At 38.0% G+C, this 123,057-nt stretch overlaps 2 protein-coding genes across 4 annotated transcripts; one reads left to right on the top strand and one right to left on the bottom strand.

Moving 5' to 3' along the window:
* Positions 1 to 20,108: 20,108 nt before the first annotated feature.
* LOC127556797 (zinc finger protein 850-like) lies at positions 20,109 to 112,872 on the top strand. 3 transcript variants are annotated; one of them, XM_051990229.1, is made up of 5 exons: positions 20,110 to 20,518; positions 26,014 to 26,164; positions 28,205 to 28,331; positions 108,469 to 110,465; positions 110,802 to 112,872. In XM_051990229.1, exons 2-5 carry the CDS (start codon positions 26,132 to 26,134, stop codon positions 111,759 to 111,761), a joined length of 3,117 nt encoding a protein of 1,038 aa, XP_051846189.1. In that variant the 5' UTR covers positions 20,110 to 20,518; positions 26,014 to 26,131; the 3' UTR covers positions 111,762 to 112,872. The 3 variants fall into 3 exon arrangements, with proteins under 3 accessions (XP_051846187.1, XP_051846189.1, XP_051846188.1); XM_051990227.1 differs by having other exon boundaries at positions 20,109 to 20,518; positions 108,469 to 112,872; XM_051990228.1 differs by lacking the exons at positions 20,110 to 20,518; positions 26,014 to 26,164; positions 28,205 to 28,331 and adding exons at positions 97,340 to 98,231; positions 105,013 to 105,164; positions 106,716 to 106,842 and having other exon boundaries at positions 108,469 to 112,872.
* Positions 72,652 to 73,675, bottom strand: LOC127553477 (vomeronasal type-1 receptor 1). The gene has a single exon (XM_051984215.1). The coding sequence runs from the start codon at positions 73,673 to 73,675 to the stop codon at positions 72,746 to 72,748; it is 930 nt and encodes a 309-aa protein (XP_051840175.1). The 3' UTR covers positions 72,652 to 72,745.
* Positions 112,873 to 123,057: the final 10,185 nt, after the last annotated feature.

The following is a 123,057-nucleotide window of genomic DNA, read 5'->3' on the forward strand; positions in this document are numbered from 1 at the left end:
GTTCCAATTTTTCCCCTCATTTCCCCCACCTTCTCCCTTAGATGGCAGGTAGACCAATACATGCTAAATATGCTAAATGTAATACATGTATACATATTTATACAGTTATCTTGCTGCACAAGAAAAAACGGATTTAGAAGTAAAGTAAAAATAACCTGAGAAGGAACACAAAAATGCAAGCAAATAATTACAGAAGTAGAAATGCTATGTTGTGGTCCACACTCATTTCCCATAGTTTTTTCCCTGAGTGTAGCTGGTTCTCTTCATTATTGAACAATTTGGTTCAATCTCATTGGTTGAGGAGAGCCACTTCCATCAGAATTGATCATCATATAGTCTTGTTGTTGAAGTGTATAACGATCTCCTTGTTCTGCTCATTTCACTCAGCATCAGTTCGTGTAAGTCTCTCCAGGCCTTTCTGAAAGTATCCTGGTGGTGATTTCTTATGGAACAATAATATTCCATAACATTCATATATCACAATTTATTCAGCCATTCTCCAATTGATGGGCATCTGTAATGTTGTGGTTGGTTTTCTGGAGGTCTTTGGACCAGCCTTCATTTCAGTAGAGTAATCACCACAAGAATAGCCAATTGTTAAAGTCCAAATTCTTTATTATCTCCTTCATAGTCTAGTTTCCTTGCTGGGGCCTGGGCCAGCTTTCTTGAGGTCCTCTGGAATATATTTTGGTTTCTGTGGAGGAGGCAGGAGGACCACCAGGATGGTCTCTGTCTTGAAGTCTGTCTGAAGTCTGAACCAGTCTCTCAGGAGAGCTACCAGGAGGCTGACCAAAAATGGAATGTCTCTCTGAGTCCAAGAGCTTGTGCTCCAGCCCCAGCCACCACAAAGGTGGATGATGAAATGAATCTGTCTGGCTAAGTTTATCCCAGCTTATATGCAGTATACCGACTATAAACCAATCATTATATCATTAGGGAAATATTATTTGTTGTAAGATTAAATCAATCATACTGAACTAGAGAACTATTAATCACCATGCTAAACTAGATAACCATTGTCTTATCAATTCCACTCAGCACCTTGTAAGAATCCTTGTTTGAAGTACAGAGTTCTGGCCCATAACAAGCATTCATACACTTTCCAGTTTCCAGCCACTACAAAAAGGGTTGCCACAGTTTTGCACATGTGGGTCCCTTTCCCTTCTTAAATATCTCTTTGGGATATAAGCCCAGCAGTAACACTGCTGGATCAAAGGGTATGCACAGTTTGATAACTTTTCCAGCATAATTCCAAATTGCTCTCCAGAATGGTTGGATGCATTCACAATTCCCTCAACAATCTATCAGTGTCCCAGTTTTCCCACATCCCCTCCAATGTTCCGCATTATATTTTCCTGTCGTCCTAGTTAATCTGAAAGGTGTGTAATGGTATCTCAGAATTGGCTTAATTTGGATTTCTCTAATCAATAATGACTTGGAGCATCTTTTCATATGACTAGAAATACTTTGTTTTTCTTTATCTGAAAATTGCCTGTTCATGTCCTTTGACCATTTGTCAATTGGAGAATGGCTTGATTTCTTATAAATTAGAGTCAATTTTCTATATATTTTGGAAATGAGGTCTTTATCAGAACCTTTGACTATAAAAAATTTCCCAGTTTATTGCTTCCCTTCTAATCTTGTCTGCATTAGTTTTGTTTGTACAAAAACTTTTTAACTTGATATGTTCAAAATTTTCTATTTTGTTATCAATAATGATCTCTAGTTCTTCTTTGATCACAAATTCCTTCCTCCTCCACATGTCTGAGAGGTAAACTATCCTAAGTTTTTCTAATGTATTTATAATCTCATTCTTTATGCCTAGATCATGAACCCATTTTGACCTTATCTTGGTGCACAGTAATAAGTGTGGGTCAATGCCTAGTTTCTGCCACACCAATTTCCAATTTTCCCAGTAGTTTTTGTCAAATAGTGTATTCTTATCCCAAAACTTGAGGTCTTTGGGTGTGTCAAACACTAGATAGTTATAATTATTGACTATTTTGTCCTGTGAACTTAATTGATTCCACTGATCAACTAGTCTTTCTCTTAGCCAATACTAAATGGTTTATGTGACCACTGCTTTATAATATAATTTTAAATTCTGGTACAGCTAGCCCACTTTCATTTGATTTTTTTTTATTAGATTTTTTTCATTCGTTCCTTTGAAAGTCTTGACCTTTTTTTTCTTAAATTTGTTGTTATTTTTTCTAAGTCATTAAAATATTTTTTTGGGGAGGCTGATTGGTATAGAACTAAATAAATAGATTAGTTTAGGTAGTACTGTCATCTTTATTATATTCACTCAACCTATCCAAGAGCAGTTAATATATTTCCATTTGTTTGGAGCTGACTTTATTTGTGTGGAAAATATTTTGTAGTTTTCCTCATATGGTTTCAGACTTTCCCTTGGCAGATATATTCCCTTATATTTTATAGTATCGACAGTTATTTTAAATGGAATTTCTCTTCATATTTCTAGCTGTGGGATTTTGTTGGTACTATATAACAATGCTGATGATTTATGTGGATTTGTTTTGTATCCTGCAACTTTTCGAAAGTTGTGGATTATTTCTAATAGCGTAGAATTTCTGGGGTTCTCAAAGTACAACATCATATCATCTGCCAAGACTAATAATTTGGTTTATTCATTACCTACTCTAATTCCTTTAATCTTTTTCTCAACTCTTATTGCCAATGCTAGGATTTCTAATGCAATATTAAATAGTAATGGTAATAGTGGGCAACCTTTTTTCACTCCTGATCTTACTGGGAATGGTTCCAGTTTTTCCCCTTTACATATGATGCTTACTGACAGTTTTAAATAGATGCTACTGACTATTTTAAGGAAAAGTCCATTTATCTATACTCTTAAGTGTTATTAACAGGAATGTGTTCTGGGCCAGAACTTTGAAACAAGGATTCTTACAAGGTGTTAAGTCAGTGGAACTGATAAAGACAATAGTAGTTCAGTACATATACTTAATACTTACTATAATTCTACAAGATTCACACCTATAATGAGAGAGCATATAAGCTCAAACAAACTCAATTTAGGTTCATTCAGAGGCCAGAGAATACAGAAGGCTGGAGGCTAAAGCACAAGCCCTTGGACTATTCATTCACTTCATCTCACAGTGCCTTGGTGGCAGGCTATCCTGCTGCACTTCCTCCACTGAAGCCAAGACTCCAGAAGGCCTCCAAGAAAACTAGCCAAAGCCCCAGGAAAAGAGACAAGACTTTGAAAGAGATAATAAAGGATTTGGACTTTAACACCTGGCTGTTCTTGTGGTGATTACACTGAAGTGTAATGAAGGCTGCTTGCAGAGACCCCAAGAAAACTGAAAAAAGAAAACATTACAGGAATGGATGTTGGATTTTATCAAATGCTTTTTCTGCATCTATTGAGATGATCATATGGTTTTTGTTAATTTGGTTATTGATATAGTCAATTATGCTAATAGTTTTCCTAATACTGAACCAGCCCTGCATTCCTAGTATAAATCCGACTTCATCATGGTATATTATCCTGGGGAAGATTTTCTTTTTGCTAATATTTTATTTAAGATTTTGCATCAATATCCATAAAGAAGATTGGTCTATAATTTTCTTTCTCTGTTTTCAACCTACTTGGTTTAGGTATCAGTACCATGTCTGTGTCATAAAAGGAATTTGGTAGGACTCCTTCATTCTATTTTTTCAAATAGTCTATGTAACACTGGAGTTAATTGTTCCTTAAATGTTTGGTAGATTCACATGTAAATCCATCCAATCCTGGGGATTTTTTTTCTTAGGGAGTTGATTAATAGCTTTTTCTATTTCTTTTTCTGAAATGGGACTCTTTAAACAATTTACTTCCTCCTTTGTTAATCTGTGGAGCCTATATTTTTGGAAGTAGTCATCCATTTCGCTTAGGTTATCAAATGTATTGGCATAGAGTTGGGCAAAATAGCTTCTAATTATTGCTCTAATTTCCTCTTAATTCGTGGAGAGTTCTCCCTTTTCATTTTTAAGACTAACAATTTGATTTTCCTCTTCCCTTTTTCTAATCAAATTTACCAAAGGTTTATCTATTTTGTTGGTTTTTTCATAAAACCAATTCTTAGTTTTATTTATTAATTCAATAGTTTTTTTTTTACTTTCAATTTTATTTCTCCTTTTAATTTTAGAATTTCAAGTTCAATATTTGATTGGGGGGTTTTAATTTGCTCTTTTTCTAGTTTTTTAAATTGTAAGCCCAATTCATAGATCTTCTTTTTCTCTATTTTATTCAAGTAAGCCTCTAGAGATATAAAATTTCCCCTTATTACCACTTTGGGTATAATCCCACAATTTTTGGTATGTTGTGTCATTGTTGTTATTCTCTTGGGTGAAATTATTATTTGTGTCTATGATTTGCTGTTTCACCCATTCATTCTTTAGGATGAGATTATTTAATTTCAAATTATTTTTTGGTCTATTTTCCCCTAGCTCTTTCTTGAATGTAGTTTTTATTGCATCGTGATCTGAAAAGACTACATTTACTATTTCTGCCTTTCTGTATTTAATGTTGAGGTGTTTATGTCCTAATATGTAGTCAGTTTTTGTATAGGTTCCAAGAACTGCTAAGAAGAAAGTGTATTCCTTTCTGTCTCCATTCAGTTTCCTCCAAAGATCTATCATACCTAACTTTTCTAATATTCTATTTACCTCTTTAATTTCTTTCCTATTTGTTTTGTGGTTTGATTTATCTAATTCTGAGATTGCAAGGTTGAGTCCTCTCACTATTGTAGTTTTGCTGTCTATTTCTTCTTGCAGTTCTCTTAACTTTTCCTTTAGGAATTTAGATACTATACCACTTGATGCACTTTATTTTCATTATCTATGCTATCCTTTAGCAAGACATAATTTCCTTCCTTATATCTTTTAATTAGATCAACTTTTGCTTTTGCTTCATCTGAGATAAGGATGGCTACCCCTGCTTTTTTTCTTTTTTTACTTCACCCAAAGCATAATAGATTCTGCTCCAGCCTTTTTCATTTATTCTTTATGTATCATCCTGTTTTAAATGTGTTTCTTGTAAACAACATATTGTAGGAGTTTGGCTTTTAATCTAGTCTGCTATCTGCCTCTACTTTAAAAGGGATTTCATCTCATTCACATATATGGTTTAAATGACTAATTCTGTATTTCCTGCCATCTTATCATCCCCAGATTATACTTTTCTCTTTCTTTTTTTCCCTTAACCCCCTCCCCAGTATTAAACATATGGACACCACTTGCCTCACACAGCTCTCCCTCTTTCGAATTCCTCCCTCCCCCTTAGAGTCCCTCCCCTATTCTTCTACCTTTCCCTTATTATTTCTGTATTTTCTTCTCTTTAGCCTACCCATTTCCTTTTCCCTTTTCCTCTCCCACTTTTTAATGAAATGAGAGAAGTTTCTGTGGAAACCAAATATGTTTAATATTTCCTCTTTGAGCCAAATCTGATGGGAGTAAGCTTCACACAGCGTTCCTTTTCCTCCCTTAATTCCTCAGACATGATAGGTTTCCTTTGCTTCTTTGTGGGATGTAATTTCTTTTTTTTCCCTCTTTTTATCTTCACTTTTCCCTTTTTCTGATACAATCCCCTTTCCACTTCTAATTCCCTTTTTTATATTATAACAGTAAAATCAAATTATATATGTGCTCTTTATGTATGCCAGTAACATAAATATAGTTCTCAAGAGTTCTTCTTATCTTTTTATGCTTCTCTTGAGTCCTACATTTGGAGGTCAAATTTTTTGTTTAGTACTGGCTTTTTCATTAGAAATAAATGGAATTCATCTGAATGTCCATCTTCCCTGGAAGAAAATGTTCAGCTTAGCTGGGTAGTTTATTCTTGGCTGCATTCCAAGTTCTTTTGTCTTTCAGAATATCAGATTCCAGGCCCTTCGATCCTTTATTGTGGAAGCTGCTAGATCCTGAGTGATCCTTAGTATTTGAATTGTTTTTGTTTTTTTTTTTTGGGGGGGGAGCTGCTTGTAATATTTTTTTCTTAGTCTGAAAGTTCTGAAATTTAGCCACAATTGTCCTTGGAGTTTTTATTTTGCGGTCTATTTCAGAAAGTGTTCGATGAATTCTTTCAATGCCTACCTTACCTTCTGATTCTATTACATCTGAGCAGTATTCTTTGATGATTTCCTGAAAAATATTGTCTGGGCTCTTTTTTTTTCATTGTGGTTTTCAGGGAACCCAATAATTCTTAGATTACCTCTCCTAGTTCTATTTTTCCAGGTCTGTTGTTTTTCCAAGTAGATATTTAACTTTTTTTATTTTTTCATTTTTTGGTTTTGCTTGAGTGATCTTTGATGTCTCAATGAATCATTCATTTCCATTTGTTCAATTCTGATTTTTAGTGAGTTATTTTCTTCATTAACTGTTTTTTTTTTTACTTCTTGTTGTATATGTCCAATTGCATTTTTAAATGAGATACTAAAGAAGGGAAAGAGATTTGCATGTGCCAAAATGTTTGTGGCAGCCCTGTTTGTAGTGGCAAGAAACTGGAAAATTAATGGATGCCCATCAATTGGGAAAATGGCTGAATAAATTGTGATTTATGAATATTATGGAATATTATTGTTCTGTAAGAAATGACGAGCAGGATGATTTCAGAAAGACCTGGAAAGATTTACATGAACTGATGCTGAGTGAAATGAGCAGGACCAGGAGATCATTATATACTTCATACTATATGATGATCATTTCTGATCGACATGGCCCTCTTCAACAATGAGATGAACCAAATCAGTTCCAATAGAGCAATAATAAACCAAACCAACTACACCTAACGAAAGAACTCTGGGAGATGACTGTGAACCACTACATAGAATTCTCAAACCCTCTATGTTTGTCTGTCTGCATTTTTTATTTCTTCCACAGGCTAATTATACACTATTTCAAAGTCTGATTCTTTTTGTTCAGCAAAATAACTGTTTGGACATGTATACATATATTGTATTTAACTTACACTTCAACATATTTAACATGTATTGGTCAACCTGCCATCTGGGGGAGGAGGTGGGGGGAAGGAGGGGAAAAATTGGAACAAAAGGTTTTGCAATTATCAATGATGAAAAAACACCCATGCATATGTCTTCTAAATAAAATGCTATAATATAGTAAAAAAAAAAAAAAAAAGCATCCAGAGAAGTTCATCAGTTTTGTTCCTCAGTATGGTGTGCTTGCTATTCTGGACAATGGACAATGCTCTTTAGTTTTCCCAGTCATCAGTGCAAGGAAACAAGGTTGTGTGCTTGCTCCCAGGCTTTTCAGTCTGATATTTTCAAACCTCTCCAAGGAGGACAAACATAGCATCAAAGTCAGCTACCACATTGATAGTAAATTCTTCTACTTGAAAAGGCTACAAGTCAAAACTAAAGGGAGTATTGGATTTTTTGTTTGCAGATGATTGTGCCCTCAGTGCAGCTTCTGGAGCTGAGATGCAACAAAGGATGGATCAATTCTCTTCTGCTCCTGCTGATTTTGGCCCAACAATTAACACCAAGAAAACCCAGGACCTCCATCTGCCAGCACCACACCACCCATCTGTGGAACCTTGGTTACAGCAAGTGGAGAAGTTCTGAATGTTGTGGATGAGTTCACTTACATTGGCAGTATACTTTCCAAGAAGGTCACATTGATAATGAAGTTGACACATGGATTCTCAGAGATAGGTTGTGGGGTTCCAAAGGAAAGTGGGAGACAGGAGAAGTATTAGACTGACTACTAAACAGAAAGCCTACAGAGCCCTTGTCCTGACCTCATGGTTGTATGCCTGGGAAACCTGGACAATCCACCAGTGCCACGCTGGGAAGCTGAATTGTTTCCATATAAATTTTCTTTGAAAGATTTTGAAGATCTTCTGGCAGGATAAAGGACCAAATACTAAGGTCCTTTCTTCAACTAAATTGTAACACCCTCACACTCTATTGCAGAGAGCAGAACTCCAATGGGCTAACCACGTTGTTTGAATGTTTCTTGCCAGAAAGATAGTTTTATAGAGAACTCACACAGGGCAAGTGATCTGGCTATAAGGTGGTCAGAAAAGGCAATACAAAGACATCCTCAAGGTCTCTCTGAAGAACTTTGGAATTGATTGTATGAATTAGGAAACACTGGCACGGACTGCCCAGCATGGCATAGCCTTCGTAGGGAAAGTGCTGTGCTCTATGAGAAGTCTATTAATGTAAAACTTCCTAAACGTCTGCCAGATCAAAATTTTATTTAATTTTCTAAATATGCAATCATATCACACTCTCAGAATCATTTTTTACATTAGCATTTTTTATACTGCGGTTTCCTCAAATCCCAATATAAGATTAGAAACATAATAATATAAATAAGGTTTTCGTTTTAAACCATGAAGAAAAATTGCCAGTGAAACTACATCAATGAATTTCTGAATTGTCTTCCATAGAAAAATCTTCATCGTTCTGACTAAATATTTAGTGATTTCCCTGTAAAGCCTCAAACATCTCCTTTACTGTAATAGAAGAACAAGTCTTTCTTTAAGTGAGCCCTCATTCTTATTTAGATTAGGAGAAAATCTAACCCAGTCTGGATTAACACTTGAAGTAAATAGAATCCCCAGTGATACCAAGGTCGAGTTGCAGTCAGCACCTTAAATATGGAACCCACTGCTTTCTGTTTGGTTGCTGCCCAGGTTTTATCTAGCCACTCTTTCAGCTCCAGAGAGGAAGGAGTGAGCCCCAAACTTAGAAATTAGAGTGGGAAAAGGTGGCAGCCTGGGGAGAGATCTCAGAGATGAACAGCCGAGCGGGGGGTGATCCAGGTGGAATATGAGCCCTTGGGGTGGAGTTTGGGAGCCTGGGAGGAGTCCAGGGCAGACGTTGGGCCTTTCCAGTGGTGAAGACATTTCACGTGATGGAGGGCGGGGTTTGGGGCGGGGAAATAGCTCTGGGCCTGAGATCCTGAGCTTGGGCGTTTTAGAAGGAGACAGCTCATTTTGGCAAGTCTCAGGGGCTGGCTGAGATGAAAACTCTTGGGCCCAGGAGAAATCTCCTTGAGAGAGCTGACTGGAAACTGGAACTTCGGGACTTGAGATCTCTCTGCCTCCTGCAAGCCAGCTCAGTAGGTGCAAAGTCCCAGGTAGGTCCAGCCACCTCCCGGCATATCTACCCCCCACCTCCCTGCCCACCTCTGAGCTTTTGCTACTTGCCTTTGTCTTTGCTAATGGGGGATCATCTCTTCTGCAGCACTAGGACGTGCTGCTGTACCAGACTCGGCTATTGGACAAGCCCTTCCTTCCCAGTCCCCCCCTCCCTTTCGCCATCCCTTCTTTTCTCACCCCAATACTTCCCAAACGTCCCCGGATTTATCACCGATGCACATTTTCCCAATTTCAGACCTTGCCCATAAGGACCCAGGAGTCCTGCCTTGCTCCTGGATCCTGATTAGAAACATGGTGCTTCTGCCTTCCTACTTAGGCCCCTGATAGATTCGAGAGTTCTGCCTGTCCTGAGGACCCATTCTAGACGTGGGCCCCCCAAACTCCTGCCTGGCTCTGCCTCTCTCCCCCTATCCCTCAGGCTCTTGGGCTGCTGCCCGATCAGACCCCAGGCCATGGCTCCCTGTGTCCAGGCTCCCTTTAGGGTTGCCAAGCCTAAGCTCTAGCGGAGGGTCCAAGACAACCTCCCCAGCTCCTAGGAAGACCTCAGGGCACAGTCATGCTGCTTTCCTGGGATCCGTGTTTCCCCTCTTTCCCCCTTCTCCCTCCCCCCCCCCCCCAATCTTCTGCCCTTCCAGCGTCTCTGATCTTACCTTGAGCTGTCAGAATTTCTCTCTCTAGATCTTACCCGGGCTCTCCTTTCCTCCTGCTTCCCTGCCCCCTCTCTTAAAGCCCTGAAACTTCACCTCATCCGCCCCTCCCTCCCCGAGTTAAATCTCAGGCTTCCCTAGCTTCCCCTGGTGCCTGCATCCAGAGCCATCCTTCCATCCCCAAAGTTTATTACATATTCACAAGGCTTCTATATCCTTCGCGATGCATACATTGTTTCCTCCTGAATTCAGAGAAAATTACAATGTTAACAGCTCTCCACCCACCCTCCCCCACCAACCGTCTCTAATTTCTAATAATGGAATTTTTAATTTAAAATAATTATGGATTGAATGGGATCACTGAAATTTCCAGGTGTTTGCTATCACAAAGAGCCACATTAAACATTCCATCCAAACAATTGATTGTCCTTCCATCTCATACTTACTCACCATTCTCTTTCTCAAGTCTGATTTTACCCTATCCCTGTCACTTGATCTTCTCTCCCACTCTCCCATTGCCCATCGGATTCAGCTAAAAGTCCCTCCTCCACCCCATCCCCTAGTTTCCTCACCTCTATATATTCAGAAAGCTTCTGCATCCTTCTGAATGTATACATTGTTTCCTGGGAAATTCAGAATGTTATAATATTACCAGCTCTCCTACCTCCTCCCCACCTGCTTTCTCAGTATTACTTCTTCCTCTTGCCCAGTTTTTAGAATTGTTTTCTTTTATCTTTTCCTACTGCATCATACATGACTCGGCCCCAGTCTTTCAAACTACCTACAGTTATATTGACAACATTTTCACATATATAAATAGTTGGCCTTAAGAAATGCCTTGGAATTAGTCTTTAATGTTTTCCTTTTTTTCTGGATCTTTCATATTAAATTCTTCATTGAGTTCTGCTCTTTTTGTTACAAATCCTTGAAAGCTTTTCAGTTTATCAAACATCCATTTTTTTCCTTCATTCCAGATTATATTCAACTTTCTGGGTAAATTATTCTGGATGCAACTGCAGTTCTTTTGTTTTATGAAATTTAATGTAACCAGACCTAAAGTTTTTCAGAGCAGAAACTGCTGCATTTTGTGAAATCCTGACTATTTCTGCAGTATTTTATTCTGTCTCATTTTCTGATTAGATTGCAATATTTTCTCCTTAATCTAGGAGTTTTGAGGCTTTGCTAGAGTATTCTTCTAAGTTTTCCTCCTCTGATCTTTTCAGTTGGTGAACAGGAAATTTTTTCTTTTCCCCTTTACCTTCTTATTTTAGAACTTCAGAGCAATTTCATAATTTCTTGAAGTACTGTATCCAGATTCTTTTTAAAATAATAACTTTTAGGTAGTCCAACAGTTCTTATATTGTCTTCTCCAGTTTTTCTAAAGAGATGTTTCAGATTCTCTTGTATTTTTTTTCTTTTATTTAAAAAAAATGTATTAAAGCTTTTATTTACAAAACATATGCATTGGTAATTTTTCAGCAGGGCCTCTTGCAAAACTCTCTCTTTCAAGTTTTTCCCTCCTTCCTTTTACCTCTCCATTAAATGGCATGTAGTCCAATTCATGTTAAGTATGTTAAAATATACGTTAAATCCAATATCTATATAAACATATTTATACAGTTATCTTGCTGTACAAGAAAAATCGAGTATAGAAAGGGAAAAAAAAAACCTGAGAATGAAAACAAAATGCAAGCAAACATCAACAGAAAGAGGGAACACTCAGTACCATTCAGTTCCCACAGTCCTCTCTCTGGATATAGATGGGCTCTCTACATTACTGAAAAAATGGAATCGGTTTGAATCATCTCATTGTAGAAGAGAGCCGCATCCATCAAAATTGATCATTGATCTCCTGGTTCTGCTCATTTCACTAAGCAGCAGTTCATATAAGTCTCTCTAACACTCTCTGAAATCATCCTGTTGATCATTTCTTACAGAACAATAATATTCCATAACATTCATATATCATAATTTATTCAATCATTCTCCAGTTGCCAACAAATTTGATAATCTAAATGTAATAGAGGAATATCTACAAAAATATAGATTGTCCAGGTTAATAGAAGAGGAAATGAATTATTTAAATAGTCCCATTTTAGAAAAGGAAATAGAACAAACTATTAATCAACTCCCTAAGAAAAAATCTCCAGGGCCAGAGGGATTTATATGTGAATTCTACCAAACATTCAAAAATAATTAATTCCAATAGTATATAAACTATTTGAAAAAATAGGGAAAGAAGGAGTAATATCAAATTCCTTTTATGACACAAGATATGTGGCTGATAGCTAAACCAGGTAGGGTGAAAACAGAGAAAGAAAATTATAGACCAATTTCCCTAATAAATATTGAAGCAAAAATCTTAAATAAAATATTAGCAATGAGATTCCAGAAAGTCATCCCGAGACTAATACACTATGACCAAGAAGGATTTATACCAGGAGTGCAGGGCTAGTTCAATATTAGGAAAACTATCAGCATAATCAACTATATCTCTTCCATTTTTTCAAGTTTAATTATTTTGTTTGATGTCTTATAATATTATTAGATTCCTCTTGTTCAATTCTATTTCTCAAAGACTTTTTAAAAACTACTTTCCAATTGATTAACTTTTCATAATTTCTTGGATTGCTTTCATTCCCCTCCACCCCCCCCCCAACCCCCAATATTTACTTGATCTCTTATTTGTTTTGAATTCCTTTTTATATTCTTCCAAGCGTTCCTTTTGGGCTTATATACCTTTGATATTACTCTTTGGGACAAAGTGGCTTTTTTTTTTTAACCTAGAAGATCAACCCAGATCTTCTTTCATACCAAAGTTGCTATTGTCAGGTTCTTTTTGCTTTGTTTACTCATCCTGAATTTTTGTTTGGTTTTATTTTATTTTTAACAGCTTATAATAATAATCATTATTGTAGTCAAGTTTGAATTATCATTTCTGGTTATTTGTATCTTAAGCCTCAGTTCCTCCTACTGTTATATTCTGAATTCTATCCAGGGGCTCAAACTCAGTAACAATTCTCACCTAAGTCACCTAAGGTCTGTCGACTACTGTCCTGGAAATGTTTTTGCTTCCTAAAATGTTGCACTTTCCTACCAAGTGCTCATTCCTCCTTATCCACAGCCACAGCCCAGCATAATGTCTGGCCAGCATTGCTAGCTCTGACTAGGATCCTTCAATTTTGCCCTACTCGGTTTTCATGAGGTGAAAAGTCTTGAGTAAATGTGTTTTACATTTTTGCACCTATATAACCTTTGCAAATTGCTTATCATCTTAGAGTGAGAGGAAGTGAAAAGGGGAGGGAGAGAATTTGGAACTCAAACAAAATTTTTCCCCCCTGAGGCTGTTGGAGTTAAATGACTTGCTCAGAGTCACAGAGCTAGAAAGTGTTAAGTTTCTGAGATCACATTTGAACTCAGGCTATCCTGACTTTAGGACTGATGTTTTATCTACTGCACCGCTAGCTACCCTCAAATTTTTTTTTTGAAAGTGTTAAAAATTGTCTTTACATGTATTTCAGAAAGAAAGTAATATTCAATATTTTTTTTTAAAAATTGAGGTCAATCAACCTCTAATCCTTCTGTCCCAAACTCTCTTTTAGACATCTTGAACCAGTTGTCTGATTGGAGAGGTCTTAAAATAAACACGTAAAACAATTATTTGAAAGGCAAACTTGCTGGTTTCTCCCCAAGGTCCTTCTGGTTGATTTTCCTATGAAAGGTCTTTGAGTTTTATGAAGGGAAAGTGGGACCTTCTTTTGCTTGTAATTTTGTCTCCTATTTTAGGTAGCTTTAGCTCAAAAATCAATCTAGAATTGTTTTTTATTGGTAGTATTTTTTATTTTTGTAAATACATGCAAAAATAGTTTTCAACATTCGCCATTGCCAAACCTTGTGTTCCAAAGTTTTCTCCCTCTAAATCACAGCATTAATAGCTAACCTTTATATAATATCATCTATTTTCCAAGTGATAGAGAAGTCTTATTTCATGTTCACAACAACCATGGTAGGTAGGAGGTACTATTAGTATACTGACTGTATGGAAAAGTAACAGAAGAAAACAGGTACAGTGACTTGCCCAGTGTCACCCAGGTGAAAAATGTCTGAGTGGTTTTCAACTCAAGTTTTCCTGACTCCAGGCAGCATGTTCTGTTCATTGTGCCTTCTGGGTGGTGGAAAATAACTTTGCATTATAAGGGAAGCTTCAAATAAGGGAGATAAGTGAATCAGAGACTTTTTAGTTAAAGTTCTAGCCAGTCATCTGGAAATGGAAGGAAGGGAAGTTTAGGCGGGCTGAAGAGTAAGGTTTAGGCCACTTCAGTGATCAGTTAGTGCCTGTTGATCTCATTCCCTTTTCCCACTTAGTTTTTATCTAAAGATAAAGAGGGGTAGGGACAATGAGGAAGTATCAAAGGATATCATTGAGAAAATTAGAATTTTCATAATAAAATGTACATGAGGTGATACACAATTAATACAGAGGAGGGTAGCACAATGCATTAGAAAGTGGAACCTGATATATTACAAAAGAAACACACTTGACAAAAGATTCACATGGCCTTCAAATGAAAAGATCAAAGTTTTGTAATACCTTTTGGAGCTTGGCCCCTAAACTCACTCTACTGTATCTCTTCTAACTCAATGCTAATCAGTAGACCTATAAACTAAAAAGTTATATGGCCCATATACACAACATGAAATTTTCTATTGGATTTTTGTTACTTCAAAGAACTGGCAGGGGGCTGGGGGAGGGGGGGAGAAGGGGAGTAACTAGGTGGTGCAGTGGATAGAGCACCAGCCCTGAAATCAGGAGGATCTGAGTTTAAATGTGGTCTTAGATAGTTAACACTTCCTAGCTATGTGACCTTGGGCAAGTCATTTAATCCCAGTTGCCTCAGGGGATAAAAAAGATCTAGAAAGAAAAGATGGTACCCATATGTTAGTAAATACATCCACAATGATGAACTAGAAATATAATGGAAGGTTATGGAGACATAAGAAAGGCACAGTGTCAGAAAACTGTTAGAATCCTTACAAGCTGTTAAGTCATTAGAATTGATAGAGACAATAATTATCTAATTTAGCATGGTTCAGTATGATTGATCTGATCTTACAAGGAGATGATATGGGCCAGAACTTGAAACAAGGTACTAAGTGGAACTGATAGAAACAAGTGCTTGTGTTCACACCTTTAGAGAGCTCATATAAGCAAGAAGCTCTTAGGGCCATAGAGTACTCTGGGAGATACAGAAGCTCACAATCCCACTCTCGGAGGTAGAGTCAGATTCATTCCATCTTCCACCTTTGTGCTGGCTGGAGGCTGAAGAAAGCAGAGGCAAAGGACAAGTTGCAAGAGCTCTTGGAGAAAATACACGTTTGGATTTTATCAGCTGGCTGCATTTGGAGTGATTATTACTCTGAGCTGAAACTAAGGCAGCCTCCAGAAAACCTCCCCAAGAAATCTGCTCCCAGAGAGAACCATTATATATTATAAAAAAGAAGAGAACACCACAGGAAACCTTGGGAAAGTTGTCTGAACTGATTCAGAGAGAAGTGGGCAGAATCAGGGAAACAGTTTGTACCGTAGCAACACTGAGTAATATATTGGAGCCATGATTCCAAAGCAGTAATTCTCTAAAGTTTTGTTTTTAGAACTCCTTTCATGAACAAAAAATTAGTGTTGTGAAGCTCCGTAAGTCATTCACTTTCCTACTCATAATATTCTTTCACTTTTATGTATTAAGTATTTACATGAATGCCCAAGATAACATTTGCTTTCCAAAGTTCCAAACTGAGCATGTGATTCCACTATATAAGTAGAAATCCTTGACATGATTCCACATCAAGCTAATTTAATAAGAATAATAACAATAAAATAGTAAGTAGCATTTCTATATGCTGGCTCTAAAGTTATCAAATATGAAACAATTACATCCAGTAAAGCAGTTAACATTCATATCACATGGTTTTTGCTAAGCACTTAACAATATATATTATTTTTCTTGACAAATCCAAAAATTGAGCAGAGACACAATAGTTTGCCATAAATTTCATAGCTTAGAAATATCCATAATTGAGACAGAAAATGGTGATCTTACCAAATGCAGAGTCTGCCTGGGTGCTACCAGATGTACCCAAATTTTTCCCAGGCAGTTCTTGGACAAAACCTGCAGAATGCTGGGGTGCCAGGATATCTGTTTGATGGAAGTTTCAAATGCCAGAGCTCAGGGAATGCTGACCATGGAGCCTGACCCCCACCCCATCCCCATTCCCCCACGCTGGCTTGGGGATATCTGGGCAAGGTTGTGTGTGGTCCCCACAGTTTTGCTTCCCCTATACCTGTAGATGAGGCAGAATTTCAATTTCCCTCCAATTCTGTCATGAGAAGAGTGAGCAAACAAAGAGACCTGAGCTATCCTGATCTTGCTAACAATCCCTAAAACTGAGATGTTTCAGGAATAATTTTTTGATTGCAATTTTAAACTAGCACACAGAACAAACATGAAACAGACATTCTACACAGACACAGACACAAACAAAATACCATGAAAGAGAACTGGCCCATCTTTGTCAAAAGCTACCCTAAAGCACTTCTGCCTTCTCTGGCATCCCAGGTGAGAGACCCCAAAAGTTTGGGGTCCCAGAATGATGTTGCGAGGTATCTCAAAAGAATTTACAGACTTGAACCCATCTCTTATCCGAGGGAGAAAGCTTTATCGCAATAGTAACACCATTACAAAGCCAGCTGAAACTCGAAGGGAATTATACAGAGAAACAGAAGCAAGGAGATAAAGGATCCAACTTTCAATCGTAGATAGGCTAATTCTTTGGCCTTGGGGAAAGGCTAGGGAGTAGTCTCTGGTATTGGGTTCTTACTGATCAGATCATCAGTCTGCAGTGAATTGAGGGATGGTCTCTGGGTTTTGATTATCACAGGCTAGATCATCAGTTAGCAATCAACTGAGAAGTGGGTCTGGAAGCTGGTTTCCTTTGACAAGATTATCTGTCATCAGTGAATTGGGAAATAGTCTATTCAGAATCATACAGATTGTTCTTAGAATGGGAGGTCTCTGAGGCAGATTCTGCAAACAAAAGATTTACGATTTCCTGAGTTATTGTTAGAACAGAAGATCCCTAAAATCAGGAGACCACAAAATCATATTACATTAAAATCTCTACTTTTTCTGCAACAAGTGGAAATTTCCTGCCCAGGAGAACTTCCTGTTTGCAAAGTGCATTCCTCACTGTGAAAGTGATAACTTAAACAGGTACTTAATTTCTAAAACCTTCCTGTAGTCCAGCTCTGTTAGGCTCTAGCTCTTTATAATTTAGAATTCCATGAGGACTATTTTATTGATTAATATTTTACCTTTTTACTCTAGGATATAAGAGTAGTTGCTCTCTTTGTGATCATTGCATTCAGTTCTAGAATTCTTCAATTATCTCTCTTGGATCTGGCTTTCAAGTGAGTTGCTTTTTCCTGGCTTTTATTTGGGCCTTTTTTTTTTTTTAATTCTTTTGACTTTTTAAAATTCATTTTTGATCTTATAGTCATTAGCTTTCATTTTCCCATTTATAATTTTTAAGGAATTATTTTCTTCAGTGAACTTTTATAACTTCCTTTTCATTTGACCAATTCTTTTTTTTTTTTTAATAACTTTTTATTGATAGAACACATGCCAGGGTAATTTTTTACAGCATTATCCCTTGCATTCACTTCTGTTCCGATTTTTCCCCTCCCTCCCTCCACCCCTTCCCCCAGATGGCAAGCAGTCCTTTACATGTTGAATGGGTTGCAGTATATCCTAGATACAATATACGTGTGCAGAACCGAACAGTTTTCTTGTTGCACAGGGAGAATTGAATTTAGAAGGTAGAAATAACCCGGGAAGAAAAACAAAAATGCAAATAGTTTATATTCATTTCCCAGTGTTCTTTCTCTGGGTGTAGTTGCTTCTGTCCATCTTTGATCAATTAAGGCTCTCTTTATCGAAGAGATCCACGTCCATCAGAATACATCCTCAAACAGTATCGTTGTTGAGGTATAGAATGATCTCCTGTTCTGCTCATTTCACTCAACATCAGTTCCTGTAAGTCTCGCCAATCCTCTCTGTATACATCCTGCTGGTCATTCCTTACAGAACAATAATATTCCATAACATTCATATACCACAAATACTCAACCATTCTCCAATTGATGGACATCCTTTCATTTTCCAGCTTCTAGCCACTACAAATAGGACTGCCACAAACATTTTGGCACATACAGATCCCTTTCCCTTCTTTAGTATCTCTTTGGGGTATAAGCCCAGTAGAAACACTGCTGGATCAAAGGGTATGCACAGTTTGATAACTTTTTGAGCATAGTTCCAAATTGCTCTCCAGAATGGCTGGATGTGTTCACAATTCCACCAACAATATATCAGTGTCCCTGTTTTCCCACATCCCCTCCAACATTCCCCATTATCTTTCCCTGTCATTCTAGCCAATCTGACAGGTGTGTAGTGGTATCTCAGAGTTGTCTTAATTTGCATTTCTCTGTTGACCAATTCTTTTAAAGCATTTTAATCTTTTAGTGGATTTTTGTGCTTTCCTTAAACCAGCTGGTGAAACTTTTTTTTTTCATGATTCTGTTACACCACTCATTTCTTTTTCTAAATTTATTCTACTTCTCTTATTTGGTTTTTCAAATCTTTTGGAGCTCTTCCAGGAGAACTTGTCACACCTAAGACTAATTCATATTTCTCTTGCAGACTGCCTAAGAGGCATTTTGACCTTGTCTTGTTTTAAGTTTGGCTTTTAAACTTCTATTCCACCAGGGTAATTTTCTATTTTCAGGGTTTTTGTTGTTGTTGTTGCTTTTTTTCCATTTCCCAGTCTATTCTGAAACTTTTTAAGGTTGAGCTCTGCTGCTGAACAGATGACACTGTCCCCAAGCTTTTTGCTCTGGGGCCAGGAGTTTGGTGACTAGCTTGCTGCATCAAAGTCAGAGCCTCAGGGACTGTCTCCTTGCAGTTGTGCCAGGGGATCTGGAACTGGCTGTTCACCTGCTATGCCAGTGACCACTGGGAGGAGTAGGTCTGGAACAAGGCCTCAGTGTAGTTTCTAAGATCACCCAGGGAGGATTCAGACTGGGACAAGATGTTCTCCATCAGTATTCAGGAGGTATGGGTGTGCTGAATTCATGGTTCTCCTTCCTTTTCCTTCTCCATCTTTCTTGAACTGGTAACTCTGTCAGAAGATCCAGTCTTGATTTTCAGTTTAACATTAAATCCTGGGCCACTGCATTCAATTCTTGTCTTTTTTTCTAATCTAATTTGTTCCCCTTCATGTTTCTTCACCTGAGTCAGAGAGAAATGAATACAACCCCTAGAACATTTGTACTATATAATATACAAACCCAATGGCAATAACCAGGAAAATGAAAAGACCAACTATATCTCTTCTATTTTTTTTTTTTTTTTTAGTTTAGTTATTTTTTAGTGTCTCATAAGGTCACACAATTCCTCTGGGTCAATCCTTTTTTCCAAAGATTTTTTTTTTAACCTCTTTCAAATTGATTAACTTTGTTTTCATAATTTCTTGGATTGCTTTCATTTCCTCTCCTAATATTTCCTTGATCTTTATTTGATTTTTGAATTTCTTTTTATGTTCTTACCAGGAACTCCTTTTGGACTTATCGAATACCTTTGATGTTACTCTTTAAGACGTTAATGGCTTGTTTTGTTTTTTTTTAACCCCACTATCTTCTTTTATACCAGAGTAGATATTGTCACGTTCTTTTTCCTTTCCTTACTCATCCTGAATTTTAATTTTGTTTAATTTTGTTTTTTTATATTACATATATATATATTTAAAAATAAATATTTATTGTTAGCAGCTTATAACAATGATTATTATTATAGTCACATTTGATTTCTGAGTTCTGGGTAATGCTGGGTTAGCTAAGCTCCTCCTTCCTGAGTCCTCCAGGACTCAACCTCAGCAGCATTTCTCACCTAAGTCACAAATAGAGTTCCTTAATTGCTGTCATGGAAATGTTTTTGCTCCCTAAAATACTGCACTTTCCAAGAAAGTTTTTAGTTGTCATTGTCCACAGCCAGCACTGCTAGCCTGACCTGGATCCTTCACTCTTACCCTACTCAGTTGAGGAAATTTGTTTTACATTACTGCACCTATATAACTTTTGCAAATTGCTTATCATCTTCAGGTGATGTTGTGGGCCAGATCTCTGAACTTGAAACAAGGATTCTTATGGGGTACTAACAAAGTGGAATTGATGAGACAATGATTATTTAGTTTAGCATGGTGCTTAATAGTTCTCTAGTTCAGTATGATTGATTTAATCTTATAACAAATAATAGTTTCTTAGTGATATAATGGTTGGTTTATACTCAGTGTAGAGCATATAAGCTGGCAGTTTCAGCTAAATTCGTTTTAGAGAGCTAGAGAAAACAAATGGACTGTAGGCTGAAGCACAAGTCCTTGGACTCAGATTCATTCATCCCATCTCACACTATTCTGCTGGCAGGCTCTCCTTCTGCATTTCGGCACTGAGACCAAGGCTAGTCTGAAAGACTCTCCAGAAAGCTACCCAGCCCCAGGAAGGAGATAATAAAGAATCTGGACTTTAAACACCTGGCTGTTCTCCTGGTGATTACTGAACTGAAAAGAAGGCTACCCCAAAGAGCTACAGAAAACCGAACCGAGAACATTACAGGTGAGAGGAAATGAAAAAGGGAGGGAGAGATTTTGGAACGGAATAAAAATTTTTAAACTGTTAAAATTTGTCTTTACATGTAATTGGGAAATAAAATACTATTCGATATTAAAAAAAAATGAGGTCAATCAACCTCAATCCCCTCTGTTCCAAATGTCTTTTAGACATATCGAACTAGTCCTTTAATTTGAGATGTCTTACAATTACCCTGTAAGACTGAACTCATTTTCTTTTCTTTGTCTTTTCCTTCTTCCTGATAAGGGCCCCATTACCCTCTCATTCCTTCAGGCTCACAACCAAATTGTCCTTCATGAATCCTATTTCTTATCTCCACATGCATCATGTCAACCCTGCAACATCGCTGCAATCCATCTTCTCCACTGATGTTTCAACCTTCTTGCTGCAGATCCTTTTCATCTCACCCTCTGAGTACTGCAGCAGCCTGCTTGTGGGTTGGCGTAATTCTAGTCTGTCTGACTCTAATGCATCCATTTAGCCAGCAAGTTGATTTTCCTTTTTTTTTTTTTTTTTTTGCTTAGGCAATTGGGAATAAGTGACTTACCCAAGGTCACACAGCTAGGAAGTATTCATTGTCTGAGCCCAGATTTGAACTCAGGTCCTCCAGACTTCAGGGCTTGTGCTCTATCCACTATACCACCTAGCTGCCCCATGATTTTCCTAAAGATCCAATTTTCCCAGATTCAATGAACACCAGGATTTTCTACCAACTTGAAAATGTAAAAGCTTCACTGATTATGGACAGGGTTCTTACATTTTAGTTCTTTGGGATCTCATGACAGTGGCTTCCTTGCTATTCCAGGAAGATGATACCCTATTGTAGTGTTCTGGTTGGTTTTCTGGAGGTGTCTGGAGCAGCCTTTGTTTCAGTAGCATATCCAAGTGGTAAAGTCCAAATTCTTTATTGTTTCCTTGCCTCGGCCCTGAGCTAGCTTGGTCTCAGTGGAGGAAGTGCAGGAGGACAGGCCAGCCACCATGGTGGTGTGAGATGGAGTGAATGAATCTAGCTGAATTTATCCCAGCTAATATGTATTATAATTACATCATAGGTGTGAATCGTGTAGAATAGGTATCAATCTTGTAGAACTATATTAAGTACTAAGTACATGTACTGAACTACAGAACTATTAATCACCAAGCTAAACTAGATAATTGTTGTCTTATCAATTTCACTGAGTTAGCACCTTGTAAGAATCCTTGTTTCAAGTACAGAGTTCTGGCCCATAACACCCTATTTCTAGCCTTTAAGTAATTTCTCTAGCTATTCTCTGGCAATGTGCTCTTCCTCATTTGTGCCTCCCAGTTTTTAGCTTCATTTTCCAACTGAAAGTTTTCTTTCTATAGGAAACCTTTAACTGTGAGGGCCAGAAGACCTTCAACTTGAACAAATCAGAGGCATCTTAAGGTAGAAAACAAAGGAGTTTTAATTGCCAGAGCTTGGGAGATTTGAGCTTCCCTCACTAGAGTGGTCTGGCAGTGAACAGAGGGAAGAGATAATCAGCAGACAATGATTACATAAGGACCTGGGGTAACACTCCCTATAGGTTGGACCTTTGCCCTGTTTAGTCAGCAGAAATGACCTCACATTCTAAGTTGTAAATAAGGAAAAACTTTTATCCCAATCACATTTCTAGGATTATTAAATTATGTTATATGGAAGTTTTAATACCAAGATAGCCCTTAGTCCCACAAGATAGACCCCATTCTATGTAAAACTGGTGATCTCTGGAGAAAGAAACTTGGGCCTGGGGTGTAGCCAACCTTCACTCAATTTTTAGAACACTGTCTCCATCTTGTGAGACCGCTTTCACAGTTTACTTCATCCATAAGTACTCTTGCTTTCAGTGTTTCCTTCTTTTAAATGATATCCTATTTATCTTACCTGTAGCTTGTTTGCAAGTTATTTGTTAGCTTGTTGTTTCTCCCCTTATTTTGTATGCTTGTTGTGGGCAGAGATTGTTCTTTACCTTTTTTTTTGAGAATCCCTGTCATTCAGCATCTGACAGAAAGGCATTTATATGTTGGACTGATTTAGCCTTACATCTTAGATTTGTTATTTTCCTCATTCTCTAAAATATAGAAATGGAGGCAGACAGATTCATTAGTAATTATAAAATTATAAAACCCAAAGTAGTAATTAAGAAAATCCTATGTGGAATTTTCTGTGAGAATTGTTCAAAAATTTAAAAATAATAGCCATAATAATAGCTATAATATATAAAGCCATAAATATATATTCAATCGGTTTGGGAAGGTCTTTGGTCGGAATTCAAATCTTATTAGATAGAAGGTTTATCATGTTGAAAAGCCTCATAAATGTAATAAATGTGTGAGGAGTTGGACTAGCAGCAGATTTTAGAAATTAAGTTATCACTTACACAGTGAGGAATACAGGTTGTAAATTGGAAGTTCTCCTGCACAGGAAATCTCTACTTATTGCAGAAGAGGCAGAGGTTTTTTACACAAATCCTAAGTGAGAAGGGTGGGGCAAAGTAAGTTACAATACAATCATTCCCAAATTTGATTGGTTTCCCAATGGAAGACAATACAACTGTTCTTGGATTGTTTCAAATCTTGAGGGTTATCATCATTCCCTCTCCAAAGTACAGAGTTCTGTGATAAGAACAATTTTGTGTAATTTTTCAGTCAATTCACTGATTGTACATAAGTACATTACAGCATAAGAATATACATTATCAGAATGTTTCATAATTTTACTTTGCATTGTGAGTCCTGGCTTCTAACACAGAAAAGGCAGGTCTGAGAAATCTAACTTATTAATATACTTGTTATGAATATAATATAAAATATCCATTACAAATATGATATGAAATTGAATAACATGAAAATCATAATGGTTTCATTGTGGAAAGGCTTCTAGAAAGTTTTCATTTTTCTGAATCCAAGAAGTTTCTATTGATGGTAATATTTTGTTCTTCTTTTTTTAATCTTTTATTTATTTATTTATTTTGTTTTAGCTTTTTATCGACAGAACATATGTATGGAGAATTTTTCAACATTGACCCTTGCAATCACTTCTGTTCCAACTTTTCCCTTCCTTCCCTCTACCCCCTCTCCTACATGTCAGGCAGTCTCATACATGTTAAACATGTTAAAGTATATTTTAAATACAATATGTGTGTATATATTTGTACAGTTCTCTTGTTGCACAAGAAAAATCAGATTTAAAAAGGTAAAAATAATCTGGGAAGAAAAACAAAAATGCAAGCAGTCCAAACTCAATCCCCAGTGTTCTTTCCCTGGGTATAGCTAGTTCTGTTCTTCTGGTGGACCACAGATAAAATGGAGATGTCTTGATCTGTGTTTAAATGGGATGTAAGGGAGGCAGTGCTCTGCCAAGTCCAGTGGCAAGATAAAAGTCCTGAATCCTTCCTCTAAGAAAACATACAGTGATGGAAGCATGGGGGAGGAGAGCTCATGGGAGATAAGATAAGAAGCCTGGTGGATAAGTGACCAGGTGAAATAAGAGTCTTAGGGTGGAGTGTGGAAGCATAGCAGGAGTCTAGGCCTGGAGAAGAGCCTTTCCAATGACCATTGGCCACCTGATGATGGGCAGGGTTGGGGGAAGACACGCAGGCAGCATTCAAAGATTTGGGAGTGAGGTCCCACCCACCTGGCTTCAGGGGCTAGGCTACTTGGGGCTCTTGAGCCTCAGAAGACATTCCTGGAATAGACTAATGGGAAGCAGGAAGGTTTGGAACTGAGATCTCTGGGCATTCTCTTGGATCTGCCATTTTCAACTTACTGCAAACCTTTCCTGCTGGGGTAGGACCCAGGTAGGTCTGAGGCAGGGCTCCTCACAAGTCCTGCCTTCTGCTGGCTGCCCTTGCATAAGCATTCATACTTCTTATCTATTCTGATGGCCAGTGTCCTCCCCATCTGTCAGAGCAACTTCCTTCCAGGTCTGGCTGCTTAATGAATTCTTGGCCCCTACCTCTTTTTCAGTTTCCTAAACACTTCACAAATATCTAGTGTTGCTCTCTTCTTCAAGATTACCATCAGGTCATATTTGCCCCAAAGCAGAATTTCTCCATGGTAACCCAGGAGTCCCACTTTCAGCCTCCCCTCCTGGACCCAGGTGTCCTAGCTCTGCCTCCAGCTCTTGTTTGGTGAATTGATTGTGTGCTTTCAGACATGATTTCTTATGAAGTTCCATAGGTTCTGCCTTTCTGCCCCCAGGAACCCTCCTTGGTTGCAGGAAATGAAGCTGTTTCTTGGGCAAACTTCTCTGGACCCGCACATCTTGGGCTCCTTCCCAGGCATGTGGCTCACTGTTTGCACATTCCCTTTCAGGATTCTAAGCCCCAAATCCACCCAAGAATCTTAGGAACCTTCCCCCATCTTCTGCTTAGATTTCAGGACTCAACCATCCTGTTTCTCCTGATTCAACTACTCACCTACATCACTTCTGGATACTTGAATTTCTTCTTTTTTACCCAGGCTTCCCTGTTTCCTGCCCCTTCCCTCACCATAGGTTCTGGGAGCTGAATCCCAGACTAGATTGTCTTCCAGCTTTAGGCTTCCTTGTTCTTTCCCTGGGGCTCCACCTCAGAGCCCTTACCTCCTTACTTTATCCCTCAATTTATTTCCTAGATAATATGTCTCTTGGGGAAAAGGGATTCTGAGAGGGCCAAGTATCAGTGGCAGGGAGATTTCTGACTCAGGGGACATTGAGGTTCTACACACTCTCATCCCATCTGGCACCTTAAATCCCTCCTGCCTTTTGGGTCTGTAGGAAGGTGGGGGAGAGGAAGGGAGTCAGAACAGTAGGAGTAAGAGAAGGAGAGCCCATCTTCAAGTTTATACCATCCCACTACAGTCATCTTATTCCCTATCCCTTCTATCTTGTAAACTGTGGACTGCTCCTATGGCCAGTAACCTTGGGGACTTTTCCCTCCCAAACTTGTTGTTTTTGACTGGGTAAAAGAGAACATTCTTGCCTTCATTTCTTTCCCAACTTTAATCACTCAATGACTGTTGAGACTGAGACATTAGCCAGGGGACTCTGGAAAAGGAGGTGAGGCTGATGACTTTGCACCTCCCCTTCCTCTCCTCCCCTGAATTCAATTACCTAACTTCCCAATCTTGGCTTGTCGGGGAACACTGGGCCTTGGTTACTGATCTGTGCTGGGGCTATATTCCCCTTTTACCCAAGTGAGACAGATCTTTCCTGCAGTCCTTCTCAATTATCTAAGTTATCTAAGGCTGGAAAATTTTCTCACCATCTTTTTGTAGGTCTTGTCACTCTACACTTAATTGAAAGTTACTTCATAGGAAACTGGAGAGAGTTCAAGCAAAATCCTGCCTTTTCTCTCCCATCTTGACTCCAACATTTTCATTTTTCAATCTGCTCCTTCTTTCAGCCTCCCTCCCCCTGTGGGTTGGGGTCTCTGCCCTAAGGGCAGTGCCAGGGACTTAGTAACTCCCATGGAACCTCACTCTGTAATTTCCTGTAGGCTAGCCCCCTGTCCAGGAAAAGAAGGAAACAACATCTGTGCAGTTATACTCATCGCCTCCCAACAGCCTGCAGAGGACTAAGACCTGGCCCAAGCAGGGAGCCTGGAGCTGAAGGGAATGGCCCCTGAGAACAGCAGATCCCCACCCCAGGTAAGTGTATTCTACCCACAGATGTAACCAGTACCAGCCCAAGAGGCCGTTTCCATACATCTGGAGGAGGATGGTCTGTGAGGCTGGCCATCACTCTTATCTCTAGATCCTTACTTTACAAAAATAGGCAGGAAAGTGAATGCAGTAATAACAACACTGCCCTCCTCTCTGCTATGTTTTGGACTGATTCATTGTCCCTTTGGCATCTTCAGCACTAACTCACTTCCCCCAGTTGTTGCCCCCACATGTTTGTTTAAATTTTCTCTCAATATAGGTCACTGACAAGGGTGACCCCCTTCCCTCATTAGTTAGTGTCTATCCTGTGGGTATCATGTCTTTGCTTTAGTTCAGCACTATCTCCCCACTACACTCATACTCACATTCACACACACTCACACTCACACACACACACACACCTTCTAACCACTCTGTGTCCTGTGGCCACACTCCCTCCATAGCCACTGACTTTTCTGGAAACCCTTGACCCTGAGTGTTGTCTGTAGCAGAACCCTGGAAACTTCCCCAGCTCTTGTCCTTTCTCTGGCTGAGAGCAGAGCAGAAATTGTCCTCCTGCTGCTGCTCAACTCCTGCTGCTTCAGGCCACACAGATCTTCCCAAATCTCTCTGAATCCCTTTCCTTTACCATTTTTGTTGTTATTATTATAATAGTGATTTTTTTGTTTGTTTTTTGTTTGTTTTTGTCCAGGCAATTAGGGTTCAGTGACTTTGCCTAGGGTCACACAGCTAGAAGTATTAAGTATCTGAGGTCAGATTTGAACTTAGGTTCTCCTGACTTCAGGGCCAGTGCTCTATCCATTGCCCCATCTAACAGCCCCTTAAATACAAAATAACAGAAGAAAAAAATTTCAGGCAAGCAGCAGAACATAGCAGTAGATTTGATAAAACAAACTTACATAATAAATACTACACGTGGTTCAGGAGCTGTCCAGCGTTTCTTTGCTTCCTGGTAGGTTTTCTTTTATTCCATTTTATTTTCTTTATCTCCTGAGATCCCTCAGCTGTAATTAGGTACTTCTAGAATAACTCCATCATACTCGGTTCATACTTAGCCTTTCTCTTCCTTAACCACCATATCGCCTTAGATAATTGAGAAGGACTGCAGGAAAGATCTGTCTCAGTTGAGTAAAAGGGGAATATAGCCCCAGCACAGACCACCTTCAAAGCAACAGGCATTTAGAAAGGAAAGAGGCTTTGTTCAAATATATAGGACATGCAAAAAGGACATGCCCCCAAGAAGCTTCCATTCTAATATGTCAGCAACTGTATCCATACCAGCTGTGTATACTGTAGATAGGAGGCCTTTGCATGATTGTGCTTCCAAGTGTTCTCATATGGGATATGACCTTTGGGTAAATTCCTTCTCTCTGCTTCAGTTTGCTTTTGTAAATTGGTGACCATTGGGCCAGATCCATTAAGAAGTGTCTGATTCTGAAATTTGGAACACAAAATCTTACAAAAATGAATGTTGAAAACTATCTGTACGTGCATTTAGAAAAATAAAATATTATTTTTTTTGGGGGGGGGGAGAAGGATAGTGTTTTCATCTGGATAAGACTTAATTTCTGACTTTTGGAAAATTCACAAGATCTTTTTTTCTCCAGAGTGATCATGGAAATGTTTTACCTCTACAACACATAATACTTGCTAGCTTCACATACACACTTCATGCCATTTTCTTAACATAGCACTATCTGATTTTACCTCCAAAAATCTTCATCTCTCTCTGAAAGAACTTTCCTGATTCCACAGGCATATGGAATAAAATTGAGAAATGTTTTACTAGTACCATTTCCTAGTAAGACATTTCTCAATTTTATTCCACCTGAAAATATAAAAGGTGTTTCTCTATATTCTCTATATACAGGATTTGACTCTGAATCCTGTAAGGGCTGTCACCTTTGGGCAGATCCCTCCTCCATGCTTCAGGTCCCTTCTCTAAATTGAGGAGCATTGGATTAGTTCAATGATGAAGCGTGCTTCAACTCTTAAGTCCTCTGGGTGTTGGTGTTGGTGTTTTAGGAGCTGGTGACCTTCAAGGATGTGGCTGTGGACTTCACCCCTGAGGAGTGGGGTCTTTTGGACCTGGATCAGAAAGAGCTGCACAAGGAGGTCATGCTGGAGAATGCTGAGAACTTGCTCTCCCTGGGTAAGGAGCTCTTCCCTTGGAACTCTAGAACTGCCATCAACAGGAGTGTAACCACCCCCTCTCTAGGGTGCAGAGTTTCAGGCTTTTACCACTTCTCAGAAAGGCCCAAGGGCTGCTTCGTCTCCCCAAGAGACAGGGTCCTCCTGCTGCCTGGTTCTTCTATGAGTGGTCTTTGCATTGTAGTATGGGAACTCGGCAGTTGTGTCTGCAAACCTTCTGAAAACTGGTCCTGCCCCTTTTCACTGAACATGGAATTGGAGAAGGAACCCCCTTCCTTTTGGGGGGAACCATTTTGTCTTTGCAATATTCTTTTAGATAAAAAAAATAAAATTTTACCTCACTGCCCCTGGTGGAACTCATAAATTCCCAGCACAGCAAGTGGGTCCTTGTTTTTCCTTCCTACATCCCTCAAAGGCCTGTACAGATACAGGAGAGAAAAGGAAGGGAGGAGGTCTTTCCATATACTTGCTGGGATCCAGACCTTGTGCTCAGAGCTTCCTTCATGTACATTATCGCACTTGATCCCCACCACAACCCTTTGTTTTGGGTGCCAGCTTTATCCCCATTTTATAGGTCTGGAGGCTGAAGCAAATAAAGGAAATTACTTTCCCAGAATCACATAGCCAGGACATGTCTAAACAATCTGAACTCGAGCCTTCCTGACTGCAGGCCTGGTGCTCCTTTCTCTGTGCTAACAGCTGCTTCAAATGTCCAGAAAATGGAGGCTGTGGGATGCGATCATCCTGCAGTGGAGGCTGCAAAATCAGGATCTTCTGATTCCAGATTTCTTGAATGGCCTCCTTTCCCTTCTGCCCTCTTCTCCTGGCAATAAGCACCTTGAAAACCATCTTTGAGTTGCCCTTGGAACCACCCAGTAGGCCTTGCACCCTGGCCCTGTTCCAATGAGGAATAAATGACAAGTTTCAAGCCTCACACCCACTGTCTTCTCCTTGCCTAGGACTTCCAGTTCCCAGAGAATATTTCATCTCCCATGTGGAGAGAGGAGGCCTGAGGAACTCCTGTCTTGGTGAGTGAGCTGCAAGCTGGGGTGCAGGCTACTATTCCAGGAGGCTTCTTCATGTGATGGGCCTTTGGGTGGGGAGACTGGCTTGGAATCCCTTTTCAGACTCTTGTGATAGTGACATCCTTAGCACCTCACTGAGCCTCTAAACCTCAGTCTCTTCATCTATAAAATGAGGGGGTTGGACTCCATGGCAATTCAGTTCCCTTTTAATGAAGAATCAATGGTCCTAGTGGAAGTCTTTTTTTGAAAATTTGAGGCTATCCAACTATCTACAACCAAAAAAAGAGGGCTCAGCCTATCTAATATGACTTTTCTTAGACCTTCCTTAAGCCAAAAGGTATTTATTTGTACTTTTTTGATATTTATTTAAAATTTAAAACAAAATAGAAAAAGACAGAAAGAATTTTTAAAAATGTCTGTCCATTTCAGTTTGAAAACTTTGTCTGGAGAAATTAAAAGTCAATGATTAGCCAGCACTAGAGGGTATATTTATGCACTTGTGTGTTTGTTTCTTTCAGATGCAGAGACATGGTTTGATATGAAGAAGATGAGTGCAAATCTGAAAATGGTCTCATGGAAAGACTTTTTTCAGTATAGTAAATACAGGGCTGTTGTTGCTAAGCATAAAAGAAACCACATTGGAAAAGAACTTTGTGAATGGAATACACACAGAAAAGCTTTAAGAGACAGTTCCAGTGTTGCTAAAGATAAGAATATACATCCTGAAGAGAAAACACCTGAGTGTCATGAATGTGGTAAAGCGTTTCTTGTACTCTCTTCCCTTGCCAAGCATCAGAGAATCCATGCTGGAGAGAAACCTTATGAATGTAAGAAACATGGAAAGACTTTGAGAGAGCAATCTAGTACTGCTAAACATGAGAGAATTCACACAAAAAAACAATCTTACATATGTAATCAATGTGGAAAAGATTTCCCATGTTATTCCAAATTGGCTCAACATCAGAGAATTCACACTGGAGAGAAGCCTTATGAATGTAATGAATGTGGAAAAGCTTTCATAGATCGTGCCAGTCTTGCTAAACATCAGAGAATCCATACAGGAGAGAAGCCTTATAAATGTAATGAATGTGGAAAGGCTTTCACAAGGAGTGACAATCTTCGTGAACATCAGAGAATCCACACTGGAGAGAAGCCTTATGAATGTAACCAATGTGGAAAGGCTTTCACATATCACTCTTATCTTAATGCACATAAGAGAATCCACACTGGAGAGAAGCCTTATGAATGTAATGAATGTGGAAAGGCTTTCACAAAGCGCTGCTACCTTGTAGCACATCAGAGAATCCACACTGGAGAGAAGCCTTATGAATGTAATGAATGTGGAAAGGCTTTCATGGATCGTTCCTATCTTGTTATCCATCAGAGAATCCACACTGGAGAGAAGCCTTATGTATGTAAACAATGTGGAAAGACTTTCACATCTCAGTCCAGTCTTGCTGTCCATCAGAGAATCCACACTGGAGAGAAGCCTTATAAATGTAATGAATGTGGAAAGGCTTTCACAAAGCGCTCCTACCTTGTAGTACATCAGAGAATACACACTGGAGAGAAGCCTTATAAGTGTAACGAATGTGGAAAGGCTTTCATGGATCGCTCCTACTTTGTAGTACATCAGAGAATCCACACTGGAGAGAAACCTTATGAATGTAACAAATGTGGAAAGGCTTTCACAAAGCACTTCTCTCTTGAAGTACATCAGAGAATCCACACTGGAGAGAAGCCTTATGAATGTAATGAATGTGGAAAGGCTTTCACAAAGCACTTCTCTCTTGAAGTACATCAGAGAATCCATACTGGAGAGAAGCCTTATGAATGTAATGAATGTGGAAAGGCTTTCACAAAGCGCTCCTGCCTTGTAGTACATCAGAGAATCCACACTGGAGAGAAGCCTTATGAATGTAATGAATGTGGAAGGGCTTTCACAAAGCGCTCCTCCCTTGAAGTACATCAGAGAATCCACACTGGAGAGAAGCCTTATGAATGTAATGAATGTGGAAAGGCTTTCATAGATCGCTCCTACCTTGCTGTTCATCAGAGAATCCATACTGGAGAGAAGCCTTTTGAATGTAATGAATGTGGAAAGGCTTTCACAAAGCGCTCCTACCTTGTAGTACATCAGAGAATCCACACTGGAGAGAAGCCTTATGAATGTAACCAATGTGGAAAGGCTTTCACAAAGCACTTCTCCCTTGAAGTACATCAGAGAATCCACACTGGAGAGAAGCCTTATGAATGTAGTGAATGTGGAAAGGCTTTCACAAAGCGTTCCTGCCTTGTAGTACATCAGAGAATCCACACTGGAGAGAAGCCTTATGAATGTAACCAATGTAGAAAGGCTTTTACAAAGCGCTCCTCCCTTCAAGTACATCAGAGAATCCACACTGGAGAGAAGCCTTATCAGTGTAATGAATGTGGAAAGGCTTTCATAGATCGCTCCTACCTTGCTGTCCATCAGAGAATCCACACTGGAGAGAAGCCTTATGAATGTAATGAATGTGGAAAGGCTTTCACAAGGCACTCCCATCTTGACGCACATAAGAGAATCCATACTGGAGAGAAGCCTTATGAATGTAATCAATGTGGAAAAGCTTTCATATATCGCTCCCATCTTGCTGTCCATCAGAGAATCCACACTGGAGAGAAGCCTTATGAATGTAATAACTGTGGAAAGGCTTTCACACGGCGTGAAAGTCTTAGTAAACATGAGAAAATCCACATTGGACAGAAACCTTCAGACAATGCTCAAATCTTGATTAGCAACAGAGAGTGCACATTAGAGAAAAACGTTTAAGTGTCTGGATTGTTGTAAAGTTTTTAATATATGTTAGTCTGTGACTAGACATGGGAGATTCCATACTAGATGTAAAATCTCATTCACATAATCCATGTGGAAAACATCAAGCTCACTTCATCCCTGAATTGCCTCCAGAATATTCCTAGAAGAATGAAATCATGGATAAAGACATAAAAATGGAAGACAGAGTTTGTTAGTCAATAGGGATTTTCTGCTTTGGAAGAAGTCTCCAATGGACTTGGCATGGGAAGTTCTTTCACCCAGGTTCATCTCTAATTTTATATCTGAGGATACGCAGTGGAGGGAAGACTTACAGATGTGCTGAAGGGAAACTTGCCCTTACCTGCAAGATTAGGGTCACTATAAATCCCAATATTCATACTGGAAAAAAACATACAAAATATATTTGCAGAAAGGCTTTCACTTGGGTCTCATTCTTTGTGTAGAAATCTTGTTCCAGATGAAATATGAATATAATGAATGAGGGAAGTCCTCTTTCTATAGGACACATCTCATGAGACATTGCAATTTTATACTGTGTATAAAGATCAGAACAAAGATCTGAGTTTTTCTTTGAAATCCCAAGATTGGTATCCAAAGAAGGGTCTTTATAATGGGGGAAGCAATTGTTCTAATCCTTTTTCTCTATCAGTAATGATTAAGAGATTTTTAAATCTGATTTTAAATTGTTTTTATTACTTAATTTTCCTCTTCATTCTCTTGTTTATTCCTAAATTCTTTGGCTTTCCATCTGTGTGATAAGTTATATGTTACATGTTCTAATTTTCTTTTAAAATATTGTGACTTAGGTCTCCATTTTGACCTTATCTTGCTAAATTATGTCAAGTGGGTAGGAGGGGATATGAGGTCTTTTCAGAAATCTGACCCCCAGAAGAGTGCCATAGTTTAGGGCTACATTTCCAGAAAAACTCTCCCCCTTATAAAACCTTGCTTAGTTTTGCACAAACCAATTTGCTACATCAGCAAGCTTTGTAATGTATAGTTACTGTTCTTAAATGGAATGGCTTCCTATGACAGATTGGAGTCCAGTGTGAGATATCATATAAATTCTAATCTTGTATTTGCCAAATATTAAAAGTAAAGAGTTGGGGATAAGAATTTATTATTTGGTTAAAATATTTAATATTCATTTTAAGGAAAATATATCAGTTAAATAGGCAAGTTTTCAAACATTCTAGCTACAATTTTTCACATTAATTTTATAGAGTCCAGATCAAAAGGAGTTCATTTTCTAAGGGCACATTTATATAATCCTCTAGAAATTATTTTTCAAATACCAGTATTTCTAAGAAAATATTTTCCCCTAAATTCCAAAATGAGAAAAATCATAATAAAAATGGCATGAATAATGTTTTTGAAACATGAGAAAAATTTGCCAAATAACATGAATTCAGTTGATTATCTTAGAATTATCTTATGTTGCTGCCCATCCAGCCTTAGCATCCAGGTACCCTGTGAGCTTCTAGACCTTGATGGGGGAAGGGCTTAGGACAAGCTGACATGAAACACAGGTCAAGTGGGACATAAGAGCAAATTCCATTTATTCATCTTATGAATGTAATGAATGTGGAAAGGCTTTCACAAAGCACTGCTACTTTAAGGTAAAGGGTAAGCATGTGTGTGTGTATTTAACAAAGCCATTAGTGTGTTCTTCTGGGAACATTAGTCTTTTCTCATGGGATTATAAGCTATGAAATCACTCAGTTTCCTGCCTTCCTTGCAATCTCCAAGGACATCCTTTTCCCTAGAGACAGAACAGAGTTCTCACATCCTGAGGTCTCACAGCCATTGAACAGGGATCAAGCTTCAAGGAAAACGTGAGCTGATCTGTATCTTCTGCCTCCTCAGAGCTGGCTCTCAACCTCTCCCTGTTCTTCTGAGCTACCTTGAGATAAAGAAGGGATGCTTGAAGCTCATCTAAGGAGTGTAAAGTGTGTCTTAGAAAACAGAGCAGGAGGAAACATGCCAGGGTAACAAAACATATCCAAGGCAGAAAATGTAATAGCAAGCTTGATACATTATTAAAAGGATTGGGTTGATTGATCCAGTTCAACAACCTGATTGCACTATCACGAGGATCAATACTGTCAATATGAGAATCAGCACTTTGTGTTGTATCTTAGACAATTGATTAATTTCCCTTGTAATATTTTCAGAATGCCAAGCACTCTGTATCTTATTCAATATTTGCTCGATAGTTCACTTGGTAGAGTTGGAATATACATAAGGAGTTACACAGATAAAAGAATAACAGTAATCATGTTCCCAAGTGAAACAAGTTTCTAATTGTACATTCCTACCTTGGGCTTGAGCTGGGACTGAGTGGCTAGGTGAAAACTTGGTTTTGCCCAATGGGCCAGTGAAAGAGCTTCCAAAAAAAGGCCTCAAGAAAAGCACAGCTCAGGAATTCTGGAAACCTTCAGGTATTTTCAAGTTGAAAAGCATTTCCATCAAATGAACGGGATTCATGTTTTTTCCCTTTTACACTGATTTTCCTCCCCCAACAAGATTCACAAAATAATTGTATTAAAAACATATAAATAGGTTTTTTTAAAACAGAAAATTATCAATTTAATGGGAGTGCTGGACACAATTTTAGAAAATCAAGCTCAGGCTCAAGTTTTACTGGCTTTTTCATTAGAAATAAATGGAATTAATCTGTTTCACTGAATATCCATCTTCCCTGGAAGAAAATGCTCAGCTTAGCTGGGTAGTTTATTCTTGGCTGCATTCCAAGTTCTTTTGCCTTTCAGAATATCAGATTCCAAGCTCTTCGATTTTTTAGTGTGGAAGCTGCTAGATCCTGAGTGATCCTTATTGTGGCTCCTCAGTATTTGAATTTTTTTCTTCTGACTGCTTGTATCTTTTTTTTTTTAGTCTGATAATTCTGAAATTTAGCCACAATATTCCTTGGAGTTTTCACTTTGGAGTCTATTTCAGAAGGTGTTTGATGAATTCTTTCAATGCCTATCTTACCTTCCGATTCTATTACATCTGAGCAGTTTTCTTTGATGATTTCCTGAAAAACATTATCTAGGCTCTTTTTTTCATCATGGTTTTCAGGGAGCCCAATAATCCTTAGATGATCTCTCCTAGTTCTATTTTCCAGGTCTGTTGTTTTTCTAAGTAGATATTTAACTTTTTTCCTATTTTTTCATTTTTTTGGTTTTGCTTGATTGATTCTTGATGTCTCAATGAATCATTTATTTCCATTTGTTCAGTTCTGATTTTTAATGAATTATTTTCTTCATTAACTTTTTTAAACTTCTTTTTGTATATGTCCAATTGCATTTTTAAATGAGTTGTCTTGTTTTGTAGAATTATTTTCCATTTCACAGTTTTTTTAAATGAGTTATTTTCCTTTTCCAATTCACCAATCCTACTTTCCTGGGAGTTCTTTATCTTTTCCAATTTACAAATTTTTTTTCCCTGGGAGTTCTTTACCTTTTCCTTGTCACATTTCAGGGAGTTGGTTTCTTTTTCAAATCTTTCTTTTAATGAGTTCTATGCTTTTCCCATACTCTTGCAGAGCTTCTCTTTCCTTTCCCCATTTTCTTCTAGCACTTTTTAAAGATCTTTTATAATTTCTTCTAGGAGAGCCTAGTGTGGTGGGGACCAGATTATATTCCCCTTTGGGGTTTTCCCTGGAGACTGTCTGCTATTAGTTTCCACAGGGTTGAAAATCTGCTCTCTTTCAGTATAAAAGCTTTCTATAGTTAGAGCTCGCTTTGCTTTTTTACTCATAAAACAAACAAACAAACAAACAAAAAAAACACCTTGGGGTCTGCTTCTAGGACAAGGAGGTCCCAGCTTTCTTTACAGAAAAGGGACAGATAGACAGGGGCTATCTGTGAAGAGTGGCTGTGCTATGGAAGAGCAGCTGCAGAAGAGTGGCTGTACTGCCCTGCAGAACAGTGGATGCCCTGGGATGAGTGGCCCTGCTATGGAAGTATGGCTGTCCTGAGATAAGCAGCCATACTGCAGAGTGCAGCTATGCTGTGATCATGTGATGGGCTGTGATCATGCTGAGTCACTCCCAGTGCTGGGTGGGTGTGGCCAGGTCTTGTGAAACTCTGGCATTTTGGGGTACATTCTACCTTTTGCGTTTGTGTAACTTCTCTGCTGACCTACTGCTTTGCAACTAAAGCAGAGCAGCCAAACTGTGGTAGAGTCCTCCCTGCAAATTCTTGGCCGGGGAGATATCCCACCCCGGCCTTCTGCTCAGCATGCGCTGGCCTCCATGTTTTGCCTCCCTGCCTGGACTGGCCTCCTCTCATCCAATCATGACAGACCTTTTCTGGCAATCTTCCAAGTTATCTTCTGCTGGTAAACTTGTTGTTCTCCCAATATTTGTGGATTCTACCAGTCAAGCACTATTTCAGATGCTGAATTTTGTAATCAGTAGAAAGGTAGAAAGAAAGCTCAGAATGAAGTATGTGTCCTCTCTGCCATCTTGACTCAGTTCTGTGATGCTCTTTTTTTTTTTTTTTTATAATTATTATAACTTTTTATTGACAGAGCCCATGCCTGGGTAATTTTTTTTACATTATCTCTTGCACTCACTTCTGTTCTGACTTTTCCCTTCCCTCTCTTTACCCTCTTTCCCAGATGGCAAGCAATCCTATACAAGTTAAATATGTCACAGTGTATCCTATGGTGCTCTTCTTAATGTCACAGTTGAGACTTTACATTGAAAAGCTGGAGAAAGTCAGAGGTCATGTAGCATATGGAAGTGTTCTAAATCCTGACTAAAGAATGATGCAAAGACATAGACAAATAGATTAACAAGGAATTGGTTATAAGAAAAATATTGACCCTATGATCTTCAAAAGCAGGAAAATGAAGACATTGTCACTTAGAATTTACTCATTACTCATCACTTTTGGATACATCCAAAACAATTGAACAGCATCTCAATGATGCAGTTCTCTCAAGATGGAAGTTAAAATTTTCATTCTCTTTAGAAATTTTTGTCAGAAATTTTCAACTAAATAACAGTTAACTAAGTTCAACTCTCATTAGAAGTGACAGACAATTCAGTGATATTTCAGTAATGAAGAATAGTTCTCTACAGAAAAGTAGCTAAAGTGAATTGTCTTAGAGTATCTCATGAATGGTGGTTAAAACTAAGGCTGCTAGAATCATGGCTAATCTTTGAATTGATCAAATTTAAACTCATTTTGGTATGCTCCAAAGAGCTGAATGACTTCATTGATAGGCAGTGTGGTATGTTGGCACAAGTACTGAAGTTAAAAACAAGATACACAGATTTGTATTCTATCCTGTTATAATTAGTATGGAACCATGAGAAAATTCCTTCTTGTATCTGTGCTTTATTATATTTGCCTTAAAAATGATAGTAATGTTATAGAAGTTAAACAGAATTGTTTAGACCATTACCAGTATATGTAAGTCATTTTGTCATATTTTCTCTTCCATTTCCTACATTTAAAAATCATCCTTTTCTCCTTTCTAAATTTTCTTCTTCAAACCACTAATGCCTCCATCATCATCATCATAGTATCCTGTTCTTTTCCTTTTATTTCTCTTCTCTTATTTCTACTTTTTTCCTCTACTTCTCTTCCTTTCTTTATTTTTCTTCCCCTTTCTTCTCATATTTCTTTGCTTTGCTCAGATTGTTTTCTTACCTATCATTTTCACCAACACAAGGGTTATGCCATCTAGCCTTGTAAAAGATATTACTGGCTACAAGGAGCACAAGATTCCTCATAAGCTATGTGGAGGCCTGATTCCCAAGTCTGAATGTTACAAGCATATCCTCACTTCTGTAGAGAGGAATTACCACATCAGAATGGTGAAAAAAAGACATGAACCAACTCCAAGTGGCCGTGCTACTACATCAGCATAGCATCAAGCTGATAGCATCATCCTAGGTCCAAGCAAAGAAGCATCTGCTTTTCCTTACACCATTTTTTCCTAAGGAGACTGAAAATGTGTTCATAGAAAGGACTATAGATGTTTTAGTCTTTGAATCCCCAGGCTTTGCACATACAGTTTATGATTAGAGACAAGATCCATTAATTCATTGGTATAAAATCCTCCCCATTGGGAAAACTCCATCTGTCGTTGTAGCCATAAATTGCTACTAATGTTTTAGTTTATTGAATTGGGTCATAAGTTTAAATGACTCATTTCATTGTGTCATTGATAATCAAAGAATAAAAATGTATAGTACTTGTGGAACTAGAATGATATAATATGGTCCTTTGTTTTGAGATATGATGTGCCTTTTCCAAAATTGGGCATGCACTAACCTGAAGGGCTGAGAATTGAGTGATTACAGAAATAAAAGGTAGGTTCTTCTGCAGCAGAACTAGTTAGAAATCCAATGGCCTTTGGGGGATTTTGCCAGGCAATAACTGCAGGAAAAATGTCTATATGCTGCTGGAAGAACTAGTGAAAAATAATTGGAAGAGGATCTATACCAGAGAACATTACTTAAAGATTAACTCAAGGTTGCAGGGCTTCCAGAATTGAGAGTCTGGGGCAGGAGATTAAACTCATTCAAATATCGGCCACTCAGTCACTATTACTTTTTCTAAATTTTTATTATGTTAATTATTTTTCTTTCTAAGTTATGTAACATTTGGAGATTATATTGAAATATCTTTTTAATGAGAGTTCTACCAAACTACTGACCAATTTTTCAAAAAATTTGTCTTCTTTTTTGTACTAAATTGTTCCATTTTTTCAAAATTAAGTAATTGATTATCTAAAAAAATGGTAGTGCATATAAACATGAAGGGGGAGATGGAGGGATCTGTTCATCAAATGCCTCTTTAGACACAGTACCTTTGGGCTATTTAGACACCATGTCTGACCAGAGTTACACCATCTACAATGCTGTATACACTATAGCTTGGGCTCTTCATGAAATGTTCCTGGTTACGTCGGAAATGGAATGCAATATAGATGGAGTCAACAGGGTTGTTTACCCCTGGAAGGTAAGGTATCCTCTTTTCTTTCCCCTCCCTCCCAAGCACTGAAGCTCAAATCTTTGATTGAGAGAACTGCCATATTCACAAAGGAGACAGAGGACTAGCAATGCTGCTCACCCCTTTTTTTCAGTGAGTAACTGTGGTGGTCTTTTTCTTTTCTAAAATATGATGGTTCTCTCTGAGAGCAGGTTTCTCGGGGAGGTTTCCTGAAGACAGCCTTAATTTCCGTTCAAAGTAATAATCACTTCAAATGCAGCCAGGAGTTAAAATCCAGTCATTTACTGTGTCCTTCAAAGTCTTGAGCTTCAGCCCCTAGCTCCCTCCGAATGTCTCCAGTCAGCATAAAGATGGAATATAGAATGAATCTCTCTCTGCCTCCGGGAGTGGGCTTTTGTATCTCCCAGAGTGCTCTTTGGCCCTGAGAGCTTCTTGCTTATATGCTGTACACTGAGTACACACCAATCATTATATCATTGGGAAACCATTATTTGTTGTAGAATTAAATCAATGCTAAACTACATTTAACCATTGTCTCCTCAATTCCACTTAGTACCTTGTTTCAAGTTCTGGCACATAACATCTTGTAGGATCAGATCAATCATACTGAACCATGCTAAATTAGATAATTATTGCCTCTATCAATTCTAATGACTTAACACTTTGTAAGGATTCCAACAAGTAACCTTATTTAAAATGTTTTAATTCATTTCTGGTCATTTCAGATTCCTGTGACAGGATGCATGAGAGAAAGTCAAGATTAACTGGTTCCTGAGGGGTCTTTGACAAAGAGAATGTCAGGGAAGGATAGGACCATCAATACCATAGGTACCATGTCTCCATCAAGAGCTGAAGAAGTCAGAATCATGCATGTCTCCTTTTCCTGGCAGTCTTTCCCTATGAGAGCATAGTACCATGGAAAGAGCTCTTGTTCTAAAGTCAAAGAACCTAGGTTTAAATCCTGCCTCAGAAATATATTTTCTATGTGCTACACAACATGTTACTTGATATTCCTAGGTTTCATCTGTAAATAAAGTTGACTTAAATAGCCTCTGAAGTCTCCTTCAACTTTAGATCTAACTTTTTACTTTTTCTTTTGTAAGACAATAAGAGTTAAGTGGCTTACCTAGGAGACACAGCTAGGAAATATCAAGTATCTGAGTTCAGATTTAAACTCATATTCTCCAAACTCCAGACTAATGATTGATCCACTTTGCCATCCTCCTGATCCTTTCTATGTAAATCATAATAGGAGATGTTAGTTCTTAAATAGAGATTTATATATTGGCATATATATATATATATCAGTTTCAGAAGAACTGTGATTTCTCTTCTTTTTGGCTTTAGTCTCCAGCACTAGCATGATGGGCAAATTGAATGAGAGACACTTAATAGGTGCTTGTTGAATGGAAAAATATATTAAATGTCCTCTGATTTTTTGTTTGCAGATGATCGTGCCCTCAGTGAAGCCTCTGAAGGTGAGATGTAACAAAGGATGGATCAGTTCTCTGCTGCTCCTGCTAATTTTGGCCCAACAATTAACTCAAGAAAACCCAGGTCCTCCATCAGCCAGCATCACACCAGCCATCTGTGGAACCTTGGTTACAGCAAGTGGAGAAGTTCTGAATGCTGTGGATGAGTTCACTTATGTTGGCAGTATACTTTCCAGAGAGGTCACATTGATAATAAAGTTGATACATGGATTGCCAGAGATATTTTGTGAGGCTTCAAAGGGAAGTGGGGGAGAGGAGAAGTATTAGACTGACTACCAAACAGAAAGCCTACAAAGCCCTTGTCCTGACCTCATGGTTACAAGCCTGGGAAACCTGAACAGTCCACCAGTGCCACACTGGGAAACTGAATTGTTTCCATATAAATTTTCTTTGAAAGATTTTGAAGATCTCCTGGCAGGATAAAGTACCAAAGACTAAGGTCCTTTCTTGAACTAAATTGTCACATACTCAAACTCTATTGCAGAGAGCAGAAGTCTAATGGACTGGCCACATTGTTTGGATGCCAAATGTGCACTTGTCAGAAAGACTCACATAGGACAAGTGGTCTAGCCACAAGATGGTCAGAAAAAGCAATACAAAGACATCCTCAAGGTCTCTCTGAAGAACTTTAGAATTGACTGTATGATAATGGAGATACTGGCACAGGACCGCCCAGCATGGTGTACCCTTCTTAGGGAAGGTGCTGTGATCTATGAGCAAAGCAGAAGTGAATTCGCTCAGAAGTAATCTAAGATAAGCAGAGTTAGAGAAGCTACCCCAAAAGCCTGACCCATGGCAGAGCCTTCTGAGCTCATATTGGATATGTGAACTTGACTCTAACATAGTAATGTTATTTTGATCCTCTTGGAAAACTAAAAACAATAACCAACTTCAAATACATTGTCTCAGAGGAGACCCTCATGACTTCCAGTTCCCAAGCCTCATAGTCTACGGAGTGGGATGGAGGAAAGGTTCTACATTGTTCAGAAGAGATTTGCTAACTTTCACCCACTCCTCTCACAAGTCAAGGATTGAGATCCTTGTCTTGACTTCTCAAGGGCTCCTGTCTTTTCTTTTTTTTTTTTTTTTTTTTTTTTTTGTTTTTTTTTTTTTTTTTTTTTTTAATTTTTTTATTTAATAATTACATTATATTTACACTCATTTCTGTTCCGATTTTTTTTTTTTCCCCTCCCTCCCTCCACCCCCTCCCCTAGATGGCAAGCAGTCCTTTATATGTTGGATATGTTGCAGTATATCCTAGATACAATATATGTTTGCAGAACCGAACAGTTCTCTTGTTGCGTAGGGAGAATTGGATTCAGAAGGTATAAATAATCCGGGAAGAGAAACAAAAATGCAGATAGTTCACATTCGTTTCCCAGTGTTCTTTCTTTGGGTGTAGCTGCTTTTGTCCGTCATTTATCAATTGAAACTCAGGTCTCTTTGTCAAAGAAATCCACTTCCATCAAAATATGTCCTCATACAATATCGTTGTCGAAGTGTATAATGATCTCCTGGTTCTGCTCATTTCACTTAGCATCAGTTCATGTAAGTCTCGCCAGTCCTCTCTGTATTCATCCTGCTGGTCATTTCTTACAGAACAATAATATTCCATAACATTCATATACCACAATTTACCCAGCCATTCTCCAATTGATGGGCATCCATTCATTTTCCAGTTTCTAGCCACTACAAACAGGGCTGCTACAAACATTTTGGCACATACAGGTCCCTTTCCCTTCTTTAGTATTTCTTTGGGATATAAGCCCAATAGAAACACTGCTGGATCAAAGGATATGCATATTTTGATAATTTTTTGGGCATAATTCCAGATTGCTCTCCAGAATGGTTGGATTCGTTCACAACTCCACCAACAATGCATTAGTGTCCCAGTTTTCCCGCATCCCCTCCAACATTCATCATTATTTTTTCCTGTCATCTTAGCCAATCTGACAGGTGTGTAGTGGTATCTCAGAGTTGTCTTAATTTGCATTTCTCTGATCAATAATGATTTGGAACACTCTTTCATATGAGTGGTAATAGTTTCAATCTCATCCTCTGAAAATTGTCTGTTCATATCCTTTGACCATTTATCAATTGGGGCTCCTGTCTTTTCTAACTATTCTCTAGGATCAAGGGAGAGTTCTTCCTGGAATCCCATCTGGCTTTGTTTTCCTGGCACTCCTGTCTTCAGGCTCTCCAGAGTCTCCTTAAAATAGTATCTGAAGTTAGAAATACCTGTGGTTATTTTTAAACATGCTGTACAGTATATCTCTGAGGGTCTTGAAAACATCATGGAATCCCATATCTGAGATGTGAAAATTTGTGCCATTCTAAGTTCCAAATATATGGTAACAGGAGACCTATCCAGAGACTAGATAATTTGGTTGTCTATTCACCAGTCAGTTCCAGTTCCCCCTCTTTAAACAAATGTGATTCAAAGTCCTCTGGGGAGCAGGAGGGCTAGGTATGGGTGTATGATTTCATCATCTGAAACTACTTCCTGTTGAGAATGGGCATAGATTTAAGTTACTTGCAGAATCCCATCTTTTTATGGAGGGGGTGACAAATTGTAAATCCATCTGGTCCTGGTGCTTTTTTCTTAGGAATTCATTTATGTCTTGTTCAATTTATTTTTTTCTAATATACTTTTATTTAGACATTGTATTTCTTCTTCTATTAATCTTGGTAATTTACGATTTTGTAAGTATTCTCCCATTTCACTTAAATTGTTAAAATTTACTGGCATAAAATGAGGCAAAAGAATTCCTTATGATTACTTTGGTTTCATCATAGTGCTATATGAACCCTTTTCATTTTTGATTCTAGTGATTTGGGTTTTATCTCTATATTTTTAAAATCAAATTAAACAAGGATTTATCTATTTTATTATTTTTGTATAATTACATTTGTGAAGTTCCCTTTATCTTACTGTTACTCACTATGGTCCTTCTCAGCCTTTCTTTTTACCCTGTCTCTGTTACCTTATCTCTCCACTTTGCTCCTCTAAGAGCTCCTCCCTTATCTTCTCCCCCCGCCCCCCATCTAAAAGTCCTGCTGCTATCCTTTCCCCTGTTTTCCACCTCTCTAGAACCTCAGAACATACTTTTAGATACCCTTGTTACTGATACCCTTGTGGACATTTTTTCCTTGAAACGAATTTAGAACCTTTGGTAAAATGGGATTGCAATGTTTGAACTTTGCCTTTTGTATCATAGAGACTAGATTTGTTTGAAGCTTTCAGACTAGATTTGTTGCTTAATCGGGATGTGATGATCACATTGATCCCAGAACCCTTTGTGGGGCAGGGAGGGTGATCCAGACAATGAGGCAAGGGATTTTCTGAGATCTATCTTTTCAGCAATCTATGTGCTGTATTTAGAAACTGCTGCAAGCTGAGCACTAAGCTGTTGTTATCTTGCTCCTGCTTTTGAACTCTATTAATGTAAAACTTCCTAAAAGTTTTTTCTATTTCAGCTCTTGCCTCTACCAGATCAAAATTTTAGTTAATTTTCTAAATATGCAATTATATCACACTCTCAGAATCATTTTCTAGATTAACATTTTTTATGCCGTGTGGTTTCCCCAAATCCCAATATAAAATTAGAAACATAACAATAATATAAATAAGTTTTTCGTTTTAAAACATGAAAAAAATTGTCAGTGAAACGACATCAATGCATTTCTGAATTATCTTCCATAGAAAAATCTTTATCATTCTGACCAAATTTCTAGTGATCTCCCTGTAGAGGCTCAAACATTCCTATTACTGTAATGGGAGAACAAGTCTTTCTTTAACTGAGCCCGCATTCTAATTTAGATTAGGAGAAAATCCAATCCAATCTGCATTAACACTTGAAGGTAAATAGAATCCCCAATGTTCCCACAGTCGAGTTGCAGTCAGCACCTCAAATATGGGACCCACTACTTTCTGTTCGACTGTTGTCCAGGATTTATGTAGCCACCCTTTCAGCTCCAGAAAGGAAGGAGTGAGCACCAAAGCTATGAATGAGAGTGGGAAAAGGAGGTAGCCTGGGGAGAGGAGGAGATCTCCGAGCGGAACAGCCTGGTGGGCACTGATCCAGGTGGAATATGAGCCCTTGGGGTGGTGTTTGGGAGCCTGGGAGGAGTTCAGGGCAGACGTTGGGCCTCTCCAGTGGTGAAGACAAATCACGTGATGGAGGGCGGGATTTGGGGCGGGGAAGCAGCTCAGGGCCTGAGATGCTGCTTGGGCGTCTTAGGAGACAGCTTATTTTAGGAAGTCTCAAGGGCTGGTTAAAATGAGAACTCTTGGACCCAGAAGAAATCTCCTCGAGAGAGCTGGCTGGAAACTGGAACTTTTGCACTTGAGATCTCTCCGCCTCCTGCAAGCCAGCTCTGTGGGTGCAGATCCCAGGTAAGTCCGTCCACCTCCCGGTATATCTACCCCCACACCTCCCTGCCCATCTCTGAGCTTTTTTGTTGCCTTTGTCTTTGCGAATGGGGGGTCATCTGACCTTCAGCAGCACCACAAACGTGCTGCTCTACCAGACTCGGCTATCGGACAAGCCCTCCCTTCCCAGCCCCACCCCACTCCCTTCGCCATCCCTTCTTTTCTCACCCCAATACTTCCCAAACGTCAGACGTTACCGTCCCCGGATTTATCACCGATTCCCATTTTCCCAATTTCAGATCTTGCCCACAAGGACCCAGGAGTCCTGCCTTGTTCCTGGATCCCGGTTAAAAACGTGGTGCTTCTGCCTTCCGACTTAGGCCCCCGTTAGATTCAAGAGTTTTGCCTGCCCTGAGGACCCATTCTGGACGTGGGCCCCCAAAACTCCTGTCTGATTCTGCCTCTCTCCCCCCTATCCCACAGGTTCTTGCGCTGCTGCCCGATTAGACCCCAGGCCATGGCTCCTTGTGTGCAGGCTCCCTTTAGGGTCGCCAAGCCTAAGCTCTACCACAGGGTCCCAGGCAACTTCCCCAACTCCTAGGAAGACCTCAGGGCACAGTCATGCTGCTTTCCCGGGATCCGAGTCCCTCCCTTCGCCCCCTCGCGAAACCTTCTGCCCCTCCAATGTCGCTGATCTCCTTACCCTGAGCTGTGTCAGAATTTCTATCTCCCAGATCTTACCTGGGCTCTCCCTTCCTCCTGCTTCCCTGCCCCCTCTCTTAAAGCCCTGAAACTTCGCTTGATCCGCCCTCTCTCTCCCCGGGTTAGATCTCAGGCTTCCCCAGCTTCCCCTGGTGCTTCCATCCAGAGCCATCCTTCCCTCCCCTAGGTTTATTACATATTCACAAAGCTTCTACTTCCTTCGCGATGCATACATTGTTTCCTCCTGAATTGAGAGGAAGATTACAATGTTACCAGCTCTCCACCCGCCTTCCCCCCCCCCCCCCAGGTATACTGATAACATTTTCTCATATAGAAGTAAATAATGAGGTCCTTGGAATTGGTCTTTAATGTTTTCCTTTTTTCTGGATCTTTTATATTAAATTTTCCATTGAGTCCTGGTCTTTTTTGTTACAAATACACGAAACTTTTTCAGTTTGCAAATCTCTATTTCTCCCCCTCCTTCCATATTATATTCCAGATTTCTGGATAAATTATTCAGGCTTCAACTCCAATTCTTTTGTTCTTTGAAATTTACAACCCATGGTCTTTTAGAGTTGAAGCAGCTGGGTTTTGTGAAATCCTATTTCTGCAGTGTCGAAGTCTGTCTTATTTTCTCAGCTCCTCCTTACTGTTATGTTCTGAATTCTGTCCAGAGACTCAACCTCAGCAACATTTCTCACCTAGTGAATCACACATAGAGTTCCTCAACTGCTGTCCTGGAAATAGTTTTGCTCCCTAAAATACTGCACTTTCCAAGCAAGTTTTTAGTCGTCATTGTCCACAGCTGTAGCCGGCACTTCGAGCCTTGACCTGGATGCTTCACTCCTGCCTTACTCAGTTGTCATGAGGTGAAAATTCTTGAGGAAATTTGTTTTACATTCCTGCACCTCTGTAACTTTTGTAAATTGCTTATCATCTTAAGGTGATGTTGTGGGCCAGAACGCTGAACTTGAAACAAGGATTCTTACGGGGTACTAACAAAGTGGAATTGATGAGACAATGATTACCTAGTTTAGCATGGTGCTTAATAGTTCTCTAATTCAGTATGATTGATTTAATTTTACAAGAAATAATGGTTTCCTAGTGATATAATAGTTGGTTTATACTCAGTGTAGAGCATATAAGCTGGCAGCCTCAGCTAAATTCATTTTAGAGAGCTAGAGAAGACAAGGGGAGTGGACTGAAGCACAAGCCCTTGGACTCAGATTCATTCATCCCATCTCACACTATCCTGCTGGCAGGCTCTCCTTCTGCATTTCGGCACTGAGACCAAGGCTGGTCTGAAAGACTCTCCAGAAATCTGCCCAGCCCCAGGAAGGAAATAATAAAGAATCTGGACTTTTAACAGCTGGCTGTTCTCCTGGTGATTACTGAACTGAAAAGAAGGCTGCCCCAAAGAGCTAAAGAAAACTGAACCAAGAACATTACAGGTGAGAGGAAGTGAAAAGGGGAGGGAGAGAATTTGGAACTGAATAAAATTTTTTAAAGTGTTAAAAATTGTCTTTACATGTAATTGGGAAATAAAATACTATTTGATATTTTAAAAATGAAGTCACTCATCCTCAATCCCCTCTGTTCCAAATGTCTTTTAGACATATCGAACTAGTTCTCTAATTTGAGATGTCTTACCCTGTAAGACTGAACTCATTTTCTTTTCTTTCTCTTTTCCTTCTTCCTGATAAGTGCTCCACTACCCTCTCATTCCCTCAGGCTCACGACCAAGATGTCCTCCATGAACTGTTTTTTATCCCCATTTACATCATGTCAACCCTTCAACATCTCTGCAATCCGTCTTCTCTGCACTGATGTTGTTTTCACTGTTGTATTGTCTTCCATTGGGAAACCAATCAAACTCAGGGAATGATTGTATTTTATTATTATTATTATTATAGCAATACAATCAATCCTTGAGTTTTTTTGATTTCCCAATGGAAGACAGTACAAAAGTTCTTAGATTGTTTCAAATCTTGAGAGTTGTGACCACCTGCTCTCTAAGAGTTCTGTGATAAGAACAATTTTTTGTAGTTTTTCAGTCAATTCACTTACTGTACATAAGTACATTACAGCACAAGAATATACATTATCAGAATGTTTGATCATTTTACTTTGCATTGTGAGTCCTAACCCAGAAAAGGCAGCTCTGAAAAATCTAAATTATTAGTATATTCAGTATGAATATAATATGAAATATTCATTACAAATATAATAAAATCAAACAACATGAAAATAATAATGGTTTCACTATGGAAAGGCTTCTAGAAAGTTTTCATTTTTCTGAATCAAAAGTTTCTTTTGATGATGATGTTTTATTCTTTTTTTAAATCTTTTTTTTTTTTTTATTATAGCTTTTCATTGACAACATATGCATGGCTAAGTTTTCAACATTGACAGTTGCAATCACTTTTGTTCCAATTTTTCCCTTTCTTCCCTCCACCCCCTCCCCTAGATGTCAGGTAGTCTCATACGTGCTAAACATGTTAAAGTATATCTTAAATACAATATGTGCGCACATATTTGTACAGTTCTTTTCTTGCACAAGAAAAATTGGATCTAGAAAGGTAAAAATTAACCTGGGAAGAAAAACAAAAATGCAAGCAGTCCAAACTCATTTCGCAGTGTTCTTTCCCTAGGTGTAGCTTGGTCTGTTCAGATGATGTTTTATTCTTGAAGAGGACCACAGATAAAGGGAGATATCTTGATTTGTGTTTGAATGGGATGTAAGTGTAGTGCTCTGCCAAGTCCAGTGGCAAGATAAAAGTCCTGAATCCTTCCTCCAAGAAAACTTCAGGTGATGGAAGCATGGGGGAAGGGGAACTCATGGGAGATAAAATGAGCAGCTTGGTGGGTAAGTGGCCAGGTAAAATAAGAATTGTAGGGCTGGAGAAGAGCCTTTCCAATGGCCATTGGCCATGTGATGATGGGCAGGGCTGGGGGAGGGAGGCAGGCAGGCAACATTCAGAGGTCATCACCGTGGATGATTTTAGGAGTGAGGTCCCACCCTCCAGGCTTCAGGGGCTAGGCTGCTTGGGGCTCTTGAGCCTCAGAGGACATTCCTGGAATAGACTAATGGGAATCCGGAAGGCTTGGAACTGAGATCTCTGGGCATTCTCTTGGATCTGCCATTTTCTACTTATTGCAAACCTTCCCTGCTTGGGAAGGACCCAGGTAGGTCTGAGTCAGGACTCTTCACAAGTTGCCTTCTACTGGCTGCCCTTGCATAAACATTCATACATCTTATCTGCTCTGATGGCCAGTGTTCTCCCCATCTGTCAGAACAATTTCCTTCCAGTTCTGGCTACTTATGAATTCTTGGCTCCTATCTCTTAATCAGGTTCCCAAACATTTCACAAATATCCAGTGTTGCTCTCTTAAGCTTGTCATTGGGCTGTATTTCCCCAAAGGCAGGCTTTCCCCATAGTAACCTAGGAATCCCACTTTCAGCCTACCCTTCTGGAAATGGGTATCCTAGCTCTGCCTCCAGCTCCTGTTTGGGAAATTGATTGTGTCCCTTCAGATATGATTTCTTATGAGGTTCCACAGGCTCTTCCTTTCTGCCCCCAGGACCCTCCTTGGTTGCAGGAACTGAAGCTGTTCCCTGGGCCAACTTCTCTGGACCCATACATCTTAGGCTCCTTCCCAGACATGTGACTCACTGTTGGCACATTCCCTTGTAGGATTCTAAGTTTACAATCTACCCAAGAGTCTTAGATACTTTGCCACATCTTCTGCTTAGATTTCAGGACTCAACCATCTTGTTTTTCCTGATTCAACTATTCACCTAAAACATTTCTGGACACTTAAATTTCTTCTTTTTTACCCAGGAGTTTCCTGCTCCTTCCCTCACCATAGGTTCTGGATGCTGAATCCCAGACTAGATTGTCTCTCAGTCTTAGGTTTTTTATGGTTTTTCCCTAGGGGCTCCATCTCAGAGCCCTTACCTCCTTCGTGGATCCCTCAGTCAGTTTATTTTCTAAATAATATGTCTTTTGGAGAGAAGGGATCCTGGGAGGACCAAGTCTCACTGGCAGGGAGATTTCTGAGTCAGGGGACATTGAGGTTCTACACACTCTCATCCCATCTGGGGCCTTAAATCCCTCTAGCCTCGTGGGTCTGTAGGAAGGTGGGGAAGAGAAAGATATCAGAAGAGTAGAAATAAGAGAAGGTGAGCTCATTTTCAAGTTTTTACCATCTCTCCACAGTCATCTTATTCCCTGTCCCTTCTATCTTGTAAACTCCTGACTGCCCTATGGCCAATAGTCTTGGGGACCTTTCTCTCCCAGACTTGTTTTTGACTGAGTAAAAGGGAACATTCTTGGCTTCATTTCTTCCCCAACTTTAATCACTCAATGGGTATTGAGACTGAGAGATTAGCTTAAGATCAAGGTCTCCACTGCTTCCAGTGTCATCTCCACCATCCTGATCTACATCTGGCCACTGGAGCCAAGGGGCTCTGGAGGAGGATGTGAGACTGCTGACTTTGCACCTCACCACCCTCTCCTTCCCTGAACCCATTCAATTAACTAACTTTCCAATCTTAGCTGGCCATGGACCAGTGGACCCCATTGTTAGTCTGTCCTGGGCCTTTGTTCCCCTTTTACCCAAGTGAGACCGATCTTTCCTGCAGTCCTTCTCAATTATCTAGGGCTGGAAATTTTTCTCACCATCCTTTTGTCCTGTCTCTAACCTGGACTACTCTATCTAACCTGGTAGCTCCTCTTTGAGCTACTCTTAATGCCCATTCGTTAACGGCACAGCTAGGCCACACTTATCCCTCTTCAGACACCAATCCGGATCCCATAGAGACAGACCACCAGTAGGTAGGGGTGAAGTGAAAGAGAACTTTATTCTTAGATAGCCTCTATTTATATCCCCCTGAGGATCTAGGGGAAGGGGAGGTCCTCTAAGAATCTGGCATAATGGAATTGGCCCGATAAGAAGGAGGGAGGTGGGCTAGGCTTTGAGAGCACTAAGGAGGGAGATGTGGTACCTGGGGTCAGACACCGCCTCCTGGGGCTATGCCCCACCTTCATGTAGGACTCGCCTGCGCCTTGGTACCTCTTATCCTTCAGGTCCTCCCACATGCCTTGAACTGCATTCCATGCTTCTAGAGGCTTTTTAACCCTTACACTGTCACTCCACTCTTAAATGAAAATTACTTCATAGGAAATTTGAGAGAGTTCAGGCAATATCCTGCCTTTTTTCTCCCATCTTGACTCCACCATTTTCATTTTTCAACCTGCCCCTCCTTTCAGCCTCGATCTCTCTGTTGGTTGGGGTCTGTGCCCTAAGGAGAGGGCCAGGGGATTAGTAAATCCACTGAAACCTCATCCTCTGTAATTTCCTGTAGGCTAGCCCCCTGTCTGGGAAAAGAAGGAAACAACATCTGTGCAGTTATAATCATCTCCCAACAGCCTGCAGAGGACCAAGGCCTGGCCCAAGCAGGGAGCCTGGAGCCAGAGAGAATGGCCCCTGAGAACCACAGACCCCCACCCCAGGTGAGTGTATTCTGCTCAAAGTAAGCCCAAGAGGGCATTTCCACAGATCTGGAGGACGGTCTGTGAGGCTGGCCATCTCTCTTATCTGTGGATCCTTTACAAAAATGGGCAGGAAAGTGAATGCAGTAATAACAACAGTGCCCTCCTCTCTGCTGTGTTTTGATTGATTCATTGCCCCTTTGGCATCTTGAGCACTAACTCCCTTCCCCCAGTTGCTGCCCCCACATGTTTAAATTTTCCCTCAATATAGGTCACTGACATTAGGTCATTAGAGTCTATCCTGTGGGTATCATGTCTTGGTTTTAGTCCAACACTATCTCTTTGCTACACACTTCCCCTCCCTCCCCACCAACACACATACCTTTTAGCCACTCTGTGTCCTGTGGTCTAGCTCCCTCCTGTAGCCACTGACTTTCCTGGAAACCCTTGACCTTGTTGTCTGGAGCAGAACCCTGGAAGCTTCCTCTTCCCTTGTCCTTTCCCTGGCTGGTAGCAGAGCAATGCTACTGCTCAGCTCCTGTTGCCTTAGGCCACATAGAGCTTCCCAAATCTCTCTGAATCCCTTGTCTTTACCACTTTTATGGTTATTATTATAATATTTATTATTTTTTCCCAAGACAATTAGGATTCAGTTACTTTGCCCAGGGTCATACAGCTAGGAAGTATTTAAGTATCTGAGGTAGGATTTGAACTAAGGTTTTCCTGACTTCAGGGACAGTACTCTATCCACTGTTCCATCTAACAGCCCCTATTATAATTTGTTTTAACCTTAAATACGAGAGAAGAAAAAAAAAATTCAGATAAGCAGCAGAACATAACAGCAGATTCGATAAAACAAACTTACATAATAAATGCTACACGTGGTTCAGGAGCTGTCCAGCGTTTCTTTGCTTCCTGGTAGGTTTTCTTTTGTTCCATTTTATTTTCTTTATCTCCTGAGACTTGTCAACTGCAATTAGGTACTTCTAGAATCACTCCATCATACTCAGCTCATAGTTAGCCTTTCTCTCCCTTTACCAATGCTTAGGTCAAAGCAACAGGCATTTAGAAAGGGAAGAGGTTTTGTTTGAATATATAGGACATAAAAAGAAGGAAAAATCAGTCCCTGTCCTCAAGAAGCTTCTATTCTAATATGGAAGACAACATGTCTGCAGCTGTGACCACATCAGCTGTTTACAGTGTAGGTTGGAAGCCTTTGCATGACTGTGCTTCCAAGGGTTCTCATAAGGGATATGACCTTTGAGTAAATCCCTTCTCTCTGCTTCAGTTTGCTTTTGTAAATTGATGACCATTGGGCCAGATCCATTACCAAGTGTGTGATTCTTAAATTTGGAACGCAAAATCTTACAAAATGAATGTTGAAAACTATCTGTACTTGCATTTGGAAAAATAAAATATTATTGGGAGAGGACGGGGGAAGGATAGTGTTTTCATCTGGATAAGGCTTAATTTCTGGCTTTTAGAAAATACAAAGGATCTTTTTGTCTCCTCAGTGATCATGGAAATGTTTTAGCTCTACAGCACATGATACTTGCTAGCTTCACACAAACACTTCATGCCATTTTTTTAAACATAACACTGTCTGCTTTTACTTCCAAAAATCCTCATCTCTCTCTGATAGAACCCGTAACTTTCCTGATTCCACAGGCAGCCATTTCCTATTAAGACATTTCTCAATTTTATTCCACCTGAAAATAATAAAATGTGTTTCTCTATATTTGACTGGTCTTTGGGGGATGTTGACTCTGAATCCTGTAAGGACTGTCACCTTTGGGCAAATCCCTCTTCCATGCTTCAGGTCCCTTCTATACATTGAGGAGCATTAGATTAGGTCAGTTATGAAGTGTGCTTCAACTCTTAAGTCCTCTGGGCGTTGGTGTTTTAGGAGTTGGTGACCTTCAAGGATGTGGCTGTGGACTTCAGCCCGGAGGAGTGGGGTCTGTTGGACCCGGATCAGAAAGAGCTGCACAAGGAGGTCATGCTAGAGAATGCCGAGAACTTGCTCTCCCTGGGTAAGGAGATCTTCCCTGGGAACTCTGGAACTGCCATCAACAGGAGTGTCACTATCCCCTCCCTGGGGTGCAGAGTTTCAGGCTTTTACTAGTTCTCAGAAAGGCCTAAGGGCTGCCTCCTGTCCCTAAGAGACAGGGTCTTCCTGCTGCCTGGTTCTTCTATGGGTGGTCTTTGCTTCGTAGGATGGGAACCCGGCAGTTGTGTCTGCAAATCTGCTGAAAACTGGTCCTGCCCCTTTTCACTGAACATGGGATTGGAGAAGGAACCTCTTCCTCTTGGGGGGAACCATTTTGTCTTTGCAATGTTCTTTTGGGTAAAAAAAAATACATTTTTACCTCACTGCCCCTGGGGTAACTCATAAATTCCCAGCATACTAAGTGGGTCCTTGTTCTTTCTTCCTACATCTCCCAAAGGCTTGTACAGATACAGGGGGAGAAAGGGAAGGGAGTTCTTTCCATACATTTGGTGGGATCCAGGCCTTGTGCTCAGAGCTTCTTTCATGCACATTATCCTACTTGATTCCCACCAAAACCCTTTGTTTTGGGCTCCTTTATCCCCATTTTACAGGTCTGGAGGCTGAAGCAAACAGATGCAATTACTTGCCCAGAGTCACAGAGCCAGCATGTGTCTAAACCCAAATTTGAACTTGGGGCTTCCTGATGGCAGGCTTGGTGCTCCCATCTCTCTGCTTCTAGCTGCTTCTAATGTCCAGAAAATGGAAGCCGTGGGATGTGGCCATCCTGCTGGGAAGGAGGCAGCAAAATCAGGATCTTCTGATTCTAGATTGCCTGCATGGCCTCCTTTCCCCTCTGCCCTCTTCCCCTGGCAATAAGCACCCTGAAAACCATCTTTGAATTGTCCTTGGAACCACCCAGTGCGCCTTGCACCCTTGCCCTGTTCCAATGAGGAATAAATGACAAGTTTCAAGATTCACACCCACTATCTTCCCTCTGCCTAGGACTTCCAGTTCCCAGAGAAGATTTCATCTCCCATGTGGAGAGAGGAGGCCTGAGGAACTCCTGTCCTGGTGAGTGAGTTGCATGGTGGGGTGCAGGCTGCCATCCCAGGAGGCTTCTTCATGTAATGGGCATGGGGGTGGGAAAATGGGCTTGGAATTCCTTTTCAGACTCTTGTGGTAGGGAGATCCTGAGCACCTCCATGAACTTCTGAACCTCAGTCTTTTCATCTGTAAAATGAGGGGGTTGGATTCATCGACAATCAGTTCTCTTCTAATGAAGAATCAATGGCCCTAGTGGAAGTCTTTGTTGGAAATTTGGGGCCATCTAACTATCTACAACCAAAGAAAAAGAGCTCAGGCTGTCTAATATGACTTTTCTTAGGTCTTTTAAGCCAAAAAGCATTTATTTGTACTTTTTTGAAATTTATTTAAAATTTTTAAAAAATAGAAAAAGAAAAAAAAATAGAAAAAGAAATGAACAAATTTTAAGAATGTTTTATGTTCAGCAGAACATAAGGGAAGATTCAAGATCTATAATAAGAAATTTCCATAAAGCATAAGTGAAAGATACTGTATTCAGAACTGTCCATTGCTTTTTGCTTTTCTGTAGTTGTTCTTTTGTTTTCTGCTGTACTCTTTTACTTTAATCTCCCCTCCCTGCCTTTCATCCTCTGCTAACTCCCCCACACAGGCTACAGTTAAGCACAGATTGATAGGACAAGTAACAACCTCGGAGGAAAGCTGTCCATAAGCTGGAATTGATTAATTGGAAGACTCTCTTCCTGCATCCTTTCCTTCCTTCCTGCATTCTCTCGCTCTCTCTCCTTTCTTCTTCCTTCCTTACCTGTTTCCCTCTTATTTTTCTTATTTCCTTCCTTCCCTCTGCTCACCTAAGATATACCTTTACCTACAAATGCTTTTAAAAGCATTCTCTCCTCCCCCTCCCCCCTTTCTTCACCACTGAACCATCACTGGACAGATTTCCTTCTTGCTTTCTTTTTTTTTTTTTTTTTTTTTTTTTTGCTGAGGCAATTGGGATTAAGTGACTCACCCAAAGACACACAGCTAGGAAGTAGCTGTGTCTGAGGCCAGATTTGAACTCAGTTCCTCTTTGCTTCAGGGCTAGTACTCTATACACTGTGCCCAATTTCTTTCTTAAGGAACAAACCTTAAATCAAAATCAGTCTTATTCTCGTTGACCGCTTATAGGTCTCTTGCTAAACCCCATTTAATCTTTGTTTGGGTCCTCATTGACTTAGACTGAGTGTAAGTCACAGTCATTACTGCTTTGGCCAGAAACCCTGAGGTTTTTTCCAGAGTCACTCGTTCATTCCTTTTTATTTATTGAGATTTTTTTGGGCTAGGTGAGAGAGGAGATTCTTCGCCTCCATTGTTCCCTAGTATTAATTATTGGTACAGCCTCAGTCACAGGAAACCTGTTGGGAAACCTTACCTTAAAAAGGGCCACGTCTCCCCCTGAATCCAGAGCCATCTGCAGTAATCCTGATCTATACCTGACCATGGGACACAGATGGGTCTGTAGGGTAAAGTGAGCCTAGTGACCTTGGGCAACCCTCCCTCACTTAAATCTAAGTTATTCACTACATAACTGACAGCTTCCCTTAAGTTAGGGATATGGGAGGGAAAGACTCCTGGTGATTCTATAATAGGACCAGGAGCCCTAGGCTCTTGTTATCTTCACTATGGGATCTGTTCATAGGTGAGAGAGAGCAGGATTCAGAAATAGAAACATATTTGGCACCTCAGAGAGACCAGCATGCAAGCACTGAGGTGGGGTTGGACCATAGGATCAGCCCTGGATAATGTCAATCAATAAATATCAATTAACCACCTATTCTGTTCTATGCATTGCATTAAGCCCTGCATGTACAAAGAGAAGCTTTCAAGAAGTTTTAAATCCAGCATAGAAACTTGGAGATGATTTGAGAATAAGCAACAGTTTATGAACCTTATTCTTAGCTAAAAAACAAAGGAAAGTGTTTTTTTATGGAAATGTGTCATGTTCAACAGACATATGCATATAAAGAGAGAGGAGAAAGGAAGTAGATGAAGGAAGGAAGAGTTGAGGTGGAGAGAAAATCATAGGGACAATGATAGCAGTTAACAAGCATATGGTTCCTACTGTGTGCCAAGAGTTTCATAGGTATTATTTCTTTTGATGCTCACAACAATCTGGGAAGTGAGTACAATTATTACCTTCACTCTACAGGAAAACTGAGGCAAAGAAGCACATTCCCAGGGGAGCAGACCAAGGTGGTGTCTGAGAGTGAGTTTAAAAGAAAGGGTTGTAACTAAAATGGAGAACATCTATCTAGTGCAATGGATTGAGAAGCCTCAGTTTCCAGGTTCCAGTTCTAATCTCCTGCAGGGATTTGGATCAGGTTACTCAGTCATTCAGAGTTCATAGCCTGGTTTCTAAATTATGAGAACTTGCCTTTCTCTCAGCTTTGTTGTGGGGGTCCCATATCATTGTATTGTGTATGGAACTCTGTGTTGATTGAATCCCTTTATTGGTGTGAGCTAATAGCATTTAAAAACCATTGAATCTGTCCATTTTAGTTTGAAAACTTTGCCTGGAGAAATTAAAAGTCAATGATTTTATTATCAGCCAGCATTAGAGGGTATATTTACACATGTGTTTATTTCTTTCAGATGCAGAGAAATGGTTTGATATGAAGGAGATGAGTATAAATCTGAAAATGATCTCATGGAAAGACCTTTTTCAATATCATGAACACAGAGCTGTTCTTGCTAAGCACAAAAAAAAACACATTGGAGAGAAACATTGTAAATGGAATACACACAAAAATACTTTAAGAGACAGTTCCAGTGTTGCTAAAGATAAGAATATACATCCTGAAGAGAAAACACCTGAGTGTCATGAATGTGATAAACCTTTTCTTGTACTCTCTTTCCTTGCCAAGCACCAGAGAATCCCTGCTGGAGAGAAACCTTATGAAAGTAAGAAACATGGAAAGATTTTGAGAGAGCGATCTACTCCTGCTAAACATGAGAAAACTCATACAAAAAAACAATCTTACATCTGTAATCAATGTGGAAAGGGTTTCCAGTGTTATTCCAACTTGGCTCAACATCAGAGAATTCACACTGGAGAGAAGCCTTATGAATGTAATGAATGTGGAAAGACTTTCATAGATCGCTCCTACCTTGCTGTCCATCAGAGAATCCACACTGGAGAGAAGCCTTATCAATGTAATGAATGTGGAAAGGCTTTCATATATCGATCCTACCTTGCTGTCCATCAGAGAATCCACACTGGAGAAAAGCCTTATCAATGTAATGAATGTGGAAAGGCTTTCACATGGAGTAACAGTCTCCGTGAACATCAGAGAATCCACACTGGCAAGAAGCCTTATAAATGTAATGAATGTGGAAAGACTTTCACACAGAGTGATAATCTTTGTGAACATCAGAGAATCCACACTGGAGAGAAGCCTTATAAATGTAATGAATGTGGAAAGGCTTTCATATATCACTCCTGTCTTAATGCACATAAGAGAATCCACTCTGGAGAGAAGCCTTATGAATGTAATGAATGTAGAAAAACTTTCACACGGAGTGACAATCTTCGTGAACATCAGAGAATCCACACTGGAGAGAAGCCTTATGAATGTAATGACTGCGGAAAGGCTTTCACATATCACTCTTATCTTAATGCACATCAGAGAATCCACACTGGAGAGAAGCCTTTTGAATGTAATGAATGTGGAAAAGCTTTCACAAAGCGCTCCTACCTTGTAGTACATCAGAGAATCCACACTGGAGAGAAGCCTTACAAATGTTATGAATGTGGAAAGGCTTTCATGGATCGCTCCTACCTTGCTGTCCATCAGAGGATCCACACTGGAGAGAAGCCTTATGAATGTAACGAATGTGGAAAGACTTTCACATCTCACTCCAGTCTTGCTGTCCATCAGAGAATCCACACTGGAGAGAAGCCTTACAAATGTAATGAATGTGGAAAGGCTTTCACAAAGCGCTCCTACCTTGTAGCACATCAGAGAATCCACACTGGAGAGAAACCTTATAAATGTAATGAATGTGGAAAGGCTTTCAAGGATCGGTCCTACCTTTCTGTCCATCAGAGAATCCACACTGGAGAGAAGCCTTATGAATGTAACGAATGTGGAAAGACTTTCACATCTCACTCCAGTCTTGCTGTCCATCAGAGAATCCACACTGGAGAGAAGCCTTATGAATGTAATGAATGTGGAAAGTCTTTCACAAAGCACTTCTCCCTTGAAGTACATCAGAGAATCCACTCTGGAGAGAAGCCTTATAAATGTAACGAATGTGGAAAGGCTTTCACAAAGAGCTCCTGCCTAGTAGTACATCAGAGAATCCACACTGGAGAGAAGCCTTATAAATGTAACGAATGTGGAAAGGCTTTCACAAAGCGCTCCTCCCTTGAAGTACATCAGAGAATCCACACTGGCGAGAAGCCTTATGAATGTAACCAATGTGGAAAGGCTTTCATAGATCGCTCCTACCTTGCTGTCCATCAAAAAATCCACACTGGAGAGAAGCCTTATGAATGTAATGAATGTGGAAAGGCTTTCACAAGGCACTCCCATCTTGATGCACATCAAAGAATCCACACTGGAGAGAAGCCTTATGAATGTAATGAATGTGGAAAGGCTTTTATATATCGCTCCCATCTTGCTGTCCATCAGAGAATCCATACTGGAGAGAAGCCTTATGAATGTAATTACTGTGGAAAGGCTTTCACACGGCGTGAAAGTCTTGGTAAACATGAGAAAATCCACATTGGACAGAAATCTTCAGAGAAAGCTCAAATCTTGCTTAGCAACAGAGAGAACACATTAGAGAAAATCTTTTAAGTGTCTGAATCATGGTAAAGTTTTTAATCTATATTAGTCCCTGATTAGACATGGGAGATCCCATACTAGATGTAAAACCTCATTCATATAATCTACATGGAAAAACATTCAGGCTCACTTCACCCCAGAATTGCTTCTAGAAAATTCCTAGAAGATTGAAACCATGGATAAAGGCATAAAAATGAAGGACAGAGCTTGTTAGTCAGCAGGGATTTTCTGCTTTGGAAGAAATCTCCTATGGACTTGGCATGGGAAGGTCTTTAGTCTAGATTCATTTCTGAGTTTACATCTGAGGCTACTTAGTGGAGAGAAGACTTACAAATGTACTGAAGGAAGACATGCCTTTATCTGCAAGATAAGGGTCACTATAAATCACAATATTCACACTGCAAAGAAACATTATGCAAAATGTTTCACAACATTTTGCAGAAATGGCTTTCACCTGGATCTCATCCTTTCTGTAGAAATCTTGCTGCAGATGAAACATGTGAATATAATGAATGAGGGAAGACCTCTTCCTATAGCACAGATCTCATGAGACATTGCAATTTTATACTGTGTATAAAGGTCAGAAAAAAAAATTGAGTTTTTCTCTGAAATCCCAAGATTGATATCCAAAGAAAGTTCTTTATAATGGGGGGAACCAATCATTTTAATCTCCTTTCTCTGTCAAGAGTGATTAAGAGATTTTTAAATCTGATTTTAAATTGTTTTTCTTATTTAATTTTCCTCTTCATTTTCTTGTTTATTCCTAAATTCTTTTACTTTCCATCTGTGTGATAAATTATATGTTACACATTCTAATTTTCTTTTAAAATATCTGTGGCTTAGGTTTCCATTTTGACCTTATCTTGTTTTGATTGGGTTGGAGGGGAGGGGAGGCCTTTTCAGAAATCTGACCCCCAGAAAAGTGCCATAGTTTAGTGTGGTGTTCTTCTTTCCTTTTTCTAAAATATGATGGTTCTCTGGGAGCAGGTTTCTTGGGGAGGTTTTCTGGAGGCAGCCTTACAAAATCAGCAAAAGGTTCATTGGAATCTTGCTCTATTTTTTGTGAAGGCTTCCCCTCGATCTTTTTGTCCTAGGAGGGAACCCCAAGTTTTTATTGCAGCCTTAGAAATTTGCTCATACGCTGGTATGGGATAATAAATCTGTTCTGAATTCTCTTCATACTGACCTTCACCAGCTAGTTGGTCAAAATTGATTTGTACAATAAACCTGTTTGTCTATTGCATTGGACTTGAATCCTACGTAATTCATGAAAGCCGCAACAAATTTTGTCCCAGTTCTAAACATGTTCTAGCTATGGATTTCCAATCATTTGGGGTTAAGATTTCATAAGACAAATTATCTAATGTAGCCCCATAAAGAGTGCAACCCTTTTTCAAATCCTTAATTTTTTCCAAATTAAAAGGAGTGTATCTTCTCCCTTTTTGACCTGAAGAGTCAAGCTCTTCAATCACAGGGTATGCATTTATAAAATCAGATATATCTTCTTCATTTTTTGACTTAATTAATGCCTTTTCTAATCTTGTCATATTCTCCTTCACAGGAGATGCTGATTGTGTTTCTGCCTCTCCCCCTCCTCCTTCCTCCTCCACCCATGAAGGGTTAATTGAGGGGGGAAGGTCATGAGATGCGGAATGATCTAATTTCTCCTGCTGTGAAGTAATCCACTCAAAATTGTACTTATCTCCATTCTTATCTGATTCTTCCTCCTTTTCACCTAGTTTAGTGGCACTTCCCTCTCCTGCTTCTTCTTCTTTTTCCTTATTCTAATACTGACATAATTTCCTAATGCCAGTTGTAATAAATTATATGTATTAAGTATGTCTTTGGAAATTGAGTCAGGTCCATTTTTATTATAGAATTGACAAAGATCCTCTCCTACTAATTTCCACTTGTCTAGATCCAATTCTTTTTCCATAGAGAAACAAGGACATATGTACTTTACAGTTTCTAAAAGTTCAGTGATCAGCTCCAAAATTATATTCAAACCTTGGCTTTTCATAACCTTGACAATGCTCTCTAAACATTTTCCTTGAAGAGAAACAGAAGGCTGTTTTCTAAACATCTGTCTCCTCTTATCTGAAATTCTACTTTAATTCTTTTAACAAAATTTCTTTGTTGTACTCACCCTAATTTCTGGGTTGAGGAGACTTTTCTACTGGAATCAGGATCAGAGGTTTTTCTACTGAAATCAGGATTGGAGGCTTTTCCACTGAGATCAGGGTCCTGTCAGTCCCACGTTCAGGCACCAAAATGTGGTGTTCTCTTCTTTTTTATAACATATAATCGTTCTCTCTGGGAGCAGGTTTCTTGGGGAGGTTTTCTGGAGGCAGCCTTAGTTTCAGTTCAAAGTAATAATTATTTCAAACGCAGGCAGAAGTTAAAATCCAATCCTTTATTGTGTCCTTCAAAGTCTTGAGCTTCAGCCCCTAGTTCCCTCTGAATGTCTTCAGCCCGCACAAAGGTGGAATATGGAATGAATCTATCTCCGCCTCCGAGAGTGGGTTTCTGTCTGGGCTTCTTGCTTATATGCTATACACTGAGTACACTCCAATCATTATATCACTGGGAAACCGTTATTTGTTGTACGATTAAATCAACTCTAAACTAGATTTAAACATTGTCTCCTCAATTCCACTTAGTACCTTGTTTCAAGTTCTGGCCCATAACATCTCCTTGTAGGATCAGATCAATCATACTGAACCATGCTAAATTAGATAATTATTATCTCTATCAATTCTAATGACTTAACACTTTGTAAGGATTCCAACAGTTTAGGGCTACACTTCCAGAAAAACTCTCCCCCTTATACCTTGCTTAGTTTTGCACAAACCGCTTTGCCATGTCAGCAAGCTTTGTAAGGTATAGTTACTATTCTTAAGTGGAATGGCTTTCTTTGACAGATTGGGAGCCCAGTGTGAGATGATATATAAATTCTAATCTTGTATTTGACAAATATAAAAAGTAAAGTATTGGGGGTAAAAATTTATTATTTGGTTAAAAAGATTTAATATTCATTTTAAAGGAAAATATACCAGTTAAACAGGTAAGTTTTGAAACATTCTAGCTATAATTTTTCGCATTAATTTTACAGAGTCCAGATCAAGAGTTCATTTTCTAAGGCCATATTTACATAATCCTCTAGAAATTATTTTTCAAATATGAGTATTTCTAAGAAAATATTTTCCCCTAAATTCCAAGATGAGGAAAATTAGAATAAAAATAATGGCACGAATAATGTTTTTGAAACATGAGAGAAAATTACCAAATAACATGAATTCAGTTGATTATCTTAGAATTTTATTATGTTGCTGCCCATTCAGCCCTAGCAGGCACCCTGTGAGCTGCTAGACCTTGGTGGGGGAAGGGCTGGAGGACAAGCTGACATGAAATACAGGTCAGGTGGGAGATAAGAACAAATTCATTTTATTCACCTAAGGATAAGGGTGTGTGTGTGTGTGTGTGTGTGTGTGTGTGTGTGTGTGTGTGTTTATAACTTTTTATTGACAGTACATATGCATGGGTAATTTTTTACAACATTATCCCTTGCATTCACTTCTGTTTTGATTTTTCCCTTCTCTCCCTCCATCCCCTCCCCTAGATGTCAGGCAGTCTTCTCCATGTTAAATATGTTATAGTATATCCTAGATATAATATATGTGTGCACAAATGAACAGTTCTCTTGTTGCAGAGGAAGAATTGGATTCAGAAGGTAAAAATAACCTGGGAAGAAAAACAAAAATGCAAACACTTTACACTCATTTCCCTGGATGTAGCAGATTCTGTCCATCATTGATCATTTGGAATTGTATTAGATCTTCTCTTTGTTGAAGGTATGCACTTCCATCAGAATGCATCCTCATATACTATTGTTATTGAAGTATATAATGATTTCCTAATTCTGTTCATTTCACTCAGCATCAGTTCATGTAAGTCTTTCCAAGCCTCTCTGTAATCATCCTGCTGGTCATTTCATACAGACCAATAATATTCCATAATATTCATATACCACAATTTGCCCAACCATCATCCAATTCATGGACATCCATTCATTTTCAAGTTTCTAACTACCACAAAAAGGGCTGCCACAAACATTTTGGCACATACAGGTCCCTTTCCCTTCATAAGCCCAGTAGTAACACTGCTGGATCAAAGGGTATGCACAGTTTGATAACTTTTTGGGCAAAATTCCAAATTGCTCTCCAGAATGGTTGTATTCATTCACAACTCCACCAACAATGCATCAGTGTCCCAATTTTCCTGCATCCACTCCAACATTCATCATTATTTTTTCCTGTCATTTTAGCCAATCTGACAGGTGTGTAGTGGTATCTCAGAATTGTCTTAATTTGTATTTCTCTGATCAGTAGTGATTTGGAACACTCACATGAGTGGAGATAGTTTTAATTTCATCATCTGAAAATTGTTCATATCCTTTGACCATTTATCAATTGGAGAATGGTTTGATGTTTTCCAAATTTGTTGCTTCCCTTCTAATCTTGTTTGCATTAGTTTTGTTTATACAAAGGCTTTTTAATTTGATGTAATCAAAAATTTCTATTTTGTGATCAATAATGATGTCTAGTTTTTCTTTGGTCACAAATTCCTTCCTCCTCCACAAGTCTGAGAGGTAAACTATCCTGTGTTCCTCTGATTTATTTACGATCTCATTCTTTATGCCTAAATCATGGACCCATTTTGATCTTATCTTGGTGTACGGTGTTAAGTGTGAGTCCATGCCTAATTTCTGCCATACTAATTTCCAGTTTTCCCAGCAGTTTTTGTCAAATAATGAATTCTTTTCCCAAAAGATGGGATCTTTGGGTTTGTCAAACACTAGATTACTATAGTTATTGACTGTTTTATCCTATGAACCTAACCAATCCACTGATCAACTTATCTATTTTTTATCCAGTACCAAATGGTTTTGTTGACTGCTGCTTTATAATATAATTTTAGATCAGGTACAGTTAGGCCACCTTCATTTGATTTTTTTTCATTAATTCCCTTGAAATTCTCGAGCATATGAATTTTGTTGTTATTCTTTCTAGATCATTAAAATAGTTTCTTGGAAGTCTGATTGGTATAGCACTAAATAAATAGACTAGGGAGTATTGTAATCTTTATTATATTGGCTTGCCTTATCCAAGAACACTTAATATTTTTCCAATTATTTAAATCTGACTTTATTTGTGTGGAAAGTGTTTTGTAATTTTGCTCATATAATTCCTGACTTTCCTTTGGTAGATAGATTCCCAAATATTTTATTCTATCGACAGTTATTTTAAATGGAATTTCTCTTTGTATCTCTTGCTGTTGGATTTTGTTGGCGATGTATAAATATGCTGAGTATTTATGTGGATTTATTTTGTATTCTGCAACTTGGCTAAAGTTGGGTATTATTTCTAATAGCTTTTTAGTAGAATCTCTGGGGTTCTGTAAGTATACCATCATATCATCTGCAAAGAGTCATAATTTGATTTCCTTGGTTCCAAGAGCTCTCGTTGCTAGTCTTCTGCCTCTAGCTCAACTCCGAATGTCTCCAGCCAGCACCAAGGTGAAAGTTGGAATGAATCTGTCTTGCCTCTGAGAGAGGACTTCTGGCTCTCAATCTCCCAGAGTGCTCTGTGTCTGTCCCAGTGTGCCCCTGTGTCTGCTCCAGTCCCAGAGTGCCCTTTGACCCTGAGAGCTTCTTGCTTGTATGAGCTCTGTGTGAACACAAGCATTGTTTCTATCAGTTCTACTTAGTACCTTGTATCAAGTTCTGGCCCATAACATCTCCTTGTAAGATCAGATCAATCATACTGAACCATGCTAAATTAGATAATTATTGTCTCTATCAATTCTAATGACTTAACAGCTTGTAAGAACTCTAACAACATTTGAAGGTGAAACAGGAGTTGTTATTCCTTCTATAGTTGATAACATCCCCATCAATCTGTGGGGAAGAGACATTTTACAACAGTTGGGATTACAAATGTATATTTCAGTTTTTTAGGCAGGGCTGCTGCTGAAGACCTGCCAACACTTTCATCTTTTCCTTTACTTAGGGTTCAGCTAGTTTTTCTTAGAGGCCTTCTGTAGTCTTGGTTCTGAGAGCTTAAGCTGCTTTCTCTGGTTTCTGAATCTCCTCAATTTCCAAACGTTTGTGCTTGAGCCTCCAGTCATAACAAAGGTGGATGATGGAATGAATCTGTCTCAGCCTCAGAAAGCTTCTACTGCACTTGTGCTTTCTGGCCCTGAGAGCTCCTCTTTATAGGTTCCACACTGAGTATACATCAATCATTATATCATTAGGAAACCATTATTTGTTGTAGGATTAAATCAATGCTAAAATAGATTTAACCACTGTCTCCTCAATTCTACTTACTTAGCACCTCGTTTCAATTCTGGCCCATAACACAGAATATTCCCAGATTCTGTTGCTTGGAGTCAGAATCTGGGCAAGTATCACCAGATTATCTATTAGGAGTCTGTATCAGTAAACCTGATGCTGCTACTACTCCTGGGTGATACATTGTCTTAGTGACTGGGATATTACCTACACATTCCCCAGTTTCCGACATCAGTGCATGGATGAACACTGTTTTGTAAGTACTCTCAGGAGGTGAAATGGCCAAGCCTATTCTGCCTGGAGTAAAAGGATCCACAGGCTGAAGAGGAACAGATTTCACCTCTCTAGGGGGTATTTCAGTAGTACCAACTGCATACAACTCTATTCTCCCCACTTGTAATCCCTTTCTCCCATCAGATTGCTTCTAGGCTGATTGGTTATGTCTGAGTACTGAACTTCTAAAGACTCTCTGGGTATAGCATTGGCTGCCATCATGCCCCAAGTATTTTTTGTTTTGGGTCCTGGGGATGGGACCTTTATCCTGTTTCTTGAATCAATCTACATTGTGATGCCCAGTGGGAGCCTCTGTTGCATTTTGGACATGGGATTTGGGGTTTTGTTCTCCCACCCTGTTTTCTCACTCTGTCTTTATGCCAATATTGAGCTTTCAAATGCCCTACTTTACCATATTGAAAGCAATGATGAGTCTCTCTGGAAGTCCTTTGCCAAAAGGGATCCTGCCTTCCCCTGTTTGGATCTTGGGAAGTCTGCATCATAGCCTGGGTATAAAAGTTATTGGTGCCCACTGTGGCACAGTCTTATGATCTCCTCTAAAAGAGCATCCTTGTGTAGTCCTAGTATAATTCTTCTACAAACCACTTTAGAATTTTCTTTAGCAAGTTGCCTTATAATTTCTGTTCCTGCATTTTCACCATTAGTTCGTATGACAATTATGGCCAAGTTAGAAGACAGATAAGAGATGCAATCTTTTCTCCATTTTGCAGAAATAAATAACATTAGAAACTAATTAGAAATTCAGTTTGTGACTACAATGTAAATTTTGCTTTGAATTTCCAAGTTGTGATTTGAATATTTTTTTAAATGCTGAAGAAATGCTAATGAAATTGCTGAAAAATTCTAGTGAGTTCCAGAAGGTAGTTTGAACAAAATATCAGAGAAATTCTAAAATGAAACATAAACAGGTTGCAGCATGCATTTTAAATTTTAAATGAATTTTAAGAACTATTTGCTTGTTATTAACTCTTTTCTTACTAATAAAAAAGAGACAAATTTATGTAAATCAGAAACAACTAAAAAGTTTAAAGTTTCATTAAAAATGTAAATCTAATTTAAATTCTGTACCTCTGTTTACATTTATTAAACTTTATTGAGACAATTGCTTCTATCAGTAGTATTGGGCGAGAGATGCTCATCCTTAATCGGAGCTCCTGGGTAACAAAACCTTGAGCACTCCTTAGGGAGACTTTTTTTTTCAGCTGGAAGGACTGGAGATTGGGGATTTCTCATTGAAAAAATTATAAGCAAAGTGTGAAATTAGAATGAGTTTTGTTTCATGTTTTAAATTAAAGATACTGTTGACATTATTACTTCTCTAACTGGTATTATACACACACACTGGGAAAACATTATGTAAGAAATGAAATTAGGAATGTAATACAATTGCATTAATAAGATTTTAACTGTTTTGACATGGTTACTGTGAAACTATTAACTAATTTATTAGAGGCCATTGCCATTATGTTAAAACCCTAAATATTTAATTAGTATATATTAAAAGAGGAAATTAATAATTACTTACTGTGTGGCAGAAAGTATAAAAGAAAAGATCTTGTAAAATCTTTTTATTGATAAACCTGCCAAATTTCTTGAGACTATCTGGTTGAAGTCACAACATCCAATAATCCCTGGGAAAGAATTATTTAATTGGTTTACTGAGAAAAATGGGGTCTTCTCTTCTAAATGAAACATTCTTTTACAATGGGGGGAGGGAGGGAGGAGGATTTACAAGTTTATTTATAATATGGCAGTATTTCTGTGATGATTTGGGATTATGAAAATTATGAAGTTTTACCTGGAATAGTATACATTGAAGTTATATTTTGACCTAACTTAATCTCAACTCTCTAATCTTACATGTTTAATCTGATGTAAAGCGTATGGGGATTAAAACAATTCTACTTATTAAAGGAGACCGAGGAAACAGCACTCTGAGCCAGTAGCACTTTATTAGAGTCCATGTTCCCCTCTAATGAAGTGGCTTTCAGATCTTTCTCATGACCTGAGTTGCTTCCTCCTTTCAGGGCCCTATTTTTATAGGGCTAGATATTCAGTTATTGAAAAACAATTATATCAAATATAGAATAGTTCGATATCAAAAAATAGGATAGAATAGTGACACATAAACCAAAATATGGAAAATAATATATCAGCAGGGTCACAAATTGGGTGTGAAATAGCCCAGGCAATAAAATTCAAGACAGCTGCAATGAGTAAAATTTAGAATTTATTTGGTACCGAGCTCAGGAAGGAGTTCTGATAGGATTCCGTACCTCACAGAACTAAAGACCGCCTTATAAGCATTTCTGTTCAGTTTGTTACATTTTGACATTAAACTATGATTTGAGTTTTACAACAGGAAGATGGGGGTTTTATAGGATGAAAGGAGAATCGCACCTGGGCAGATGTTCTAACATAGATGGGGATCAGGGTTAGGCGACCACTCTCCCGGAACTGATACCCTTAAGAGCATTGTTGATCCGGCCCTTTGAAGTGCAAAAGAAGTCCCCCAATCTAGCTGAGCAAACTTTCTTCTGCTAGCCCGAGGCCTTTGAAGTACTGCAGAAAGGAGGGCCATTTGTCCATTTCAGGTGAAGTAAGGAATATCTCCATACAAGATGGACAGGCTTCTTCTCCCCAGGTTGGGAAGGAAGAAATAGCACAAGCTATCACAAATTGGTTCTAAGTGGTCACAAGATAGTCACCTGCTCCTATTGGATAAATGCTTGGTCTAGAAGTACAAAAATGTTTTGAAGTCTTTCCATTTAATTGTCACCTCTGTTAGTCTGGGTTTGATCACCATGGTGAACGAGATAAGATGAGATCTTTCAAGACAGTTGTGAAAATCTAGTAAGGCTTCATCTATTTAAAAGTTTGAGTAGGCCTGAAGGACTTTAAGCATTAAGTCAAGGGCATGCTTAAAGTGTCTCCTCCCTGCTATCCTCTTACGGGCATACTTAAAGTCTCCTCCCTGCTATCCCCCTAAGTCCCACATTTAGAATGTAAGATCCTCAGCCAATAAGGATGAGGGTCTGTGGTGGGAGGGGGAATTTGCATTAGGGATTAAAAGCATTGACCTTCTCCCCTACGGTGTTTCCTCCCTTCAATTATCTGCTCCTTGGGATCCCTTGATTCTCCCGAGAACTTATAATAGACTTTGCTTTGCTTCTAGAGATCTCTCCAGTCTTTTTTTTAATGGTTTCTGACCCACACAATGGTAAATCAAAAGAAGTGTGTTGGGCCATTAGTTAAATTCCTATAGTTTAGTAAGTGAACTTAAAATCTGCAGCTCACAACTCTGGGGCCTTATCCATAGATATGATTCCATCAGATACTGATTGGAATAGAGTAGGGGTCCAAATAAATCATCTCTCATGGGGGTTAATAATATGTATCAAGAGATTTGATACCTGTTAGTCTAGAGACAGGACAAACACAATCCCCAATCATTTTGGCTTTCGTGGATAGTCTTCATCTCTAAATGAGCCTCACAATTCCCATAAAGGATATGATAGACCTCTTTTCTCCTCAAATATGTTACACCATCTCTTTCTTTAGGTAAAGGACCTTACCTGGGAATGAATGTTTAAATATTAATCAAGTGATTTCTATGTACTAGGCACTCAGATAAGTGCTGGGAATGCAATCAAATTTAATGAATACAGTCTCTTGCCCTCAAGGAGCTTTCATTCTAAGAGGAGTAGTCAACACATAAAGAAAGAGGAGTTGGAAGTGGGGAGAGAAGTAAGAGTGCTTTAGAAATGTTTAGGAAGTGATATGGATGCAAGATAAGGTGAAAGCAAAAACATTAGGGAATCCAAGAACAGAATTCAGGTGATTTCAGCCCACAATATCTCTTAATCTGTTACCTTTTCTCCATTCATTTTGTCTCTCTCCAGCCTCATTTTTTCTTACCTAGACCTGGCTTCTCCTTCTTCAGTATTCTCCTTCTACCAAAATAATCTTCTGAATATACCACCAAGCATTTGTAGGTCACTCCCTTGCTTCTAAACTTTGAATTATTCGCCATTGACTATATAAAACTACAACCCAGTCATACATCTCAGACCCCATTTATTTCTGAAGTCTTCCATCATTTCTACCTAGGAGTATGCCTATAAATATTTAACAACCAGCTCTCTCTAGTTTCCAATTAATCTCTATTATTAATATTTTCTTAACTCTGGGCCATTAACAAACACATAAAACAAGCCCTCGATTGTAGCATTTGCTGACTTCCAAGGTATAAATACTGACGCTAAAAACTAAAAACTTAAAAAAAAATGCCAACAAAAAACCCCCTAAAAACACAATTGTCTCTGGCTCCAGAATACTCTTCCCTTTATTCCCTTCACAATCAGACTTTGATTTTAAGTTTTGGTGTAAAGCTAATGAAGTTAGATTGTAGCATATTGAATTTCATTTGCCTTTAATGTTGAGGTCTAGATTTGGGGTACCTAAATGAAATTAGGATTTAATTGAGGTCTAGTGGCAGGTTCAGGGTACAAGGAGTCAAACAGAGCTCCCCTGCAACCCCCTTGGATTTGGTACAAGGATACAAAGTTAAATGAAGTCTAGTGGCAGTACCAGTCCACAATAAAAGCATTTATTGGCCCGAAAAGCTAGATTGATAAAAGAGGTTTATTATGGGGTTTGGAAGTAAGAAAATAGGTGAAGGTAGAGATAAGAAGGAAACCGGAAAGAGGATCCAGTGGACAGAGGGTCCTGACATGCCAGGCCAGAGGCTGGCGTGTTTGGGACCTCTGCAAAGAGGGGGTTCCAGCTTGGCCCTTTTTATAATGGGAGATTTAGCTAGAGGGGCCTGTGGGTGTAGTCCCAGGTTGGCTCAGATCTGGATCTTCTATTGGAATTCAAAGGGACCAGGAATTGTGAATCAAAAGGTAATTACATTAAGTAGGAGGGGTTGGGAATCAGAAAGAAAGGAATCTTAAAGGGACCATACCCGCATCATTTAAGACATCTAGTTTGATATTAAAATTAGATATATAGATTTGAAAGACATGCAAAGAGAGATAATGTTTCTGAGATGATCAAATGAGAGGATATAGAGATAAGGAAAGCTCAGGACATAACTTTGATAATGGTACAAACACAGTTAGGGGAAGTAAAAGCAGCTGAGAAGGAATGGTCAGAGAGGTAGAACTAAGAGGATGCATTGCCACAAAAGTTCAGAAGAGGGAGTATCTCAGGTGAGAAGGTAGCCAAAAGTGTCAAATGCCAAAAAGAGATCCAGAAATATGAAAACTCAGGGAAGACCAAAACTGTGTATGTTTCTCAAGTGCTCTGCCAGTCTTTAACAAACATTTTGTTCTGTTATTTTTTTCCTCTTGCCTTCTTTTTCAGAAAATCTACTATTAAAGACTGCCTGTTTTTTGGTTTGAATTTTGTAGTGTAATGCTGGAGAAACTGAGACAAAATAGAAATTAGAGAGTATTTAATATTTTATTTGAAAGGGAGGGATTTACTGGGATCAAATGGATCCATGGTTTGGTCCCAGGGCTGAATGAGACTATTGTCTCCAAAAATCCAGCAAACAATGTGAATTCTCAATGACATATATATACGTAGCTCAGACACAGGGGGTAGAGGGAGGCAGGGGTGGAGTCAGGATGCAAAGAGTGGGAATGGGACTCTGACAATACAGTTCTGAGAGCGTGAGGGGAGCCACGGGAGATGGGGGTGACATAATGAGGGGAGGCACCCTGGAGATGGGGACAGGCATCTTGATAAGACAGTATCTGTTATTCTGATAGATTGGGATAGAGAGAGGCATCCTGATATTCTAAAATATAAGATCTTTTCTCCTTATCAAGTATTCTGATGATTAAGAGGATGGGTGATTGCAGGATTGACCAGAACAATTGGGTCACAAATCAAGGAAACCGAAGAAGGACAATTTAGGGAAACTGAGTCAGGATAATTAGGGAAACTGAGTTGGGACAATAAAAGAGAACTGTGGTATAACAATAGTTTCTAGTTAGACATGCTCATTTCCTCCTAGAGACCTCCAAATTCTGTTGTTAATGTTTTATGTTTTCATTTCATTAGTTGATTGCTTTTCTGAACCACTCCAGGGTCCTTGAGTGCCCTGTTGATGTTTTGTATGGTCAAATTATGGTCATTTTTCCTTTCTCCCTGCTCCCTTTCTTGTTCACTAGTCTCTAAAATCCTCCCCATTTGATCCCTTTCCTTCTTGATTCTAATAGCTAATCCCAAATTCACTTAGTTATGTTTTAACACTGCAACATGAGCAGTGGGTTAATCACAAAAGTCAGGCAAGGATGGAATAGCTGCTCAACATGCCCACAAAAACTTTTTGAGGCTGAGTTGAACCCAATGATTGTGAAATACTGTTCATATTTTAAGTACTTGTTAATTTTTTATGCATCTTTTGTGTTATATGTTTTTATGGTAGAGAAAATCACTGTTCCAGACCTGATACCTACTTTAAATGTCTGAGTAATTTTCTTGAAGGGAAATACTGTTTTCTTTTGTGGAAACTGTAGTCATGAGCCACATCTAAACCTTATGGTCAGATATATTCACTGGAGTTCTAGTCTCGTTTGTGGGTAAATCAGAATTATGAGAGAAAAAGCCTGAATTTCTCTTCTTTGATCTTCTTTGATCCTCCAAATGAATACAGATCCACTTCATCTTAGACCTGAAATCCAAATGTGAGAAAAGCTTTCATTTGGGTCATGGATGTCAGGCCAAAATATTAACCCTTTTTGTTGTAGCATAGCACTGGAAGCAATGTGAGAGTATCCATTTAGATACAAATGTAATGAGATGGGATCATACGATAAGAAATGACAAATATGAACAATTCAAAAAAATGAAAAGACTTCTGTGATTGGATCTAGTCTAGATCTAGTCTAGATAACTACATGAGGATTCTGGATCTTTTTTTTTTTTTTTTTTTGACAGTTCTGGCTTACAATCTTTTAGGGAATCATTCTTTTGACCAGAGTCTGGGAAGATGTTAAGGACTGGGTCCCTGGTGTTACTTCTCAGGTTGAGAACTTTTTCTACCATGGACAGCTTTGTAGTACCTCAGGATTTGTGAGTCACTGCTGATCAGCACAAAGGGGCTAACCATTGGAAAACAGGAAGCCAAGAGGGCAGAGCTATGCAACAGCCAGGGTCTAGGTGTCATTGAGTGCATGCAGGCAGTCAAAATAGAATTAAGTAAGTAAAAAGTGACAAAGGTGCTCACTAGCAGGAGGATCATTTGGGTGGCTCTGGTTTCTGGGAAGGATCTAGGAAAAAAGCTATCAGAATGAAGCTGTTCGACTCTCTTGTGGTGCTTGTGTAGGAGATAAACCTTGTAGCCACTGGTAAAGCTAATGAAAGTCATACACACAGCATCAGGGAGAGAGAACACAACTCCATGGAGTGAGGTACTAATAGGAGTCGCAGCATTCACAGAGCAGTATCCATATATATTTGTTTCTGAAGTGTTTCTGATGCTCCTTGGTCCTTCAAGTTTCTCAAGAATAGTAATATTTTGCAGCATGGGGAAAATCCAGCAGAGGAGAATAGAGGGCATAATGTACCTTGGGATTCTGGTTTTAAGCTTCATGAACCTGGAGTTCTGAGGACTGATGTTGATGGCCTGAAAACCACTCAAAAGACAGGTTATACAGAGGGAAAGCCCTCGACCTACTCTGTGAAGGTAAAAGACAATTTTACAACCAATGTCATCCAGTAAATTTTTCAGACCCAAAGTTGCCAATCCCTGAAGGAATCCCTTGGAGAGAAGCACCAAGGAATTAGCCAAAGCCAGCTGGCTGAGAATCAGATCTATTGGCCTCAAACTCTGACCAGTGAAGAAAAGAAAACTGAAGAGATAAAGTAGGAAGAGGTTTCCCTGAACCCCAATTCCTGTCTGGGAGAAGAAGGCAATACTCAGGAGTATGTTCATAGAAATCATGTTCTTGGTGTGGTGAGATGAAGAACTTCAGTCTGAGCCTGAGGGCCCTGGAAAGAAACACAAGCACTTTATGCAATCTTATTCCTATCTAAGGAAAACTAGTGACTTGACTCCTTCCATGCTACAGATAGACAAAGGACACCTGTTATTTACACATTATTGGTTTGGGGAATCAGTTATTGTTCAGCTAAGGTGTTAGTAGGCTCAGTTTCATTATCTATATTTATGCCATGAATCATTGTGATGAGAGCATATTTAAAATCAGCCAGAGTCAGGAATTCAGGTTAAAGGAAAAATCTTCAATCTTTACTCTTTTTGAGGTGAAGGGGGGGTCACGATAGCAATGTGAGCAGCTGTGTCAAGACGCCAGCCAGCAGTCTCTCTTTCCGCTTCCCTTTTTACTCCCCTGCCTCCATCCACCAAAATCGTCATTTCCTATACAACACATCAGGACTTGCACAAAGAGTGGGCGGGGGCCATTCTATTTCCAAGTATATATATATTAATAGAGTAGGGTCCAATTACTATTTAGCCTCACATGCTTGGGACCTCAGTGCATCAACTCGAGCCTCAGCCCATTACAAATCATTTAACATTTTGTTCCAAGCTTAGCTTTCTGTTTTCCTTGAGCTCACTTAAGGAAACTAGCCTAGTTGCTTATTAACTGTTCTGGCTCAAAGTCCTTACTTGACATTTTTCTCATATGGTTATTTATTACTCTGCCAACTCATTTTGAACTTACAGTCAATTATACTCCACTTTCTTAATCACAGTCTTTTCTTTCTAGACATATTTGTTTCATACTCCCTCCTATATTAATGTAATATAGTTTTAGATCCCAGGTCTAAGACTTTATATTTAATTTCATTTTATTAGATTCAACCCAATGAATTTAGAATGAGCACTACAGATTAGAATGCTGGGCTGAATTTAAAAAAAAATCAAATTTAATAGGAAAAATATGTAGCACCTTTGGAATTCCTTCATGCAAAATTTTCTCCTGCCAAAGATTGCCCTACTCGTTTTTCGAGGCACAGGGATTGGGGGTAGGTGTGGTGGGAGTTATTATCCCCACAGAATCATGGCTTTTTAGTCCCCACCAGAGTAGTTACTTTTACCAACCATCCCATGGACAGATTAACTTTTAAAAAGATATTATATCCAATGGCATAAAAATTGATTGCCAAGAAAAGATTCCTGCTTATTTTTATAAGTATACTTTCCCACAATTTATAAAAAGGGAGAATGCACACACACACACACACACACACATACACACACACACACATCATGTGAACAAAGAACTGATGAACATATATGGAATGCTAGGAAATAAACATTGGTTGTACACATGGAGGCAACCTTTTCTGGACACTGTGTAGCTTATCACTTTGGTTTCTGAATAGTAGCAAGTCCAGATGTGGCATAACAATGATACATTTTAGAGGGTATGTCTTCTCAGGAACATGGTGGTGAAGTATGGCGAACAGAAGCAGAGATAGAAGAGCAGTTGTCTTGAGAACAGACCCCCAAGAATTGTTAGCGTCTTATTCCCAAAAGATCTTATGAATTTATTTTAGATCCAGCTCCTACATTATAGTTATTGTCTTAATTAGTTTCTTTGCTAATTATCTGGGATCATGTCATAAGGTTTCATGTCATCAACAAACACAGAGAATTTTTGTTTCTCTGCCTTTTTTGGTGCTCTTAATTTCTATCTTTCTTCCTTTTGCTGTTAGCACTTCTAGAACCATATGAAACAAAAGTAGACAAAAAGAACATTTTAAAAAAAATACTCTGTTAGTGTTTTGGCCAAAAAAAAATACTGTTAAATTGGGTTTTAGAATATTTTTCTATTATAATAAAAATGCCTGTTTTTAACCCTTTTTGAAGGTTTTCTTTTTAAAGCACTGATGAGTACTATATTAATTAACAACACACTAATGAACTGGACTAGTTAAGTGGAAAAAGAGGAAGAAGGAATCTATTTGACTAAGAAGGGAAAAATGTATCAGTAGATAAAAGCAAGAGAGAGAAACTAATACACTGAACTCCAAAAGAAAAGGACTAACTGTTGAGAAGAGGGAATCTAAAAAAAGAGAAAGTGAGTCATTGAGAACAGTCCACCTAAAAAATAAAGTAACAAGAGAAACTTAATACTGTTTTTACAACAGAAGAGGGAAAAATAATAACCTGATACCTTCTTAACCCACCCCTCAATTTAGAGACAGCTAAAGAAAATTGTAAAACCAGCTCTTATAACTCGAAATTAAATAGATTAAACAATCCAAAAAAATGAAAAGTTATGATATATTGGATAAGAAAACAAAACCCTACCATCTGATATTAACAAGAAACACATTTAAACAACAAAAATGTACACAAAATAAAAACTGTGGTGATGGAATAATATTATGCATTCTAATGAATTTAAAAAAAAAAGAAATCAGAGATTGCCACTATGTTATCAAACATCAGCAAAACAAACATTAAAAATATTAAAATACAATAAAAATAAATAAGTAAACTATTTTAGGCTGATATGACAAAACAATATCAGTAATAAATGTATACACTAAATGCCTTAGCATTTTAAAATTCATAAATGAAATACTATCTGAGCTTCAAGAACACATAGTAACACAATTGTGAGAGGAGATTTTAATAAGAGCTAGCTTGGTTTCTAGGAGGCTCTGAAGGAAACTGGAGGAGAAGAGGTATTAGACTGTCTATTAAATTGAAGGTCTATGTACTGATCACATGGTATGACTATGAAACCTGGACAGTCTATCAGCACCATGTCGGAAAACAGAATCATTTCCATTTGAATTACCTTAGGAAGATTCTGAAGAGTTGAACAATGAGGGCCTTTTTCAAGCCGGAATGACAAGCACTCAATTTCCACTGCAAAGATGATCACTATGATGCTCTGTTAATGCTGTTTTGAATGCTTAAAAGACTGTTTTTTGGAGAACTCAAACAAGGCAAGCACTTATTTAGACAACAGAAGTGATACAAGGACAGTTTCAAGGTCTCTGTAGAGGACTTTGGAGACACTGACACAGGATTACTGAGCATAACATGCTCATATCAAAGAAGGCACTGTGTTCTATGAACAAAGTAGAAATTGCAGGCGCTCAAAATAAATGTGAAAAGTACAAATTTAGAGACATTTAAACTCTAAATGGTCATATGGACTATTTGTGTCCAATATGTTACACAGTATTCTGAGCTTGTATTAGTCTGATCAGACATAGTTGGATGCAATGTACTTTGATCCCACCCTAATGATGTCATTTTGGTCTTCCTGGAAAATGGACAACAACCAATCAGTTTTGCCTAAGTCTATCAGAAAGATAAACAAAAGGGAAAAAAGTGGAACTTAACCAATTTCTGGAAAAACTAGAGTTAAAACTTTTGGTGTCTTCTAAATAGGACAGCAAAAGATTGTATATGTTCTACACCATATGAAATTTTTACAAATATTGACCATACACTACTAGGGCATAAGGATATTGCAAACAACTCTAATAGGACAGAAATAATGAATATATGCTTTATAGATCATAATAAATTCAGAATAGAAATTATTTCAGGAATGAAAAACAAAAGATATAGATTTAAAAGGAGACTTAATGAAATCTTAAATTATGGATGGGTCAAAGAGAAAATCTATGTTTTTCTATGTAATAATCAATAACTATGAAAAAAAGTCATAAACAACATAAACAAAATTTTCTGGGATGCAGTTAATTCAGTCACTCAGGGAAAAATAATATCCTTACAATAATACATTAACCAAATAAAAAAAGAGGAGCTCAAGGAACTGAATATGCATTAAAATTATATAATCAACAAATAAATCTAAAATAATCACAAAACAGGAGAAATAAAAGATTAGAAGGGAAACATAAATCGGAACCCCCCCCATAAATAGATAAATAAGATTAAAGTGTGTTTCTTTTAAAAACTAATGAAATTCATAAACACTTAGATAATCTGATTAAAAAGAAGAGCAGAAAATCAACTCAATAAAATAGCAAATGAATAAGGTAAAATCACAACAAAACCCAAAGAAAAAAGAATAATAAAAACAAATTATACATAGCCATAGTCTAACATAATAGAAAACAAAACAGATATAGGAAGAATACCTTCAAAACTATAAAAAGAAAATGAAAGTCCTGGGAAATTAATGAATGGAAAATAGGGACTATGGAGGCAGAGGAATATTCAAAAGTGAGAAGGTTGCTGAGGCTGGTTGCAAAATCTAGAATATCAGAGGCAATTCAGTTTAGTAGTCTCCTTGTCTGATCTTTTAAATATACTTTCTTTAATTTTCAAGATGCCCTTTTGGTGTTTATTTTGGCTGTATTTATTTGTGGGCTTGCTAATTTTACAACTGTATTTAAGTTCACCAATTAGATATTTTCTATTTTTTTTTTCATTTTCTCTTAATACTTGTTTTCAGAGATGGCACTTTTCTTCTGACTAATGATTTGCTGCATCAAGAAAATTTGGTTAAGATGTATAATTGTTATCAGCTTCATATATGTAGTTATTGTTTTTATGCTTTCTGCTTTGACTCAATTATCATTCAAGTTGTTAGTATTCAGTCTCCATTTAGGTTTCTTCACTGCATATGTTATTTTCTATTTTTACAGCATTACAATCCTTAAATGATGTGGTTGTGTGCTCTACTAATACTTATTGATATTATTCTGTGCTGTAGCATGCCAGGTGAAAACTTATAATACCCATGTCATATACTCATGATTTTCATGTTCAATTTAATATTTCATTTTTTACCCCAATTGCAGGTTAAACATTTTAAAAAGAGGGGCAGCTTGGTGGTACAGTGGATAGCGCACCAGCCCTGGATTCAGGAGGATCTGAGTTCAAATGTGATCTCAGACACTTAAAACTTCCTAAAAAGAGGTTTGAGTTTCAAATTCTATCTGTCTTTCACTTTTCTCCCTACTTGCTCGCATGGAGCTAGTTAGCAATCTATTACAGGTTATGAGTATAATCATGTAAAGCATTTCTATGTTAGTATTTCTTCTTGCAAGAAAACTCCAGTCAAAAGAAAGACAGAAAGGAAGGAAGGAAGCAAAATATAGTATGCTTCACTATTTATTTAGACATCAATTTTTTTTTCTGGAAGTAGATAGCATTTTTCATCATTTGTCTGTTTGTATTGTCTTGGATCACTGTATTCCTGAGAATACTTAAGTCATCCACAATATTTCCTACTATGATATTTCTGTTATTGAATACAATGTTTTTATAGTTCTGCTCACTTTCTATCAGGTTTTGAAATCATCCTGCTCATCATTTCTTATAGCACAATAATGTTCCATTACCATCATCTAGTACAATGTGTTCAGCCATTCCCCAGTTAATGGACATCCCCTCAATGTCAATTCTTTGCCACCACAAAAAGAACTCTTATAAATATGTTTGTACATTTAGATCCCTTTTATTTGTATGTCTTTTTTTGAATACAGACTTAGCAGTGGTATTAGTGGATCAAAGGGAATGCAAAGTTTTGTAGCCCTTTTGGAATGAAAATGTTCTTGAGGGGGATCATTATCCTAAAAGTAGCTTGATGATGTAGTAGATAGTGTGCTGGAACTCAGGAATTCCTAAATTCAAATATGATCTCAAACACTAGTTGTGTGATCCTTGTTAAGTCACTGCTTGCTTCAGTTTCCTCAAATGTAAAATGGGGATAATAATAGTACTTACCTTTCAGGACTATTATAGAATAAAGTGAGTTAATATCAGGAAAACACTTGGCACAGTTCCCAGAAAAAAAAATGCTTAATAGATGCTTGTTGTCTTCCCACCTGCAGCCACCTTTCCTCAGACTTTCCCCTCCAGAGAAATTGCCAGGTAATAAATCATTCTGTAAGAATCAGAGGCAAAACCAATGGTTTTAGCTCATGAATCCTTTCCCAAGGGTATAGAGGTAGTTATTTCTTAACCTGATAACAATAGAATTGGTGTTTATTATCTTCCTGAGGCACATAGCCAAATTATAACCAGGACATACCTACGTGGATTATCACACCTTATTTCTGATGACTCACTTTGGTACAAATGGCATTGTCAGAAGGAAGCTGAGAAAGCTTATCAAAAATTATGAGGTGAGAAACTGAAAGCCATTGGCACATAGGTTTTCTTTTCATTACTGTCGCTCAATGAAAGTGTTATACAGAAGAGAAAAACTCAATTGAAAAATGAACAGCTTATAAGCAGATATAAAAAAAATAATGATTTGGAGGATGGACCAGTCTCTTGTAACATTCTAGTTCTTAGGACTAAAAGGCAAAAAATTTCTACATCCTGAGAGGAGAGAATAAAGATGTGTGTTTTGATAACACATAGGCCACTGAATGTAGGCAGTCTTTGAGAACTTAAATACTGAAACATCACTGGCAGTCATCAGAAGTAGAAAGTTTTCTATATAAAAATCTAAGCTAGTAAGTCATTTTTGAGGATGATCACCCCATCTTCGATCATGTTATACTTAGAGTCCATTTTGTGGTGTTCTGGTCCCCACTATCACCCCACTGATTAATTAGAGTCTACAAGATTCTGTGGCGCCCTCATTACTTTTGGATACACAACTTGATATATATACCCAAGGAAGCACAATACCCGCCCCCCCTCCCCATTTTCACTATGCTCAGTACTTTGGCTGGTTATATAAAATATCCTCCAACAAAGTTCCTTATGATGGCTTGATAAGTTTTATTTAGAAATTGTTCTTTTTTTTTTCCTTCCAGTCTCCTATTTAGATTATAACAAAATTACCCATGTGGATAGCAATTGCTATTAAATATAGGCAATCATATGATCACAGAATCATAAAACCATTGACTTAGAGCTAAAAGAGAACTTAGTGGCTGTCTCATTTTACTCATTTAGGAAACTAGGACAGAGATGTTGAGTGAGCTAGTAAGTATCTAAGATGGGATTTGAATTTTAGTCTGCCTGACTGCAAGTCCAATACTCTATCCACTTGAAATTAATTATCTTTTTTTTTCTAGCCATTCCCACAGCTCTCCAAAGAGCACTGATTTAGATCATAGTGTACAAGAGCAGTAGTGATCTGTAGATACACAGATAATAGGTTATGATGATCTTCAGACACTTAATTTATTTAACATACCTTTCCATTTTCTCTTGTTGTTTCATATCATATATGGATTTTTCTACCCAATAGAGTGGCATAAAGAAGGACCAACACAAAGAATATGAACAGACAATTCTCATTCGAAGAAATTGAAACTATTTCTAGCCATATGAAAAGATGCTCCAAGTCATTACTAATCAGAGAAATGCAAATTAAGACAACTCTGAGATATCACTTCACACCTGTCAGATTGGCTAGAATGACAGGGAAAGATAATGCGGAATGTTGGAGAGGATGTGGGAAAACAGGGACACTAATACATTGTTGGTAAAATTGTGAATACATCCAACCATTCTGGAGAGCAATTTGGAACTATGCTCAAAAAGTTATCAAACTGTGCAAACCCTTTGATCCAGCAGTGTTACTATTGGGCTTATATCCCAAAGAAATACTAAAGAAGGGAAAGGGACCTGTATGTGCACAAATGTTTGTGGCAGCCCTCTCTGTAGTGGCCAGAAACTAGAAACTGAGCAGATGCCTATCAATTGGAGAATGGCTGAATAAATTGTGGTATATGAATATTATGGAATATTATTGTTCGGTAAGAAATGACCAGCAGGATGATTTCAGAAAGGCCTGGAGAGACTTACACAAACTGATGCTGAGTGAAATCAGCAGGGCCAGGAGATCATTATATACTTCAACAACAATACTATATGTTGATCAATTCTGATGGACCTAGCCATCTTCAGCAATGAGACGAACCAAATCAGTTCCAATGGTGCAGTAATGAACTGAACCAGCTATACCAAGCGAAAGAACTCTGGGAGATGACTAAGAACCACTACATAGAATTCCCAATCCCTCTATTTTTGCCTGTCTGCATTTTTTATTTCCTTCACAGGCTAATTGTACAATATTTCAGAGTCCAATTCTTTTTGTACAGCAAAATAACTGTTTGGACATGTATATTTATTTTGTATTTAATTTATACTTTAATATATTTAACATCTACTGGTCATCCTGCCATCTAGGGGAGGGAGTGGGGGGAAGGAGGGGAAAAATTGGAACAAAAGGTTTGGCAATTGTCAATGCTGTAAAATTACCCATGCATATAACTTGTAAATAAAAAGCTATAATAATAAAAAAAGTTCCTCATATTAAAAAAAAAAAAAAAAACAAGGACCAACAGTATAAGAAATGGGACAAAGAGATGTAGAATGAGAAGAAGGAAGACCCATGGATTACAGAGGACTTTGAATGGGAGAGGAAACAGAAGTAAACTGGAGTTAGAGGTGCAAAAGAAAAAACATTTCTCAGATTCTGAAGGAAAAAATGCCAATCCTTGTTTCACAGACTTTCCTCTCTGTAATATACAAACATCTTGCATGCATTTTTGTGTTCCCCCTTCACTTTTTGACTCTGAGGACAGAATCTTTGTGGCTAAGCCTGAAACACAGGAACCTCACCTTGCTTTTGTCTCTGTTTCTGGGCCCGATGATGACTCCAGCAATGAGTGTAGACTTTGATTTGGTTATATGTTTGTGCATATATGGGGGATACATCTAAGGCTGTCTTTATAAGACATGATTCACTGATCTGATCTACCCCCAGAGCAGTAATAATCATGTCTCCTGAAAAACACAGAACACTATCTACATGTCCCCAAGGTGCAAATCAGAAAAGCAATTAATGTTGATTAATCATAATTCTCAGCAATTACCAATGAATATGAAAAGTGTCAAGAAAGTACCAGGAGCAGCTGAGGTAGAAGATGACATGAAGGTGGGGCAGTTCACAGTGATTAGACTTGATAAGTGAGGGCCTCTGAGACCTGTCCACTGGATTGGATTTGGGATCATTCTCTGAGTGCTCCTAGGCTCACTGTATATACCCATTATATCTCCAGAGGGAATTTTTTTTTCCTATTCAGTGTTTTCACAAGTGCTTACAGTGTTCTCAAATACTCAGTCCTGATGGAGTAACTTTGATTAATAATAAGGACATGATACTGGAAAGATGGGCTGAACCCTTCCATGGTATTCTCAACAGACCATCATCAGCCAAAGTTGAAGCCACTGATTATATATTTCAAATTGAAGTCAATCCCTTTCTAGCCTGACTTCCAAGTGAAGAAGAGGTTTCAATTGTCACTAGTCTTTTTTCACATGACTAAGCACCTGGTATTGATTCTATTCCAGCTGAGATTTTACCAGGGTAGGGAGGCCATTGCTTATATAAAACCTACTGAAATTTTTGGGCTTATATGACAAAAGCAAGTTATTCCTCAGGAATTTAAGGTTTCTATAATCTTTATAATGGTAAAGGGAATAGATTGTTATGTAAGAATCACAGGGATATGTATGAGGGGGTATCTCCCAGTTATTGGTGGTAAGATTTTTGTCAGAGTCCTGCTTAATAGGTTGATCCTTCATCTGGAAGGTGATCATATATTTAAGAGCCAGTAGTGCTTCAAAAAGGGCCTATAAATGGTTGATATTGTATTTGCTGCCTGAGCCCTCCAGGAGAAATAAAAGAGCAAAATGTACAGAATGTTTGTCAATCTGACCAGGGAGGGCATTTAATGCTGTCAGCTCTGAGGACTTGTGGAAAATCATGGCAAAATTTGTTTAAAATTTGTTTACCTGGAAAAGTTCATTAGTATTTTATGTCAGTTTCCTGACAATATGTTTTCTCACGAAGGTAATTTCCCCTTAATATTTCTTTTCTTTTCATTTTTTTTATGCTGAGACACTTTTGGTTAAGTGACTTGCCCAGGGTCACACAGCTAAGGAAGTGTCTGAGATCAGATTTGAATTCAGGTCCCCCTGACTTCAGGGTTGGTGCTGTATCCACTATGCCATCTAGTTGCCCCTAATATTTCTTGAAATAAGATATTTTTTTAATGTGGAAATGAAGGGTCATAACATTTGGGAAGTCCAGTGGTTCTTATTTTTTTGTAACTTCATTATATATATAAAACATACCACCTCATAGTTTCTTACTTTGTTGGTCAACTGAATTTAATGTTTTGTTTTGTTTTTTTCTTGTTTCAAGGAATCATTGGCTTCTATTTTGTTTATTCTAATTTTAAAATATTTCTCCGGGAAAGTTTTGTACCTCTTGTGATAAATTGTTAAATCCCTTTCCAATTCTTTCTTCCATAGTTCTCATTTCTTTTCCAGTTTTACACCTTAAGTGTTATTGTTTTAGTTTCTTGCTTAATCTGTTCCAGGAATTCTAGTTGAATCTCTTTTCAAGCTATATTTTCTTTGTGACTTTTGCTTGTAGATAGTTTGGATTCATTTTATTTTGTTGGGTTTATGTTCTGAATGTCCTGGCCATCATAATAATAACTCATTATGGTGTGATTCTTTTTTTTTAAACATTATTTCTATTGGTTATTTATTTTTCCACTCTGCCTCCTGACCAGATTTGTTACAATAAAAGAATTTGCTAATCATTTGTTAAATACATATGAATATTTAATAACTGCAAAAGAAAAACAAATCAGCAGTAAAGTTCACTAGTGTACATATATATGAAAGAGGTTTTAAAATCCCATGCAAATTAATTTTTAATAAGTGTAAAAGAAAAACAAATATTATCACTTGTTAGAAAAAAAAGATTATAATCTTGTTAGCATAGTCATCACTTGATCAAAGAACAAGAAAGGGTAATGAAAAAGAGAGGACATCCTTGTATTATTGCAAAGTCTTTTTTTGCAACATTCAAAACTTTTGTAGCAAATTAGAGGTGGCAAGAGTATAATGAAAGCCGGAATTGTGATGGGACAATACATTGCAAAAATGGAAAATACCAAACAAAATGGAGCTAGTTGATATAACTTTTATAATAGACTATTTAGATTTTTTAAATCCATCTACATACAAATATATTTTATTCATTTTGATAACTTCTTTTGTTTTTTGAGTTTTTTCCATTCACACTCACAATTATGATAATTATTTTCTTCCATTTTCTGAAAATTTTTGTTCTCTCTACTCCTCTTTCCCTGTTTATTTCAAGCTTTTTTCCTCCCCCCCCCTTTAATCTTCATTGAAGATAAACTAATCGAGACTAAAGGGTTGTTACTGTGCTGTTTAGAGTTCTAAAGCCATTTAAAGTGCCTTTTTACAAATTATGTTGTTATACAAATTGCCCTTCTAGTTCTGTTCACTTTACTCTGTATCAGTTCATAGAGAGCTTTCTAGTCTATCCTTCAACTGATTCTTTTTATAGTACACGATATTCCATTATGTTAATGTGCCATGATTTGTTGAGTTATCCCCAATAGGATAATAATGTTGGGTTACTATGAGAAAGCCCCTTTTAATATTATTGTATACACAAATCCTTCTGCTCTTTTTCTTTTATTATTTTGGAGTGTAGACATGTAACATTCTCTTTAAAATGTAATGTTCTTTGTTGAGTTTCCCTGGGGTCTCTGGAGGCAGCCTTCATTTTAGTTCAGTAATCATCACATGAGTGCAGCCAGGTGTTAAAGTCCAAATCCTTTATTATCTCTTTCAAAGTCTTGTCTCCTTTCCTAGGGCCTGGTTAGCTTTCTTAGAGGCCTATTTCTCTCCTTGGTTCCGTGGGCTTGAGCTCTTCCTTCCTTCTCTAACCTCTGAATCTCTCTGAATCCAAAGGTTTGTGCTTCAGCCTCCAGCCACAATAAAGATGGAAGATGGAATGAATCTGTCTCAGTCTCCCAGAGCTTCTGGTGGGCTTGTCCCTTCTGGCCCTGAGAGCTTCTTGTTTATATGCTGTACACTGAGTACAAACCAATCATTATATCACAAGGAAACCATTATTTGTTGTCGGATTAAATCAATGCTAAACTAGATTTAACCGTTGTCTCCTCAAGTCCATTTAGTACCTTATTTCAAGTTCTGGCCCCATAACATCTCCTTGTAGAATTAAATCAATCATGCTAAACCATGCTAAATTAGATAACTATTGTCTCCATCAATCCCATTGACTTAGTACCTTAAAAGAATCCTTTGTTTCAAGTTCAGAATTCTGGCTCATAACACATTTCTGTTCTCTTCAGACTTTATGCATGACAATAAGAATAATAGTTTTAGGAACCATAACCTGAGTTGACTCTCTTGACCCTACTGTGAATATCCTCAAAGCTACCCCTGCTTCTAAAAAATGGGAGGTGCATTCAATATCGAGGTTTCAATACTTTAAATTTAATAGGATGTGGGTATTCCTTCCTTCTGATCAGAATCTTCTAGAAGTCAGTCTGGTCAGGTATTTTAGCTTGATAGTAGGATCAAAATCTGAGTTTTCCATCCCAGAAATGAGCGCAGTAGTACTTGGGAACTCCTGGGTAATTATTAACCAACACACAAGGGCTAACAGTTGGGCAAAATAAAAATAGGAAGGCAGAGGCATATATCAATTAGGATGGGAGATAAAAAAAAACATATAAGCTGTCACAGGGGTATTAAGAGGAAACAAAGGTAATCACCACTAATAGGATACTCTTCTTGTTTCTTTCAAGAGAAGTTCTGGCAAGGATGCAGATAATTTGGATTTGCTGGATTTATTTGTGATGCCTGTGTAGATGAAATACTATGTTGACGCTGGAAAATACCATGATCCCCAAATACACAGAATCCTCAAAGGACAGAATGATTGCAAAAATGGAGCCATGACATATAGAAGAAATTAAATGGTAACAATATTTGCAATCCTGTTTCTCAGGAATGTTTCTGCCATGAGTTGACCATTAATTCTCCAAGAAATTATGAAATTTAAAAACAAATGGAGAATCCAACAAAAGATACTGGAGGGACTCTGTTTTTGAGTTCTATCTGTATGAAGTTACTGGGGCTGATGGTAATGACCTGAAAGGCACTCTGAGCATAAATTATGCTTAGAGGCAAAACTGAGCCATTCTGAGGGAAGAAAATTTTACAGCTAATGACATCTGTGAAATTCTTCAGATTCAAAACCACCCTTGTTTGGGGGATGCTCTTGGAAAGAAGCACCAATAAATTGCCCAAACAACAGGATAAAATCATACCTGTGTTTTAGTTTATGTCTACTAAGATACACATAGAGATAAAGAAACAAGTAAGGAAGGGATTCCTAAGACTCTAATTTCTTCCTCAGAGAAGAGAATAGTTAGGATAATAACATTAGGAGAGCAATTCTTTGAGTCTTGGGAAAAGAAATTGTTATCAGAGTAAGAAGTATCCATAGGAAAACACGAGTTAATGGTATTTATGAAAATTATCTCTTCAATCCCACCCAAAGGAACCTATTGAGAATATCTCCTTTTATTTCTTTACATTGACATTATTGATTTCTTAGTAAGGAAATGAATAAATAAATTAATTTATCAAGTCTTATCATTTCCCTTATATTGGCTCAGCCTAATCATGAAAAATTAATATTTCTTTACTTGTTTTATTTTTTCATTTTCCTCAAAAGGGTCAAATAATATTTAGTTCTTTTTTGCAGTATTTTAGGGAGCATTTCTTTTTTAATCCCATTTCTTCCAATGACAAAGATGTCATTGACATCACTGGACTAATGAATGCAAACACATACTAGGTTCATTTTATTATGCTATATGTTTGTTTTTAACATATTCTACTATCTAATTTCTTTTAGTAGTAATATATACATATAGTTGTTGTGATATGGGAGACATCTGCCAGTGGCTGCTGGAGGTCTAACTCAGACTTGGAGAATGGATCTCTTCATGTGAGAGGATGATGATGATGATACAAGGAAGATGAGAGTCACTTGCTGTTCTCTGACCTCTCCACTGAGAGGCAGTTTGCATTGTCTGACTTCTCTCCTCTCTCCTCTTTCCTCCAATTTATTTCATTCCCAATCCACAAGGAGCATCTGCATCAAAGGCTGCTTTGCAACTCCTTCAAGTGTTGTGATTCATAGCTGTGGAGGCTCTTGGAGAATTGACTTGCCTCTTCACTTAGGTCCTTAACATATAGTGATGATTTATATGGATTAATTTTATATCTTGCAACTTGATTGGTGTGCTGACTTGTTTCACTTAGTTTTAAATTGATTGTTTTCTAAAGAAAATATCATATCATTTGTAAAAAGGGAAAATTTAAATTCCTCTTTGAATGTGCTATTTCCTCAATTTCTTTTGCTTCTTTTATTGTTACAGGTAGTATCTTTAGCACCATATCAAATAATAGCATCAATAATAAAAATGTTGGTTTTATTCTGATTTCATAGAAATGACTTTAGTTTATCCTCTTTACATAAAATATTTGCTCTTGGTTTTAGATATGTGCTATTTACCATATTAATAATGTCTATTTATTTCTAAGTTTTCCAGTAGTTTGAAAATTATTTTCAGTTCATTGAACAAAATATTTTCATAATATAGTACAAGAAAAAAAAACATAACGGCACATGGAACAGCAAATTTACCATGTACTATTTTCTAAAAATATACAATGTTATCATGTACATTTCCTCGCTGCCTTTTTTTTTCTTTCCTCACACTCCAAATCTAGAGATGACTACTATTAATCACAACTACCTACATACAATCACACACACACACACACACACACACACACACAAACACACACTTCTATTTATCCGTTTCTTTGGATGAAGATAGTATCTTTCTTCATATATCTTTTATTTTTAATTTGTGTATTTACAATAACCAAAATGACTTAGTTACTAAGATCTTCTCAAAATAATATTGCTGTTACTGTGCACATTGTTCTCTCAGTTCTGCTTAGTTTTCTCTTTGTGCACATTGTTCTCTCAGTTCTGCTTAGTTTTCTCTTCTTGATTTTGTGCAAATTTTTCAATGTATAAGATCATTGAGCTCATCATTTCATATAGTACAGTATTATTCCATTATACTCATATACCATAACTTGTAACCATTCTGCAATTGAAAGGCATCTCTGCAATTTCCAGTTTTTTGCTATAAGAAAGAGAGCTACATAAACATTCCATTCACAGTCAATGTTTCTTTTTGTTTAACTGTTTACTTTTTTTTTTAAATAAATTTTCTTCTTTTTAATTTAAGTTGTCTTTTTTATTGGTGTGTTGGGCAAAACATTTGCAAATAATTTCCTTGATTTCTTCTTCACTTGCTGTGAATTCTCTTTCAGTTATGATACTGGTAATTTGATTTACTTCTTCTTTTAATGTTAATTTTTATTTATAATTTTAATTTTTTATTTAATATTTTCCCAGTTCTTTTCACAACAAAATTTTTTAAACATTTGTTTTAAAAAATTTTGAATAATAAGTTCTCTTTCTTATCTCCATCCATAATTAAGAAACCACATGTGAAATTATGCAAAACATTTCCATAGAAGTCAAGTTGTGAAGAAAATATAGATTTTCCACCAAAATGAAAATAAAAATTCTCAAAATTTTTTCCCCTAAGAGTATCTTCTTCCTCATTTCCCATAGCAAATAATATTCCATCACAGAGACCACAGTTTTTTAAGCCATTCACCAATTGATTGTATCCCCTCAATTTCTCAGGAGGTACTATGAATATTTTTTGTATGTATAGGTCACTTTAATTTTTTAAAAAATTCTCTTTTCTTAGTCATATTTAGTAATGATATTGTTAGGTCAAAGGATATACATATATTTGTACCTCTTTGGCATAAATAATATCTTTAGATCATTTGTCAATTTATTTTTTTTTCTTTTAAAACAAATTTCTTTACAACATTATCCCTTGCACTTACTTCTGTTCCGACTTTTTCCCTCACTCCCTCCACTCCCTCCTCCAGATGGCAAGCAGTCCTATACATGTTAAATATGTATATCCTAGATACAATATATGTGTGCAGAACCAAACAGTTCTCTTGTTGCACAGGAAGAATTTGTCTCAGAAGGTAAAAATAACCCGGGAAGAAAAACAAAAATACAAGCAGTTTACATTCATTTCCCAGTGTTCTTTCTTTGGGTATAGCTGCTTCTGTCCATCATTGAGCAATTGAAACTGAGTTAGATCTCTTTGTCGAAGAAATCCACTTCTGTCAGAATACATCCTCATACAGTATCATTGTTGAAGTATATAATGATCTCCTGGTTCTGCTCATTTCACTTAGCATAAGTTCATGTAAGTCTCTCCAAGATGCTCTGTATTCATCCTGATAGTCATTTAAACTATGAGTGAATCAAAGAAGAAATTAGAGAAATAATTAACAATGATGAAAAACCAAGTGATAGTGATAAAAAATATATAGCAAAATTTTTGGCATGCAGTTAAATCAGTCCTCAGGGAGAACTAATAATCTTACAATCATACATTAACAAAATACAAAAAGAAATGAACAATGAATTGAACATGAATTTTAAAAAATAGAAAATGAACAAATAAATTTAAAAAGCACAAAAAGCAGTTATAAAAAGTAGAGAAAAAATAGAGAAATTGAAAAAAAGACTACAATCTGCTTTTTGAAAAGATTAACAAAATTGATAAATGTTTAGCTAATCTGATTAAAACAAAGAGAAGAAAATTAAATTAATAAAATAGCAAATGGAGTGAAATCACAACAAAACCAAAAGAATAAAAAGAATAATTAGAACAAATTATACACAGGCCTATCCTAGTAAAACTGAAAACAGAAGGGAAATAGAAGAATCCCTTCAAAAATATAAAAAAAGAAAATGGAGGTTTGGGGAGGAATTCATTAATGGAAAATGGGGATTTTGGGAATATAGGGATATTCAAAAGTGAGAAGGGAGCTGAGGCTGATGGCTAAGTCTAGAAGGTCTGAAACAATTCAATTCAGTTGTCTCCGTTTTCATTTTTCAAGTATACTTTCTATAATTTTCAAGATGCCCTTTTGGTATTTATTTTTGGTGCATTTATTCTGGTCTTGCTAATTTTATAGCTGTATTTTGTTAGGAAATGAATTCTTCTTTTTCTTTTTTTTTTTTTTTTAGTTGAAGCTTTTTATTTTCAAAACATATGCAAGGATAATTTTTCACTATTGACTCTTGCAAAAACTTGTATTCTAATGCCCTCCTTCTTCTCCCCTTTGTCTCCCTTACATAGCAAGTAATCCAGTATATGTATAATTGTATTTTAAGTTCACCAATCCCATCTTTTTCCATTTTCCTAATGCATATTTCTAAGATGTCACTTTTTCAGTGAGGAATGATTTAACTTCATCTGGGAAATTCAGGTAAGATGTATAATTGTTGTCTTATACATAGTTATTATTGTTATGCTTTTACCCAGTTGTCATTCAGTTTGTTAATATTATGTTTCTATTTAAGTTCATGTTTTTTGTATGTGTTATCTTCCATGTTTTATCACATTATAGTCTATAAAGGATGTGATTGTGTACTCTTCTGATATTTATTGATATTATTCTGTGGCTATAGCATACTAGGTGAAAACCTATAGCAGCCGTGTCATATATTACAAATATATGTCTCTTTTCCGGTGGAAATGTTATTTTTAAAACATATTTTATTTTTTACTCCAATTACATGAAAAAACAATATTTTTAAATATTAAAAAGTGTGTTTCAAATTTGAAAAATTCCTTCCCTCCTTCCTCACTTTGAGATGATTAGCAATTAATGATACAAGTCACATGAGTATAATTATGTAAAACATTTCCAAGGTAGTAATTTTTTGTAAAAAGACTCAAATAAAAATAAAGAAAGGAAGGAAGGAAGGAAAAAAAGGAAGGAAAGAAGGAAGGAAAAATTAGTATGCTTCAATCAGTATTCAGACAAGATTAATTCTTTTTCTGGAGGTGTAAAAATTTTTTTCCATCATTAGTCCTTTGGGATTGTCTGGGATCATTGTGTTGTTGGGAATAAAGTCATCCATATTTTTTTTTTTTGTACAATATAGTTTTTACTACATACAATGTTTCATGAATTCATGAAATATGAATATGAATTAATTATGTCAGGCCAGATTAATCTTTCTAGATCTTTCTGAAATATCACTCATTTTTTATAGCCCAACAATATCCATTATCATCATATGCTGATGTTGTGCAACAGTTTCTTTCTTTCTTTCTTTCTTTCTTTTTTTAGATTTGACCAAGGCCTTTAATATTTTTAGTCAGAAGGGCTCGTGAAAAATTATGTCAAAATTTGACATAAGTGCCCAGAGAAGTTCACCAGTATTGTTCCTCAGTATGGCGTGCTTACTGTTCTGGACAATGGACAATGCTCTTTAGCTTTCGCAGTCAACAGTGGAATGAAAAAAAGGCTGTTTGCTTGCTCCTAGGCTTTTTAGCCTGACTTTTTCAAACTCCTCCAAGGAGGACAAACATAGCATCAAAGTCAGTAAATTCTTCTGGTAATTCTGATAAATACTTCAACTTGAAAAAGCACCAAGTCAAAATTAAAGAGAGTATTGATGCCTGATTTTTTGTTTGCAGATGATTGTGCTCAGTGCAGCCTCTGAAGGTGAGATGCAACAAAGGATGGATCAGTTCTCTGCTGCTCCTGCTAATTTTGGCCCAACAATTAACACCAAGAAAACCCAGGTTCTCCATCAGCCAGCACCACACCAGGCATCTGTGGAACTTTGGTTGCACCAAATGAAGAAGTTCTGAATGCTGTGGATGAGTTCACTTATGTTGTCTGTATACTTTCCATGGAAGTCACATTGATAATGAGGTTGACTTGTGGATTGCCAGAGATATTTCGTGAAGCTCCAAAGGAAAATGGGGGAGAGGAGAAGTATTAGACTGACTACCAAACAGAAAGCCTACAGAGCCCTTGTCCTGACTTCATGGTTGTACGCCTGGGAAACCTGGACAGTCCACCAACACCATGCTGGGAAACTGAATTGTTTCCATATAAATTTTCTTTGAAAGATTTTGAAGATCTCCTGGCAGGATAAAGGACCAAACACTAAGGTCCTTTCTTGAACTAAATTGTCACACACTCAAAATCTATTGCAGAGAGCAGAACTACAATGAGCTGACCACATTGTTTGAATGCCAAAGTTCACTTGCCAGAAAGATAGTTTTATAGAGAACTCAGACAGGGCAAGTGATCTGGCCACAAGGTGGTCAGAAAAAGCAATACAAAGACATCCTCAAGATCTCTCTGAAGAACTTTGTATGAAATGGGAGACACTGGCATGCCCAGCATGGCAAACCCTTCTTAGGGAAGATGCTGTGCTCTATGAGCAAAGCAGAAGAGACATTCATGACTATTCCAGTTCCCCAGGCTTCATAGTCTTCATAGTTTATGGAGTGAAATGGGGAAAATGTTCTACACTCTTCAGAATTCCTACTCCTCTCACAAGAACAAGGACTGAGATCCTTGTCTTGACTTCTCATGGGCTCCTGTCTTTTTTAACTTTTCTCCTAGGTCAAAGGAGATTTCTTCCTGAAATCCCATCTGGCTTTGTTTTCTTGGCATTCCTGTCTTCAGGCTCTCCAGATTCTCCTTAAAACAATATCTGCAACTCCCTAAACTAATCTATTTATTTAGTGCTATACCAATCAGACTCCCAAGAAACTGTTTTAATAACCTAGAAAAAATAACAACAATATTCAACTCAAAAGGTTGAGAATTTCAAGGGAAATAATGAAAAAAAAAATCAAATGAAGGTGGCCAAGCTGTACCTGATCTAAAACTATATTATAAAGCAGCAGTCACCAAAACCATTTGGTAGTGACTAAGAAATAGATTAGTTGATCAGAAAATAACTTAGGCTCACAAGACAAAATAGTCAATAACTATAGCAATCTAGTGTTTGACAAACCCAAAGATCCCAACTTTTGGCATAAGAATTCATTATTTGACAAAAACTGCTGAGATAACTGGAAATTAGTGCGGCAGAAATTAGGCATGGACCCACACTTAACACCATATACCAAGATAAGATCAAAATGGGTCCATGATTTAGGCATAAAAAACGAGATTATAAATAAATTAGAGGAACATAGGATAGTTTACCTCTCAAACTTGTGGAGGAGGAAAGAATTTGTGACCAAAGAAAAACTAGAGATCATTATTGATCACAAAATAGAAAATTTTGATTACATCAAATTAAAAAGCCTTTGTACAAACAAAACTAATGCAGACAAGATTAGAAGGAAAGCAACAAACTGGAGAAATATTTTTATAGTTAAAGGTTCTGATAAAGGCCTCATTTCCAAAATATAGAGAGAATTGACTCTAATTTATAAGAAATCAAGCCATTCTCCAATTGAGAAATGGATATGAACAATTTTCAGATGATGAAATTGAAACTATCTCCATTCATATGACTGTTCCAAATCACTATTTTCAGAGAAATGCAAATTAAGACAATTCTGAAATACCACTACATACCTGTCGGATTGACTAAGATGATAGGAAAAAAATAATGCACAATATTGGAGGGTATGTGGGAAAATTGGGACATTGATGCATCGTTGGTGGAATTGTGAAAGAATCCAACCATTCTGGAGAGCTATTTGAAATTATGCCCAAAAGTTGTCAAACTGTGCATACCCTTTGATCCAGCAGTGTTTCTATTGGGCTTATATCCCAAAGAGATACTACAGAAGGGAAAGAGACCTGCATATGCCAAAATGTTTGTGGCAGCCCTGTTTGTAGTGGCTAGAAAATGAATGGATGCCCATCAATTGGAGAATGGTTGTGTAAATTGTGGTATATGATTGTTATGGAATATTATTGTTCTGTATGAAATGACCAGCAGGATGAATACAGACAGTCTTGGAAAGACTTACATGAACTGATGCTGAGTGAAATGAGCAGAACCAAGAGATCAGTATATATACTTCAACAACGATACTGTATGAGGATGATGGAAGTGGATATCTTCAACAAGGAGAAGATCTAATTCAGTTCCAATTAATTAATGATGGACTGCTACACTCAGAGGAGGAACACTGGGAAATGAGTGTAATTTTTGTTTTTCTGTCCAGATTATTTTTACCTTCTGAATCCAATTCTCCCTGTGCAACAAGAGAACTGTTTGGTTCTGCACACATGCATTGTATCTAGGATATACTATAACATATTTAACATGTATAAGACTGCCTGCCATCTAGGGCAGGGGGTGGAGAGAGGGAAGGGAAAAATCAGAACAAAAGTGGATGCAAGGGATAATGTTGTAAAAAAAAAATCACCCTTGCATATGTACTATTAATAAAAAGTTATAATAATAATAAAAAAGAAAAAACTGTTAAAAAAAAACAGTATCTGCAGTTAGAAATACCTGTGGTTATTTTAAAACATGCTATAAAGTATATCTCTGAGGTCTTGAAAACAGGAATCCCAAATCTGAGATGTGAAAATTTGTTACCATTCTAAGTCCCAAATACATTGTAACAGGAGACCCATCCAAAGACTGGATAATTTGGGTGTCCATTCACCAATAAATTCCAATTCCCCCTCTTTCAATAAGTGGCTCAAAGTCCTCTGGGAGCAGGGGGTGGGTAATCTCATCTGAAACTACTTCTTGTTGAGAATGAGTATAGATTTGAGTCACTTTCAGAGTCCCATCTTTTTATGGAGAGGTGGCAAGTTGCAAATTCATCTGGTCGTGGTGCTTTTTTCTTAGGAATTCATTTATATCTTGTTCAATTTCTTTTTTTTTTTTTTCTAATATGTCTCTATTTAGACATTGTATTTCCTCTTCTACTAATCTTGGTATTTTACAATTTTGTAAATATTCTTCCATTTCATTTAAATTGTTAAATTTACTAGCATAAAATTTGGCAAAATAATTCTTTATGTTATCTTTGATTTCATCATAGTGATATGTGCACCCTTTTAATTTTTGATTCTAATGATTTGGTTTTTTTCTCTACATTTTCCCAATCAAATTAAACAATGATTCATCTATTTAAATTTTTTAATAATTATACTTTGTGAAGTTTCCTCCATCTTATTATTACTATTGTTCTTTGCCTTTTTTACCCTATGTCTTTACCTTATCTCTCCCCCTTGCTCCCCTAGGAGTTCCTCTCTCATCTTCTCCCCAACACTTTCTAAAAGTTCTGCTGCTTTCCTTTCCCCAGTTTTCCACCTCTCTAGAACCTCAGAACACACTTTTAGATTTCCAGGCTTTTTCCCCTTTAACTCTGAGGAGAGCAATGTTTCAACATTTCCAACATATCCCACCTTCGGTGTCAGTTCATTCTTTCACACCCAAATTTACAAGGTGATTGCTCCATTTTATCCTTTTCTAACCACTTTTATTTTTTTTTAGAATCACTCCATCATACACAACTCAGCCTTCACCTTTCTTTCAAACTTCTCAGTAATGATGACAGCTTGAAGAATTCTGACAGCATTTCCATATATAAGCAAACTTAGGGTGTTTGGAGTCAATTTCTTCCAAGTTTACCATGTCCCCAACATAATATTTGTGGTGCTAATATGTATTGTCTACTTATTCTTCCGGGCTCCTTTCTGACCTAAGACTAAGACCTAAGAGGAAATGTCCAGGCTATTCTTATTGCTCTTTCTTGGTGTAATGAGTTTTGAAATTTCCCAGGATATCAAAAAAAGCCAAAACCAAAACCAAAAACAATCAAACAAACAAAATAAACCTTCTGCTAGGGTCCTTCAGTCTTTCAGTGCTCTGTAGATGGTCTCATTTCCTCTCCTCTTTCCCATTGTGGTTCTCAAAATCCTGACTTCTGTTTGTACTTCTATGGATTTCCCCCATGTGGGGTTTCAAAAGAATAATGATGCATTCAGTCTCTTTAAGCTAGCTAGAAAACATATATTGGTCCAGACTGAGAGAACTTCAAGGTCCTTTTTTGTATGAAAGTCTGGTTTTCTGCCACAGGCATTAGGCTGGACTGGAGGCTGGATCTGAAACTTCACTCTAGGATCAGAACCCTACAGTTGCTACTTGTGTTGAATGTATTTCTTGCTTAATACCCAGTTTAGGGTCTAGCATCTTCTCCTCCCTCCCCTCCCCGATAGCCTTTTGACACCTGGAAAGCCCCCACTTTGGACCTGCCTCATTTCTGGATGTTGGTGGAAAGCCCAACCTCAGAATCTTGGGAGACCACTAGTGAGTCAGTCTGACCCTTAACAGGAACCTTTCAGTGTTCCTGATACCCTTGTGAACATTTTTTCTTTGAAACTAATTTAGAAGCTTTGGGGAAATGGGATTTGGGGGTTCCAGCGTATCCCTTTTATAATGGGAGATTTAGCTCAAGGGGCTTTTGGGTGTAGCCCCAAAGTTGGCTCAGATCCGGGTGGGGCTGAGACAGGCCCCAATCTTCTATTGGAATACAAAGGGACCAGGATTTGTGAGTTAAAGAGCAATTACATTAACTAGGATGGGGTGGGAATCTAGAAAGGAATCTTTCCCACAACATTGTGTGCTGTATTTGGAAAATGCTTCAAGCTGAGCACTAAGCTGTTGTTATCTTGCTCCTGCTTTGAACTCTGTTAAGGTAAAACTTTCTAAAGGTTCTGGTTTTTTCTATTTCAGCTCTTGCCTCTACCAGATAAAAATATCACACTCAGAATCATTTTTTAGATTAGTATTTTTAATACTGTGGTTTCCCCAATATAAGAAAAACTAGAACATAACAATAATATAAATAAGGTTTTCGTTTTAAAACATGGAGAAAATTGCCAGTGAAACGACATCAATGCATTTCTGAATTCTCTTCCTTAGAAAAATCTTCATCCTTCTGACCATTTGACTCTCTTGATTTATTTTATTCAGAGTAGAATGGTGTCATTCTGATGCAATTATGCCGAATGGTTATTCCTACAATTCCTGATCATATGATCTCAATGTGAAATTTTTAGTGCTCTCCCAGTAAAGGCTCAAGCATCCCTATTGTTATAATGGGACAAGTCTTTCTTTAAGTGAGTCCTCATTCCAATTTAGATTAGGAGAAAATCCAATCCAATCTGGATTAACACTTGAAGGTAAATAGAATCCCCAGTGTTCCCAAAGTCAAGTTGCAGTCAGGACCTCAAATATGGGACTTTCTGTTTGGCTGCCGCTCAGGATTTATCTAGCCACTCTTTCAGCTCCAGAGAGGAAGGTGTGAGCCCCAAAGCTAGGAATGAGAGTGAGAAAAGGAGGGAGCCTGGGGGGAGGAGGAGAAGTCAAAGCGGAACAGCCGGTGAGTGGTGGATCCAGGTTGAATACGAGCCCTTGGGGTAGAGTATGGAAGTCTGGGAGGAGTCCAGAGCAGACGTTGGGCCTCTCCAGTGGCGAAGACATTTCACGTGATGGAGGCGGGGTTTGGGGCGGGGAAGCAGCTCAGGACCTGACTTCCTGCTCGTGGGCGTCATAGAAGGAGGCGGCTCATTTTGGGAAGTCTCAGTGACTGGCTAATGTGGGAACTCTTGGACCCAGGAGAAATCTCGAGAGAGCTGGCTGGAAACTAGAACTTCTGTACTTGAGCTCTCTCTGCCTCCTGCAAGCCGGCTCTGTAGGTGCAGGTCCCAGGTAAGTCTGTCCACCTCCCGGCATATCTACTCCCCACACCTGCCTAGAACTAAAGAACTGAGAAGGGGGGGGGGGGGGGGAAGGTGGAGAGCTAGTAACATGGTAACCTTCCTCTCTGAATTCAAGAGGGAACAATGTATACTTCACAAAGGAGTTAGAAGCCTTGTGAATATGTAATAAACCTTGGGGATGGAAGGCTGGCTCTGGATGGAAGCTGGGAAAGCCTGAGATCTAGCTTCGGGGAGGGAGTTGGGCAGGTGATGTTTGAGGGCACCTCTGAGTGTTTGAGGTGGGCACCTCTGAGCTTTTGCTAGATCCCTTTGTCTTTGCTAATGGGGGATCATCTGACTTTCAGCAGTACCAGCAACGTGCTGCTCAACCAGACTCAGCTACCGGACAAGCCCTCCCTTCCCAGCCCGCCCTCCCCTTCGCCATCCCTGCTTTTTATATTTCCAGTACTTCACAAACGTCGGAGGTTACTATCCCCGGATTTATCACTGATTCATGTTTTCCCAATTTCAGATCTTGCCCATAAGGGCCCAGGAGTCTTGCCTTGTTCCTGGATCTTGTTTAGAAATGTGCTGGTTCTGCCTTCCGACTTAGGCCCCTAATAGATTCAAGAGTTCTGCCTGTCTTGAGGACTCACTCTGGATCTGCCTCTCCCCCCCCTTTTCCCCCAGGCTCTTGGACTGCTGCCCGATCAGACCCCAGGCCTTGACTCCCTGTGTCCAGGCTCCCTTTAGGGAGGCCAAGCCTAAGCTCTACCCAGGCAACCTCCCCAGCTTCTAGGAAGACCTCAGGGCACAGTCATCCTGCTTTCCGGGGATCTGTATCACCCCGAAGCCTTTTGCCCCTCCAGTGTCTTTGATCTCCTTACCCTGAGCTGTGTCAGAATTTCTCTCTCCTAGATCTTACCTGGGCTCTCCTTTCCTCCTGCTTCCCTTCCCCCTCTCTTAAAGCCCTGAAACTTACCTCCTCCGGTCCCTCCCTCCCTGGGTTAGATCTCAGGCTTCCCCTGGTGCCTCCATCCAGAGCCATCCTTCTATCCCCAGTGTTTGTTATATAATCACAAGGCTTCTAACTCTTTCGTTATGTATACATTGAATATACTCTTGAATTCAGAGAGGAAGGTTACAATGTTACCAGCTCTCCACCTCACTTCCCCTTTCTCAATTCTAATTCTTCCTCTTGCCCAGTTTTTTAATTGTTTCCTTTTATCTTTTCCTGCCCTGTCCCAACCTTTGAAACTACCTACAGTTATACTGATAACATTTTCTCATATAGAAATAGTTGTCCTTAATGAGTGCCATGTGTGAGGGATGTTGAAGACCCTTACCCAAAATGACTACTCAGATCACTCAGTAGAAGGCAGAAAAGTTGTTGATTAAAAACCTCCGGAGGATGAGCCATCCCAAAGTGTAGAGATAAGAAAGAGAAAGCTCTTGGTAGGAGGGCTAAAGTAGTAAAGGTAAATAGCTTTTATACAAGAAATTATATCAAGTAAGAGAGCATTGAGAAGGGGAGGGGGAGGCATCTAATTGGTTGTTGCTCTTTGGAGAGATTGGAATGGAAGATTTCAGGGAAATCTGATTTCTAGGAAACAGAAAATCAGGCCTTCAGGCTTAATCAAGCAGATAGTGGTCCAGCTAATAGACTAAATATCAATAAATCAATAAATCAAATACCAATCAATGTCATCAGCTCAGGTTAAGTAAATATGTTTCTAGCTGGCCAAGGCTCAAGTAAATATGAGAGATATGAGCCTGCACATATTATACAGGTCATAGGGGAAACACAGAAATAATGAAAATAAAATACAGAAAAAGAATTCATACATTCCTGTAAGTTCTTCACTGGATCTCTTTCTATTCCATATACTTGGAATTAGTCTTTAATGTTTTCCTTTTTTCTGGATCTTTTATATTAAATTTTCCATTGAGTTCTGCTCTTTTTGTTACAAATACATGAAAGTTTTTCAGTTTGTCAAATATCTATTTTCCCCCTCATTCCATATTGTATTCCACATTTCTGGGCAAATTATTGAGGATGCAAGTCCAATTCTTTTCTTCTTTGAAATTTAATGTAACCAAATCCATTGTCTTTTAGAGTTGAAGCTGCTGGGTTTTGTGAAATCCTGACTATTTCTGCAGTATAGAAGTTTGTCTTATTTTCTGGTTGGATTGCAGTATTTTCTCCTTAATGTGGGAATTTTGAAATTTTGCTAGGATAATCTTATAAGGTTTTTCCTGTAATCTCTTTGATTGATGAACAGTAGATTTTTTTCTTTTCCCTTTACCTGCTTGTTGTAGAACTTGAGGGCAATTTTCTTTCATAAATTTTTGAAATATTGTATCCAGATTCTTCTTTATAAAAAACAACTTTTAGATAGTCTAACAATTCTTATATTACCTCACTTTGATCTGTTCTCTTTTTCTAATGAGATGTTTCAGATTCTCTTCTATATTTTCTAGTTTAATTATTTTTTGGTGTCTCATAATGTCACTCGATTCCTCTTCTTCAATTCTGTTTTTCAAGAACTTTTTTGTTACCTCTTTCAAATTGATTAACTTTCTTTTCATAATTTCTTGGATTGCTTTCATTTTCTCTCCTAATAGTTCCTTAATCTCTTGATTTTTGAATTTCTTTTTATGTTCTTGCAGGAACTCCTTTTGGGCTTATTGTGTACCTTTAGTGTTACCCTTTGGAATAGGAATGGCTTGTTTTTTAACCTCACTATTTTCTGGATATTAACCATGATCTCCTTTTATACCAAAGTAGCTATTGTGAGGTTCTTTTTCCTCTGCTTATTCATCCTGAATTTTCATTTGGTTTTATTTTATTTTTAGCAGCTTATAACAATGATCATTACTACGTTAAAGCTTGGTTGCTGAGCTCTGGATAATGCTGCCTCCTTACTGTTATATTCTGAATTCTGTTCAGGGGCTCAACTTCAACAGCAGTTCTCACCTAAGTCACATGTAGGATTCCTCAATTACTGTCCCGGAAATGTTTTGCTCCCTAAAGTACTTTCCCAGCAAGTGCTCATTCCTCCTTGTCCACAGCCACTGCCCAGGATAATGTCTGGCCAGCACTGCTAGCCCTTTTGTTTGTGCAAATCCTTTTTAATTCAATATAATCAAAATTATCCATTTTGTATTTGATAATATCCTGTAGCTCTTCTTTGGCCATAAATGCCTTTTTTCTCCACAGATCTGAGAGGCAGACTATCCCTTGTTCTCCTAATTTGTTTATAGTATCATCTGCTATATGTGAATCAAGAACTCATTCTGACCTTATCTCAGTATAGAGTGTTAATCTTGGTCAATGCCTGGTTTCTGCAATGCCCCAAAACAATACAGCATTAAAGAATTTCTTGGGAGCTAATCTGAGACGTGGCATCTAGTCTGCCTTCTAACCAGACGTGCATTTTGTCTACAAAGTCTCTGAAAATTGCTCCTGCAGCCTTTTCTTGAAGTTGTGCATTTAAGGGAACCCTCCACCTGTCAAGGCAACCCCTTCCTTGTTGGACTTTAGAAAGGTCTTCTTATCAAGCATAACTTGGCCCTCTTTGTTCCTAATGCTGCCTGGTGTAAGAAATTTATCCTTATGCTGCCTTCCTTTGGTCCCTCAAATTCCAGGTCAGTTAGTGGGAAAAGAAAGGAAAGGGATAATCTATACATACTTTACTATGTGGCAGGTACTGTATCAAGTATATACATATTTTCTGATTTGAGCCTCACAACATATCTATGGCTTTAAGCCTATCATTTTCCCTATTAATAATTGGGGAAACCGAGGCACACATATATGAAGTCATATGTTCTGGGACACACAACTAGTAACAGTATGAGAATGGATTTGAAATCAACCTTTCTTGATTCTAGTCTCAGGATTCTTAGCACTGCAAGACCAACTATCTCTAATTTCTAATGATGGAATTGTTTAATTTAATTTAATTTAAAATAAATATGGATTGAAGGGGGATCACTGCAATTTCCAGGTGTTTGCTCTCACAAAGAGCCACTTTCAACATCCCATCCAAACAACTGATTGTCCTTCCATCTTATATTTACTCACCATTGTCTTTCTCAAGCCCATTTTTACCTTATTGAATAACATGAAAATCAAAATGTAGAAAGGCTTCTAGGAAGGAATCTAAGAAGTTTATGTTGATGATGATGTTTTATTCTTTTTTTTTTTTTATTAGAGCTTTTTATTGACAGAATATGTGCATGGGTAATTTTTCAACACTGACCCTTGCAATCACTTCTGTTCCAACTTTTCCTTTCCTTCCCTCCACTTCCTCTCCTAGATGGCAGTCTCATACATGGTAAACATGTTAAATACAATATGTGTGTACATATTTGTACAGTTCTCTTGTTGCATAAGAAAAATTGGATCTAGAAAGATAAAAATAACCTGGAAAGAAATACAAAAATGCAAGCAGTCTACACTTATTTCCCAATGTTCTTTCCCTGGGTGTAGCTGGGTCTGTTCAGGTGTTTTATTCTTGAAGTGGACCAGAGATAAAAGGGAGATGTCTTGATTTGTGTTTGAATGGGATGTAAGTGTAGTGCTCTGCCAAGTCCTGTGGCAAGATAAAAGTCCTGTATCCTTCCTCCAACAAAACATCTGGTGATGTAAGCATGGGGGAGGAGGAACTCATGGGAGATAAGATGAGCAGCCTGGTAGGTAAGTGACCAGGTGAAATATATTGTCCTAGAGTGGAGTTTGCAAGCCTGGGAGGAGTCTAGGGCTGGAGAAGAGCCATTCCAATAGCCATTGGCTATGTGATGATGGTCAGGCTGGGGGAGGGGAGGCAGGCAACAGGTCATCACCCTGGATGATTTTAGGAATGAGGTCCCATCCTCTAGGTTTCAAGGACTGGGCTGCTTGGGGCTCTTGAGCCTTAGAGAACATTTCTAGAATAGATTAATGAGAAGCAGGACAGCTTGGGACTGAGATCTTTGGGCATTCTCTTGGATCTGCCATTTTCTACTTACTGCAAACCTTCCCTGCTAGGGTAGGACCCATGTAAGAGCCAGGGCTCCTCACAAGTCCTGCCTTCTGCTGGCTGCCCTTGCATAAGCATTCACACTTCTTATCTGCTCTGATGGTCAGTGACCTCCCCATCTGTCAGAACAATTTCCTTCCAGGTCTGGCTATGTAATGAATTCTTGGCCCCTACCTCTTTTTCAGGTTCCCAAACATTTCACAAATATCGAGTGTTGCCCTCTTCCTCAAGCTTACCATTGGGTCAGGTTTGCCCAAAGGCAGGCTTGCCCATAATAACCCAGGAGTCCCACTTTAAGCTCCCCTTCTGGACCTGGGTGTCCTAGCCCTGCTTCCAGCTCCTGTTTGGGGAATTGATTGTGAATCTTCAGACATGATTTCTTATGAGGTTCCACAGACTCTGCCTTTCTGCCCCCAGGAATCCTCCTTGGTTGCAGGAACTGAAGCCGTTTGCTGGGCCAACTTCTCTGGATCTTGGGCTCCTTCCCAGACATGTGGCTCACTGTTGACACATTGCCTTTCAGGATGTTAAGCCTAAAATGTATCCAAGAGTCTTAGGAACCTTCCCCCATCTTCTGGTTAGATTTCAGGACTCAGCCATCCTGTTTTTCCTGTTTCAACTACTCACCTAAATCACTTCTGGAAACTTAAATTTCTTCTTTTTTACCCAGGCTTCCCAGTTTCCTGCCCCTTCCCTCACCATAGGTTCTGGGAGATGAAACCCAGACTAGATTATCTCCCAGCCTTAGGTTTTGTCTGGTTTTTCCCTGGGGGCTCCATCTCAGAACACTTACCTCCTTACTGGATCTCTCAGTTCAGTTTATTGTCTAGATAATATGTCTGTTGGGGAGAAGGGATTCTGGGAAGACCGAGTATCACTGGCAGGGAAATTTCTGACTTCGGGGACATTGAGCTTCTACATACTCTCATCCCATCTGGGACCTTAAATCCCTCTAGTCTCTTGGGACTCTAGAAAGGTGTGGGAGAGGAAGGTGTCAGAAAAGTAGGAGTAACAGAAGGTGAGGTCATCTTCAAGATTATACCATCCCATCCCAGTCATTTTATTCCCTGTCCCTTCTATCTTGTAAAGTCCTGACTGCTCCTATGGCCAATAGCCCTGGGAACTTTTCCCTCCAAGACATGTTGTTTTTGACTGGGTAAAAGAACATTTTTGGCTTCATTTCTTCCCCAACTTTAATCACTCAATGGGTGTTACCTCCTTCAGACTGAGAGCATAGCTTAAGGTCAAGGTGTCCATCAAGGTCTCCACTGCTTCCAGGGTTATCTCCAGTCATCCTGATCTATATCTGGCCACTGGAGCCAGGGGGCTCTGAAGGAGTGGGTGAGGCTGGTGACTTTGCACCTCACCACCCTCTTCTCCTCTGACCCAATTCAATTAACTAACTTCCCAATCTTGGCTTGATAGGGACCACTGGGCCTCAGTTGTTGATCTGTGCTGGGGCTATGTTCCCTTTTACCCAAGTGAGACAGATTTTTCCTGCATCTTTCTAAATTATCTAAGGCTGGAAAATTTTCTCACGTAGGTGCTGTTACTCCACTCTTAATCGAAAGTTATTTCATAGGAAACTGGAGAGAATTCAGGCAATATCCTGCCTTTTCTCTCCCATTTTGACTCCACCATTTTCATTTTTCAACCTGCCTCTTTCTTTCATCCTCCCTCCCCCTGTTTCTTGGGGTCTCTGCTCTAAGAGCAGGGCCAGGGGCTTAGTAACTCCCCTGGAACCTCACCCTCTGTAATTTCCTGTAGGCTAGCCCCCTGTCCAGGAAAAGAAGGAAACAATATCTGTGCAGATATAATCATCCCACACACACACAGCCTGCAGAGACCAAGGCCTAGCCCAAGCAGGGAGCCTGGAGCCAGAGGGAATGGCCCCTGAGAACCGCACACCCCCACCCCAGGTGAGTGTATTCTGCCCAAAGATGTGGTCAGGATCAGCTCAAGAGGCCATTTTCATGGATCTGGAGAATGGTCTCTGAGGCTGGCCATCTTTCCTATCTATGGATCCTTTACAAAAATGGGCAGGAAAGTGAATGCAGTAATAACAACACTGCCCTCCTCTTTGCTATATTTTGGACTGATTCACTGTCCCTTTAGCATCTTCAGCACTAACTCTCTTCCCTCAGTTGCTGCCCCCACATGTTTGTTTAAATTTTCCCTCAATATAGGTCACTGACAAAGGTGACCCTTTGACTCTTTAGTATCTATCCTGTGGGTATCATGTCTTTGCTTTAGTCCAGCACCATCTCCCCACTACACTCATACTGGTACACGTACACACACACACACACACACACACCCCTCCCTTCTCACTTCTTCCTATGTCCTGTGGCCAAGCTCCCTCCTGTAGCCACTGACTTTCCTAGAAACCCTTGACTCTGTTGTCTAGAGCAGAACCCTGGAAGCTCCCCCAGCTCTTGTCCTTTCCCTGGCTGGGAGCAGAGCAGAAATTGTCCCTCTGCAGTTACTACTCAATTCCAGTTTCCTCAGGCCACACAGATCTTCCCAAATCTCTCTGAATCCCTTCTCTTTGCAATTTTTGCTGTTATTACTGTAATTTTATTTTATTTTTCCCTCTGAGGCATTTAGGGTTCAATAACTTTGCCCAGGGTCACACAGGTAGGAAATACTAAGTATCTGAAGTCAAATTTGAACTCGGGTTCTCCTGACTTCAGGGCCAGTGCTCTATCCACTGCCCCATCTAGCAACCCCTATTATAATTTATTTTAACCTTAAATACAAAATAAGAAAAGAAAAAAGTTTCAGATAATCAGCAGAACATAAGAGCAGATTTGATAAAACAAACCTACATAATAAATGCTACCCATGGATCAGGAGCTGTCCAGCATTTCTTTGCTTCGTGGTGGTTTTTTTTTTAATTCCATTTTATTTTCTTTATCTCCTGACACTTCAGCTCCAATTAGGTACTTCTAGAATAACTCCATCATACTCAGCTATACTTAGCCTTTCTCTTCCTTCATCATTGCTTGTGTCAAAGCAACATGCATTTAGAAAGTAAAGAGGCTTTGTTTGAATATATAGGACATACAAAGAAGGAAAAATCAGTCCCTGCCCTCAAGAAACTTCCATTCTAACATGGAAGACAACATGTCGACAGCTGTGTCCACACCAGCTGTGTACAATGTAGGTGGGAGGCCTTTGCATGACTGTGCTTCTAAGTGTTCTCATAAAGGATGTGATCTTTGGTTAAATCCCTTCTCTCTGCTTCAGTTTGATTTTGTAAATTGATGGTATTTGGGCCAGATCCATTAAGAAGTGTGTGATTCTCAAATTTGAAACACAAAATTGCCTCTGAATCCCGAAAGGGCTGTCACCTTTGGGCAGATCCCTCCTTCATGTTTCAGGTCCCTTCTCTAAATTGAGGAGCATTGGATTAGGTCAGTTATAAAGCATGCTTCAACTCTTAAATCTTCTGGGTGTTGGTGTTTTAGGAGTTGGTGACCTTCAAGGATGTGGCTGTGGACTTCAGCCCTGAGGAGTGGGGTCTGTTGGACCCGGATCAGAAAGAGCTGCACAAGGAGGTCATGCTGGAGAATGCTGAGAACTTGCTCTCCCTGGGTAAGGAGCGCTTCCCTTGGAACTCTAGAACTGCCATCAACAGGAGTGTCACCATCCCCTCCCTAGGGTGCAGAGTTTCAGGCCTTTATCAGTTCTTAGAAAGCCCCAAGGCCTGTCTCCTGTCCCTAAGAGACAGGGTCCTCCTGCTGCCTGGTTCTTTTTTTTTTTTTTTAATTTTATTTTATTTAGTAATAACTTTGTATTGACAGAATCCATGCCAGGATAATTTTTACACGACATTATCCCTTGCAATCACTTATGTTTCGTTTTTTCCCCTCCCTCCCTCCTCCCTCCCCCCCCCCCAAGATGGCAAGCAGTCCTATATATGTTAAATATGTTGCAGTATATCCTAGATACAATACATATTTGCAGAACCGAACAGTTCTCCCGCTGCACAGGGAGAATTGGATTCAGAAGGTAAAAATAACTCGGGAAGAAAATCAAAAATGCAAATAGTTCACATTCATTTCCCAGTATTCCTTCTTTGGGTGTAGCTGTTTCTGTCCATCATTTCTCCAATGAAACTCAGTTAAGTCTCTTTGTCATAGAAATCCACTTCCATCAGAATACATCCTCATACAATATCGTTGTCAAAGTGTATAATGATCTCCTGGTTCTGCTCATCTCACTTAGCATCAGTCCATGTAGGTCTCTCCAAGCCTCTCTGTATTCATCCTGCTGGTCATTCCTTACAGAGCAATAATATTCCATAACATTCATATACCACAATTTATCCAGCCATTCTCCAATTGATGGGCATCCATTCATTTTCCAGTTTCTAGCCACTACAAACAGGGCTGCTACAAACATTTTTGCTGCCTGGTTCTGTGAGTGGTGTTTGCATTGTACGATGTGAACCCAGTACTTGTGTCAGCAAATCTTCTGAAAACTTCTCCTGCCCCTTTTCCCTGAATATGGGGTAGGAAAAGGAATTCTCTTCCTCTTGGTTTTTTTTTTTTTTTTTGTCTTTGTAATATTCTTTTGGGTAAAAAAAATTACATTTTTACCTCACTGCCCCTGGTGTAACTCATAAATTCCTAGCACAGCAGGGGGTCCTTGTTTTTTCTTCCTACATCCCCCAAAGGCCTATACAGATACAGGGAGAGAAAGGGAAGGCAGGAAGTCTTTCCCTACATTTGCTTGGATCCAGTCTAGTGCTCAGTCCTTCATGTACATTCTTTCACCTATTCTCACTACTTTGTTTTGGGCAGCATCTTTATCCCCATTTTACAGGTCTGGAGGCTAAACCAAAAAAGATGAAATTACGTGCCTAGAGTCACATAGCCAGGATGTGTCTAAATCCAAATTTGAACCAGAGGCTTCCTGACTGTAGGCCTGGTGCTCCCTTTTCTGTGTTACCAGCTGCCTCTAAAGTCCAGAAAATGGAAGCTATGGCATATGGCCATCCTGCTGTGAAGGTGGTAGCAAAATCAGGATCTTCTGATTCCAGATTGCTTCCATGGCCTCCTTTCCCCTCTGCCCTCTTCCCCTGGCAATAAGCATTCTGAAAATCATCTATGAGTTGTCCTTGGAACCACCCAGTGGGCCTTGCACCTCGGCCCTGTTGCAATGAGAAATAATGACAAGTTTCAAGGCTCACACCCACTATCTTCTCTCTCTCTCCAGGACTTCCAGTTCCCAGAGAAGATTTCATCTCCCATGTGGAAAGAGGAGGCCTGAGGAATTCTCTGACTTTGACAGAGCAATCTACTCCTACTAAATATGAGAGAATTCACACGGAAAAACAATCTTACATATGTAATCAATGTGGAAAGGATTTCCAGTGTTATTCCAAATTGGCTCAACATCAGAGAATGCACACTGGAGAGAAGCCTTATAAATGTAATGAATGTGGAAAAGCTTTTATACATCATCCCAGTCTTGCTAAACATCAGAGAATCCACACTGGACAGAAGCCTTATAAATGTAATGAATGTGGAAAGGCTTTTACACGGAGTGACAATCTTCATGAACATCAGAGAATCCACACTGGAGAGAAGCCTTATGAATGCAATGCCTGTGGAAAGGCTTTCACATATCACTCTTATCTTATTGCACATAAGAGAATTCACACTGGAGAGAAGCCTTATGAATGCAATGAATGTGGAAAGGCTTTCATACAGAGCTCCAGTCTTCATAAACATCAGAGAATCCACACTGGAGAGAAGCCTTATGAATGTAATGAATGTGGAAAAGCTTTCATACAGAGCTCCAGTCTTCGTAAACATCAGAGAATCCACACTGGCGAGAAGCCTTATGAATGTAATGAATGTGGAAAGGCTTTCATGGATCACTCCTACCTTGCTGTCCATCAAAAAATCCACACTGGAGAGAAGCCTTATGTATGTAATGAATGTGGAAAGGCTTTCACAAAGAGCTCTTACCTTGTAGCACACCAGAGAATCCACACTGGAGAGAAGCCTTATGAATGTAATGAATGTGGAAAGGCTTTCACAAGGCACTCCCATCTTGATGCACATAAAAGAATCCACACTGGAGAGAAGCCTTATGAATGTAACGAATGTGGAAAGACTTTCACATATCACTCCAATCTTGCTGTCCATCAAAGAATCCACACTGGAGAGAAGCCTTATGATTGTAAGGAATGTGGAAAGGCTTTCACAAATCGCTCCTACCTTGTAGTACATGAGAGAATCCACACAGGAGAAAAGCCTTACAAATGTAATGAATGTGGAAAGGCTTTCATGGATCACTCCTACCTTCTAGTACATCAGAGAATCCACACTGGAAAGAAGCTTTATGAATGTAATGAATGTGGAAAGGCTTTCAGAAGGCGCTCCTGCCTTGTAGTACATCAGAGAATCCACACCGGAGAGAAGCTTTATGACTGTAATGAATGTGGAAAGATTTTCACACAGCTCAGCAATCTTACTTCCCATCAGAGAATCCACACTGGAGAGAAGCCTTATGAATGTAATGAATGTGGAAAGGCTTTCATGGATCGCTCCTGCCTTGTAGTACATCAGAGAATCCACACTGGAGAGAAGCTTTATAAATGTAATGAATGTGGAAAGGCTTACACAAAGCACTACTACCTTGATGTACATCAGAGAATCCACACTGGAGAGAAGCCTTATGAATGTAATGAATGTGGAAAAGCTTTCAGAAGGCGTTCCTGCCTTGTAGTACATCAGAGAATCCATACTGGAGAGAAGCCTTACAAATGTAACGAATGTGGAAAGGCTTTTACAAAGCGCTCCTACCTTGTAGCACATCAGAGAATCCACACTGGAGAGAAACCTTATGAATGTAATGAATGTGGAAAGGCTTTCATGGATCGCTCCTGCCTTGTAGTACATCAGAGAATCCACACTGGAGAGAAGCTTTATAAATGTAATGAATGTGGAAAGGCTTACACAAAGCACTACTTCCTTGATGTACATCAGAGAATCCACACTGGAGAGAAGCCTTATGAATGTAATGAATGTGGAAAAGCTTTCAGAAGGCATTCCTGCCTTGTAGTACATCAGAGAATCCATACTGGAGAGAAGCCTTACAAATGTAACGAATGTGGAAAGGCTTTTACAAAGCGCTCCTACCTGGTAGCACATCAGAGAATCCACACTGGAGAGAAGCCTTATGAATGTAATGAATGTGGAAAGGTTTTCCTAGATCGCTCCTACCTTGTAGTACATCAGAGAATCCACACTGGAGAGAAGCTTTATAAATGTAATGAATGTGGAAAGGCTTACATGGATCACTCCTACCTTCTAGTACATCAGAGAATCCACACTGGAAAGAAGCTTTATGAATGTAATGAATGTGGAAAGGCTTTCAGAAGGCGCTCCTGCCTTGTAGTACATCAGAGAATCCACACCGGAGAGAAGCTTTATGACTGTAATGAATGTGGAAAGATTTTCACACAGCTCAGCAATCTTACTTCCCATCAGAGAATCCACACTGGAGAGAAGCCTTATGAATGTAATGAATGTGGAAAGGCTTTCATGGATCGCTCCTGCCTTGTAGTACATCAGAGAATCCACACTGGAGAGAAGCTTTATAAATGTAATGAATGTGGAAAGGCTTACACAAAGCACTACTACCTTGATGTACATCAGAGAATCCACACTGGAGAGAAGCCTTATGAATGTAATGAATGTGGAAAAGCTTTCAGAAGGCGTTCCTGCCTTGTAGTACATCAGAGAATCCATACTGGAGAGAAGCCTTACAAATGTAACGAATGTGGAAAGGCTTTTACAAAGCGCTCCTACCTTGTAGCACATCAGAGAATCCACACTGGAGAGAAACCTTATGAATGTAATGAATGTGGAAAGGCTTTCATGGATCGCTCCTGCCTTGTAGTACATCAGAGAATCCACACTGGAGAGAAGCTTTATAAATGTAATGAATGTGGAAAGGCTTACACAAAGCACTACTTCCTTGATGTACATCAGAGAATCCACACTGGAGAGAAGCCTTATGAATGTAATGAATGTGGAAAAGCTTTCAGAAGGCATTCCTGCCTTGTAGTACATCAGAGAATCCATACTGGAGAGAAGCCTTACAAATGTAACGAATGTGGAAAGGCTTTTACAAAGCGCTCCTACCTGGTAGCACATCAGAGAATCCACACTGGAGAGAAGCCTTATGAATGTAATGAATGTGGAAAGGTTTTCCTAGATCGCTCCTACCTTGCTGTCCATCAGAGAATCCACACTGGAGAGAAGCCTTATGAATGTAATCAGTGTGGAAAGGCTTTCATATATCGTTCCTATCTTGTTGTCCATCAGAGAATCCACACTGGAGAGAAGCCTTATGAATGTAATCAATGTGGAAAGGCTTTCTCACGGCGTGAAAGTCTTGGTAAACATGTGAAAATCCACATTGGACAGAAACCTTCAATCAATGCTCAAATCTTGCTTAGCAACAAAGAGTGTACATTAGAGAAAAACTTTTGAGTGTCTGGATCATGGTAAAGTTTTTAATATATATTAGGCCCTGACTAGACATGGGAGATCCCATACTAGATGTAAAACCTCATTCATCTAATCCATATGGAAAAACATTCAGGCTCACTTCATCCCTGAATTACCTCCAGAAAATTCCTAGAAGATTGAAATCATGGATAAAGACATAAAAAAGGAGGACAGAGCTTCTTAATCAGCAGGGATTTTCTGCTTGGCAAGAAGTCTCCTATGGACTTGGCCCAGGAAGATCTTTAGCCCAGGTTCATCTCTAAGTTTACATCTGAAGATTTGGAGTGGAGGGAAGACTTACAAATGTGCCCTTAGCTAGAATATAAGGTTCACTATAAATCACAATATTCACACTGAAAAGAAACATTATACAAAATATTTGCAGAAAAGCTTTCACCTGGATCTCATCCTTTCTGTAGAAATCTTGTTGCAGATGAAACATGTGAATATAATAAATGAGGGAAGATCTCTTCCTATAGCACAGATCTTATGAGACATTGCAAGTTTGTATTGCGTATAAAGGTCAGAAAAAAGATTTGAGTTTTTCTCTGAAATCCCAAGATTGGTATCTAAAGAAGGGTCTTTTTGATGGGGGGAACCAATTGTTTTAATCTCTTTGCTCTATCAATAATGAGTAAGAGATTTTTTAAATCTGATTTTACATTGTTTTTATTACTTAATTTTCCTCTTCATTCTCTTGTTTATTTCTAAATTCTTTAGCTTTCCAACTATGTGATAAGTTATATGTTACATGTTCTAATTTTCTTTTAAAATGTCTGTGGCTTAGGTCTCCATTTTGACCTTATTTTGCTAAATTATGTTGAGTGGGTTCACGGGGAAGTGAGGCCTTTACAGAAAGCTGACCTCCAGAAGAGTGCCATAATTTAGGGCTACATTTCCAGAAAAACTCCCCCTTATACCTTGCTTAGTCTTGCACAAACCACTTTGCCACATCAGCAAGTTTTGTAATGTATAGTTACTGTTCTTAAGTGGAATAGGTTCCTATGAGAGATTGGGAGCCTAGTGTGAGATGTCATATAAATTCTAATCTTGTATTTGACAAATATAAAAATTAAAGACTTGGGAATAAGAATTTATTGTTTAGCTCAAAAATTTTAATATTCATTTTAAAGGAAAATATACCAGTTAAATGGGTAAACATTCTACCTACAATTTTTCACATGGTAAAATTAATGTCCAGATCAAAAGAAGAGTTCATTTTCTAAGGCCACATTTACATAATCCTGTAGAAATTATTCTTCAAATACCAGTATTTCTAAGAAAATATTTTCCCCCAAATTCCAAAATGAGAAAAATCAGAATAAAAATAATGGCATGAATAATGTTTTTGAAACATGAGAGAAAATTGCCAAATAAAATTAATTCAATTGTTTATCTTAGAATTACCTTATGTTGCTACCTATCTAGCACTAGCAGCCAGGAAGCCTGTGAGCTTCTAGACCTTGGTGGGGAAAGAACTGGAGCACAAGCTGACAGGAAACACAAGCAGTTAAGAGCAAATTCCATTTATTCATCTGAGGGTAAGCATGTCTGTATGTGTTTGTGTGTGTGTGTGTGTGTGTGTGTTTAACAAAGCCAGTAGTGTTTTCTCATGGGACTATTGGCTATAAATCACCCAGATGGTTTCCTCCCTTCCTAGCAATTTCCAAGGACATACTTTTCTCTAGAGACAGAACAGAGGGGTGGTGAGCCATCATCCTGAATTCTCATAGCCATCCAATAGGGGCCGAGCTACAGGGAAAACATGATCTGGTCTGTATCCTCTGTCTCCTCAGAGCTAGCCTTCAACCTCTCCCTGTTCTGTGCTTCCTTGAAATAAGGCAGAGATGCTTGAAGCTCACCTAAGGAGTGGTGAGTGCATCTTAGAAAACAGTGTAGGAGTAAACATGGCAGGGTAACAAAAAATATCCAAGACAGAAAATGCAACAGCAAGCTTCATACATTATTAAAAGGATTGAGGTGATTTCTCCAATTCAGCAATCTGACTGCAAAATCATGAGGATCAATATGAGAAATAGCTAATTAATGTTATATCACAGAATTGTACATAGAGAGAGGGTGTGAGTACAAATTGACTTAAATATGATGCTTTAAAAAAGAAATTAAGGAATGGAAAAAAATGATTGTACTGAGAGAAGAAAAGGGGAGTTAAGCTAGGATCAAGCATATCACATGAAGATGCACAAAAGGCCTATTACAATAGAGGGAAAGGAGGGAGGTGATTCATATTGTTTGTACCTCAATTTCACCGATTTGACTTAAAGAAGGAATGACATTCATATTTAGTTTGGTATAGGAATTTGTCATACCATATAGGGGAATAGAAGTGGAAAGGGGAAATAAAAGGGAGACACTGAGAAAAAAGAGGGCAGAAGTACAAGAAGCAAGGGGTAAGAAAAGAGGGAGCTGATAAAATGGAGGACAGATTGAGGGATGTGGGTGTATGAAGTAGCAATGCAAACAAATCAAAAATTAATCGGAAACTAAATTTAATCCTAAAGAATAGGAAAGTCAAACAACATGTTATATAAAAAAAATTTCAATAAAAATAAAAATAAGACAATAAAGTTTAAGGTTATAACCAAGGTAGTTCTTAACGAAAATTTTTATAACTCTAGATGCTTACATGAATAAAATAAAGAGAAGATCAATGAATTGGACATGCAACTTAAAAAGATAGAAAAAGAACAGTTTGAAAATCCCAAATTAAATACCACATTAAAATTTTTGAAAACTAAAGGAGAGATTAATAAAAATAAAAGTAAAAAAATTATTAAATTAATAAATAAAACTAAAAATTTGTTTTATGAAAAATACATAATTCTTAGGTTAATTTGATTAGAAAAAGGAAAGAAAAACGAGATTACATGTATCAAAAATGAAAAGAGACCTTATCACCAATGTAGTGGTGAATAAGCAATGGTTAATATCTTCAAAAATATTCCAATAAATCTGACAATCTAATTGAAATTGACATTTATAAATCCACCACACTGCCTTGAGTAAGATCAAAAGAAAACAAAAAAGTAAAATAGCTTCTCATTTTAAAAAGTGAACAAAATATCAGTGAAATCCCTAAGGAAAGAAATCATCACTTTAAATGGATTCAAAAGTGAGTTCACAGAAATATTTAAAGAATAACTATTTTTAATACTACATCAACTATTTGGTAAAGTAGTAGAGCAAGGAGTTGTACCAAATTCCTTTTATGACACATATATGTTGCTGATAACTAAACCAGGAAGAGTCAAAACAGAGAAAGAAAATCATAGACCAATTTTCCTAATGGATATTGATGAAAAGACTGAAGAACATATCAAAAGGATTATGGCAACTCATCACCAGAATAATATGTATGACCAAATGGAATTTATGACAGAAATATAGGGTGATTTAATATAAATAAAACTATTAGCATAATATATCAATATTAAAACTAAGAAATCATATGATTATCTCAATAGATGCAGAAAAAATTTCACTTATTACTAATAAACACTAGAGAATATAGAAATGAAAAGTTTTCATTAAAAGGATAACTAGCATCTATACAAATATATGTAATGGGGATAAGCTAGAAGCATCCCTAATAAGATAAGGATAAATCAAGAATGCCCATTATCCCCACTATTAGTCAATATTTTTCTAAAAATGTTAGCTTCAACAATAAGAGAAGAAAAAAATAACTAAAGGAATTAGAGTAGGAAATGAGGAAACAAAACCATCACTTTTTGGAGAGTACTAACGTATATTTAGTATAACCCTAGTATATATAGAGAATCAATTAAAATGCTAGAAATAACTTTAACAAAATACTAGGATATAAAATAAGCCCAAATAAGTCATTAACTTTTCTACATATTACCAACAAAGCCCAGCAGCACGAGACCAAAAAAGAAATGCCATTTAAAACAACTATAGACAATATATAAACTGCCTGGGATTACTTGCCAAGAGGAGCTGAAAGAATTATATGAACACAGTTACAAAACCCTTTTCACACAAATAAAGTTAAATCTCTATGACCTAGCCTTACCTGTTATAAAAGACTTCAGATAGGGTTTAGGCCAGAGCAGAAGTCGGTTTAGCTTTCAGGGTCTTAAAATTATTAGCCTGATCAGTGCCCCATTTGGGGAGAATTGTGTCAGGGCCTTGAATAGAACCATAGAAGGGCTTGGCAATAATCACAGAGATTTCCAGATTCTACAAAATTGAGCCAGACCCAGTAAAGTATACAGTTGCTTTTTTGAGGCAAACTCAGGGAGTGATAAGATTGTTTGCTTCCTCTCCATGGCGAGGGATGGGGTGGTGGCAGTTAATCTATGGCTCAAAAACTTAGATAGTCAATGTGGGTTATAGACAAAGAAACTATCATCCTAGTAGGGCAGAAGTTAAATATTGTTATGGCAGCAGTGAGAGAAGCCTCTCGGATTGGGCTCTAGATTAAGATATCATCTACATATTGGATAGCCAATGCCTATCCAAATAAATAGGGGCAGTCACAAAAGTCCTGAGGTAGCACTGTCCATGGGAATCAGTGGGAAGTTATGTTCTGGATTTGACCAAAGAGCAAAAAAAAGATTGTGAGTCTTTATGCAGTTTGAACAAAAGAGGCATCTTTATGATCCGGAGTAGAAAACTATTGTGTGTCTCCGGGCATGTTTGTATTGAGCTTATAGCTATTACTGACCACTTGCTCTGATTATAGAAATTTGCTGTAAGAGGAAAAAGCAGGGACATGATTATAATGTTAACAACCAATTATGCAGTAACTATTCCACTTCATAGTCAGGACTCAGGAATAGTAATACGGGCAGCAAAGAAACAGAACTGGGAAACTGAGTTTGAAAGATCTGACAATGAACAGAGACTAAGGTTGTCCTCCCAGCTCTTGCCTAGACATCTACCTGTGACAGTTCAGGAAAGCATCCTTATGTGTAACTTATCAAATTTTTCTTCAATGGGGAATTACTGACTTAATGATCCATCGGGTAATCATATCCAAATTCAAAACTCAAAAGAGTATCAGTTACAGTCCCAAGTCCTAATTACAGCTTAGGGATAGTTGCATTATTTTTAGAAGGTTACTAGGAATTACATACATAGGAAATTTTGTTGAATATATTTTATATATTTAAACTCATCTTGATGTAAAGGCCATTCATTAAACAAGCTTATAAATTTTGAGTAAACACATTCCTTATTTAGTAATTATACAACCTAAATAGGCTCATTTCTCAGGATTGATGATCTTGTTATTGCTTTCAAGAAAACTGGCAAGCTTATAAATTAAGGGAAGTTGACAGAAACCCCAGGGAAGGGACTGAGCTTGCTGTTGTCCAGTCCAGGTAATCTTAGTGTTTTCTGGTGCTGTTTGATATCTCCTTCCACTCTGTGAAGGGGTAAAAACGGGTTGCACATCCTCAAATCTGAAAGTGAACTGATAAGGCTTTCAGTTCATCCCTCTTATTCCACACACAGTAATTACCAATTTTATGTTTAACTTGATGATGATAACTTCATATAACTTAGTTAACCCTTTTAGTATTTTTATAAGAAATAGCCAAATAGTCTTAGTTGTAATTTCCTCTTAATTTTCTAGCAAACATGAAAATACCTAGTTCCCTGAATTACATTCACAAAATATTATAAAACAGGATTAGCAAGGCTAAATAAATTTTCTGCCTTCTTTTGGATGTTCAGATTATTCTGTCTCTAAGCTGTTGAATCTTTGGACATTCTCATGGAGGATTTAGGATGTATAATTACTAAATAAGGAATGTGTTTACTCAGAATTTATAATTTATTTGTTTTGGGAAGAAAATACAATTCTTAACATTGAGATACAAGATTTTAATATTGACATATTCCATAAAAACCCATATAACGTTATCGACTATAAATCAATTATATCCAATAAAGTAGTTAACTTTCATATAATCTTTATTTTATGCTAAGCAGTTTTGCAATCATGTGATCTTCACAAAATGAATTATTACTATTTCTCTTTACAAATAAGAAAACGGGGCAGAGATAAAATAATTGTCTATAAATTCATAACTAATATGTTTCTGCAGCTGAAACAGAAAATGCTGGACTTACCAAATGTGGAGGTTGATTGGCTTTCTCATGTCACACTGCCATGGTGAGTGTTGCCAGAGTCACCTGGATTTTTCCCAGGCAGTTTCTGGACAGCACCTGATGAAGGCTGGAGTGACTGGTGCCAGAATTTTTTTTAATGGTAGTTTCAGTGCCAGGGCTCAGAGAATACTAATTATGGGAGCTGACCCCCACTCCAATTCCAATCTCCCAAACTGCATTGGGAAGGTATTTGGGCAAGATTTGGTGCAATCCCTATGATTGTTGCTGCTTCCCTCATTTTTATGGTAAGCAGAAGTTGAATTTTTCTACAATTCTTTGGGATTCTCTTTTCTTAGTGTGATCTGAGATGAGAGGGGTTAGCAAACAAAGACTTGCACTATTTGGCTCTTGTTAGCAATGAAAAGCATGGAAGGCTATGGGGAATGGAGCAAACTGAGTGATCAGAGTAATGAAGAGGGTCCCTTAATACCTTCTGGGGTTCTTTCCCAATAGGGCAGAAGGTGGATTCAGATAAAATAGGTATGATGACCATGTTAGCACCCAAGGTACTTTAAAATCAGCCGGACTCAGGATAAGCGAAAGTACTTGATCTTTATTCTTTGTGGAGGTGAATGGGAATGGCCATACTGAGTGAGAGCAATTGCGAAATGAATCCATCCAGCAGTGCTTCTGGCTCTCACACTCCACCCCCTAAATCCTGTACCCAATCTCCTATACAACAGATCAAACTTGCACAGAGAGTGGGTGGGGCCATTCTTTCTCCAAGCATATACTAATAGAGTATTGTCCAATTGATAATTAGCCTTAAGTGCTTGGACCTCAGTGCATCTGCTCAGCTTCAGCCCATTAGAAATAGGAATAAAGGAAGGCTTATCACAAAGTTGTAATTTACCTAATTTTTCATTTTCTCTTTCACTCCCTTCTTTCAGAATGGGTTAAATTCCTAGAATTATCCCCAATGTTTTAGGATTTTTTTCTTGCAATCTTAAAATCACTAATTGCCTAACACCTTAATAATTGCTCTCAAAACCTTGAGATTCTGTTAAGATGTTTTTTAGCAATTCTATCATTTTAATTAGCCAATTTTATCTCTGTAGCCCCCAGAACTGGGGTCCACAAGAAAAGATCCAGGTTTTTTCCCCTTAAAAAATCTTTCCCAGTGTTCTAACTACAGCATAAAAGTTTTATTCATTTGTTTGTTTTTCTTTTTGGTTATATTTCAAATCTTTCCAAGTAACAAAGTCTAGCTCACAGAACGAACATACCAGAGACATTCTGCACTGAGATGAAGATATAGACAAAAATCATATGGAAGAAGACTGATCTATCTTTGCCAAAAGCCATAAAATTTCTTTGCCAAAAAACATCCTATAGCACCTACTTTGTCTGTCATCCCAGGGAGAATGGTAGATGTTCACTAGCTAGAAGAAAAATTTTGCTGAAAATTGCAAGAATTTCCAAGTCTGGATGTCCCCAGTCAAAGTTCAAAACATCTCAGACAAGCCTTCTCCCAGTTGCTTGGGGTGATCCAGTTATAGCATCCAGGGAGAAAAAAATGGGGAGCTTAGCTTGACAAGTTGGGGGATGAAGCCAGGAGAGGCCAGACTCTTCCCATACAGGACCACAAAATGTTAAGGTTCAAAAGGAACCCCACAAGGTTAGGGTTACAGACCAGAGTCATGAGGCATCTCAAAAGAATTTGCAGGATTAAACCTATTTCCAAGTCAAGGAGCAAAGCTTATAACATAATTGATTATAGTAATAACAATAGTAAGGAAAATTCTATCAATAGATTCAGAAAAAAGCTTTTGATAAAATATAATACTCATTATTATTTTTAAAAAAATCTTAAAGCATAGATATTAAGGGATTTTTCCTTGAAGTGATAAGAAGCATATACTTAGAACCAACTGCAAGCTTTATTTGTAATAGGAGTAAAATAGGAGACGTCCCAATAAGATCAAGAGTGAAACTAAGATGCCCATTATTACCAGTACTAGTTAATGTATTAGAAATAATGGTAATATCAATAAAAGAAAAAAAATTCTGAAGGAATCAAAATGGTCAATGAGGTAATAAATCTATTTTTTAGTAAATTTTTATTTGTAAATTTTTTATTCATTTTAAATTGAAATGCAAAACAAGAAATGGGGAAAAGCCTTTCTGTGTATTCAGCATAAAATGATAAATTTCCATTTCAAGAAAACTCATCTAATAAATATTACATATTTTCAAAGCTCCCACGCCTTTTCTTGTTTCCTTGTAGGTTTTCTTTTGCTCTCTGCTGTGACTTTTTTTTTTTTCCTTTTCTCCTTCCCTCTAAAGAAGGCTATGTGCATATAACATATAACTATGTATATAAACATATGCAGATATAGATTTAGATAGATACTTATAAACACACCCTCACACATATATGTACACAAACATTCATATATACTTATGTAAAACCATGTTATACATGTGTACACTTGTCATCTTTTTTCTGTGGAGGTAGATAGCATAGCAATATTTCAACACAATTAGTTCCCGAGAGATTGTCAAAGAAAGTTTCTTCCTAATTTTTTGCATTCTTTCTATTCTTGCCTATTTTGATTTTAATTTTACAATATAAGAAAATTTTAATTTAAAATAATCAAAATTATCCATTTTGCACTTCAAAAATGTTCTCACTTTATAGTATAGTTTAAAGTCTGACATCAAATTTCCTTCCATTATATCATTTTTTCTTGGTTTCTTTGAAATTCCTGACCTTTTGTCCTTTCAAAGGAACTTGGTTATTACTTTTTTTCTAGCTCAGTAAGATGATTTTTAGTAACATAATAAAGCTGGCATTGAATAAATTGATTAGATAAAATTGTTATAGTTTATTTTATTGGCTTTACCTACCCATGAACAATATATTATTCTAATAATTTAAATTTAAATTTATTCATATAAAATCTTTTTATGTTTATGTTCATTAGCTCCTTTATCCATTTTTATACACATGTATTCTGGTATTTTATACTGTGTAGTTACTTTACATGATTTGAAACAATTAAATAATATTAGCGACACAGTTGTAGTGTCATTTTTTCTCTTTTAATCTATTTTAGTTCTAACTTTGAAATCATAATAGCTAAAGTAGCTTTTTTATATAATAAATTCTACTTTACTTCTTTATTTTATCTTTGTGTATATTTCTGATTTTTATTTTGTTTCCTGAAAACAATATATTGTTTAATTCATATTTTAATCTGCTATCCATTTCTGTTTTATGGATAAACCTTTACCAGTCACATTCTAAATTATGATTACTTGTTATGTATTTTCCTCTGTCCTATTTTTCCTCACTATCCTTCTTGCCTTATTTACCCTATCCCTCTTCACTCCTCTAATTTATTTCTTTCCATTATTTTCCCCTTCTATTCCTTAACTTATATACCTCTAATTTCATCCCTCGTGTTCTTCCCTTACCCTATCTTCTTGTCCATTTATTTCTTTCTAAATTAATAAGAGTTTTATACATTTCTAGATATATGTTCTCTCATCCATTTTTGATTAGAGTAAGGTTCCAGCACTACCCACCTTCCTCATGCTTTTTCTGCTATCAATTCATTTATGGTTCACTTGTATTAAACAGTGATTCCTTTTAAACTCTCTACACATTTTTTTTGAATGACTTTATGCTACTCAGTTCAGTCCAAGCCTTTCTTTCAAATTATCCAAAACATTATAGCATTTTCACATGTAAGAAGTAAACTGTTTGACTTTATTGAGGCATTTATATGTCCTAAGTGGAGAGTGGTATACCTCTGAAGTAACTGTTTTACCTCTGACACACTGTTTTAAAACATCATATTCAAAAGCAAAGATTCAGCATGATTTCCCTTTCCTCAGCAAAAATCTGCGGTCATCACAAATAAAATCTATAAAATATGATATCTTCATTCTAAGAAGTATGTGTGTCTGCTTATTATTTTTTTCCTTTTATCAGATTCCTCAAAGGATAATTCTCTTTCATCTTTAGTGCTTAAATATCAACAAGATGATTATTCTTCTGATGTTCTATCTCATCAAAGGCTACATTATTTTAGCAAAATAACTGCAAAGGATGCACTATGAGTGTGACTAGCTCAAGACATCTGACTGAGGAAGTTAGTAAATGGAAGGACATGAAACTGATTCAATTCATTAAGAGCTGACTCTCTGAGAGACTTCTTTTGAGCAACGAGTTATTTTTTCCTTTTTTATTTTATTTTATTTAAAATTTTTCAATAGTTTATTTTCCAAATATGTGTAAAAATAGGTTTCAACATTCATTTTTGTAAGACTTTGTGACCCAAATTTTTCTCCCTCTGTCACTTCCTTAACACCCTCTTCCCCCAAACACCAAATAATCTGATGTAGGTTGAATGTGTACATTTCTTTTAAATATTATTCCATATTTCTTACATTTTGCAAGAAAAATCAGACCAAAAGGGGGAAAAGACATAAGAGAAAAGCAAGTAAAAAGGTAAAAATCCTATGTTTCAATCCATATTCAGTCCCCATAGTTCTCTTTATGGATGAAGATTGCATTTTCCATTCCAAATCTATTGGAATTGCCTTGAATCATCACATTGTTGAAAAGAGCCAAGTCCATCACCTCCAGCATGCTCTATTCATTTTCATCCCCATATATACATGGCCTCAAAGGAGCTGCAGTTATCCAATTTCTGAACTATTGTAGAAAATTTACTCATAATTCCATTAGAAACAAGAAGAAATATCATTCACAAGGCTAACCTGCTAACTGGAAATAAAGAATTTTAGGGACTAATTGAAAAAAAATGTGTATTTGCAACTACCTTTGATATCACTCACTGGAAAGTGACTCTCTAATCTGAGGATCTGTCATTCTTTAAGCAGAATTTGGGACTCAATATCCAGGCCTTTCTGTAAAACATTTACAACTAATGAGAAGTATCATAGAGAAATGTTGTGCAATGTTAATATATTTCAAAGGAGGATATAGAGAGCCAGAACTCTAGAGAAGTATACTTGAAACAAGGTGTTAACTCAATGGAACTGATGAGATAATAGTTTTCTAATATACATATACTTAGTACTTAGCATAGTGATGTAATGGTTCTCTAATTCACACATACTCAGGATACTGTAATGATGTAAT

Source organism: Antechinus flavipes, chromosome 3 (genome assembly GCF_016432865.1).
Source record: "Antechinus flavipes isolate AdamAnt ecotype Samford, QLD, Australia chromosome 3, AdamAnt_v2, whole genome shotgun sequence".
Classification (NCBI taxonomy): Eukaryota; Metazoa; Chordata; class Mammalia; order Dasyuromorphia; family Dasyuridae; genus Antechinus; species Antechinus flavipes.

Coding starts and splice junctions, on each gene's coding strand:
- LOC127556797 (XM_051990227.1), top strand. CDS start 26,132: ATGGCCCCTGAGAACAGCAGATCCCCACCCCAG. Junction 26,165..28,204: donor ACAGCAGATCCCCACCCCAG/GTAAGTGTATTC, acceptor TTGGTGTTTTAG/GAGCTGGTGACCTTCAAGGA. Junction 28,332..108,468: donor TGAGAACTTGCTCTCCCTGG/GTAAGGAGCTCT, acceptor CTCTCTCTCCAG/GACTTCCAGTTCCCAGAGAA.
- LOC127553477 (XM_051984215.1), bottom strand. CDS start 73,675: ATGATTTCTATGAACATACTCCTGAGTATTGCCTTCTTCTCCCAGACA.